The sequence below is a fragment of the Pezoporus occidentalis genome, unplaced genomic scaffold, assembly GCF_034315485.1.
Source record: "Pezoporus occidentalis ecotype Australia unplaced genomic scaffold, CSIRO_AGI_Poc_V1 ctg10, whole genome shotgun sequence".
In the NCBI taxonomy this organism is placed as follows: Eukaryota; Metazoa; Chordata; class Aves; order Psittaciformes; family Psittacidae; genus Pezoporus; species Pezoporus occidentalis.
This window is the reverse complement of record NW_026912779.1, coordinates 10,802,984-10,907,441: the sequence shown is the minus strand read 5'-3', so window position 1 is coordinate 10,907,441 and position 104,458 is coordinate 10,802,984. Positions and strand designations below refer to the sequence as shown.

At 46.7% G+C, this 104,458-nt stretch overlaps 1 protein-coding gene and 1 long non-coding RNA gene across 12 annotated transcripts; one reads left to right on the top strand and one right to left on the bottom strand.

The window, feature by feature from the left end:
- Positions 1 to 16,603: 16,603 nt before the first annotated feature.
- SERTAD2 (SERTA domain containing 2) lies at positions 16,604 to 99,899 on the bottom strand. Of its 11 annotated transcripts, none has more exons than XM_062611676.1 (4): positions 99,388 to 99,899; positions 38,874 to 39,742; positions 28,350 to 28,463; positions 16,604 to 22,088 (listed from the first exon to the last, which is right to left on the bottom strand). In XM_062611676.1, exons 2-4 carry the CDS (start codon positions 38,876 to 38,878, stop codon positions 21,140 to 21,142), a joined length of 1,068 nt encoding a protein of 355 aa, XP_062467660.1. In that variant the 5' UTR covers positions 38,879 to 39,742; positions 99,388 to 99,899; the 3' UTR covers positions 16,604 to 21,139. The 11 variants fall into 11 exon arrangements, 10 of the variants coding, with proteins under 10 accessions (XP_062467660.1, XP_062467651.1, XP_062467667.1 ...); XM_062611667.1 differs by lacking the exon at positions 99,388 to 99,899 and adding an exon at positions 97,558 to 98,054; XM_062611683.1 differs by lacking the exon at positions 99,388 to 99,899 and adding an exon at positions 95,728 to 97,543.
- Positions 99,900 to 100,800: 901 nt separating this feature from the next.
- LOC134159981 (uncharacterized) lies at positions 100,801 to 102,405 on the top strand. Its single transcript, XR_009963384.1, has 2 exons — positions 100,801 to 101,863; positions 102,238 to 102,405. It is a non-coding gene; the product is annotated as an uncharacterized LOC134159981 (long non-coding RNA).
- The last annotated feature ends 2,053 nt before the right edge of the window (positions 102,406 to 104,458 follow it).

The window sequence follows — 104,458 nt, the reverse complement described above, 5'->3', positions numbered from 1 at the left end:
TCCAAAACTCCCACTGTGAAGCGAGCTGCAGGCCCCTGAATGACTGCTAGGAAGAGCTGGACTCTGCTTGTGTTATCCAAAAGGCTGCACTCTGATGCTCGGTGGTTCAGCGCTGACTTATCGGGAGCTTTACCACCTGCTGCAGGTGTTAGCAGTGATGCACTTCCCGCAGCACTTGAAATGTTAAGACCTCAGAATATCATTAGCGTGACACATTCATTTTGAGAGGCCAGAAATAAAGCTTACAAATAACGCACGTAGATGCCCTCAAATGCAATTAGTGTGTACTGAAGTTAACCCTTCATCACACTGGGTTGTTGCACAGGATTTTATCTGGCAATGAAACCAGCATGTGGAAAGGTTTGTTGTTGGGCTGCAGGACTGCTGCACTTGGGCTGAATATCTGGTAGCCTTTACAGGACGTGAGGGAGGCTTAGCTCAGTGTGTTTGAGATGGATCAGCCTTGATCCAACCACTTGCATCTAGATGCATAATTATGTATTCCATTTCAGAGCAGTCTGAAAATACAGGCTAGCAGCAAAATACACTTTAAGATAATTTATAAAAGCATATGGCATCTAATATAATTGCATGGCATCTGCTAGGAATTCCTGATACAAAAGCAGAGAAGCTTTTCATAATCTGGCCTCTGTGCTGAAGAGCACAGCCTCTCAAGGCAGCAAGCAGCCTCGTCTGCTCCCTTAGGTGAACCTGGTACGTAAAAGGAGATGGGAAGAAACAACAGAGTCAAATTCAGAGGGCTAAAAACAAGGTAAGAGGGAGCTGGAGACAAATCAAGAACTCGGGAGAAGCTCTGAGTAGGGGAGATAAGAAGGTGAAGCAGGAGTGGGAGTGCAGGCAGCTGGGATAGCTATAGGAAGAGCAGGTGGTGGAGAAAGTGGGATTACAAGCATGAGGAGCAGGGGCATTTGGAGAGGGGCGAAAGCCTGGGATGGATTACAGGTGCACACACTGTGCCCACTGGCTGCTCTTCTCCAAAATCTGGAACTGAGCCTCAGAGCCCCAAGTCTCTGTTACTGTACTGCAGAGAAAATATGTCAGACCCATCGGGTGAGTGTAAGCTGCATGTGTCACAACAGCCCGCCATTGCTATCAGTTACGTTTGGGAGAGAGCTGGACTGCAGACGTAAGGGGTGTAAATGCAGCTGCTGGTGCCTGTTTCAGCATTGATTCAAGCCCAGATGTTAAAAGACCTGTTTTAAAAACCATCTTTAAATAAGGAGGTACATTACAAGTCCAGACTGCAGGTATAAAATCAAACCCTCAAAAGCTAAGCTCCGCTGCTGTGATTTGGAGCTGCAGCTTCAGCCCTGTCATGCACCTGCAATGTGACACTCGTTACTTCCATACCATCCTGTCTTCACTCTATCTCCTTGCCTCGTGCCCTGCATGGATCTGTTCCCTGAATCAGCATAGTGCAGCAAAACTCTGCAGGGCCCCAGCTTCATATAGCTGAAGAGAAAGGATGGCCTTATGTGGAGAAGGTGCAGCGGAGTGCGATGCTCTCCTGGTTTGGAGCAGCCGGCCACAGCAGCTCTTCTGCAGGTCACTTGTGCAGTTCTGTCATTTGGTGCCCAGCAGGAGTTGCCTGATTGGGCTGTGTGGAAATGCTAATTTCTCCAGGATGTAGCTTAAGCAGTGTGGAACTTTGCTCATTTGATCCACAATCGAGGCTCTGCGACACCAGGGATCAAGTGCATGTGCTGAGAACCCGAAACTGCTGGAGCTCTCGTTTTCATGTTGTCAGCCTGTTCTTAAACCTGTATTATACGCTGTTATCCTCGTTACAGCAGGGTTGCAAAGATCAGCTCTGAAACACCGTGCTCCTCCTGGTAGTTTGTCAGCAGTATCTGAGAAGGACTCAGCTGATAGAGGCATCGCACACATCTCAAAGGCACAGGGGAAGCTCACTGTTTCACATCTACATTCACTACATGGTCCCCAAAATGTACTTTTCCTAGTTTAGGGGCTCTGAGTCTTCCTCTGCTGATTTTGTCTTCTTGTACTTACCTAACATCAAGGCATACACCTGCAGAGGTTCCTAACACTGCACTCCATACAGGAGTTAGGATTCTGTGCCTTAAATAAGGTTTGGCACTACTTGTAGAAAGGGAAGGGACAAAAAAAGGCTTCTCATTGAACTAACAGATACAGTGGTCCTATGGAAAACAAATAGACTAACTGAGGACTAATTTGAAGGTGACGGAAATTAAGGTGTATTTTTGAGTGTTTGCATAAGCAGACTTAATGATCCTTCTGGCATGGTTTCCTCATGCTTAATGATCTCTTTGGCAGTGTTTTGTATGTTTAGAACACCCATGTGTGCAATAAACTGAACTGAAATAAAGCTGACCCTCTCGGGCTGCATGCCCTAAGATGCTCTGCTGAGCTCCTAGCCAGGTCCTTGCTGTTTGTGTGACCAAGGTGGCATTGGCTGCTGACCTGCTCCACCTGTGCTAGTGCTGGCAGCTGAGCTGTTGTGACTGATCCTTACTCATTAGGGCTGGATCATCAGGGGCTTATTAGTACCTATGCATGTGCAGTCCCATGCTGCAAGCATTTGTCTGGTTGACACCCGATCTAGTGAGCAAATCCCCCCCAGAATGCAAGTAGGTTTCCTGTTGGGATTGTTGTCATTGTGTGAGCCTCACCTCCTGTATTTAAAGCGCTGGAGTTATTAAATGGGCAGGGAGGGGCAGCAGAGGGGCAGCCCCAGCTCAGCCTTGTCTGTGCCTTTGTCTGCTTTTCCAATGAAATGTGTCCCAATTGTTTTTAAATCTTTAAGCGATAAAACACTTGGTGTTTGTTTCCCTCAGACAGGGAAGAACTGCAGTGAAGCCAAGCGGGGTTGTCAAGACAGCCCTAATCTAATGGCAGGAAGTGTTGTCTGGCCTGATCTGGCCTTCAGAAGGCATTACACAAGGGGAGAAAAGGAAGTTCTTTGCATCAGACCTTAGTCTGTTGACTGGAGGATGCCTTGTAGGAAGAGATGCCTGTCACACCTCAGGTAGCTGTAGCCTAGTGCCATAATGGAGCGAGCACTGCACGCCTTGTGGTACAAACCCTGAAGACCACTGTGGTGTTCATCTCTGTCCTAATGAGCTGCACGATGTCAGAGAGAGCCTGGCTCTGGACCTTTCGGGAGAACAAGCTCTCCCATCCCAACCTCTTTTTTGGCACCTTGTGCCTCTTTGGGGAATTTATCTGTAACAGAGTCCAACTTTAGTAGTAAAGAAGGCAAATTAACTTGTGTGCTAGTCCCTGTGGTATTTCTAACTGTTAACTGCAGCCTGTTCATGTAAATACCCAACAGAAGGTGCTAGTCAAGATCTGCCCTATTGCTTGGGATAGCAACAAGCCTTGGCCTCAGTGACACAGGGAAAGGGAGGGCAGTCCTGCTGCTCCTGCCACAGCTTCATCCCAGCCTGCATTCCCCAAGCCAGCACACAGCTCTATGGTCAGAGCACGGGTTGATGTATGGTGGGATGTGCAGAGCACGTGTGTGGTCGTGGCAGAATTGGCTCTGTCTGGTGTCTGTTCTGGTGTCCCCTCGGGCTGCCTCTCCTGTCTGCAGAGTTTGTGCTAGTGACTGAATGGTAATTGTTGATGTGGTCAGAGCTGGTTTTTCAGGTCTTTTTCAGCTGGGGAAAAGAAGGGTGTGAAGACACGGCCTGGAAAGGACAAGTGAAGGCTGGCACCCGTGTGCAGACACTTCACGCGTAGCTGGACTGCTGATTTCCCTATTCCTTTATGCTCGCCGGTCCATGGAGCTTACAGAAGACGAGTGTCGTGGTTTAAACCCAGTCAGGTAACTCGTTCAAGTGACCCCTGCTCTCGGAGGGACTGGAATGCAACTCCCACGGGTTGAGATAAGAACAGTTTAGTAACTAAGGTATAACACAGATCACTACTGCTACCACCAATGATAATAATGATAAAGGAAATAACAACATTCATCTCACCACCAGTGTAGCTGGATGACTGCTGTGGTATGGAATACCTCTTTTCAGTTTGGGTCAGGTGTCCTGTCTCTTTGGCTCCCCCTCCTCCCTGGCAGCTGAGGCTCACAAAGTCGACCAAACCAAAACATCGCTTGTTATCAGCTCTTTCCCGAGAAAGAAAACATTGCAGCACCAGCTACCAAGAAGGGGAAAAATGACAAACCCAGTGTTGCTGGATCTCCTCCTAGCGCCTTTCAGCTCCTCGTGGCAGCCTTGGAGAAGAGTCTGGGAGCAGCTTCCACAGGAGTTCAGGGCAGAGTGGGAAGTGTCCAACAGGCTCTCTCAGTGCAAAGCCTGGCTTTGTCCATGGGGCCTTTTCGGATCATATTTTGGCTCTATAACTACAGGGAGCCTGAGTACAAATACACAGCAAGGCTGGTTTGGAAACAAACCGAAAACACACGAAGTGTCCCTCCCACACCCCTCCAAACCCTCTCTTTCCCTCCCCAGCCCCAAATCTCACCAAACTCTGTCCGAGTCTCAGCAGCTTAGACCTGAAACTGTTTGCACAAGAGTTCTGCTACCAAAAAGGGGTTTTGTCTTGGCTGTGTTATTTCACTGGGCACAGGGGCCGTGTTTTCATTGGGAGCACTAAAGCCTTTTGTCACTTAGTTAATGCTGAGGCGAGTTAAGAATCAACATGCAGCTGGCAGTGGGTGTTCTGCAGCTGGTAGGACTATTGCAGGTTACTCCACTTTCTCTTGGACGGAGCTGCCTCCCTCTGACAATGGCAAAATGAGCAGTTGTATGGCTGCTTTGTGCTCTTAAGGGTACAATTTTCCCTCCTTTTCCATTTAGAAGGGGTGTCTCTCCCTTCCTCTCCATCCTTGGCCACCTCAATGAAGTCTATTCTGGCAACTTTCCTCCTCTGTTGGCCAGGGAGGAGGAAGCAGGGTGGAAAGGGGGGAACAAACAGCTGTCCTTTAGGTTTAAATCAATGCAGCTCCTTAGCGGGCTGGCAGTGTGAGCTCAGTCATTAGGAAAGCTGCTCTTTCATTCAGGGGGCAGCCTGAGCCAATTCTCCCCCAGTCCAGGACCAAGGAGGTAAGGAGCATGGGCCTTTCCAGCTTGTAGGACCATTGCAGCTGGCACATCCTCCTGTTCCTGCTGTTTCATTCATGCAGGGCACTGGGGACCATGTTGGCACTTTGGATGTTAGCCTGTCACAGGGAGCTACTGAAGCGTTGCAGCGTGTGTGCTTGAATTCCCATCTCCTTGTGAGAGGCACCTTCCCTTGAGACTGGATGTAGGAGATGTGGATTTTCCCATTGAGCTGCTCAGGTTAAACCTCTGAGTTGAGTAGGTTTTAAGAAAGTGAAATGGATGTGGTCAGCCCCTTGAATGCTGCAGCTCCCCTTCACCTGCACTGGGGTCCTACCTGTATGGATAGTGATTGATAGTGAATACCTGAAGCTCCAAAGTGGTTCTGCAGGGCTCGAAGGTCTTACCTCAATCCTGGCAAGAAAGACAGCATCACTTCTGGCTTCCAAAATACAGGGGCTTTTTGTAAACTGCATGTGGCTCATGGCTCTGCTCAGCTGATCTGTATTTGGTTGTATTGAATCATAGAACGGTTAGGGTTGGAAAGGACCTTAAGATCATCTAGTTCATCTAGTTATTGTGTCATTTACATGTACTGGAAAACACTCTGAACCCCCAGGAAAAGATAGACCAGAGTTGGACTGACGCACACGTAGATTAGACCCAAGCTAGCGCTGCCCAGGCCAACCTAACGGCGCTGCAGCGTAGAGGGGATAGTTGAGGACCTCATACCAACCCGTTTCTGAGCTGTTCTGATCTCTGAAGTGTGTTTTGATCTCGGGGATGTCAGTGGGGAGGATCACAGCTGAAATCTCATTAGCAAATGATAGCCTTGTGTGCAGAAACCTGCCTCGCTGACATCTTGATCTTATTCTGCTACTTTCTGATCAGCAAGGTTGAAATCCATTCTGGTTTTTGCAATGTCACTGGCGTGGTTTACAGGTGATGGCGGAAAGAGCTGTGGTGTGCCGTGGCAACAGGGATTTTAGCATGTTTATAGGAGGTATTTTACAGGTTTCCAGGGGAAGCTCATTTTTGAGGGATACAGAAAGTGCTGTCTACAACTATGGGATGTGAAAGATAAACATACCTGTAATGAGGCAGCAGATCTCATTTAGAAAGGTTCCTTAGTGGAAGAAGTACATCTTCCTCAGGTGCTCTGTTGTTTTCTCCATGAATTTGGGTGTCTGATGCCTTTCTGCCACCTGGCATGCTGTTAAGTGTTCCCTACATCAGTAGTGGTCCTCAAATCTGCAAGCTTGTGGGGTGATGACATCCCTCCTGGTGACAAGATGCAAAATGAAGTAATTCAATGGCACACCACGCTGCCCCAGATTGAATAGTTCCACCTTCAAAAGAATACCCCTGCTCTCCTTAAAGAAACCTTTCCAGATGCTGTCGTGCTGCAGGCAGGGATGTATCTGTGGTGTGTTCCAGCAGCACGAGGAACTCGAGACTGCACCTTAGCACGTGCATCCTGAGTGTAATGTGGGAGGAGAAGCTGCACAGCCATGGGGTTGCATCGCATTATATAGGGGCACATGATACAGGGGCCTGGGAAGCCTCCTGGTCTTGTACGTTTGGGAAAGTTATGTTGATGGAAGACAGTTATCGGTGGTGCCATTAGCACCAGGTAGGCTTTCCTTGCATTTGGAGGGTTGTAAGTGAAGAGGGGCTTTGCAGAGGCTGAGATTAGCAACGCGGTTCTGATTGCGGGGAGCTCCTGTCAGCAGTGCTCCAGTTTTATGGAAAGAAAGAGAAAAGGACAAAGAAAATAAAAAGGGGGTGGGGGGAGGCCTGTTTATTCCTCTGTAAGGACTGAGTTGGTTCTGCAGTGACAACGGGGTGACAGGCAGAATACAGCACAGAGGCACTAAAGGTTTCTCTTTGCTGCTTCCCTGCAGTGAGCCCAGCGCTGACTTCTCGGTGCAGAAGCATTAGGGTAAAGCTGAAGCGCTGGGCGGCGGGGGAAGACTTTGATTTATGCACTGGTAGGGGCTGTTTAATCTTAGGTCTGCCTCGTTCTCTTATTTTCTGTCTGCGTTGCTTATTTCCATCTCCCTGGGTACCTCTCCCAAGACTTCTTAGCTCATTTTGTGTTTAATCTTCCCGATTTGTCTACAGCCCCGGCTGCTCTAATCTCTGCAGGTCACTGTGCAGTTGGCATGTTTGTTACTCGTCGGCTGTTTGCTGCCATCAGCACATTCGATCATGGTTGAATTTACATCAAAGAAACACCTGACAAAGAAGCAGGCCTGATAATAGGCTCTGGTTTCTTCTCGGCAACCCAAACAGGTAGAGGCGGACGAGGGAGCGCTGGCAGGACCACAAGGGACTTGGTGCTCTACTTTCAATGCGGTGTGCTTTCCTCAGACCCCGCTGCTGCTGTGGGCTCCCCAGAAATAGAGCTGCTGCTGCTGGAAAAGAGGAAAACAAGGCAGAGAAAAGCTCTTCTGCTAAACAGGCCCACACGTGGGGACGTCTGACTGGAGACAGGGAGGGAAAGGCTCTCCTGCAGTTGCTGTTGTAGCTGCACAAACGCAGCTCCCAAACCAGAGGTCCCTTTCCCTGCAAGGAGAGTTGGCTCAAATGCCAGGGTCAAGAGAGATGCTACAGTCATGGTGATTGTTTCCTGCTTCTTTGGAGTTGGTCAAGGAAGAGGCTTCTTTAGCAAAGGCTGACTTCTCTAGCAAAACACTTCAATATCTAAATAGGGATTTTGCCTTTGCTTTGGCTTGTATAATTTATGCTGCCCATACCACTTTCGCAGTGTAGTTTGCTGTTAGGAGCTGATTTTATATAATCATCATATATAGTTACATACACTTATACCCCCACGCAGTGATAGATACATAGAGATAGATATATGTGACATTTGGTGCAGCTGGGACTATTCTGTCCAATACTGGGTGCTGTTTAGGTTGGTGCTAGTGTCTGGTTCAGGGGTGTCTTATGGATGCATTGCTCAGGGTTTGGCAGCACACAGGAGATGTTCATCCTCAGGTTGTGGTGGTGTTTGGGGTGCTTACAGAACCCCAGCCCTTTATCCTCTGCTGAAAGGAAAGCCGGTGGCACCACATCGCATCTCCTATAGGCTTCCCCTGATGGTGTTCAGGAGCTGGTACTCTCAAACCACTGTATGAAACCTGGGTGTTTGGGGGCTGCTGTAAACTGCAGGGGAGAAGGGGTGAGATCCTGTGGTCTGGCTGAGCTCCTTGGTGCTAGAGCTCCCTGGGCTTCCACTCTGTGGAAGTGTGCAGGGTTAAAAGCAGTGTTCATCAGGGGCCAGGTCCACAAGAGGGATGTGGACCGCTGGAGCAAGCCCAGAGGAGGCCATACAGATGCTCTGAGGGCTGGAGCAGCTCTGCTCTGGAGACAGGATGAGAGAGCTGGGGTTGTTCAGCCTGGAGAAGAGAAGGCTTCTGAAGGGGAGACCTTAGAGCAGCTCCAGTGCCTGAAGGGGCTGCAAGAAACCTGGAGAGGGGCTTTGGACAAGGGTGTGCAGTGACAGGACAAGGGGGAATAGATTTAAGCTGCCAGAGGGAGACTGAGATGAGCTCTTAGGCAGAAACTCTTTCCTGAGGCATGCTGAGGCCCTGGCACAGGGTGCTCAGAGAAGCTGTGGCTGCCCCATCCCTGGCAGTGTTCAAGGCCAGGCTGGACGGGGCTTGGAGCAAGCTGGTCTAGTGGAAGGTGTCCCTGCCCATGGCAGGGGGTTGGGACTGGATGAGCTTTAAGGTCCCTTCCAACCCAAACCAGGCTGGGATTCCCCTTCCATTGGAGCAGGGTTGGAGCTGGCTGCTGTGTCCCTGGTGCGAGTGGATGAGGATGGACAAGCAGGACAGCCCTTCACACCTCACGTGCTGGAAGCACCACTGCCCACCAGAGCAGGGGTGCCGTGCTCGCTGCTTTGGTGCCGCTAGCCGGCCATTTGGGGACTAAAGCTGCTCTTTATTTAGGAGAAGATAATAATAAATCAGACCTGCCTGCAGTGTTGTAGGGACTCCAGTATCCAAATGAACTCGTGATAAATGGAAGTATTGGCTCATCAAACATCGCTTTGGAGTTTGCCCTTGGGAAGGCTCTGGTTTCACAGCGTGGCTGTGATTGAGATGGTCCAAGTTCTGCTTTGTTTTGGGTTTGTTTTGGTGTTTTCTCTTTGTCCCGAGGCCCGCTCTGGCTTCAAAGCTACTCTCAGTTGTGAGCTGTTAAAACCATCGCCAGCAAACTGTCGCTGCCCATCCCTGCCTGTTTATGGGGTAGGAAAACAACTTGTGTTTTGTTTTCTACTGTTTTAGACCCAGGCCTGGGTATGACGTGTGGAATATCTGCTCTTTGCTCCTGACCCTTTCCACTGAGGAGCGTGGAGGGATGTCTGGAAGCTGTGAATTTACAAAGAGAAGCTGTGCTAAAGCCAGGCTTCACATGAAGCAATGGTATTCAGAACAGAAACGTGGATAGATGGGATTTATCCAGGTGTATTTCTCTGGGCCCATGTGTTCCTGTCCCATATAGCCAGCTCGTGCCCCCCGGACATCAGAGCCATCCAGCAGCCATTAAACTCCCAGCAAAAGGAGGGTGATGAAGCCATCCCACTTTCTGGAATTACATACGGATGGATGCCGTTTCTTCCTCTGTATCCCAGGGATTTAACCCTCAGCTGCCCTGGGTCTTAGCATTTTCCCACTGCATAGGTGGATGCAGCTACAGAGCACAAAGAAGCAGAGGCTTCCAATGAAACAAAACAGGGACTGAAATGGGAATCTCACTGTGGTGTTAAGTCCTCAAATTGCATCAGTCTGAATGGGAAGTCAGCATCCTGCATCCTGTGATTAAACATAACAGCACTGCCTTCACGGGAGCAGCAGGAATGCTGCTCATGGTTGGGTTAGAGGAGAAAAGCAGGAGCACGCTGCAGAGCTCGCTCACAATAGCAGCAGCGGTGCCATCATCTCCCGGTTCCTTTCTTGCCTTGCTAATAAGAAGTATTATTCAGTGTTCACAACGTCCCAGACCTGTGGCTGTTCGATTCAGAGCCTTAATAAGGTTCTGCTGCCGAGCCAAGCAAAGCTCAGTGGTTTTCAGCTCACTTTCTTCTGCTGGGTTTCAGTTTCAGGACACTTGTGCTGTGCCCGAGCCCTGTTTCTTTGTGAAGCCTGTATTCCTTCAGGATCACTGATGTCCGTGTTGAAGCTACCGGAGGTGTGAGTTGGTTGGGCTGGGGCTGGGTAAAGTCTTGAGCAAATAAAAGGGAATTTTGGCAAAACGGAAGCATTTTAGGAGCCGTTCTGATTTGCCAAAGCTTTTTGCGTGCAGAGAAGCGGGACAAAAAGAAACCCCCGTTTTGTTTCCAACGAAAGCCTTTGAGCTTTTTCTCTTTGAAGCAACTTTTCGCTTTGAGTGCTCTCCGGAGCTCACTTCTGTGAAGGGCTGCAGAGTCAACACGAAACGTTTGTTTCGCTCGACCCCAAATGGATTCCCCCCCCCTTTGTCAGGATTGCCAGCGGACCGAGAAATCAGTTATTCACCCAGCTTTGTACCCACCGTACACAGATAGAGCCTCGGAGCACCCCAGTGACTGCTCCTGGTGTGCAGCTGCCGCTAAGCCCTCCATTTATGTGTTGGTAAATTACTATGCTTCTCAGGGCTGCGTGAGATGTAAAGCATCAGCAAGCGCCTGTTTGCCTGCCTTGGGTTAAGAAGGAGGCAATGCTGCACAAAGTACACCCCTAACGTCGCTCCCATCGCACGGCAGGTATTAACTTTGGCCGACGTGCAGTTGCAGGACCTGTTTGATGCAGAAGGCGTGTGTTAACCTCCACGGAGGCTTGGCTGCGGGAGGAAAGGCGTCACGTTAGGAGCTGGTGTGAAGCAGCAGGGCTGAGCTCGGCTTTGGGGGGAGCCGCACTTCAAACAGAGGAGCGCAGTAACCCAAGATCAAGTGCCTCGTCTCGGGGTTAACCACAGTCAAACAGCGCAGTTAAAATGTGCTTTTCCTATGGTTACTTGGATAGGTTATGCATAACATGAAGCTATTTATTTAAAACAGGTTGGTTTAACTCTTTTCGGCAGGGTGCGTTTTCCCTTCATGAAACAGTTGTTTGCTTTCTGGAGCAAATTCCCTGGTTTTACTGCAGCTGATGGAAAAGAAGTGTGGATTAATCCCTGCAGAACAGAACCAGGATACGGTTCTGCTGGCCTGGCACAGACTGCGGTGTGCTGGGGAGAAAGGAGTCGGGCCAAATAGGTTTGTGTCTGCTGTTCATCTGAAATCTGAATTTAAGCTTGAAATCTTAAGGGCCTTCAGCTGCGAGGCCTCAGCATTTTGGGCAGCACAAAGCAGGCTCCGTGTGTGAAGTGCTCCTGAGGTTGGAGCTTTCCCTTTGTGCCGCTGTCCCACTGAGAACTGAGCAGGGTAAAGCGGGGTTTGCATGGGCACAGATGCTGGGGGGGCTGGAGGCATCAATGATGCTCTATGGTGCATCATTCCTGCTCTCTCTGAGCCTGGTGAGCAGGGCCCGGAAGGCACCGGCTGGGCTGGCGTTACCTGGAGAGGGGTGTTCTGTGGTTTTAAATCTATTTCCTCTATTCCCACCTCTGGAGAGCTCTGACCCTGGCTTAGGGTGAGGCATGAAATGAAGTTAGAGCCAAGCAGATTCACTATGGCCCAGGAGCCGCCTGTGGACTCGAATGGTCAGATCTTCTCCCATCCCTTCTAAGGACACTTTGGTTGAGCAAGCCCCATGTCTTTGAAGCCCTTCTCCTTCCCCAGCCTCATTCGCTTCATCCCCTGCATCTCCGCTCCCCACAGGCCCTGTTTTCTAGGCTCCTGTTTGATCTGATCCCACACCAGGAGTAAATTCTTCCCTGTGAGGGTGCTGAGGCCCTGGCACAGGGTGCCCAGAGAAGCTGTGGCTGCCCCATCCCTGGCAGTGTTCAAGCCCAGGTTGGAGCAACCTGGTCTAGCAGAAGGTGTTCCTGCCCGTGGCAGGGGGTTGGAAGTGGATGAGCTTTAAGGTCCCTTCCGACCCAACCCATTCCATGCTCTCCGGGTGCCGGAGGGAGCGGCTGCACAGAGCCGTGCCAGGAGGGAGGTCGCAGCAGGAGCATGGAGCGTGGGAGGGAGGCAGGAATCAGTCTCCGGGAGCAGGGAACAAGCCGGGACTTGCAGCCTTCCCGAGCGCATCCCTGGGGCCGCACGGCAGAGCCGTCCCTCCTGCCCAACGCGTTCCTCTCCCTGCCGCCCCACTCCCTGTCCCTGGGGTTGCACAGCCCGGGGCTGTCCGTGAGCTCCTGGGGGGGTTCAGACTGGTTGGACCAAGTCGTGGCAGGTGATTCAGGGATGTGTTTCAGCCCTCGCTTTGTTCCCCAGCGTCTGTCAGCAGCTTCCACCTTCACAGAGGTGCTGCTGCTGTCCTCCTGTGTCACTGCAGCAGGGATGTGCAAGTCATAGATCCATAGAATGGTTCAGGTTGGAAGGGACCTTAAAGCTCATCCAGTTCCAACCCCCTGCCACAGGTGGGGACTCCTACTCCAAGCCTCGTCCAACCTGGCCTTGAACACTGCCAGGGATGGAGTAGCCACAGCTTCTCTGGGCAACTCAGCACCCTCATTGTGGAGAAGCTGATATCTATTATTCTAATACCTATCCCACAGGTAACCCCCAAAGGCTTCTGAGATCCTGGAGCTGCTCCTTGTCGTCTCCCACCAAAGCTCCTGCTTGGACTAAAGCTCCACAGCCAGGAGCAAGTCTTTGGGTTCTCTCTGGCCTGCTCTGGCCAGCCCCTGTGTGGTTTTGGGGCAGCACCACTGCTTCTATTTGTACCTTTTTCCTCTGGGGGACACGGTCGGGGACCAGACCCGGCTCTTGCTTCCACCCAGCGAAAGCTGAGATCTGTCAGCTCAGCTCATCATCCCTCAGCCCCTGCGTACCCTAAAGCTGTGTCCCTGCAGCCACATTCACGGAGGTCCATGCCTATAGCCTGGAGGGAAGCAGGATGCTCTGGTGCACCTACAGCTGGTCATCTGCTGCTTTCAGAACGGAGCTGTGCAGGACAGGTGGGAATAGGTGCTCCTTGCACTGAACTCAGAGCACTCACTTGTGTGTCTCCTATAGCCGGGGGCAGCCATCAGGGACCCTCAGCCCCGTTCAGGGCGGCAGAAACAGCTTCTTCCCTGTGCTGGGGGCGAGAGCTGTGAGGGCAGAGCCCGGGCTCACAAGCGGCTCTGGAAACCGGTATCCGCCGCGGGCCGGGGCTGAGCCGGGTGCCCGGCCCCGCCTGGGAACGCTGCTCCCGACCGGAGCAGGACTCGGAGCCACCCGCAGCCGCAGCCCCGAACGCTGCGGTTCCCCTCTGGACCCTGCCCCGGGGGTCTCCTGCCCTTCTCCCCGCTCAGCCTGAGGCTGTGTTGGGCTTCCCCAGCGAGCAGCGGGGAGATGCATTGCTCGGTGTGATGGTGCTGGAGGACTCGGGAGGAAGCTGTGGCTGAAGCCAGGTGCTGCCGCGGTGTTAACCCCGGGCAAGCAGGAAGAAGGCAGTGATAAGAGATGACGCTGGCACAGGGGGAAGGGGGTTTTGTCCCTATGTACGGGATGCAGACCCCATAGCGGGCAGGGTTAGCTCTGCCGGGGGACTGTGAGCAATACAATAAACTCCATTTGGAGCAACCTGAATGATCCATCCCTTCCTGTGTGAGCTGCGCAGGGAAAGCAAGGGTGAGGTTGCCCTGACCAAGCATTGTTTCCTAGCAAACTTCCAGGGGTTCATGGCTTTTTCCTCCCACATACAAATGCAGGCACAGGATCCGTGGCATCCCTGCTCGCACCAGCAAGGCAGATGCAAAGGCAGCAAGAAACGAAGGCTGTAGGCTGAACAAAAGGGAGAGAAAGCAAGGGGAGGAACAGGGGGAGGAAGCCCAGTGAATAGGGGGAAAAGGAGAGGAAACGGGAGAGGAAGTAGCCCCGGGGAGAGCAGCATGAGGTGGGCACGGCAGGGCCAGAAGAATGGAAGGAAATCCTTGAAGAAATGGGCGATTTGAAGCCTGTTCCTTCTGTGCCCGTGATGTGCCTTCACCCGGCGGGGCTCTGGAGCTGGGGAGGAACGGGCTGGGCTGGGAAAGAGAGAGGGAAGAAGGGTGAGGAAGAGCCCTTGCCCCCGGAGCACCCGGCTTTACCTGGGTCACTCATCGCAGAGGATGGGTGCTGGGGGGTGACCCCAGCCCGGTGCCACACACACAGGGATCCCACAGCACAGCAGGGCTCACGGCTCTGCCCCCCCCCCCAGCGCATCCCAGTGTTCAGAGGAGGAGCAGGGGGTGGGAGGACGAGCGGGCTGCCAGCTGCTAAGGCAGCTTCTGCAGGAGGGAGAGGCGCTGCGGGAGGAGGGAGCTGGTGATGCACAAAGGGACCGGGGCAGAGAGGAGCCCGCAGCCCCCCGTGATGGAGGCAAGCGGGGCCGTGGGCACAGAGGGAGCGGAGGAGAAGGAGCCAGGAGGAAAGGGATGAAGTGGAAAACGGGGAGGATCAGGGAGCAAAGGCTCCTGGCACAGCTCAGCCGTGGAGGCGGCATCCCCATGGACCTGCCCCAGCTGATGGGTTAGCGCTGGTTCAGAGCAGCGCCAGGAAGCATTGCCTGTGGCTGGAGGGGGTTTATCCCCAGTGGCTTTTCTCTGCTGTGTTTGGTGGGCAGCGGATGTGTGTGACCCGGGGAAGCTGTGCCAGGAGCTGGGCTCGCTCTGGTTGCTGGTGCTGGAACACTCACACCCCCCCCCCAGGCCCGGGTCAGATGTGCAGAGGCAGGAAGCGTTATCCCTTGCAGACAGGGGTAGGACAAGGTGCCTTTTGCTGTCCCACCCTTGCATCAGTGCCGCCTGTGAGTGCGTTTCTACCCACAATGGCACCTACCTGGGGAGGGTCTGTGAACGCTGGTGGTGGCCTGGCCACAACACCTGAATCCTCCAATTGCTTGTCCCAGGTTGGAGCGTGCTGGCCATTGTCAGCTGTGGGGTTGCTGCCCTTTGCTCGTGGTGATGGGGCTGGATGCAGCCCTTCGCCAGCTCCGAGCCATCGCTGCTGGCAAGGAGCTCAGCACTGCAGCTCCTCTGCTTAAATCCTGCTCCTGGGGCACCTGGAGCTCCTTCAGCCCTGAGGACACCCAGGCTCCCATCACCTCTGCGTGCTGTACTCTGCTGTGGTGTCAGTGAGGTACCTGACCTGAGCCTTGCCTACCAGTACCAGTGCTGAACCCCAGCCCTGCTCCCCATGGAAGCAAGCTCGAGCAAGGGCTGGCTGTGCACAGAAGCCTGGCAGCTGCCCCCAGGCCAGAGCAAGCACCCTGCATGGGTACCCCATTTTAAAAGCCCAAAGCAATGCTGGAGGTTGGAGCAGGCGGGAAGCCACTCACTTAGGGAAGGGGTGAGCAGGGCTTTGCATCTCTCACTAACAAGTTCCAGGTGAGGAAAGAAGCTCTTCAGAGGTGGTGCTGCCTCCTATGCCAGCTCCCTGCAACACAGGCCGGTTCCCTGGCGTTGCACTGGGATGTGCGGCACGTCGGGATGGGGAAACTGCTGCTTTTGGGTCGCTGTAATCGCAAAACTGGAGCAGTTTTGTCTCTGTGGGTGTAGGAGGGCAGAAGTGGGTGAGGATGGGAGACTCACTGTTCAGAGGGCACTGGTGGCCTGCACACACTGACCTAGATGATCTTAAGGCCCTTTCCAACCCTAACCATTCTATGAGCTATGGCCACAAAAGGCTGGAGACAAAGATGGGGTGAGATCTCCCTCCTGACTGGCCCTGAAAGCAAACAGCAGTCACCTGGGAGGGGGATAAAGGGGAAATAATAGGGCACTGATAAATGAAGCAATGGATTAAGGTATCAGATGTTTCCTGCTGGGATTTAACGCCCTAAAGGCCTAGTGCATTATATGTATTAAAAGCGGGTAGGTTCTGCTCTCGGCTAACTAAGCAGCACCCTAGTAACACACAATCAGAGCCGCAGATTGTACTGCATCAGGGCTGAGCACCCTTGGCACACATTATCCGTGAAGGGTGGCAGGACATGGTCACTGAGGGCACCTCAATGTGAGGAACAGGCCTCACACAAGGTGACCTGTTGTATAAGGTGAGGGAGGGGGTGACAGAGAGCAGGCTGTCCCACCCCTGTGTGCTCCTGACTCTCTACAGGCAATAGGAGAAGGGGGAATGGCTCTGAACTGACGGAGGGGAGATCTAGATCAGACATGAGGCAGAAGCTCTTTACTGTGAGGTGCTGAGGCCCTGGCACAGGCTGCCCAGAGAAGCTGTGGCTGCCCCATCCCTGGCAGTGTTCAAGGCCAGGTTGGACACAGGGGCTTGGAGCAACCTGCTCTAGTGGAAGGTTCCCCTGCCCATTGCAGGGGGTTGGAACTGGGTGAGCTTTAAGGTCCCTTCCAACCCAAACCAATCTGCCAACTCCCACAGACACCCCGTGGTGGATGAGGCCCATGGGCTCTGTCTCCCCCTTTCCATCCCCTTTTGTTTGCGGAACAAATCAAAGCCAGAGTTTATTTTAATTGTTTATTGTATAATATAAAACTACAAAAGTAAGACTGCTCATTTCCATGTACATTTGTCCAATTGTTTTTTTTTGATTACAGCCCATACCTACATGTGAATACAGTAATCTGGTTTCAGATGTATATGTCTGTAATATTGCATAGAAAAGGCACAGCTCTAAGGTCTGTGGGAGGGGAAGGGGAAATACAGCCTTTTTTCTTTTTTTTTATATATTTTTCTCTTTTTTTTTGACAATAACAAGCCCTGTTCAAAAATCCATGCACTGAACATGTCACACTATTTACACTTTATCCAGAATCCTGGCCCTTCCAGGCGCTCGTACAGGTAACGCTCCGAACTAGATAGAGTTGAGGTTGGGATTTTATCTGCAATTGGTGTGTCTCCAGAGGCTCCAGAACTTGCGCAGTTTTCAGGGGGAAAAGAAATAATAAAGAAAAGAAAAAGTGCTTAAAAGGAACTAATTTCTTGAAAACTGTTCAGTCTCATTCATTAACAGAAGCACTGAAAGCAACTTGCACAGAAGCAGGATCCTGAAACCTGATGGGGGGAGAAAACCAAACCAAAACCAAACCGAAAGAAACCCTGTAACAAGAACAAGAAGCTCACAATGTGCTGGAGTGAATTAAACCGTTTGTCAGACAGGACCCATCGCGATTTACTCAATTTAATGGTGATAAAAGCACAAACTTTGGGGTTCAAACACTGGTTTAAAACAACCCAGGCTGTCGCCACACAGCACCGAGGAAAAACCAAATTACCTTTCGCAAGGTCCAGATTTACTCTCGCAGTGATTGCTTCAGACGGCGGCTTTACCGCGATGCTTTCCCCACTGCCCGCAAGGAAGCTGCCACTGGTGGGTGCAGTTCTCTATGATGCTGCTCAAAGACGGTCTCTTGAAGAGGGACGTTCCCCTTCCTTTGCATACGGGGCTGCGTGGTCCTGCGGTGTCCAAGGACGGGCTGGTCAGACTCACGGGGCAGCGCAGGTAGCTTGAACCCTCTGCCGCACGTGCACAGCGCGGTCCTGGCTTCGTGCCTGGCCTCGCCTTCTGGCAATGAGGTGGTTGCGGCTCTGTCACCCCTTCCAGGGCTGAAAGGGGCCATCCTGTGATGTTCTCCAGCCCCGGGGACTTCAGCTGGGCTTCCCGTGAGTGACAGAAAGAGATTCCCCTTTGTCAAACATCAGCCAGGCCAGCACGACGGGGATGATGCATTAGCTCCTGCCTCCTGCTTGTGGACGCCACCAGCGTGGACAGGGTAGGAGCCTGATTAGGATGAATTTTGAACCTAAAACTGTCCCTCATCCATACCTTTTTTTGCATATTTCAAACAACCAGACCCATATTAGAAAGAGTGGGGGGAGTTACAAAAATACTCGCATTGAACCATACGCAACCTGACTGGAACTCAATTCATGTTCTCTGAATCTGGCTCCCACACCCTCTTCCATAGAGATTTACATTCCTACAAGAGGATACATTCCTACCATACATTCTGTACATGTTACAATCCAGATGTTGTTAGCTTCACAATAAAATAAATATATTTACAGAAGGAAAAAAAAAAAAAGGAATAAATAATTTATGAAAAAAAAAATCACTTCAAATCCAAAGCTCTTTTATTCTGCTCCCATCTTGTCACTTCATTGCACATTAATGTCAATGTCCATCCCTGCTGTGGAGAAACTCCACATGTGGCTGCTGTTCTGCTGTTAGGACCATGGCAAAGGCCACACTAGAGACAGTAAGTGACTGCATGGGGACAAAACCACAGCTGAGCCTTTCCCGCTGTAGCATGCACTACCTTGCTAACCTCTTGCCCAGTCCCATAGCTTATATCCTATGGGATTCCCCTAAGGATTCTGCTACAGGACATGTGCTTCAGCACCAAGGATACACAGACATTATCTTCTGTGTGGAAGAGAGGATTCAGAGATTGGCTCCTGTCCTCTGGATACAAAAACCAACTAACCCCACTTGACAGCACAGCTCTCCAAAATGGGACTGATGTCAACTTTTGCCTGGCATATGATATTTGTTTAAATGCATAAGGAATCCCAAAACCACCAGGCAGCTCCAGCACACTGCAGATCAATTTTTAACCATGGTAAGGCAAGCACTTACCAAGTTACCATGGGAAACGTGGTAGCACTGACAGCACTGCCCATGTTTTCCCAGTTACTCCAGCTCCAGGAGGTGCAGAATCCAACAGGGCCATTTGTTTTCCTACAGGGGCTGCGGTGTGTGAGATGGAACCGCCCCCCACCTCCCACCCCGCATTTCTGATGGTCCCTAAAGCTACACTTGGTCAATGGTTTTCTGGCTGAAACAATAGCTTACTTTCTTTTTTAAGTCTATGTAAGGAAACTACTTCAAATCCATTGCTCCACTGAGTTCAGCTTGGGAAAAAGAAGAAAGCAAACCCACCCCCTTAGTTATTTCCCACAGCCCCACATCTCACCCTGGCAGATGAACTAGGAGCCAGAAGCACGTTTTGTACTTGTAGATGACGCATTTCCATTAGGAGTTCCTTCATTGCAAACCGTACTTGCTCTCTCACTGTGTCTGTGCGCACATCTAAGTTACATCTATCTATCTACAGACTAATAAATACATATGGCCCGGTTTAAAGTGCCAATTTATAAAAAGCTGCCTCCTCACAAGGCAGGCGAGACCCAATTTCATCCATGACAAGAAGGGAGCAGAACGGACTGAATATTGCCAAATGACGTAAAACATAATTTAAAATTTCTTAAATAAATATAAAAGTTATTCCTAAAGAAGCCATAGGCATGTCAACAATACAGGTTGTAACCGGCACTCAACAGCTAAAGTACCATTGAAAAACTAAAATGCCATAGCAACTTCAGCAATAGGCATGATACATTGCAAACGTAGGTCTTTAAATTAAATGTACACCACAATGAACTTAAAAAATGCTATTGGTGCAGTAATGAGAAGACTTCTCAGGTGTTAGGGGGAACGGGACCATGCATAGAAAGCTGTGTCTGTATATTCGTTGTAAAACAGGTCTATAAAGTGTAAAGCAGGTAACACAGTTGATACAAGAAACCAACCCTACGCGAGATGCCAAGTGATGCAACACGACTGGCTCCAGTTTCAACAGCAATGGATATTGAAGCAAGTCCATCCAGTGCAGGTTAAGAGATGAGCTTCACTGCAGTAATACTGAAGTTGCCTTTTTCAGCACTTAGCACAGTGAGGTGGGGAGAGGGAAGGAGAAATGCTCCAAGATAGGGTGAGTGGATGCTGCCAACGCCAGTCTTCTGCCCGCTCCGTTCATTCGCCCGTCGGTCACGAAGGTTGAGAGCTGGCTCTCGGTGGGCAATGGGCACGTTCCCCCTCAAAACCATTCATTCCCAGGAGTGAGGAATTCCATCCACACCTTCGGGTGAGGAAGCGCTGATCCGCCGCTGTGTTAAGGCGCTCCACGTCACGCGGGATGGACTGGATGCCCCGGCAAGGGGACACCGGAGCAGGGAGGCTGGAGCCGCGGTGGTGGCGCTCAGGACCTCTCCGGGTGAAGTTCCACAACTGTTTCCTGCCAACTGCTTCACATACGTGTTGGAAAAGGACATGGCTCTGAGTTTCAGGAATCACAGTAGTGCGCAGTGGGTACAGCAGGGAGCAAACACTTGTGAAACTCCGACAGAAGCAGCTCCCAGCCCTTTCTTAAAGCACTTTTTTGTTTGTTTGCATTCAGGGAAACCGACTGCAGGCTTATTTGATCCAATTTTCTCTTTGCACCATACACATATAAAACATTACAACTCTGTATAAAAGTACAAGTGGTTCTTGTACATCTGAATTATGCAGGAACTATGTGAGCAAATCCTATCAAAATAGCTATTTTTTTTTTTGTGTGTATAAACAGCATTTGTTTTTTAGAAAAAACAATATCATAAACTGCAGAATCTGTACAAAAATATAAAATAAATTTGGGCAGCAGTTTCTAAACAGCCATGTAAATGCAACACTTAAAGAGGAGCAGGTTAATGCCTCCAAAAGGCTGAATTGCTAAGTCAACCTAGACAGGGCTAAAATGGTATTGAGATTATCTAAATAATAAAATTTTCTTTACCTCTTGCAATAAAACTTATAGAAAAAATAGACAAATATGCACATGCAATTTACAGCTTTCCCCAACATAATCCTTGTGCTTAGCTTTGACATAGTTTTTTTCCCATTTTTTTATCTTTTTTTTTTGTAGTAACATACCATTGTCTACAATAGATATTCTTCCCTATCCCAGGATATTCGGTCTTCCTTGAGGAACCACTTTAACAAAAATACATTAGAAGTGGTCAGACATGGATGAAGGCACTCCAACTCTGCTTGAAGCAAAAACTAGTGTGATCCTTTTCTCTTCCAAAAAGGCAAGCAAGGACGCATGCACAGTGCTGTGAATTGGGGGTGGGACTATGGAAATACTACCGAGTGTATATATTGGTACTTAAAATAATTAAAACAACAACAAAAAAAAATTTGCTATATTTCTACGCTTTAAGACCCAACGAGCACCTCCATGATGTGATCCAGTTCCGTGAGGTCCATTTTGAAAGGCTGATTTGGAGTTACTGGTTGACTGCTGTACGGAGCGAGTGTTTTTAGGAGCTCATCTGCTGAGACAGGAGCCATTTTTGAGGCAGCCCCCGTGGCAGACGTGCAGGGGTCAAAATCATACATGGACGTATCAATGTCAGCGAACAGGATATCATCCAGGGTCAAGTCCGTGAGGAACCCTGTGGAAGCTGTTATCTCAAAGTTGCCAGGTAGGGAGTCCATGAGTTTGGATTCAGCCGTTCTGCTCTCCGGGAGGCCCTCAGGCTTTTGGACACTGGACTCGCTGGGGTGGTCTTTAGAGTCATCGGCTGCTGTTTGGGCTGCTACTGCCTCTGCGGAGGTAGGTGCTGGACAAAGCTCCTCGATTTCGTCCAAGGCTGAGGAGAAGCTGTCCTTTACTGGTTGGAGAGCAGGAGGTGGTGGTTTTGTGGGACCATCGTGCTGGACAGTCGGGGAAGTGCAAAACGTGTCGTCCTCGAGCAAAGAGGCTGGGGTGAGGCAGGACTCCAGGGGCATAGTGCTTACGAAGTCAGTGGGGAGAAGGGGCTGGGAGGCGAGGTGGCTGAACGCCGGCTGCGCCTCGCGGAAGTTGTCGCTGAGAGGGTCGGCAGGCTGCGAAGCGGTCACGAACACGGGCCTTAAGCTGCCTTCTTGTTTGAGTTCTTCCTGGATTCGCCTCAACATGTTGTTAATTAAAACTGTCTTTTGCAAGCTTGGCTCAGTTAATGGCCTGTGGTTATAAAGTTTCATAAGGGAAATGTTGAAGATAGTCTGACGCTGTAAGGTGTAAGACACCTTAGAGGGACCGTCAGTAGGAGACACCACTTTGCCTTCCAACCCATCTTCATGCTCGTCAAACTTCCGCTTTCCTCCTTTCCCCAACATATATCTGAAAGGAAAAGAGTAAAGACTGATGAAGCCAGCAAAGCCTGAAGCCTGTTCTTCCTGCCCAAGTCACTATCCCAGTCCAACTACTCCCTTGCACAAGCAGTATGGACAGATTGACCACTCTGTCTCCTCCTTACTTACCCCTAACAAGTGGAAATCAGTCCACATAAGCACAGCGGACACCTTAACACAGTGCTCTGGTCCACCACGTTTCAGCACCACTACACTGGTAAATTACAAGCAGGAACTCAAACAGCATCTATACAACTCAAACCCTTGCACTCTTGGCAGCAAATTTCCCTCCCGAATATGTTAAACGTATGATCCCCAAGTATCTGCACACTGGTGCACAAGCTACAGATGGTATATAGAACATTCCTTTAGATTTCCTGACTGATGCAGTACTATGCTTGGGAACACAAACCTAATAGACCAAAGTTCTTGCAATGCATTTCCCTTGTCATTCAAGAGCATGTTGACAGGGCGAAGGAGAGCAAGGCTCAAGCAATCATATACTGAGAGAAACCTCTCCGGTGAAGTCAGGAGATTGAACCCTTCAGCACACCAAGCTATATGCCTATGAGACCTTGTGGGATTATTTAACTGATTGCCTAAGGACTTAAATACTAAAGCAGAAAATGCAGTTGGTACGCTCAGAATCAGATAAATTACAGATGAAGATGATGATCCATCAGGTCTTTCAGTCTTAATCCCCAAGACCATTCTCCACACTACTCTCTCCTGCTGCAACCAGGGCCTTCAATCCTGACAGTGCCTGGGTACCAGTTTGAGGACAGGGGCATCTGCCTCAGAAAGCTTCAAATGATTTTGGCATCTCCTGAAGCTCTGAGCATCCCCCTGCGGGGACCAGACTCCAGGAGCACCCCTGGTCCCACATTGTGAATCCCTATGGGAGGGTGGACCTGCCGGCCCCTTGCACTAGGGTGATGCCGCTGCATCCTCACTTGCACATGAAGCAATGGCAGCTCTGACAGAGGGCTGTGTTCTCACCCCCTGCTTTTCTGGGTATGGGAAGCGTTTTCACATGATGGTGTTTGAAAACCTCAGCTTCTGCCTGGCTAAGGCAATGCCAGCAGCCTTTGCTTCCTCTGGCAAGACTCTCGGGAGCTTGCTAGCCACAGACAAAATAGCTTTTGCACCAGAGCAAGGACGCATCACTCTGGATGCACCATTTGTCTTTCCTTCCCCCCATCAAAGCGTTTCTCACTCAGGGCTACATCCATGTCAGGTTTCATTTGAGAACAAAAGAATGGTGGAGGGCTTTTTAAGGAACAAAAATCAGCATAAATGTGTGCGCTTTTCTCCTGCTCAGATGGCAGATTTTGAAGAGGGAAACAATGGGAATTTTACCAAACTTGCCCCCGTATCATAAATAATTGCTGAGCTAAGAGTAAGTAGGGCAGTTCAATCCCTGGTGCCGTCTCTTCCAGGATGCTTCCGGGCGCCTGGAAACGCTCCTCAACACAGCAGCCTCATTTTGTCACCGTTATTTTTGTGACATGAAGATCCCCCCAAACACCGATGAATGCAGCAATTGCTGTGCCGTGACAGAGGCACAACCTAACATTCTACACCTGAAATGGAAGGTGTTAGGGACAGAAGCCCTCTGCCCCACACCACCACCCATCTCCAGTAAGTAGCCATGGTTTGGTTTGGTGAAATAGCCGCAATCACATAGGTGAAACAGCACAGGCCTTGGAACAGGGACTTCCTTCAGTGCTGGTGTGATGGCAAGTTGCCTCCAACTCTCCCTCTCCCCCCCCCCCCATCTTCATGGGCCAGTTTCCCAATGAAGCTGTTTTATTGCATCTAAATCAAACTAGAAGGAGCAGAGGCCGTTACCACACTTCACTTGCCCATCCCATAGGCTACATCAGATCAGCCAAGGAAAAGTCCTGCACAGACAGGGGTAGGATTGCAGGGCAGCACCCTGGCTCCGCCTGCTTCCATGTCTTAGGGCAAACATTCAGCTTTCCTTATTTTCCCAGGTAGAGCAGTGAGGTGCTGGAGCGTTAACCCAGCTGCCCTTTCACTGGCATTCCAGACAGCTCCCTGTTCATCCCTGCATCTCTCCCTCCATTTAACAAAACGCTAACACAATAGCACAAAGATTTCTGTCTCGTTTTGAAGAAGGAAATAAAATGGAAGATGCTTTCCAGCCCCAGATACCCAGACAGAAGTTGCAACAGCCAAATACATTTTTAACCCCAAATCTGACTCCTCTCGTATGAGCTTTATTACCTAGCTATTGCCTAGCTATCATTCAGGAGACAAAATTTGCCTTCCTTATTTGAGTACAATTCCCAATTCCTCTAAACCGATCTGCACCAGGCAGGCATAACACCAACTCAATCATTACAGACTGGTTCTGCAGACAGGCAAAGCAGCTAAGGACTTGTAAACCTCCCCAGGAATGGGTGACAAACATTTAAAAGCAAAGAGCCCTTGAGAAGCAGGAGAAAGGGGCAAAATAAGTCAGGGTCTCAATGCAGAAAAAAAGGGCTTCAGAAAGCATTTGCTGGCTGTTCAATCCAAAATGAGACTGGGTGAAGTGAGCCTCTTCTGGTCTAAAATAAGTCCCAAATCCAGATCATTTTCTAACATATTATGCAATTAAAGAAGGAAAGGCAGGGGGGAGAGAACAAGCTGAGCGAGCTGAGGAACAGGTAGGCTGTCATCCAAGCTCCTTGGCCAGCTACCAGCAATCCCCGCGCCTGGAATCTCGGGTGAACAAAACCTCTCACTGCTGCTGAAGCCTGGTTTTTCTCTGCTCCCTAGTGTGACTTCCATGGACTACTCCAGAGCTGTGCATATGGGTCTGGGGTGCAAGGGGGGGCTTTGCTGTTCAAGATGGACATGCACCCTATCACTTCAGACAGAGCAAGGAAGGGAGCACCAGGCTACCAAGAATTGACACCCTTGCCCAAGTCCAGCAATGGGGAGGAGGAGAGCTAGGAGCTTTCTGTCCCTTCTTGCTACCTCTTCCCCCTGAAAGAAGGCAGACTGTCCTAAAGACATAGCAATGCTCTTTCCACAGTGCTCTATTTAAAGGAGACATTTTTGAATTGCTTGGGGACTATCAGAGCTTCAAAGTTTGTCAGGCTCTGCCAGGAATGTATAAAAATATTCACTGTACAAAGCAAACCTTTTTCCCCCCAATAAAGGAAACAGACCTCCTGGGTGGCCACGCTCAGCTCCCTGGGCTCAGCTATTAGCTATTATTATCAGTTGTTATTATTATTCATCAGCAAGCATTCTGGATGAACCCAACTGAATCCACTTGCATCAAAGATTGAGGTGCTGGTAGTTAAGATGCTGTTTAAGCTGATCAGTCAGAGCTATGGGATCATCATTAGTAAACACGACAGCCTCTCACTACGTCATTTTCCAGGAAGCTTACAAATGAGTCAAGGTTTCCTGTATGTATGACTATGAAGCTTCCACATCTTACTCAGTCTTCACATAGCTTGGTTCAGGGCTTATCCTTTCAAAAGATAAAATAGATCAGGCAACTCCCAATGTCACCTACTAGCTTTTCAGCACAGCTTTCAGTTTCCTTTTCCCCAGTAACACTCTCTGAAGCGGGTCTAACCATTAAAGGAGCAAAGGAGGATACCAGCCTAAGCAAGGGGGTTTTATTCCCCCACAGAGGGGACTCAAATGAGTATGACCAGACTCTCAGCTTTATAAAGTTTCGTTTTATTCCCTCCAGCATGCAAAGGGGAATTGTGAAAACATTTTCCTCCAGTTTCTATAAATCACTTTATTCATTCTAGCAAGCAGGCGGTATCTTTTAGCCCAACTGATAGACCTGGTAAAAACAGACATGCTTTCAGGCTTGCAAGCCTTTCTCTGGGTTTCCATAAAGGAGTTTTATAGCTTCTGACCACCAGAGCTTAAGACGTTGCCTGTTTGTTCTTTACAGTTCAAACATCTTTTCTCCTTCAATCAGCAGCTTCATGCATACATTTAAGAAATCAGTGTTGTACTTCTTAAGATACTGAGTAACGTTACAAAGTCAGGCTGTACCATGCCAGCATTTGATCTAGCTCAGGTCTAGCTCATCTCAAACTTTGCTCCTAGCCTTTTCAGCTGAAGTTCCTGCTGGGAAAAGGAAAACACCAAACTTAACAGATCAGGCTGGCCAAAGATCAGTACAAAAGGAGACAGACCCACACCCTCCCAAGTGGCAGAAGACAAGAGTTGGCCTACCAAGTCTTATGGCCATAATGGGACAGTTGGCCAACAACAATCCACCAAACACGAGACTGGACAGGCAGTGACAGACGGTCATGTCCATAGAGGGTCTTCCAGGCATCCATTTTGGCTGAGCAGCAGTCCCAGCCAGATGTATTTCTGCTATATTTCCATCTGTCTGCCAGCAAGCATCATTTTGGGGCCAAGCATTAAGAGTTGAGATGGGATGTCACTTTGTTGTTGTTTTAATAAAGGGTGTTGCAGGGTTTTGGTATGCAAGCTAGTTTTCAATGTTACTGAGTTATGTGGAACCAGAAAGCTGATGAAAGGCAATGGAAAAACTGCATTTATCCAGGGACTGGGGTAGGGGGAGTTGCTTGGAGATCTTCCCAATATTACCCACCAGTTGGCTCCAGGTCTGGCAGACCCAGACCCACAAGCTGAACCACTGTTGCTGCGAAAGCTTCAACTTGCTTTTTTGCCCATTTAGGGTGATTGCACGCGCCTCAGAGCCAGCAAAACCCTAGCATTGTCTGGGAGTTGGCTTTTCTTAATTGAAAAACAAAAGTTAATATATATTTGTATGTCATTTAGCTGCCTGTTATTGGCTCTGCATCCCCTTCAGACAGAGCTAGGGAAAAAAAATACAGCTGGGGCTCAACAGAAGAGATAATCAGCCTGGAGCGGGTGGTTCTCTGGAGTCACCCATCCTCGATTAAACACAGCAAAGCTTGTGCAATGCCTGACTATGTCTCTGAGCCCACTCAGTGATGAATCCTTCGCTCTCCAGAAGACAGAGGTACACAACACGCTGTGAGACAAGTAATGTATTTATCAGTTGTACTTAGGACATTATACCTTGTCTCTGCTGGACTATTTCCGAAGTCTTTAATAATCGGGAGATTGCCATAGGGAAGCACTAGGTGTGTAAAAATGAAGGGTAAAAGTGACTTGGTTATCTTACCAATAATAAAAATACCCTTTCATGTAAATTCTCAAAGGCTTTTAATAGTTCAGTTAGTCTCTCAAGACTTGAGGGCTTTTCTTGGAACTCAATTCCACAACCCACTAGTCCTTCCCTGCTCAGAGGAACTGAACACCAAGAGGCACAGCAGCAGAAAAGGGTTTTTAGTAAGTCATATCACCTGGTCTAGAGGATGAACAGCAGTACAGTGAGGTTCACTTCTAGAATGAACACCACATTGCTCAAAAAGGTAAAAGCATCAAGCCTCAGAGTCCACAGGTCACTACTGCCCCCATGACAGCCCAGTACTGACAGACGTGAACAGCATGGGCCTGTGTGAGAAATGGAGTTTAAATCACTATCAGTTACTTTCTGAAATCTTGGGTAATTAAAATTGAAGTGGGGGGACAGAGGACACAGACATGACTTGATGGAATTTAAGTAAAATACTGCTTCACACATGTGCACAGAAAAAATGAAACACAAAAGCCCCCATAAAAGCCTCCTGAACCACAAAGTAAGTACTGAACTTGCACATTTCATTCCCAAAACAAAGTTTCCCAAACCTCAGGTACAAATGAACCTCACACCAGGGTTTTGTAGAGTCTCTATCCAGTAAATCATGCACTGTGTCACTCCTGGCACATGAAGTATTATTTTCCTCTCTTCCATCCCTCACTCCTCATCCTTGAGGGTTGCACTAGCTGTACCCTGGCCCAGCCATAGTCAATGAGTGTTCTGTTACTGACTTCAGCAGGATCAGGATTTGGCATAGATAGCTGCAGGACCAAAATTAAAAGGCCTTTTATGGCAACTGGGTTCAACCTGCAAGAACGAGGGCTAGATCCTTTTAGCTAGCAGAGGTAGGCTGGCTGCAATGGGGCATTTCAGTGCTGCCAGATCCAGCCTAAGGGACCACCTGTACTTGTAACCAGCCCCATGACTTCAAAGTATCTGTCCCCTAGAGCTAGGGAGGCAAGCCTCTCTCTCCCTATGCCTGTTTCCACATCCCCAAGGCCATGGCAGAGCGGCTGGCATCTCAGGAAGACCCCCTTGGAGCAGGACCACGGGCTCACCCACCTCAGCATGATGCTCCTTGGCCTGTAGGATCCTGGCAAAGCAGAGCAAACCTGCCCTGGCAGCTGGGAGCTGGCCTGCCCTCCGAGAGCACAGGCATCCTCCTCCCATTCAACACTGGAAAGGAAGAGAAGAAGTGGAGGGGAACGCCAGGATAAATCTGGCACCCTCTCCCAGCCTCGCCTAGCACAAGGAAAGCTGAACAGCCCAGGTGCCGAGCTCTAACTGCAGGGCTGGAAGCAATCAGCAGTGTGGACTTTGGGAGGCGACAGCCACAGCGTGATGAAAATCCCCGCTCCCTGAAGATTTCCTCTGTTGACACTGGGGTCTTTAAATCCTGGCTCGGCAGCATCCCTGGGAGCCAGTACAGCGTGTACCGCGCAGCAACGCACGGCTACGTTTACTGTGCTGCAGCTGGCTCGCCGCGCGCACGCTGACGGGTGCTGTGGGGTTTGCTGCCTGCTTTTTTTCCCCTCTCGCTTCTTTTTCCAAGGCTGCTCCTCAGGATCTGATGCAGATTTGACTTATTCAAATGCAACACGTCCATATTGCCTGGCTGGAGACGACTCCTGGCAACCGCTGCCTGGTAAGGACTGGGTCTCGTGTCACACATGAGTTAGAAAACAACACCCCCAATCCTAAACAAGAGGAATGGAGCTATGATGGGGTGCTCAGACATTCCCCATTTACAAGGTTTGTTTTACCCCAACACTTACATTTTATATTCATTCTGGCTGCCTTTTTTCTTTCTTTCTTTTTTCTAACCGAGTGCGGTTTAATAAGCACTTACAAAAGTCTCCTTTACAGCTCTATCAAAAAATTGGCCTCCTGGGTAGCTCTGTGCTTCCAGAGAGTACAGGGAATTGTTTTTATGTTCGCAAGCCTTCACTGCAAGGCTGCTGGTGGCAGCAGTAACTGTAAGTGGCAGGAATTTCTCACATGTACTTTATAGGGACCTAACTCTTCCCATCTCCTGTGGTGGACGGGTGGACCTTGGCTCTTCCAGAAGAAGCAGAGAGGCAAGCAAAGCTGCTCAGCACCCCACTGCTGCATTTAGCAAGAAAGGCAGCTTCCCTCTCCCTACAGAAGCAGCCTTTAGGCACTCACAAGTGAAGACTGGGGGAGAGCAATCAGCAAGCTCAGTGACCTAGGTCTTTTCTAGCCTTGAGTTAAAAACCAAAGGAGGGAAGCCGTAAGTGGGTGACTTTCAGAGGCCAGTCTAAGCAGGAATTAGTTAGGGACTCTGCAAGGAAACCTCCTGGCAAGCAGGACACACCAGAGGAAGCTCAGACTCTTATCTGAGGAGCATCTAAAGTCAAGCAGCTCCCATAGGGGTTGACTTTGGTGCTCGCAGCCTGGAATCCCCAAGTCCCCGAAGGAGTGTCCATGTTAATGAGGCAGTAAGGTGAAGCCTCCGGTAGCAAATAAGCAATGCAATTATAAAGCCAGTCAATAGTGTAACGCCAGCCAACGTGTTCCAGCGATATTTTGAAACTGTAATCTGATCCTACTGTTTCCATCCTCGTGCCTTGCCTGCTCTCCCTTGTTGCATACTGTACTATTTGAGGCCCAGAGGGCAAAGCAAGCGCTGGCTGTTTGTTAATGATCAGAAACTGCGTTCCGAGCGAGAGCGCTGCCTGCGCCGCCCACTGCACTTTCTTGATAGTTCCTTCAACTCATGGCCTGCACAAGCCCTGTAGAAGGCTTCTCTGCACAACACAAGCCAGCAAAACAACCCCAAAACACAACTACAAACTCCACTTCTGCCTTCGGTTTCCAGCTCCCTTTTACCGCACTGAAAAAAAAAGGCAAAGCCACAGTCTAAGGCAATCTCCGACTCTGCAGTGTGTTAAGCCTTGCAGGAAACATATGCTTCTATTAAATTGGAAACAGCTTCTAATGCTGTCAGTTTGCTAAATGTAACACGTTCCCTTGGAAGAAGTGGAGCAATTTTAATGTTTTTGACTAACTGCACACACCAAACAGAGTATGTCTGATAAAGCTGGAATGGGCTCCAATAAATATAGCTTAGAATAAATTACTGCCTCATTAAGTAATTGTTTGGAAAAAGGAGAGCAGGTTTTCCAGATTATAGCTGTGTTATTAAGGGTGTTTATAATATTAGGAATTCTATCAGGGTAGCAGAACATAATGCAAGTTTAAATCAGACGAGCACTTGTTAGCTTGTTAAACCATTAAAGACTACCCTGGCAGAATGAGAAGGCGAACAAGACGGCACAGGTCCTGTGCTGCAAACCAGCCGTGAGGCTGAGGAGCAAAAGCTCTGAGCAACTCTTGACAACGTATTTTCTGTACAAAGCGAGGGGGGATGTAGCTTTGTAATGTACCTGGGCTAGACAGCATTTATTCAAAACGGAGTTTATTCACGTAAAGGAAGGCAGTTGTCTTTACTGGAAGAAAAGAACAGGCTTGGATTGCCCAGACCTTTCTCTCTCAAAGGTCTCACACAGTCAAAATGTCATTCTCGCATGTCCTGCTTCAGACAGGACTTCTCATCAGCAACTTTATGATAGCAGCCACCAGATGCAAACAAGACCCCAGCCTATCCTTTTTGGTCTTTTCCTTAACTGGAAGCTTTATGAAACAAGCCCACAGCTGCTAATGCCACCTCAGCCCTTCACAGGCCTGGTGCAGATGAAGTCCTATTGACCACCAACCGCAGCAGTGCCTGCTTTGAGTCAGACTGGGGTGCAGGATTCCCCCTTCCCACTCCCAGGAGCTGTTTTGTTAGGGTTAGTCACTGGGAGGAAGAGAGATTTTTGGGAGGATGGCAAAGCCGCCCTCTCCTTGGGTCAACTTTGTGCCCAATCCTCTTTGTAGCCTTGCCCAGGATGACAGCATGCACCAACAGTGCCTGTGTCACCACAACAGCCTGGCTGATACTCTGTGAGGTTCTTCAGAGAACCACCCAAATGAGCTGTGAAGTTTGGGTCTCCACGTGGCAGCCTGATGAGCATGGATCAAATTGTCCTGTGCTGTGTACACACGGGCTAAGCAACTCCTCTGCCAGCATCAAAAGCTCAAGGACCGGGAGCTGCATTACACACCTGGGCATTGGTAGTAGGAAATCAAAGCTGCAGCAAAGAAAACCAGACACAGCACTAGGCCAGGTCCTCTGACTTTACTACATGATTAGCCGATTATTCAGCAGACTCTGCTTGTTGTCACCCGAAAAATATGTGAGGGCTTTTATGCACAAGCCTCCCTGGATCAGCCAGGAAGCTCTCCCTGCTCCATATCATGGTTTCTTTCCCCAAGTCCAGCACTCTGAGCCTCCTTGCACAGGAGCAGGAGATGCTGGTCCCGGAAGCAGGATCACAGCACAATGAGGTCTTCCCACCAGCAGGCAAGGAGCCACGCCACAGCCGGTGCACACAGCTCCATGCTGGAAGAATCAGAGCCATAATCTCTTCAAGCAGTGGCGCAGCAGCAATTAAGACAACTGTGTACCGCTCCAGGGCCCAATTCAGCCAAGGGCTGCCCGCCTTCCATTGCCTCCCACTGCAGAGCCAGCAGGCACAAGCACAGCAAAAGCGCTCTTTTTAAAGAGGCACCTTACTTGTAAATTAAACTCAGAACAATGTGAAAGAGCCACACAGCCACCAGTAAGTGACACAGGCTAGCAAACACACGCTCCCTTTTCACTGCTAAAATTACACGCCTGTAATGACAAGATGCTACTGGTCAGACTCTAAGGGAGAATGATGAAATAGCAACACCGGCTACGCACCCCTCCTCCCCTGCACCGTCGCCCTGAACAATAGATTACAGCAACACTGTGTGTTGTACTGTACAAGACATCTCTATTGGCACATGCATGTCACTGTATAGCTGGTATTTTTAGTGGATGGAGGGACTGAGTATTGTAGGCCCATCTTCCTTGGATGTGTGTAATTCCTACAAAGGTTAATGAGACTTGTGCATGTGTCCAAGAGAGATGAGACCCCTTTGTGTTTAATAAGAGTTTCTTTCACGTACGTCTAATTACCTGGATTGAGTCCTTGTTTTCAAGTGTATCTTTTCCCCAAAGATACCTTGTTTTTCCCCTTTGTCACAGACCCTTAACAAACACATGAGGGGGGGGAAAATGCCCATGCTACTGTGGAAAGAATTGAATGGTTTCCCAAAAAGTAGGTTATTGCTCTGAAAACAGTGCTGAATAAATTATCACAGTCAAACTGAAAAGCAACGAAAGGCAGGGGGAAGAAGAGGCGAGGAAAAAACCACCTCTATAAAGAAATGTATACTGCAAAACGCAACATATATCCCAGCAATGACAAGTCATTTTAGCTTCTGGGCTGCAGATTTTATTTGCTAACCAGTTTCTCACCACTGAGAGTTAAACGTAGAGAAAAGGAAGGTGTTTCCCTGGCATATTTATAATGCAACTTATACAGCATATGAGTTGTTTTCACTGTTTTTGCTTAAATGAAGTGAAGGCAGCCCTGAAAAGAAGTATAGTCTGTGAGAAAGCACCCACTGAAAACAAAACACACACAAAAAAAAAGCAGTTAAAGTTTGACAAGGAAGTTTGCTAAGACGGTGTTAAGTGATGTTGGACAAGATGGTAACTGCTGGCCCCTTCAGTCCAGCTCATGCTGTATTCCAACAGCGCCTGTTTTCCACGTCCTGCGAAGGAGCCTTCTGAAAACTGATTAAGGGAATTTTGGCCAGCCTTGAGCCATTCTCAACCTGCAACAGCTACAAGTTAAGAGATGAAAGTGGTCCAGTTTTTCATGGCACCTGCTTGATTTCACAATAAAAACTACTATACCAAAGCGATACCCTAGAAAAAACAGCCACCATGGGATCAACCTAACTTTCATGTGTAGCAATTTAAACATGCTCAAATAAATCTTTTAAACTTATATGGGGACACCCTTTTAAATAGCATTTTTTTAACAGCATATGTATTAAATCTGTATTTCAAAGCAGGCTTTGTACAGGTCAATTAACATTGAACAAGCTTAGCCACAAACTGTCTTTGGAAATTGAAAGTGGAAAATACAGAGGGGAAGAGATCAGGAAACTGAAACTAAATGTCCTAAACTTCGTTTCATATTCAGTCAGGCACAACCCATTCAGCTCACCCAAGATAGTATTACACTGATTTTCCCCACAATTAAGAAAAGACCTGCCTCAGAGCACATATGTATCATGTATGTTCCACTGCCAGAGAGGGGAAGCACAGCAGCAACAGGAAGCTTTACACTGCACATTACACACACAGAAAATATTCTCTCTTCTACTCATTCGCAAGTTATTTGTGGAATACTTTAGTTAGAGGAGGAAAGGGGAAGGGTTGTTTAGAAGAGCCAATTCTGCCAAACAGATGGAGTAGGAGGCTAAGGGAGAGAGTGAGCTGGATCACAGAAGGGTAACCTAAGCAGGTTATTGTACCCCTGGGACAGCCAGCAGAGTACCCTGCTCAAAATCCCTTTGACCACAGCAGAGAGTAATAAAGTGTAAGTCACTCCTCCTACACAGGGATGGGTGAAGGCACAAGAACAACCAGCCACAAATCATTCTATGCCAAAAAAGCTTAAATAGAGTGGCTTCTCTCTCACATGCGCACACACAGAGCAGTAAGAAAGCAAAATGTTACCACTGTTTAAAGAGAAAAAGACCTGTGGTTTGCGCATGAACGCCAGCCTCCTATCTTGATGAAATCCGTATTTAAAACCTATGCAAATGATATGCGTGCACGTGTACATGTATCCATTAAATGCTTCTTCCAAAGGGGAAATGGTGCCTGTAAAAACACATGAGAAGTAAAGAGTTTGTGGAGGCACCGGAAGATGATGATGTATTTCTGCATTAGGTTTTAAAACTTCATTTTGCAGCTACCTGAAGTTAAGACAAAGCTGCCTTTAGGCATCTCAAACTAGTCAGACCTGCTGTAGCAGTTGCAGTCTGCTTCAAATATGCCCTCCACGCTCCTTTCAACCTCCACCCCAACATATATCCGCATAGTTTACCTCCAATCATGGGTGGTTCTTTCTATAGCGCAGTTCACTCAACCTTACTGCCTGGCATGACAGGAGATTTTTAAAGAGTAATGTTACGGGCTGCTATAAGAAACTGTATGAAAACAGCTGATAACTGTCACGTTTCCATTAGAGGTGAGCATGGCCCACACAGCACAAGGGTTTTCCAGTGGGATGGAAAAACCTAGGATCAAGAAAACAGCCTAATTTGTCACAGATCATCCAAGCAAGTTTTAGGGAGAGTTTAGATCTTTCCACCACCTCTGGGTTCCTTTGAAAAGGGAACTTCTTTCTTCTGCTACTCCCATATACTGCCCAGTTTTAAAAATAACATTAAAAGGAAACAATCCACATTTGCACTTCAGTCTTTGTATTCTGCCTTATTAAGAATACAATTTTTATTTGAGCTTCACTAGAAAAAGAAGCTGTCGGATGAAATCCAACACATCTTACTGGTGTGAAAACAAAGTAAACAGGCTTTGCCTGCTAATAATTACACAGACTTGAGACTCGTGTCATTCAATACCACTTAAAATTCAATTACAGAGCAATATTAACAAGAAATTCCTCTTTAAGCCCCCTGCTCCTCAAAACACTGATCATGTATATAGGTTGGGAACTTCAGATTTTATATAGCAACACCTATAGTTTTACGTACCAGGCAGCATACTGAACCCAGCCCCTTATTTGGAAGAATAATGGTCCGAGCTTGCCTAACGCAGGACTCTGAGCATGGTTTTAATATCACTGCAGCAGCCTGAATCCACACTCACTCTGATGTGGTGGTGGTGGTGGCTGCTGTCCCACTTGAGCTTGCAGAGTCTCCGCCCTCAAAGAAGGGACACGTGAAAACTAAAAACTTGCTGTTTGGTGAGGTGACAGCTCCTCCAGTCCTTTCAAGCCATGTTACTCCTCATCACGAAGTCAAGCTGCTTCTGAAGGCCGATGGGCTGTACCACCAGCTACCCAATGCCCCTGCAGACTGCCCCAACTCTCCCCTGGAAATGCCCCTCAGATCAGCTCTTCCCCACTCAGGAATTCCCCTCTGTGCAGGAGGAATCTCCCAACTGTGGGTTGAGTGCTTCTTCACAGCTCCTCCTGGCCACTTCGCAATGACACCAAGCATCTCACACGTTCATCAGGAGCCATCAGTGCAGCAAAGGTCGCTGTGCAGTTTCTATTCTACACAATGACACACCATTTCATTACCATGCAGCCCCAACCAAGACTGAGGGTAGGGACCCTGCTGTGATGGATGCTTTACAGCCACAGCACACACACAGGCCCGTTGCTTCCACAAAACCTCTGCCACACGTTTCTGGATTCTGTTTTGCTTGACTTCAGCTCATCCAGCAGCAAAGTGAGCACTGCATTTACAGAGCTCTCTTTCCCCACTTGTGGTGAACAGTCAGCATTGTTATCTTATTTTTTTGTTATAGTGTTTGCACTGGTAATGCTGAGCAAACCTGAAGCCTCCACTACAGCAAACACAAAAAATAAGACTTTGTTTAGAGAAGAATTAAAGAACTAACACATGCTGGGGGGGGTCCTCTCTCCATTTACAGAAAACAGGCACTTATTCCTGACAGCACAGTTGCCCTGACTGATCGAATTTAGAAATGCAACCAATGGCACAAAACATGCAATTATATCCCCCTGAAGCAAATGAGTGCTGTTCTGAGATTGGCAAATTCCATTTTCTACAAACCATTAATTAGCAGGAGATTCATCTACGCTCAAGATCTGTGCTTACTGCCAACCTGCTTGCATTTAAGCTGGACCTTGCTCTCTCCTTTGGAACACTCCTGATCTTTGGACTTGGTAACTGAGAGTTGCCTTTTCTGGCACTGATTTGGGTGCCTGTTACAAGGAACTGTTGCAACTGGAGCTCTCTCTTCGTGAAATGGTTACACATATAAAGCAGAGTAAAAAGACAGCGTCTCTCCTGCTACCCAGCCCTTGTAAAAGTAGATCAGCAGAAAACTACTTACACTTTCAAAGTACTGCATTCCCCTTGACAGATTACACTTTAAGATGTTACATAAAAGCAAAAATAGTCACAAGTATTTTGGATCACCTGTCTAGTGTTAGCACTGCTGGAGACAAACTGTGCCAAGAATGTTTTACATCAGTGCGAAAAAAGAAGTCAGAGTTCCTAAAAAAATTCTTTTTCCCTATGAATTATTTATTGGAAAAATAAAAGCAGCTTCTGTAAATGATGGCAAAATCCCCTTCAAAACAGATATTGCATAAGATCTGTTGTACTTCATGGAAGCTAGGAAAAAAATACAAGACTATGAAATTTGATGTTTTCCTTGATACTAGGACATTATTTCAAATTCCTCAATGCCTCTCAGGCAGACAATTTGAGTGCTTGGATTATTTACATTATTATTTCCACCAAAACAGAGAAACTCCTTATTTCATCTTTCCCATTAAAATGAACAGGTGTATAAAGGAATACAATTACAATCCTTTATAAATCAGCACCTACAGACACATTTAATGCTCTTTTAAGACTGCTTCTCCTACAGACAAAACCTGAAGTACCTACGGCTAGCAAGTTTCTTTCTGTTTGTTTTTAACCAGCTTCAGAGAATAAGAAATCAGCTTGACAGGAAAATCAAAGCAGCGTCTTAACATGCACAAAGTCTAGCTTCATTCGTTAGCAGTCCAATCCAGTTCCTGCAGGAAAGGAGTGGGTGGTTTTTGCTACCAACTTAAATGGAAGTAGGATCAGTCACGAAAGGAGGAAGAGCCACAGCTGCTACGTTAGATGCTGCAATACTTGCCTGGACAATGGAAGGATTCCCTAGGACACATTCTGGGATACCTGTCTGGCAGCACAAACGGCTAATCCTCCTCCCATCTCCTACTACCACCACCACTAGCTCATTATGGTAAATCAGATTCCAAAGATACCATCTTATTATGTAAAAAACGTATGCCTTTTAACTTCAAGCCGAAAGGGCTACTTTCAGTTTACCCTGCTTAATCGACTGCTTCATTTCTACAGCAATTTAAGCACAAGCAGCGGCAACTTTTAAGAAAGCACAGTTAATTCCTACAGTTCTTTTTACCACGTGAAAGCTTCCCGTGCACTTAGGTGGAAAATGAGGTGCCTCAGTCAATTTTGTACCCTGCGAGAAGCCCGTAAGACACAGGCACCTTCATTTGTGCAGTTGAATACCCCAAAAGAAATCGGAATAAAGAGGTGGGAAGTGTAATTTCAACTCGCACAAACAGAACTGTTTATTCCATTCGAGAGACACGAGCATAAAACTGTTGTTAGGGGGCAGCCAAGCCCTCTACCACCATTGTTCGAGCAATAGCGTGTTCTCCGGTGGCCAGATCCAGCACCCACTGACGGCAGCGAGAGCCACCCCGCTGACTTCACCGGGCACTAGCTCAAACTGCCTGGACTTTTCCTGATCCCGGGAGCTTTGGGCTTGTCTGGACACAGACTGACACATGCAACCGCTTTGGTGCGCTGCGCTGAAGTTGGGGTGAAGGGGCTAAGCCCCCCCCCCCCGATGGAGATGAATTGGGCAGATTCGCTTTCTTTTACACGGGCAGCTGACCCGTAGCTGTAAATCAGCCACCAAAGGGTCCCAGGGGGACAGCATGCAAACCCCTCCCGAGATTTTCAACGCAAGTGGCCCCGGGTTTCCCAGCTGTGCCTCACAAAACGCAAGGAATGACAGCAGGTAACCGCACTCGCTCTTTCCACGCTTAGACAGAACGTACATTCCCGGATCCTGACACACTGACACGAATAAAGCAGCAAACGCTCTAAATGAAAGCAGCACCGCAAAAGGACCTTTTCCAAGTATTCCCCCATCCTGAAGGAAATCCCAATAAACGGGGGCACTGCTTCTAAATGCACCCCAAACGCCTGTTTCTCCGTTTTGGCACTGCTCCCAAGGAGGAGGGCACAGCCACGCTAATTCCTGCCCTGCTGCCGCCCCAGCACCAACCCTGGAAGGGTCCGGCCAGCGGGGCCATATGTCAGCTTCGCTCCGGCGGAGTCGCAGCCTCCCCCAAGCCCTTTTAGCCCTCCCGGCCCCACAGCACACACTTTTAAGGGTAGCCCGAAGCCCCCGCTGCTCTTGCCTGGGTAAACGGAGGCACGGCTGCAGCCGCCTGGCTCCGAGGCGCACACGTTCACTTACCGGGGTAAGGCTTCGAGTCAGGTGTAGCACGGCTCTTCGGAGCACAACCTCCCAGCACTACCGGGGCCGGCACAGCAGCCCCGATTAAAAGTATATTCCAACTCCACGCACGCACCTGCTCCAGCCCCGGGATCCCCGCACATCGGCGGCGGGAGGAGGAAGGGGGATGTAGTATTTTAAGGATCAACTCTCCCTCCTCTGCTCATCTCAGCACGGAGGAGAGGGGGAGGACGCCCGCCCGGGTACGAATTTAAAGGTAGAGATAAAACCAGCCCCGATGACTCGCAAAGCCGAGGTGGGGGTCACGAACCCCCGCTCCCCCCTTGCCGCCCCCCAGCTCTACTCACCACATGCAGCTCCACCTGAGAACTAACGCATGGAGGGGAGGGGAGGTCGCAAACTCTCGCCCTAGAGCAGCTCCATATGTCGCTCCCTCGCCGCGCCGCTCCGGGGAGGGGCCGGGTGGGATGCGGAGGAGAACGAGGAGGAGGAGGAGGAGAAGAAGGAGGAAAAGGAGGAGGAGGCAGGCGCAGGCGGCGTGAGGATTTAAGCCTCCGCTCTCCCCCGGCGGCTGCGATCACGCAGCATTATACAATGGAGGAGGAGGAGGAGAGGGAGGAGGCACCAGCCCCAGCTCCCAGCACTTGCCGCCAGCACTGACGACAGGGGCGGCTCCGGCGAGCTCCTCGCCCTCCGGCCCGCGTTAAAGCCCCGCCTCGGCCCCGGCCCCGGCCCCGGCCTTCCTCCCCCCGCATCCCCCGCTGCTGCTGCTCCTCCTTCTGCTCCCGGCTCCCTGCGCTGCCCACCCGTGCCCCGACCGCGGGGGTTCCCTGGGAGCGCTGGCCCGGCACAAAGGCGGGTGCCAGCGCGCCCCGACCGCAAATATGACAAGTATCCCTGCGATCCCCGACCAGGACCCCGCCGCGCTGCCCCCCCCCCCCCGGGTCGGACCGGTCATAGCCCCCCTTCCCCAGCCATCTCCCGGTCGGGCCAAGCGGAGCGGGGAGGGATGCAGGAAAGCCGGGGCGCTGCCTGCCGCCCCCCGCCCCGGGAGCTCACCTGGGAGCCGAGGGAGGCGGCGCCCCCCTCCGCGGGATCCTCGGTGCTAATTTGGGCTGTGCAGGCACCACCGAAGCACAAAAATGAGGCCAAACGGAGATGCTGGAGAGCACGAAGACCTGGGGGGAGGGAGTGAGAGCTCGGCACCAGGCGCTGTCTGGAAAGAAGATGATTATTTTAAGTTACCTCCGATGATTGTGTTTGGAAGGGGGCTGTAATCTCAGGCGACGATGTGAACACCTTCCAGTTTTGGCTGCAGCCCCAAAGGCATCTCGGATCATTACCAGCCTTTGATGTCCCACTAAACCGGTTGTATTTCGGGACAATAAAGCTTTAAGACCTAACATAAAGGCGATTATTAGTCATTAATATCACGACTCGTTTAGGTATTATGCTCAAAATGGCCTGTAACGATTCGCGATCAATCAAGCTGATGGTCTTGTTCGAAATTAAGTTCCATTTTCAGCTAGAAAACTGTAAAGGAAAAGGAAGGGAAGATTTCCTTAACCTGGAAATTGTATCTCTCAAAAATCCACAACGGGGGAAAAAAAAACAAACTGGTGAATCTGCCAAAACAGAAAGAGATAAAGGGATGATTTTATGGATTTTTAAAATTACAATTGAAAAGACCCCATCTAGTTGAGTTTTAAACACCAAGACTGGTATTTCAGGTAATATTCTGCTGAAGTCACTGCAGTGGGAGGAAAGGGCATCACATCTAAAAACCACCCTTTGACTTTGCCACTTCTGGAGGCCTGGGCACCCCTTTCCCTTCCACTTCTGCTCAGCCATTCCTTTGAGGAGATCCAAACACCCTCAGCCTCCCTTTGCCTGCAGTAAAGAGGGAGCCCAGAACCAGATCTGCAAAACAATTCACGAACCATTTACTGCCTTTTGACGAGTGACTTACGAATTGCTCCAGAGCTGGCAAAAATTAAAACCAGAATTTCAGCCGGCTGGATTCTTTCCAGCAGCAAGGCTCTGAAACGCGGTCCTTCTACTCAAGGAAACAAACATCTTGAAATTACAAGTCATATTAAAAATGACTAAATAGAAGGAAAAGATTCCTTTTGTTTCAGGCCTGAGTGGTGCCTGTTCAGTGGGCTTCAGCCTACTCAAAAGCCACCCAGAGTATTTGTAATACCTGTACATGTTTAGTGATAGGAGGAGGAGGAATGGCTCTAAACTGCAAGAGGTTTAGGTTAGACATCAGACCCCGTGAGGGTGGTGAGGCCCTGGCACAGGGTACCCAGAGAAGCTGTGGCTACCCCATCCCTGGCAGTGCACAAGGCTAGGCTGGATGAGGCTTGGAGCAGCCTGCTCTAGTGGAAGGTGTCACTGCCCGTGGCAGGGGGTTGGAACTGGATGAGCTTTAAGGTCCGCTTCCAACTCAAACCATTCTACGGTTTTTGGCAGAGGTTTTTCTTTCTGAATGCTGGATCAATTGAATTTCAGGGCCACATTCTGCCCTGCTTCACACCAGATTTGTAACACAGCAGGATCTGGCCTTGCGTAACCGCTCTATGGATGCACCCAGATGAACCTTCTGGAGCTCAAAGTCCGCAGCAGGTTTGCAGTCCCAGTGCCTGGGTGTGTGCACACTATCACTGGCACCATAGGCACAACCACAAGCATTTGCTAAATAAGCAGCTGGGCTCCAGTCTAATATCCAAGGCCCTGATCTTGCCATGTTACACTCAGCAGTAAAAGGCCTGAGCCTGCATCGTCTGTTTTAAATGCTTCTGACTTTGTTCGGTTGCTCCAATTTTACACGAGCATAAGAGAAAACTCACCGCCCCTTCTGTTTCCTACTGTAACTCCCCTGGGCCTTTCTTGGCAGGAGTTTATAGTCACGCTGTAACTGGGATTATTCCTGCGAACACAACTAGTACAACCTGCATCCACACTCTGAAGCACTCTCAGCTGAGCACAGGTCACAATACCGATCAATACGAGTAGAGCTCCTTCCTCTGTCTCGCACACAGCAGAGGCTCCATCGTGGCGGGGTGAGGTTGAGCTATGCAAGGTGAATAATCCTACCACTGACTGCTCCTCAGATTGCCTCCTACCCGATTTAACGAGACCTTGCTGGCCTCGAAACTCCGTTCTGCAGCTCCAGAGTGATCTGACCAGAAGGTGTCTGCAAGGCCCAAACACAGTTTGCCCAAACATGTTAGTAAGCACAGAGAAACAGCCTGCAACTGAGCCACGAAACGCTGTACGAGGAAGTGTGTTGGCAGAGGCAAGAGCCTGCAGGAGAGGGGAAAAAGTCTGCATGTCTGCGAGGAGGAGCTACCCAAAAGGCATCCCATTTGGAATGGTGCTTCCTGATGAGCAGTAGCACAGATGTAATTTTGCAGTCATAGCCTTGACACAGACCCTCGCCCGTGAAGGCCACACACTGAAAGAGAAGGAGCCTGACTGCATTTTTCTACACTGGTACTGACCTGATATGGGCCACAGGCACAGTCTAAGCACGGCCTTGTCTGTGAGCTAGGATAGTCAAAGCTTGCCTGATTAAGGCCATGTCTCCTGTACATCATCCCAAACCCTTCTGTGTTAAACAAATGAAATAACAAAGACTGGAAAGACTGGGAGGGGGGAAACAAGCACCAGACTTCATAGGGCAGTTTATCAGAGCTACTCTGGACTTTTAGGTAATCTCTGCCTATCAACACGTGTACTAATTAGGAAAGAGTAGCAACATTTGGTGTGCTGGAACATTGACATCCCTCATGTTTTTTGAGTAAAGAGGCAGTGAACTGCTTCCTACGTTTCTAATTGTATCCTTGGCCTTTTTTTTCTAATTGCAGTACACATTAACACTGAGATTTCATCAGGTAATTGTATAACACATCTTCATTTTCTCCCTGGATGTTTTTGCTGCAGTGCATGCAGGAGCTGGCAGGCAAATACCCAGTACTGCCCCCAGAGCACACAACTGTTTGCAAATAAAGACCCCACCATCACCTGTAACTTGTGGCCAGGAGAGCCAACACTATCCTGGGGTGTACTGGGAGTACTGTGGCCAGCAGGTTGAAGGAGGTGATCCTCACCCTCTATTTGACCCTGGTGAGACCACATCTGGAGTCATCTTTCCTCAGTACAAGAAAAACAAGGAGCTATTGGAGAGGGTCCAGCCAAGGGCCACAAGGATGCTCAGGAGTCTGGGGCATCTTTCTTATGAGGACAAATTGCAGGAGCTGGGCCTGTTTAGTCTGGAGAAGACTGAGCAGGGATTTCATTAATGCATATAAATATCTCAAAGACAGGTGCCAGTAGGATGGTGCCAGATTCTTTTCAGTGGTGTCCAGTGACAGGATGAGGAGCAACAGCCATAAACTACAACACAAGAGGTTCTACCTCAACATAAGGAAGAGCTTCTTTATGTTGAGGGTGGCAGAGCACGGGAACAGGCTGCCCAGGGAGGTTGTGGAGAACCCGCCTGGACACGTTCCTGTGTAACCTGCTCTAGGTGGCCCTGCCTTAGCAGGGGGTTGGACCAGATGATCTCCAGAGGTCCCTTCCAACCCTAATGATTCTGTGATTCTGTGAAAAGCATAACAAAGGACCTACATACAGCCAAGGATGCTCCTTCCACCAGATCCCCACTGAGGAACCAAGGTCTTACAGATAAGACGAAAGCACGCTACAACCAAAGGCATGTAAACATTAAAACCTTGTGCCATCCCTGTTCAGGCCAGCTCTGGAGTCAGTACTGACCTTCTAGAGCAGGGCCCTTCTTATGCAAGGCTCAGCCATAGATAAAAGCAAGGCCCTCAACAAAAACAAAGTGGGGTACTGCATTACTGCACTCTGCACCTCTATGTTAGCAGGGAGGAAGCTGCACATTGAGATTTCAATTGCCTTTTTGCCTTTTTTCACTGGTGAAACTCTCCCACTGTAACAAGGCTGCCCCACACATCCCAACGCACAGGAATCAGGTAAAAGCAAAGGAAGGAAAGCTTCCCCTTTCCCACTCCAATTTTAGCTCTTCTTTTCCCTTTCATTTTCTGTGTTAGTTCATGTTTTTCTCCTTTAATGTTTTTGTGGCAGTAGGAGAAACACCGTTCCCTAGAATGCATAATATGCTTAATTATCATTCTCCGTTAGTTCTCTAGGAAAAAAAAAAAACCTACAGGAGAAATCAGTTTAATTAATGAGTATGACCAAATGCAGCCTTAGTTCTAATGCAGTATCATATATTATACGTCCAGTTGGGCAGTTGGTCTTACTTGGGTAAAATGAACAGAGATGCAGAAAACCATGGAGCTCATGAATCAATATTCTCAGCGCAACTAACCCCTTTTGTACAGTTATTCTAAGCCTTCCTACAGATTTCGATGCCAGCGTCTGTTCCCAAATACTGCTTTTGGCTTCAGTAACGCAGGATCGGGCTCGTACAGTCTAGTAATAGAAAGCTGTTGCTTGGCAGTACCAAGGGTTGTGCCACATGGTAAATTCATTAAGTAATTAAGAGAAAAAACACAACAACCTAAACTCCAAGATAGGTCTGAAATAGTCAAATACCCAGTAAGAGTCCCCAGTGTGTGTCAAGGACAAGGGTGGCAAGGTTTCATCTGAAAGTAGGACTTGGTGATTTAGATGCTTTTCAAAAGGGCTACTCCTCACATACTAAATTATTAAGGAAATATTATGGAACAGGATTATCAGGAAAGGGAAAAAAAAAAAGAAGCAGTGTGCATTAGCTGGCTTAGTCAGAGGAGGTTTTGCTGCATTCCTCATGCAGGGAGATGACTCCCTCCCTCTGTAATTCCCTGTGCACTCCCAGTCCTCTGGAGACTGCTGGTGTGCATCATCCTCACTCCAGCTGAAACATTCTGTCCTGACAGAGGTTCAGGCTGCCTACCATTGCTGTTTATCTTCTTACATCTTTTTGCCTCTTCTAAATAGCTATGTTCTTTGCCCAAATCCCATTCACACTGTACCACCTGCAAGATGTACTTCAGTTCTGAACCAGGCCAGACTGCTCACACCAATGCCATTTGTACGGTACACAGGCTTCTCTACAGTCTCCCCTTTCCACTCATGCTTCTCGAGACAGTGGATTGTACTTTGCATTGAGTTGAGTTTTAAACACTTTCAGGCTGCTTTTCTTTCCCTTTCAGATTCTGCTCTGCAGTCTCTAGCAACAGCACAAGTCACTCTTTTCTGGAACACTCGGTTACTTTTTTTGCAGAGACGCTACATCCTGATATTCATCTCTCACAGGGACCAGTGGAGTTAAGAGAAGAAAAGAACTATCTGCAGACAAAGCCAAAGGCTCTGTTTTACAGTCGAGGGGAGAATACTTTTAATAAAGAAAAAAATAGAAATGGTGGGGGCAAATGCAGAGATGGCCAGTCTTCAGCCTAATTAACCACTGCTGTAAACAGATGTCGCTGCAAGCAAGCCAGAAGCCTTTGGCCACCCACTAGCCCTGAGCACAAACCCAACATGAGCCTGAAAAGCTTAACAACATGGGGCTCTCAAACCTGCAAGCCAGACACACACACTTAATACAAAGGATGTCACCGTCTCCCTTATGCAGATGGAATACCTGCTCCTTGTTCACCAGGGGAGAGCAGCTGTACTGGTGTGGCTTACACCATGCACTGCACATACTACAGCTCTTTCCTGAAGCAAAGCTATTCCAACAGAGCTCCATATGGAGCCATATGTTTCTGGAGCGCTGATGCCCCCCCATATAAACACTCCTGAAACGTGAAAGATGCCTGATGCAGAGGCAAGTTGGAATATGTTTAGCACTGCTCAACCCCACTCTGATGCCAAAGGCTTGAAAGACCAAACAGGGACACCAGTGGGGTGACGAGGCTTCTAGACCTGGATGTTCTTGCTCAGATTTGTTGCACTGAAGCACTGTACAACGGTAGCAATGTGTCTGAGGCTGGTGGTGTGGCTACCCTTGGATGGAGGGTGTTAAACAGTTTCACAATACGTTATGTAGGACTTAAAACCATGTCACTGGAGTTTACTGTGCTCATGATCAGATGCATTACCAAAAGAACACCTAAAAACTATTTCAATCCTTATTTACATGAAAACACAAGTTACTACATCAACATCCAAATGAATGCACCCACCACTAGCTGCTTCTGCTGCCGGCTGGAATACAACCTGTAGAGCATATTAACACTCCTACACAAATTGGGGTTTGGGGTTTTGGGCATTCTGTTTAAGACTAGTTTCTCCATCATCTTAGAGCCACTAGATTCAAGGAACGCTTACCAATGAGACACATGCAATTCCAATCTGCAATAATAAATCTTTCCTCTGACTGTCCCAGGTGCAAAATTCATCAGAGACAATGTTTATGTGTACTCTTTTCAGACAGGGGTTTCTGAGGGTCTCATTTTAAGTAAACAGTGAGTTGTCCTACACCACCCCTTAAAAACCCACCCAGTAAAACAACCAACAAACCCCAATAAAACAGAAGTTGAAGCTGCACAGCTAAATTTAGAAAAGAGGAAAAAAAGAAGAGCTGGCAAAAAAAAATAGCACGAGAACATCAAATGTAGCATAAACTCCCACTGCCATTCTGTTCCACTACAAATAAATGGAGATCATATAGAACTGAACTCATTGAGCCAATGCAGTGAATGCACAAGCCGTTCTGGTTTAACCCTTCACAAAATGCATGATTCCTGGTTATGTGCAAAGAGGAGATTAAAAAGACTGAATGAGTACATCAGATGCTTTTACTGACTGTGCCTGTGGTAATGATTCATTTTACTTCCCTACATTCCCTCCTGCAAGCACGACTAAGAGTCAGCAAAAGCTCAGGCAGGTAAACAGGCTGTGGGTGAAGTCTGTGTTTCTTTAACTCTACCTAAAACCACCCCTGTAACGGTCAGAAATCCATTTCAGCTTTCTGAAGAAAAAGGGAACTGCACAAATTCATTTAGGTTCTGTTCTCCTCTTGCCTTTTTTTATGCTCTCTCACTTTAAAGGAAGCTGTTCATTTACAGTGACCATTAGCCAAAGGCTAAAAGAGGTTTACACCTAATTGGTATTCCCAAGCAAAGATGAAACACTAAATCACTGCAAACCCACCCAGTATTTAGGATCTATCACCAGCACAAAGAGAAAAGCTGAGAATCCACCATTTATCATAACAGTCCATCTTCCCTTCCTTTCACACCTCTTATGCTCCCTTTCTCCCTCCCACAGTGGCTTTGGGGTGCTAATGACCTTGAAATGTGGAAGAGGGAGAGGCAGCTCTATCAGGTTACTGCCATCTCACACAGTACGTGACAATCAACGGAGATGGGGGGGGGGGGGGGAGGCGGACAAAAACTTAAAGAAATAATGGAAAAGAATGAAAACACCGAGCTCTCTTGCGGGCAGGATGGCAAGGAGCTAGAGAAGCAGATGCTGCATGTGGCATACTGCTCCCTAAAGCCAGCAGTGGCTTTTTGAGACACAGACATAAGCTGCTCTCTCAAACAGTAATATTTCTCCCTTTTAATTTTAGCCTTGGTGGGAGGGCAAAAAGGAGACATGATGGGAGGACAGAGGAACAAGCCAAGGAAAAAGAGTAGACCCAAGAAAACAGGGAGGAGGAGCTGCATCCCCATCGATGGTGCTGCTACAGAGTTCGGAGCATTCTCCGGTTTGACCTTTGGATAGCAGGATAAGAAAATACAATGAGGAGTATCACTAAGGCTCTCCTTGCTTCTCCCAACCTCGAACTTTCCTAGCACAAAAGGATGGGCAGAAGGCTCCCAAACCCCTCTCTCTTTCACAGAAAGATCACTTTCCCATACAGATTCAGCTTCACAAGCTAGCTTCTCTCAGTTTTTCGTGCAGAACGGCTGTCTTCAGCCATAACCAAGAGTTTCACAACCAGCACGAGAGCAGCCAGGTACTTCACAGAAAGGCACCAACCTATTTGCAATAGATGGGCAGAAACAAGTACCCTTATCAGGAGGCTCACAGCCAGGGGCCAGCCAAGTCCAGGAGGGATGACTGTCCCATGCCCCAGAGCATTTACTAATTAATCACCCATATCCAGGGGACATTCCTAGTGTGATTCCTGCTAGAGTAAAAGCCTCATAATTAACTCCATTTGCTTGCTTACCTACTCCTACAGCACAATAGCATTAACCTTAAGGTTAAATATATTTTTTCCACCCCCAACCTTCTCTTCTGCTAACTTTCCTTTACTCTTAACTGGGTGTTCAGCCCCTGCCATAACAGTGAGTTAAGCAGATGCCAAAGTGCTGATAATTCGACTTCACACACATGCCCAAATACTGTTCCCATGCAATTCAGCAGACAGAAACCTCTTTTTGCTGTCAGTGCTTTTCGAATGAAACCTTCTCATCTGAGCAAGCTGGGAAAGTGCAAGTGCCCACTCCTACTCTAGTTGTGGGGTTCGTAGAAAGACTTGCTACCCAAGAACACCAGTGTGGAGGCCTGGCATTTGATAAGTTTGGGTTTAAAACCCAAGAACAACTTAAACCACCTCTATTAGAGAAACAGTGTCTTCCATGAGATGTTCAGGTGAAAGACCTCAGTCTCCAAACAATGCATTTTGCTAGCTGTCGCTGGTGATGTGGGTGAAAGGAGAAGGAAATGCGTTTGTTGTTTTGAACTTTTTTCTCCCGTTTAGCAAAGATTCCCCTTAAATAAATGGAAGCGGGGAGATCTTGAAATAAGCCCTAACAAGTTTTAATCACACTTTTTCTTCTTGTGAGCGAGCCATCATTCAGTAGCTAGGTGGTTCTAAATAAAGAACTCTAGTCAACAACAGGAAATAACTCCCACAGAAAAAAAAAGGGCAGAATACAAACTCTCAGCAGCTCTAGTACATAGCTCACAACGGCCTTTTGTTCCATGCACATTAAGTCCAAAATCTTTACTTTTCAGAACATGTTCTTGCTCTAATTTAAACTTTGTTTTTCCTTGTCGCAAGTATGGATCCTTTCCTTGCCTTTCTCCTGAAACAGTTACATTGAGGAGTCAGAAAATCACAAGCTATTCCCATTTCATTTGATCAGTAAGGACATTCTAGGAACACCACAGGATGTCCAGGATCTTTTAAAGTTATTTATGGTGGGGTTTTCTCTTTTATTTTTCCTTTTCCTTCCTTTCTTTTTTTTTTTTGGGGGGGGGGGGGGGGGGGGGAGGGAGGTGCACTGCTGTGTCCTCAGCTGTGAACAGTTTACATCCTTCTTAACGTTCAGAAACCACTTTGTGTTCAGCAAATACAGAGCACCTGGTCTGCACTTTGTTGGGAGGGGATAAAGGAGAAACACATCTCTAGCCACTTCATAAAAACTCAGGTTAGTGCTTAGAATCATCAACTTTTACATTATACAAGACATCACAGGCCAATCACTGAGCACAGGCACTGAGCACAACATCCCAAATGAACAACCAAAATCCCTGGAAGAATACACTGGTTGACTCCATCTGGCTTTGAGATGTGGTTTTGGTTGTGCTGGGGGTGGGGACATTAAAATGGCTGCTGCTTGTTAGCTGCCATGGATAGATCTCTGCAGGAGGTGGGAAAGCTTCCTCAGGAACATTGCTATCGTTTGTAGCAAGTATCTTCTGGAGTACCAGCATGTATACAGCAGATTTTAGTGGTCAGCTGACCAAGCAGCTCTCCATCAAATCTAATTCGGCTCTGCCACATTACAACCTAACTGTAAAACCCATTTCCATTTTAGAACTACGTCCTGTTTGAATTAGGCAGCTGCAAGAATCAAGGTTACAGATCCAGACTGGATTTTTGTAGTTGGAGTATGTGTGTCCTCCTGCAGCTCAGCAGGCACATGTGTATACCTGTGTGTCTGTGTGCACACGCACCATCAAAAGTCTACAGGAAGAGCAAATCAAATTTGCTTCCTAAAGCAAAATGAACACTCAGGATGAAGCATCTTCACATTCAAATCTAACCCAGAATAAGTCTTGGTTGGTTGTATTATAAAGTCCTTGAAAGTGGGTTCAAACCTGAACTTGCAATTACAGCCTTTTCTGGTTTAGAAAACAGATGGGACTGCTGAGCAGTCCAGACTCTGCCTGAACTTTCAGAAAGGCAGAAAAATCAATGTATTAAAGTATCCTGGAGCAGCTGTCCCACCATTTCCCAGCTCTCACCCATTAGGTTAAATACTACAGTGATTTCAGTGGGACCAGCACACTTTAAAAGATGCAGTCTCTGTCTTTTTCTCTCTCACTGAATGATATTTCTGCCCACATGCACTGACACATACAGTGTCTAACAAGGCTGTGATTCATTTTCAGTTCTAGTCATGCTCACAAGTGATGGAGCATGCTTGCTGTGCCTTCAGGATCTGCGTAATTTAGCTTCATTTTCTCTGCCCCCACCCTGCATTAAGTGAAGTTCCAACAAAGCCAAGTCATCTCCCACCAACTCACCCTCCCACCTGCCTGGGGGATGTGTACAGCAGGAGTCTGAATAATAATAAAATTAAATTAATTTTAAAATATTTAAAAAAAAAAGAAAGGGAGAAGGAGATGAGGGCTTGAGAGATACCGTGAATTGTTAGAAAGCTTTCTAACATCTACAGGGAGTGAAGAATAATAATAATGGGATGTATACTACCAGATCGTTGAAAAGCTGTATCAATCCTGAATCATCTCCCCTAACGTGTTAAAAGCATCGTGCATTCTCATGCTAATAAATGACTGATGGTAAATCTGAATCCCTGATTTATAAACACCTCCTCAGCCTCTCCCACTGTAACCTCGTAGTGACCATTCACTTGTCCTCTGTCCTGCTGCAATGACTTTGACCAACTGCTAATGTCAGCAAAAGCTGTTAGCACGTCCCAACTGCGAACCTCTGGTATCCAGTGGCTACCATCCATCATGAATTACACACGGTGCTTTTGTGATACAAATTACAAGCCGCTTCCGAGCTAAACTCCATGTATTTGAGGCATGAGGCCAAGCTTGAACAAAGTGAAAGACGGGCTTTTTATTTGATAAATCTCATTATCTTGCTGGCATTCAAAATTCATCTCACAGAAACGCATCACAGAGTAGTTCTCCAGTTACTTGGAAGAGCCAAGATGCTTTAACATGCATGTTAAAAGGTGGTTACACCCCCATCACACTAACTTTCTAGCTCTCCCCCACCTTCAACCTCGAACTGCGTTTTGATGGAACAGAAATCTCCATTTTCAAGAGAAAAAACAAGTCGACTGCATTTCTTCAGTACATGTCCCCAGACACAACTGAGTCACTGCAGACTCAGATCTCAGTGATCTGTATGATGTCCTTAACCCCTAAACCAGTGACACAGGGAAAGAACACCAGAAGCTAGAAGGTACTTCAATATTACAGGCATAATACTGAGAGAGTTGCTGTCACCACAGAGCTACACAAGACATATGTCATGCTTCTTCCTTTACATGAAATGCATATGCAAGGCTCTCTACCACTTAAGACCCTCCCACTGCCCCAGCTAAGCAGCTTCTCCTATTGCTGGCCAGCATTCATGACCTACAGGAGCAAGCCAGAACTTAAAATTCCCTACTTGCTTTAGCAGCTCATCTCCTTTTCCTCACCCACTGAACACTCAGTTTGGCCACACAGCTCACTTACTAGCATGTCCCCAGTTTGGGCACACTTAACCATCCTGCAAAGGCAGAGCCAAAGGAGACATCAGAGTTTTGGGCCATCCCCCAGGCCTGTCCACGCCTAATGGTTGGGGGAGGTGGAATGTTGCTCTCTACCTTCTCACCAACATCCTCAGGAGCTGAAGAAATGCATTTCCTCATGGTCATTTGTTCCTGATCCCTTCTCCTCCTCAGCAGCTCTCAACTCTGTCACAGAAATGGAGCAGTGACCACAGCCAGAGAAGGGCTGATGTGCAGCTCCGTTTATATCACACATAACTAGGAAGGAAATGGATCAATCCACAAGGCTGGTACCATGGAGGGTTCTAGGAGCTCTGAAACATTTGGAGGAGGACAGTTCCTGTGGCTGGATGCTGGTTGGGAGTAACGGGTCAGCAGAGCAGCGGACTGTCACTGCAGCAGATGGCAACTGCCTCATTTTGCAAATTGAAGAAATGAAGCACAGGGAAACTAGAGGATGGCTTATTGTGGAAATGAAAGTCGAGGCCATGCGTTATGATTTCCAGAGCACTCAACCCAAGTCCAGCCTTCCCCATCCAGAAGTCACTTCGTAAACATCCTCAGGGCAGGGCCTGCACCTCTCATTTGCTTTACGTCTGTGGCTTCCAATCTTTCCTGGTTTGCAGATCCCTTCATGCTTTCCAATAGGGCTGTGCATTCAAACCTGCTGACGACAGGCTTGCTTTCCCTGGCTTTCCTGCACATCTTGCACGTAGCCTGTGGATCCTCCTGAGCAAAAACCACGGTATGTTCTCTGCAGCCCTTTCTCCAAATTCCCCTGTATCCCTCTTCCTACTGATCCCTACCCACCACAGGCATTTCCAAAGTAGCCCTAACTCGATCTAGTTGCCCTAATTCAAGACAAAAGCACAGAGCTTCCCTGTCATTTCAGCGTTTCCCATCTCAAGGTATGGGAGCTGTTGATCTCCCACATGAAAATGCATTATGCTGTCAGCCCAGCCTAAGGGCTGTTATTTAATTTACTTGAGGAGGTAAGTGAAAGCCCCTTCATGCAAATGCTTACAATGTGATCTGGAAAACAGCAGGCGTAATTAGATAAAATGGCAGCAAAGCCCACCAGGGAAATAATGTTAATTCATGAGGATTTTCCTCTCCACCTCCCTCTCAGCAAGGTTTGAAGCCAAGGAGGGAAAAAAAGGGAAAAAGAAAAAAAAAAAAATCAGAATGCACCTCAATGATCTATCTCTTGGTGAAGTAGGAAAACAGAACAGCAACCAGTGGGGTCATCTAAAAGATGCCCCAGCGCAGCACCTCTGGATTGGCAGCCCATGTTCCTAAGTGATGAAGCACCCATTGAAAGCAAAACTTGCTCTGTAACTGTCACAAGTTATTCTGAGCCAACATCCTTAAACTTCCCATGGACTCCTGACCAAGGCCTAACCAGGCAACAGAGACCTGTCACATGATAACATAATCACTGCAGCCCCCTACCCCCAGTAGTAATAATAAAAGCAGAGCTCTCGCAAGCTTTGAGAGCAGATCATAGAATCATAGAATGGTTTGCGTTGGAAGGGACCTTAAAGCTCATCCAGTTCCAACCCCCTGCCATGGGCAGGGACGCCTTCCACTAGACCAGCTTGCTCCAAGCCCCGTCCAACCTGGCCTTGAACACTGCCAGGGATGGGGCAGCCATAGCTTCTCTGAGCACCCTGTGCCAGTGCCTCACCACCCTCATTGTGAAGAATTATCTCCTAATGTCTAACCTAAATCTCTGTTCTTCCCCTCATAAATGAATTTCCCATCAATATGAATAGCAGCAATGCTCTGTTACCTCATGAAGCTGTAGCTCTGTGTTTCAGCTCCTGCTGGCTTCTCCCTCCCACCTAGAATCCAGCCAGGGAAGTCACCTCCTGATTGCTGACCTGCCACTACCAAAATGGATTCCAATTAGCCAATTCACTCACGGCTATTAGGAAAGAGAGACATTTTTTGTTGTTGAGTAATTACTCCTCATGAAATGGCTTACATCCCTAGATGATTAGGTCACAACACACTGTGAACAAACTGATGTAACAGAGATATCTTTAACCTGATAAATTAAGGCATACTTTCTCGATATAGAAAGCTTAATTGAAGCTGTGCATGGGGTACTTACCAAAGGCATCTAGACACAGAACTGTAACATTCACAAACAATCGCTGAGATCAAAAGACAACCCATACACTTCTAACTTGCATATTAATTTGGGGGGAAAAAAAGCTGGCTTGTTTGCTTGCTGTGAGGATAGCAAATGACTCAAAGTGAACAGAGTAGTTTGACATCAGCAGTTAAATATGTAATGGCAATATTCAGGTGGTGCACATGGAAAAAGAGATCTGTTTGTTTCTGTATATACTTTCCTCCAACTAACAGAGGGAAAACCTCTTCTTCTAGTCAGGAATTCACTTGGTAAAGCAAGTTTACACAAAGCCCAAATAACCACCCAGTAAGGGTGCCACAGCAAGGGTTCCCAAAACACAGCCCATGCAGCGCCCCCAGAAGAACCTTCAGCCACAGGGTTGCATTGCAAATAAGTCTGATTACATTTTCTATCCCTTCACAACATCCCAACCTTTAGTGTCTCTCCACAAAGAAAACTTCAGCTGCCCTGGAGAACAGCAGCTCCACCACCATTTCTGTCAAGACATCCATCGTAATATGCTGGTTTACTTAAAACCAAACCCAATTCCCCATGCCCGTAAACACCGATGACTTCCTGATTTTGGAACTTGCCCGACTATTAAAAAGGAAGCCGTTCGCTTTCCAGCCCGTGGCCCTAATCTTTCAAACAGTTACGCCTGTGCTTCGCAGGAGCACGCGAGCACTTCAGTCCAATGTAAGCATTTGTCGAAGCGAGGCCAATATTTCCTGTTGCAGTTAAAAACACATTATACAGTTAGGATGGAAAAATATGACTGCGACAAAATCAACCCTTCTCTTCCCATTTCAGGGCTGGGGGGGGGGGGGGGGGGGGGGGGGGGGGGGGGGGGGGGGTGGTGTTGGGAAGCACTTGCAACATAAATATATGTGACAAGGGCTTGGGCAGAGTGAGTGCCATGAACAGCTTTATACCATGTTGGCTTTCTAAGTCAGGAAACCAACTGGGTGTCATTTAATCTCCTAGATTAAAATCACTTAGCGAATATTGTATTGTTTCCCTGCTCTCGCTGTCATTTCGGCGCGCGGGGCCTCGCCGGAGCTCTGCTGCTGGCTAACTCGCCGCTAATGAAACCTCGCGCAGGAGCAGCTGCCGGAATCTGTGTCAAACTGCATCTGGCACCCATCTATCTTCCAGCCATCTAAATTCACCTCTGAAATCATACAAAAGCAGCCGCAGAGCTCCCTGCAGCCACTCCAACACACCAGTCTTTGTCTCATCAAGCCTGTTAAGCAATTTAAAGCAATTTATGTTTTTTAATTCGCCTTGTATTTTACAGCAGCAGCTTTTTCAAAAGGAGTGAAGAAGTTAAGAAATAAATGGGGGGAGAAGGGCAAAATGTGCCTTTGTTCCCCCCCCCCCCCCAATGTTTTTTTTCTAAAGCCTGTCAAGCTCTCAGTAGACTATCATTAAACCAGTTTTGGCTGAAACTGTATGTTTAGGGGTTTTCCAATGGAGACACTCTGGTGCCTGCAACACTCAGACAGGGAGGGGAGGCTGCTATACAATTGTTGAATTGTTGTCATGGCTATTAAATATGCTGTAGCACAAATGCCCAACAGGGCTGAAGGTTTGCAGTGTATTGGCTCTGGAGAGGTATCAAAACCCCTGGTATTAACTAGCAGATAACTAGAGTTACACAAACACTGAATAAAAGATTAAGTCAGAAGTTTTAAAAGGTTTAACAACTTCGCTCCAATCCCTCCCTCCCTTTTCCTCCTCCTCGCCCCTCACTTGGGGCTTAAAGCACCCTGTAAATTCAAGATATTTGGCATTTACTGTAGTGTTAATCTGACTGAGTCTCCTCTAACGTTTGGGGTAAAACTGCCTCTTCCCTCTTTGCATTTTCTGCAGAGAACAGGAGTTTGCTCCACTGTCTCGTTTAGACTTACGAGCGGCAGCTTGGGAGAGGGGCACAGTAAAGCCACGACTTGCTGACTAAAACAGGTTAATGAAAAACAGGCTAGTGACTGAAATTGAAACTTCTCATTTCTCTCAAGAAAAGGGTGTATTGTCAAGATAAAGTAGAGCTTGGTGTGTCTATTAAGCAACTCTCAGAGAAGAGCGGCTCCAAACAGCAGCACCGCAAGCACCACAGCCAAGAGGAGGGGACATGGCCCCCAGCACAGGCACCGGGAGAGACACTGTCCTCTCCATGCCAAAACTCAGCCAGCTGACAGCAAGAAGCGCTTAAGAACATGGTGTGTGGAGGGCACGGGATGTGCTGGGCTCCCCTCCCAGGCTGAAGTTGTCCATCCAGCCAAACAGGTCATGAGCCAGGTCTCTCTGACATCCAGCTGCACAGCGTGGAGGACTCTTAGAGGACTCTAGGTGAGTGTGCCAGGTCTACCGTAAGGGCACTGGTGGGCGAATCCAGGAGGCGTTTCCTAGACTGAAGGCTGCAAACTGTGGAAGGAGCAGGAGAAACAGGATCTGTCAACCCATCTAATTAAGGTGCATCTTCCCCACGCAGACTCAACATGTCTCTCCAGGCTATAGGGCCCTCCTTTCTTGCCTCAACCCAAAACAGACTGAGTGTATTTTGCACTTCTATGACAATTTGTCCTTAGCACTTCTCAGAGAAAAGCACAAACTATGTGTCCTAAGAAAGTCTTTGCATGCTCAAAGATACCTCCGTTTTCTGCTGCTAATTGTATTGTGTCCATCCCTCCAGCAGCTAATCTGTCGCAGCCACTGGCCCTGTTACTCCATCCTAACTCTACCTGAATAAAAATAAAAAATTAAAGTAAAAGCATGTTTTTATCTTGTGAGCTTCCCAAAGTAACCGTGCAGACAAGAAACAGTGTTCTTGTGCAAAGGCTGCTGGCATAGTTGCTCTCCTACACACTAAGTAAAGGGAGATTTGGTTATGCCCTGCATAGGATCACATTATAAGGCTGCCTAAAATGAAATCACCAGTGGTGAGAGGCTGAGTGACTATCCCAGGCCCTCTAGTCCTCAGTTAAGCTCTGCACTGGGACTGACGACAGCCCCAGTACTGTGGCCACTGGGAAAAGCAACATAGATCAACAACTTGTTTTTTACAGGCCAGTGGGCCGACCTCTGGGCAGCACTGAAACGAGTCAGCATAAAGGTGACAAAGCTCTGTACACTATTATAAATCATGCCAACCAGCCAGCAGAAAATCTGTGCACTCATGGAGCTAGCTTACACCTTCCTCTTTTTTCTCCTTTGTACACAGCTCTCTCCCCTTCATCTCTGAGCACCCATCTGGCAGGTATCATGAGGGGCGTTCGCACATCCCGCTCTGTGAGCAGGCTGGTCCTGCTCACCAAGCGCTCGTGCAGCACACTGCATCTCACCGCACGGCACACCAGCAGATGATGCAAGCAATGCCTGTTGTTTAGGTGGTAGTCTGTGACCTGTTTCTGGGCTACAGAGGTTTAGTTTGGGAGGAGTGTGCAAGTGATAGGGGTAGGAGTGATAGTGAATCGCTGTCAGAAAGTCAGGAATGAATCCCAAATCCTACGTATTGGCCCTGTGATTTCAGAGGGAAGCGAGAGGCCAAAACAAAAGCACAGTGTCACAGCCTCAGGATACCACCATCAATCTAGAGTGGAAGTATCAAGGGGAAAGCATCCCTGCTGCAGGAAGTAGAAACTTTGGCTGCTTACAGAACTCATGTCCCCAAAATCTGGTTTCCTTAAAGGCACATGGCATCAAGAAGGAGAAATACTTCAAAGATACATAAACAATTCCTTCCTTCCCTGCCTTCCAGCAATCCCATTCACTCAAACACAATCTGTGTCCCTGCCTGACCATCAACAGCCATCACCTGCCAGCACCACTACCAGATACCTCAGGTTTTATGCACATAGAAGCTGGCCTGTAACTGGCAGAAATGTATTCTCTGTTCATCTACCGAGTGGAGTATTTCTTCAGTCATCCCTCTCTCACATAATAGACACAACCAAATGAGCTCCGTAGCAACAGGGTAAATTTTCACAGCTGACTCTCCCTCTTGCAGGATTCTCTGTGGTTGGTTTGTACTATGTGGCATGTGCACACTCCTTATCCAGAAAATAACATAACAAAAACCCTCTCCAAAACACCCCATTCCCTCTACTGATTATGGAAGTCTCCCCAGTTCCAGTTACTCCTGGAAAAGCAGGCAAGCCTTTGTGCCTACATCCCTCACAATGCCATTTGAAGAAAAATGTTTAAATAATAAAAGGGAAGCCTTTTTTGATGTGGAAAACCAGAAAATTGAATATAGCTGGTTTTGTACCAGGTGCAGTGTTCATTTGATGAGCTTTTCTGTAGTGCAATAATTTTCATAACAGGGCAGCCAAGAATTCCCTTCTCGTTATCTATAAATCAGGGTTGCAGAGAGAAGAAACAGTCCCAGAGTGTGGTATGCATCAGTCTGAGCAATCACTCCAGCAAGTCATACAGGTAAACAGCCACACAGCTTCAATTAGCACAAAAAAAGGGTCATCTATAGACAAGGGTACAGAAAAACAAAGCTAACAACTCTGCCAACCAGCCAGGCTTATCTGTTTAAAGAGGGGGAAAAATGCAGTTACCTCCCACCCCAGCAGACACTGCCCAAAGCAAGCAAAGAGACCAGGTTCCACTTCTAGGAGTTTCTATTGCAGTAAGACCACCCGACACAGGTACAAAACCATTTAGCAAGGCAGTCATCATGTCCTGACAGCGCTTCTCCATGAGCTGTGTAAAAGCTCTGGCTGACAGGTAGAGGGGCAGCCTTAGGCTGCTTAATGGTGTGCTTGAGCCATACCTCAGAGCATAGGGCTCACTAGATGAAGGCACTGACATCAGAGAACAGAGGAGTATGGACAAAGCAAGGGAGGAAAGCACCTGAATAGACGGAGGAATAAGAGCTAGAAACTGGGCAAGAGGCTTACAGGCAAATACGAGATAAAATAAACATATACATAAACATACACAGCTGCAAACTGGCACAGGAAGATCTTCAGAGCAAGGAGGGAAAGGCAAAGGGAAGAGGGAGATCCAGACCTGACTGTAGCAGCAGAGTTTTGGGCCTTCCTCCATCCCCTTCATTTGGAAATAAGGGCTGAGGAGGTGTGAGCCCAAGAGGCCAAGGATGGGAACTAGAAGCAAAAGATGACCAGTTTGGACAAGAGGTTTAAGCAGAGGGAAATCAAGAGGAGAGACGGAAGTTTGGAAACTTGTGTAGAGAAGATAACAGCAGGATTTAGCAACCATAAGGAATGGGAAGGGGGATGGGTAAGGAGAGGGGAGTTAAAAACAGCAGAGTTGCAAGCTATGCTTCATGGCACTAATTCAGCAAAGAAACCGCCTCAAATGGATGTAAACAATGGACTATTCATTAGGGGTTTCATTCCCTGCAACCCAGCAAACTATTGTCTACAAGTTTTAAATACTCCCTTCACACACACACACACACACACACACACTAAATTACAGAAAATGGGAAACATCAGATAATCTCAACAACTTGCCCCAAAACCGCTGCCCTCCAGCATGCACTGTGCTCGGCAGGGTCTGCTCCAGACCATCTGCCAGCACGTGTAGGAAAATAAACCATCAGGACCCCAACGCAGCAGTTTCATAGGGGTCTGACAGTACAGACCACTCCGCAAACATCTGAACAATACACATCATGTTTGCGAAGCTTAAAATGCAGTTTTACTCCTGTCATTCTCTCACATTTGAAATAGGAGGTGGCTGTTCCGTGTGTCTTATCCAATAGCCATAACACCAGCAGCAATCTTGGCAGGACCAGAGCTGGTCAGGCTCCCACATCTGTGCCCTGCCTGCCCTGGTGCCAATGTCCAGCACAGGTAATCAGTCTCTTAAGTGCTATGCTTTGCTTTCATACCACCTGAGACACTGGGGCCACCAGAGAGCAAATCCTGGCCTGCAGAGCCTAGCAGCCAGGCTCAGAGCTAGGGAAAGACACTGCTGCGCTTAGCTGATGGTTGCTTAAAGCAGCCTACACTGTGCAAGTAATTAGGATCAGGGTTTCAAGCCTATAAGCCAAGTAGTGCTGGTGCAGAAATCACCAAGAGATAGCACAGAGGAAACCTGATTGTGCTATTTCCATTTGGCTGTGACAGGGCAAGCCTTGACCAGCTGGGATCAGACTGCAAGCCACATCAGCCCAGCCTGAAACCCATGCACAGCTCTACATCAGTGAAGAATGACTGACAGCAGGGATGGGTGAGCTCTCAGGGGACTTAAGCTATCCCACCCCCAGCAGCCTTCCCACCTTGCAGCAGGAGCCCCCCAGCTGATGAAGATGATGCACGCTTGCGTCTCACACAGCCCATCATATACAGAAGCTAAACCAGCAATTCAAAGTTTGGGGCTACATTCTCAGTTCCAGAAGGTACAGATGCACAATTTCTCCTAATGCCTCAATTACAGTAACGGGCACCCTGGATAGCTAGAAAATATGTTTAACATCTGTATTTGCTCATCTGAACTTTGTTTGCTAGAGCTCTCGAGTAATATCCCTTCCTGAGCAACCAGAGCGCATGACAGGGCATGCCAGTATCATCCATATATCCTGCTCTTGCTCTCAGAGGGGACTTGGCTCTTCAGGCTGCCTAAGTGCAAGCACTCACTGGTTCTAATCCACAGACCCCTGCAGGGAAGGCTCTTGTGCTTCCCAGTGAAGGGCTAGCAACCATGGGACACATTTGCAGGGCAAGATGGAAGAAGAGGCAGGTTACCTAAGCTTCCTTTTTCCTCCCCTATATGAAGGCACCTGCATAAAGGACTTTTCATAACGTGTCCTTCCTGTATTCATGGGCAAAGGCTCAAAGGACCTATCTAGTCTGCAGACCTGCAGAGCACAGGCTGTACAGCCTCGCTCAGTGTCTCTCATGTCTGGCAGGATATGACCTGTCTTTCAGGAATACAGCCAGCCCGTCTGGAGGAATGCAGGGAAAAGCTCCTGACAAGAGGCTGTCTCACAGCATTTCTTCCTCTTGCTCAGGCCCAGAGTTGCATGAGTGCAGTGCCTCTGCTCAGTGCTACATCACATCGCTCCCACCATGAATTCCAGAGACATAAGAACAACCTGGGGCTCCCTTGAGGTTTTTACTCAACTTCTTCAAACTCTGAATCCTTGTGCTGAAGGTCTAAGGAGAGGAGGGAGAGGAGAGACCACAAATCTTCTCTTATCCTTAGTTTTGGCCATATGTGTGACAATAAAGCACCTAATTCTGATTTGTCTGTTATCCAGAAGTGTTGCGTGTTTCATTGAGCCCTGGAAGCATGCAAGCAACACAGCCCACACCGGAAAAAATAACAGCCTGGAAAAGTGGCAGGAGGAGGGGAAGAGCACTACAGTTTTCATTTGTGTCTTTTATATTGCATGGAACACTCTTTGTCCATGTTACACAGTGCACAAGTGGCACAAACAACAAAGTGTTGTCCACTATAGTGGAAAAAATAAAGACAAATAGGCTGAAAATAGGTAGATCCATTTACATTTCCCCTTGTCTCAGCATGCTTCTATGCATTTGATTCACATTTAGGGTTCACAGAGTGAACAATCACACACTGACAACTACTATGGTTTAGGGACACCTTCATAACTGCCACGTCAGCAGCAGGAAACAAAATACCTGTGTACAACACTGAAATTCCCCTTTTCACCCCTCTGAAAAGCCTCTGAGCTAAGTATAAGACAGCGTTTGGGGCTGTAGAAGATGAGCCCCAGAGCTTCTGCAGCAATGTCTGTGTTTTAATTTTAGCCTAAGCTTTCAGTGCGAAAGGGAACACAATTTCTACCTCTTTCCATGGTGAAGATAACCACCAAAATGTGAACTGGAGGCTGGGCTGGAAAACTGAGGAAGCGCAGAGCGGGTGTTGTCAGTCACATGTGGTCTCCAGCATATGGGTAACAGTCACACTTAAATAAGGAAATCAAATGTCAGTCCACTACTACCCTTTCCAAAATGAATCTCTCTACTGACTCCCAAGAATATCCAGCTTCAAAGGCTGAGTGCCTGCTCGCAGGAACAGGCAGACAGTCGAAAACACACACTGACAGAACCTGAGTTTGCTCTGCTCCTCTCTTCAAAACCTTTTCATTAAGCATTTTTTCTTCGTCACTGAGCTGTACAAGAAAGACAAGCAGGAGAGGAAGGGGCTGGTGGGAGGAGGGAAGGGGGAAATACGGCATTTCCCATCAGCTCTACCGGAGGAAAGGCATGGTGGGGAAACAGTAGCGTAGCTGGCTGCAGACCTCATCCAGCCAGACAAGTGCAACCGAGGAATGAAAAGGAGAACAGAATGGAAATCAGGGAAAGGAAAACCAGCACACAGGGGAAAGACCAAGAGAATACGTAGGAAAGGAAAAGAGAGCAAGGAGGTGCTTTTGGTGGGACTGAGGAAACAGCCAAACACATACAAGTAGGTTAAGAGTCAAGGAGAAACAGATGAACATTTGAAGCATCCAGACGCAGAAGAGCACAGGCTCTGTTGGAGTGTCCTGGGTTCAGCAGCAGCAGTCATTTTTCTCCGTCTTAATAGCTGGTGCAGTGCTGTAGTTTTGACTTTCAGCCTGGGAACAGCGCTGATAACACCAGTGTTTTCAGTTGTTGCTAAGAAATGTTTACTCTGACCAAGGACTTTCTCCGTCTCATGTTTTGAGTTACCGGCTGGGCTTAAGCCGCAACAGTTCTTCGTGGCGCCCAATGTGGGGCTGGAAGGGCTGAGATAATGACAGATCTGACCAGAGTGTGTCTAATCGTATTTGTGATAAGCATTCATTGGTTTGGATTGTCACTCATCACAATGCTGATTTATTGGCTCTCAAAGTTGTTGCTCTTGATCTCAGAGTTTCAGCATGTCATACCTTACTTATAGCCAGTATTTGCTGGTTTAGTCTTATTGGCTGGGGTGCTTGGGATAAGGTTCTTGTTTTGCTGTACTTTATGGTAATGACTTGTAATACAATAGACTGATTGATCATGAAACTGATCTGGCTTGCATTCCGACTGTGGTCACCACCTCTATACTTTGGGAGGTATATAATAGCACTGTATGGCAATTACACATCTTTTTTTCCCTCCTCGGGTGGTCAGCCAATGAAGGAGACATTCCCTTACATTCCCAGCTCCCCCACCAGACTATTCACAGCACCATTTGAGAGTTTTGAAGGTTCTGAATGGCTTTTGGGTACCCTTGAGACCTGCCTGCTGATTGTGATGGGGATTACCATGGTGGCACACATGCAGAGTGGGTTTTACACGTGGAATCAAAATGACTGGAGACAAACATGTCTGGAAAACACCAACAAGAAAAGAAATGCTAGCAAGCAGGTGGGGAATAAAGGTAACAAGGTTAAAAAGCAGCATACAAAGGTTTGCTTTCTTTTACACATTGAAATCTTCGCTCAAGTTTATATCTAAGTTCAAGTCTCAAATCTCAATTTCAGCAGAAAAGCTTCAAGTTTGAATTAGCCCATAAAGGCTATTTTGCCACCACATCTAATTAGGCCCTATCACCAAAGGACATGCCGAATATCTGAAGTAGATTCTGTTTAAGAGCTAACCCAGTACCAGTAATAGTAACAATTCCTGGCTGAGTCACATTTTCATTTTAAGCTCCAAACATTACCCATTCAAAGGGTTTTATTTGAAAATTGTTATTGTTGAAACTTGTTGGATTTTTTTATAGTATCTCAGATGAGTAGGAACAACATTTCCTGTACTACGGATGAGATGCTGCTTTGAACATTACAGGGTTTTTCCTTCCTCCTTTTCCCAGCCCTCAGACACCTCTATTGGTGGGAACTTTCCTTGCAGACACCGTCCTTCCCAAGGACAGACTTTGAGAAAAGGTAATTCCCTCACACAGGTTTAACACCCACCTGGGGCTGATGAAAATGGTCGTTTGGGTGTAGTCTGTGAGCCCATGGAGCTGCAACCAAATGTCTTCACTCTTCCTCTTGTAATCTGATACCTGGCTTTAGCCATCCCTGCAGCTCTTGAATTAGGAATGGAAAATATGAGAGCTCTGTTTCACAGCAAAGGTTCAGACACAGGGGGAGGAAAAGAAAGGACACATCTCGGGGCTACTTGCAAACACTGTTTGCTTTACGCTGGACTTTAACACCTGACAGCAACAACACATGTAGGCTCTGTGTACCCACATATACCTGCAGCCGTGCTACAAAGCACTGTCAGTTGGTAGTCAGAAGCCTGAACCCAGATCAGGCAGGCCTGAAGCCTGATTTCTAGCCATTCCTTTCACTTTGTACCTCTCTGCTCCAGCTGCTTTGGGTGCAAATAATGACATTTAAAAGCAAACAGCTACCACTAGCTGCTGAGGGAATGAGACATTAAAGATGCCAATAGCTGCTTTCTGCATTACTGCAGTTTGTCGCAAGAGTAGAACAGAATGCTGGGCTGAAGGCTTTGTAACAGTGTCGTCCCTAATCATCATCCTCATCTTCCAAGTCCTTTGACAAACATTTTTAAAGCATCTCTCTAGTTATACGTGCTCTCAGCCATACAACCAGCACATTTCAAATCCCAAAGCACAGTACAAGAACCCCTTCTAAACACAGCACTCAGGCACATCGCAGCACAACCAGCAATCCCAGACTGCCCTCGTGCACCAGGGAAGGGGATGATGCATCTGCAGGCTCACAAGGCAAAACCTTTTCCCTGAGCACTGTGGCTCAGCCATTTCAGTGACACAATCACAGCGTTTGCCAAGTAGCTTGCATCATGTAACATGCTGTGAGGCTTTTCACGGCAGCATGGCTCACGAGCTTCCCTTCAGGGGCCCATTCCCAAAAGCCCTGCTGCAAAGTGCTGCAACTCCCGTGAGCTTCCCCCCTACCTCTGCCTCAACAGGAGCAGGAATCCTGCACCTCTTCTGCTCCCTTCTGCAGGAGGGTGAGCCCTGCCGAGCTCAATTTGACACCGGCTCCCAGGGTTTACAGGGAATGATAGCTGTCATCTTTCAGAACATCACCAGAGTAATCTTCACAAGAAGGTTTTCATGTAAAGCAGGTGGGAAAGTGACAGGGAACCAGCAAAACCACTTCTGTTGCCTCCTCAGGAATATGAATTTGTGGTACCACAGAGGTCAGATTTCAGTTAATGCAGGATTAAATCCTGTCCTTAGAGCCATATGATGATACTGGCAGGTAATCCAGGTGAAGATCCAGGTGGAAACATAGCCTAACTTTGCCTTCTTCCACTATAGCATGAAAGCATTCATTTTTACAGACTGGCTACAAGATTTCTGAACCAACACACTACAGCTATGAGATGACATATATCAATAAAGCTATAGCTTTGTCAGGATGCTGAGAAACAAGCAGGGTGCAGTGCAAACTAAACAGTACAAAAACACAGCGAACTAAGCAATTGGTTCCTGAGCTGAGGTTTGTAGAGATCTGGTGAGCTGCAGGATATTGGCTCCCCATCTTGCTTCCAGCTGCTTCTACAGATGTCCGGGCTCCTCGTTGCCAAGAAGAGCTAGGAGGCTAGTGAAAGCAGCTGGAAGAGAAGGAGGTGGAGGAGGAGTCAGGCTCACTGCCTCTGGGGATGGCACAAAGAGGAGGGGAGGGAAGCAGGCATTGCCCACACATGCTCCCCAACTTCAGCTGAGGGTGCTGACCACAAGGAAAAGGCACAATGTCCAGGGAGAGGGCAGTGAGGTACTGGACACTTCGCAGTGGGTTTTCTTCCCCTTTTTTCCTTCTTTTTTTTTCCATTTTTAAAGGGAGCTGGGGGAGAGAATCAAGTCCTCGGGTAGCATCTCTGCAAGAAGGTGGGAGCAAGGAGGGCAGAGACTCAGAAACCAGTAAGGAGGGGGAGAGACAGAAATAAAGTGATCAGATATTAGTGGTATATGCAAGAGCAAGAGAATCACGGAGCAGATGGGAGGAGGGAAGAAGAAATGATTAATAGAGAGTGTGAGGCCCTTCCCCCTCCCTCAAGCAGGACTAATCACGTGGAAGACAGCAAAAATGTTACTTCCTAATATTGCTCTGCTGCGGTAGCTGCCACATGACAGCGAGAGTGAGCCTGTCCCCAAGGCAGAGATCTCCCTAAGAGACGGGAACAGACACCTCGCAACAGCATGACCCCCATCTTTAGGCTGCTGGTGCTCCGGGGTCATCTGTCAGGATGTGTCTGTCACACCCCACATCCCAGGAGCTTATCTGTAGTGCTCCTGCAGGACCACCTAGTCCTGCAGCAAGTCTGAAGCAGCATTCCCTCACCCTGCTCACCTTCAGGCTCCCAGTGTGAGCCAAACACCAGTGTTCAACTTCCCTGCATCAGGAGCCAAAAGTCTGATGGGCTGATGTCAGAGCATACCTCTGACCACGCATCTCTGGGGCCACACCTGGATACTAATCCGCTGCCTCCTCAGCACAAAAGCATGGCGTGAGCTCTGCCATTACACGTATTGATCAGAGGGGCAGGTCAGCTCTGGAGCAGGCTGCTCTCCTCAGCTTTTGGGATGAGACAAGAAGCACAGGCTCCCTTTGCACCACACGTTTCTCAGGCTGTCCACCAGGGAACAGGAGAGAAGGGACACTGCCAAAGAAACACAGACCCTAATAAGTATATTTGCTACAAAAGAGAAAGAGGCTCCTTTGTGTTTCTGGTGACAGTGTGTCACCAGGACTGCTCTACACACAGCTCCCATGAGAGACACAAGTACACAGCTCTGTCCCCCAGGTGCATGCGAAACAGTTTATTCCTTCCTGCATTTTACAGGTGCTGTCACGTCCATCCATCACCTCTGCTGTTTTTATTTCTATGGACTGAACAACCCCGGTACCTTCATTTTCCCCTCACAGGTCATGTCTGCTCCATCACCAATTCATGCTCTTTTCCTCCCTGTCCCACTTTTGAGTTGTTTTGCTGTTTCTGAAGGCTGTGAACAGAAAACTGGTTCATGACTCCAGCTGAGACCCCACCGAGCTGAGCTGCATTGAAAGATCACTATGCCCTCTTGCTTGTAAACCCTTTCACAACCTTATGAGCCTGGTGACTCATGATCAGCATGGAATCCATCACCAAATCCAGCCCCTTTCTGCAGTGCTGCTGGGACATCTCCCATTTCGTATCTGGGCAGCCCTTTATCCTCACCTAAGTTTACAACTTTGTGCTCATCCTTTTCTGGATCACCTCTTACTTTTTCCAGGTGATTCAGCCAATGCTTTGAATCCGAACCCTGTTTTCCAAAAAGCTCAGAGCTCTTCCCACACCAGTATTGCTTGCAAGTGTAATTAGCATCTACAGCAGAAAAATCCCCACTGTGTCACTTCTGTGGAGGACTCACAGGAATTGACCACTGTGGACACAGCCTGGTCCTAGTGCACTCATGGCACTGCACCCCACAATGGCAAGTCCCTGGAATTTCCCCTGTAAGTAACCTGAGAGCCATGATTAAGTGTGGAAGATAAAGGTGTCATGGTTGTCATGCAAATATCCTCTGCTCACAATGGAGCACCACGCTATGCCACAGGACATAATAAAACCAATTCAGATCAAATGCCATGCTGCAGCTCAATCCAATGTGTGAGGGCCAGAGCTGATTTAAAAACCAAGGTGCAAAAGCCTCAGTAAGACAAAATTAAAAGGAGCCTTTGCCTGATGATGATGGTGGAGCACCCAGATGAACCAACCAATGTTCCCCGCCAAGAAACACACATGGTGCCCTAAAAACTTTCATCCGTAAGCATCACTTCTTCTGCAGTATTCATCAAAGCCACTTAGATCCACACAAGACATCTTTTCCACAAGGCTCTGTTTCTCTCCAGAGCTTTGACACTACACTATGACAGCAGGTATCTTTAGACTACAGAATGTGAGCAAAAATTCCACTGTGGCTAAAGGCAAGAAGGCAGAAGGGGTGGCTATGTCTGCATCAGACAACTAATCTGAAGAAAGGGCCTGAGGGCATTTTACACACCAGTTACCCCCCTCAGCCTCCCTGTGAAAGAGCAGCAAACACGCTCTGGGCTGCAGGAGGTCCTGATCACCATCCACAGCTCATGGGCAAAATGGCAGAAAGGCACTTTGATCCCAAAGCAGTGTTTCAGGGCAGCAAACTGCAGGTGTCCTACAGGACACTGCTTATTAATCCCATAGAACACAGTACTGAGCTATAAATTCCATCAATTGCCCACTGTTTAAATAAATTAGTTTTCTTAAGGACAGGACATGCTGGGACCAGTTATAAACACATCTGACTTAAACCCATCCTATTCCTCCCCCAGTTATGCAGCTGGAAAGACTTCTGGCTTTATACTGGGAAAAGCAGTGCTCAAAACGTGACATGTCCTTTTATTCCCAGTGCTCATGCTTAACTGAAAAGCAAAGAACAAAACCCAGCCTGTGTCTACTTTCATGATTTGAATAACGAGGCACGTGGGACAAGCCTGAATGCCAGGGAAGTAAGGAAATCCTGGACCTGAGGGGCTTCCAGCACAAAAAGTATCTGGTCAAAATGCCAGTGGAGTCTCCAATGCTTCCTTAGGAATAAAAAGCCTCCTTTAGTGTGGTATATGGCATTAAGATTGCCAAGAGATTACCATAATCACAAGCACTGCAAACCTTGCCATTGGACTGTTTCAGCCCCAGAATGACCAAATCCTAGCTCTGAGGCCAGACACTGTAACCACTAGTGAACTAAACAGTGCCCGTGGTGTTTTACAAGATGATGATGGCAGTCTAAAAAGGCACTGTGGGTGGACCACTTAAAGCAAATAGAATGCATTTTATTTATTCCTTTATGCCAGATCCTTTAAAAATTGCAGCAGGAGATTGCAGTAGAGACAAACTGAGATTTTTATCTGTTTGTTTCTACTTTGGGGAGAGCTGCCTCACCAAATGAGGTTCACACAGTACGGGAACCAGAAAGAAAGAAGGAAAAGAAGAAATTCCATCCTGTTCACCATTTCATTAGGATCCCTTTCCTAAGCTCAACAAAGCTCTGTACACCGCACGAGTGCCCCGATCAGCAAGATTTACTGCTTTCGGAAGTCCTGGGTGGAGTGCTCCAGCAGAACTGGACCACTGCTACAGCAGGGTTTAAAGTGATGTCAGGAAATGGGTGGGGGCAGGGAAAGGGAGCACAGCAAATGACATAGCCCACAGTCAGGAAACTCACTTGGCAGGATTTGTGGAAAACCGGAGGTATAAAGGAGTAAAGCCCCATAAAGCAGTGCTCGGGCTTCTCCCACCGCTAATCTGTTCCCGTTATCAGAGCTCAAAGAAAAGAGGACACTTGCCAGCTCTGGAGAATTGGGAATGGTGCCAGCTGATGACACGCTGTGACAGGCAGCCGCTCGGGTCTGGGTGAGGCCTGCTATCATGTGATGTGCGCTTGATAGCTAGGGAACAGGGGAGGAAAGCACCAGCGACAGGAAGCACTGACTCTCTAGTTACTGAATAAAGGTAAGAAGGATGCAGCAGGGAGGAGGAAAAGAAAGCATCCTGCAGCTCTAAGTCAGATGCAGCAGATTACTGTTACACAGGTAGTTTTACCAGGGATGGCAAGAGCAGGAGGCTTTACAGCAACACACATACTAGGCAATGCCACTCTTAGCCAGATGCAGCTGCAGTGCTACAGGGGGAAACCAGCTGAGACAGAAGCAAAGCAGGAAAGCCTTTTAACACCTGCAGACAGGCCAGCAAAGCCCCTAAACCTCACCAGGAAAGGAGCGACAGCAAAGTCACCCCAGTGGGTCTGGTTAGCAGAGGCCAGGCTCCTGGATAACCAGCACTGCACCTTCTCAGATGGCATCTGTGATATGGGCTGAAGCAATCACAGAGCCTCGGGGAAGGAGAGGCCAGGATGTGGTGGGATACTCCTAGGAGGTTATATGTGCTGCAGCAACTTGCAAAGGAGTGTGGCTTTCTTGTTCCTCCACAGAGGAGTTACCCAGAGACAAGCAGCCTCAAATACAGGAGCTGTACTCAATGGAAATATAATCACAGCTGTCCTCCCCCGCACTGGGAGATTCACTGGGGTCCTGCTCTGCACATACATCCATGCCTGGACACAAAATTCTGTGCCACACATCTTGGAAGCTAAACAGATATGTCAGAGGGATGGGAAACAGTAATATAATCATCAGGAGTTAAGCACAGCAAGGGGAACAGAAAATGCAATGCAGCAAAGGGAATGTTTCCTGAGTTGCCCTCACAGTTCTGCACACCCCCTGTTCTCCTCTCCTGTATTCCAGTCTTCTGGAAGACATCTGTTTTAGGAGAACTTAAAAAGAAAATCAATATTATGCAAAGCACCTAGACTACTGCTAGGTTAAGTATTAACCAGATTTCCCCCTCTAAAGAAACCAGTAAACCCAAATGAAAAAGCAACACAAGCCAGCTTTGGAAGCAAAAAAAAGCATTAGTGTAGCATAATCAGGACAAATTTGGAGCAACAGGGGTAAGATGGAAGTACATGTAACAGGTAAGAGTTAAAGCAAACACATCCAAAAAGAGGATAAATCAAAGGGATGAAGGTCTCTGAGGTCATCAATATTCTTCCAACAGTTTGTAGTCATAAAACATTAGGTACCAAACAATAAAAACTAGGTGTTTCACTTGAGAGCACCTCAGACTGCAGAGATACTTGGGTGGGCACCAACTGGATTTTGATGAACAGGAGTGCAAGACACAAACAGCTCTGCGTCACAGGCAGAGACTCACAGCTATGAGTGAGCAGATCTAAGAGCTAGACCAGGTTAGAAGCAAGGGAATCACAGATGGAAATTTTACCTACAGTAGGTCTGGCTTTTCACCAGGGACCATATTAAAGAAAAAAGGGCACCAAGACTATGCATCCCTTGGAGCATCCTATTGTTGTGTTTCACATGCACAGTACCCCCAAAAATTTACTGTTTTCATTACTTCATTTCACTACCAAGTAGTTATCGACTGAAAACACAGAGTTGAGCCTCCTCACCTTATTCTGCTAAACAAAAACACATTCTGCTGCTTCCTTCCTCCATTATACTCACACAGAGAATGAGAAGTTTTACTTTCCATAGCTGTTTTTTTCTCATACGCTCACACAGACATGCACATCTAAGAAGTGAGGGCCCAATTAACACTTACGTGCGGGTACTTTTTGATAAGCCCTAGAAATTTCCCCTTCCAAACCAGCCATCCTAGGCAGCCTTCCAGCGCTCTCACAGGCCTGCACATTCATGACAGATACCACTTAGGGTTTGGCAGCCTGATGTCATGGAGGCAGATGATTTAACACCACATATCTGACTTTCCAAGAGACAGAAACTACTTGGATATTCTTAAGTAAAGACACATCTAACACCGAGATTGTATTCTTTTTGAGACTGTTTAATTAGGCCATGAGTCACACATGATACAACTCGCAATGCAGTTTGGAGAGGACCAGTTTACTTGCAACTGCAAGATACTGGGGTTTAGCCCCTTGGCCTAGAGGAATCTGGTTTTCCCACTGATCAAAAGAATTCAAAATTAGAGGCACAAAATCAATCCATTGTGGCTGTCTGAGTGGTACCTGGAAAGCTGTTACTGGCACTATAACCTAACACTCCCTTGTGCGCGCTGTCTCTGCCATGTGAAACCAGTACAGTCACTACCTAAACTAGAATCACCAGTTTGGTTTAATTTCGTATGTCTAGTTATTGGTAATTCTCTCTCTCTTCAGGTGTCTGTGCTCCTGCTTAATTACCCTAAGTCTCTGCCTCTGGGCAGCTCTTAAAGTCACACACCCATATCTCCAGTTACGTGAAGGAAAGTATTTTCTGCCCCCTTTATGCAGCAAGTCTAAAACCAGTCACTTACACTGACTCCATCACGGTCAGTAGCAGCTATTTTCCAGGGCCGAAGTTTTATACCGACTGTTTTGCTGATTTCCACAACCATTATCATGTCCTTGGAGTAATTCGCATGTTTTAACGGCTGGTGGCTTCAAAAGCTGCACTAACTTCTAGCAGCATTAGAAGTACCACACTTTCTTTTTGCCTTGTTTTGCAATTTCGGCTGCCTTTAGATCTGAAAACAAGGCTTCTCAGTTTTGCTTGGTTCAGTTTTGAAATCATGCAGAGATGGTGAATTTTGTGACATTTATGACTAACTTCTATCCCAGCCTCATTTAGATCACTGCTGAAATTTGCCCAGTTCACCCCAGGAAGTGTTAAGGTGATGGAAAACTCATGAAAAAGAAAACGTGAAGTCAAACGGATCTTTGACCAGTCAGTTTCTGGACACAGAAAGAGGAGGAAAACAGAAGAGAAAGTGGTTTTGGTATATGCAACCAAACAAAACCAATGCTTTAAGAAAAGCACTTTGAACAGGAACACATCACTAAAAATATTCCAGTGGTCACATATACCTAAAGGACCACATCATACCTTGAGTTATACCCCAAAACCAGCCCTACTAAACCCATCAGGACTGCCTGATCATGGCTAAGGATGTAATTTGACCAGTTGTGCAAAATGAAATCAGCTGAAAGCAAGCTGAAGTGTGAACTCCCTGTCCAAGAGTGGCAGCTCCAGGGACCAGACTGACACTACACACTGAAGCCCAAGCTGAAATAACAATAACCTAAAGAAATAATCTTCCCCTTGGAACATACAGAGCTTCCCTTTCATTAATTCATAGACAGTTTTTGTCCCTGCAAACTTTCTGGTACATCACCTACCAGAACTCTTGCAAGCAGCATAAAAATCAGTGACCATCGCAAGAAAACATTCTGAGCTTCAGCTCCCTGCATCCCTCCAGAATGAGGTCGCTTCAATTTAAGGCTGAATGGTCCCGTAAGAAAACCATGAGGGTATTCTGCCCATGCTTATGCCCATCCAGAATAAGAAACATGCTTTGGAAATGGTTTAATTAAGGGATTTTGCCCTTTTTTTATCCTGTAGTTCTCAAGCATCTGTTAAATATGCTCTACTGATAATAGATGAAAAGAGAAATGCATGAATGCTTTGGCTTCATCATTCGTTAAGAACACACAGAGCCGTATAAGGCTTCCTGCTCATTGATACAATCAGTGTCAGGCCTCACACTTTCATGCCTAGAGCCATACCACCTTTAGCTGTGATCTAGGCAGTTCCTGCAAGGCAAGCAGGGTCAGGTTGGGTTAATACGCAGAGGAGAGGCCCCCAGGGAGGGATCCAAGTGCTGCAGATACTAGAAGCGGTAGTGATGTAGCAGCACTGCTCTTCTCTCACTGACTGCCTACCCCCAGGGAAGCTGCCATACAGTCACCTGGCTGCCTATCTGCAGCACAGTATCTTACAGCCTAACAACTCTCTGTGTAGATATCCTTGCAAAAGGTCAGATGCCCTTTTGCAACACAGATAACTCCACTCTCAAAGCAGATACCACACTACCCATAAAGGAGGGGAATAAGGCAGAGCACCTTGTACATCGCCTTGAATACCCTATGCTCACTAACAGCCCTATAACCAAACCTGGAGTAAAGTTGAACCAAAGCATAGGTTTTCATACCTCAGGGAAAAAATAAAACAAAAATCCCCATCAAACCAAGAGTCCACACTTTGCAGAGAAATAAAACTTTCTCAGTCAGCCAACTGTTAAACCCTCATGTCCCTGTTAGCTTCCATTCTGGGATACCTTAAAATTCTTCCCAGTTTCTATAGGACACAGTTCTACTTCTTGTCCCAGTACCGTATGTGCTGTTATGCTGTCAAACAGTTGCTGTGTTCCACCCCATGCTAAGGGGAGAGAACAGTTCCCATCTTCAAGTGTGTATCCACTTGCAAAGTGCATTAGGCTTTCTTCTGTGATTAAGCCCATTAGAAATGCACACTGTGGAGTTACTTTTGTTAGAGTTATTGATGGAACATGGGGAAAAAGGTGTCTGAAAAGCACAGAAACTCTTCTTCAGCATTTATGTGTGAACAAGGGCTAAAACCCTTTGAAAAAGTTCATGGCAATCTTCAGTATCAGTCAGTAACATGATTGGGTTTATACGGCTCAAGTACACGAGGTAGTTCCTGCCACCCCTGTCAATTTGACCTGACTGGAGAAGATATAAACTGAGGGATGTGTTTTGCAAAGAACTTTGTGTTAATTGCAATGAAAGGAAGCTGCAAGAGTCAGATGAGGAAAACCCCCAGAAGTATCTACCCTTCAGAGTCAAGGTGATTTCATAGTCACGCAGCTTTAATAATGGGACTTCCTCAGGGACACAGTATTAAACCATTTGGAGGAAGCAGTTGAAGAGAAACTACATTATCAACTTGATTTCTAATCTTTTCACTTTAAGATACTTAAGAGATATTGCAGAGTTGTTCCTAAACAATGCAAAGTGACTATCCCTGGCATTCTTTGTGGGGCAGGGTTGGGTACTCAACTTTTCTCTCATTAACACTTTCTACAGATAAAGTTCAGATTTTCATTTTTACCAATTGACATCTTTAATTCCTCAGTCCACTAGCTTTAATATTCAGACCAGTGCCTTTGATAAAACACTATATGAAAACCAAAAGAACTAACAAAAGAAGCCCCAAAACACAGTTTCACTTTCCACTGATCTTGCAGTAAGTAGCCCATCAGAAACTCGGCCTTCTAAAACATATATATGAAAATGGAGGGGACAGGAAGAGAAAGCAAAAGCAAACTACTAGAATCCTCTTCTGCTGCTGCTGCCCGCAGACTCCACTATCATCACCGAAGGAAAAAACAACTGGATTATTGTACACAACTCATTTGAGTGAAGTACAGGATAATACAACTTCAGGCTGCCTCTTGACGTTGTTTGAGGAAAACCTCCACATAAATCATTATAAGAATCATTAATAAAACTTCTCACATCAGGAAACTGCACGTAAGATAACCTTAGGAACTCCTCCCCCGCCAAGAAAAACTGATTTAAGGACACTGCCTATTTTTCCTCTGTGTATCAAGGGGCACTGTGCAGCCAAAGAACAAGCAGCGAGATCACTACTTGTTAAGAGTTGACAAGTCTGAGATAAATTTTACTCTTGGATGCACATCACTTTTTTCTTCCCCCCACTGATTTCACATATGACATTAAATAGACCAAATCTCCACGTACTCCTTTACGTATTAAATTTGTTTTAATCTGATGAAAGAGTTAAACAGCCAGCTAGTCTTAAGAGGCAGCAGAGAAACCTATGCCTTGCTTTAAAAAAGCAGCAAGGCAAAACAAAACACTTTTTGGAACTTCCATCCAAAGGGAGACCTAGCCAACTCTGGAACAAACAACTACAAAATAAATGAAGCAGGGTCTGAATCTTTCTTTAGTCTGCTCATCTTCTTGTAACTTTACAGACGCCATGTCCCTGTTAAAATACGTACAGATACACCTTTCCTCTGAGTTGCTCTGGAAAACACTGCCACTATCAAGGAAACCTGTCAGAGCAAAAGAATAAAAACCAAACTAATGACTCACAAAGCATTGTTCAAAGGCAGAAACAAGTTAAAGAATGGGTTGCGAAAGAAAAGTCTTCTCTGATATCTGCCACTTACAGTAACTTTCTAAGTCAAAGCTAATAGAAAAATGTTTTCAGATTCACACGTCGCTCTGTTTATCCCCTTTTGGCTATTTTGCTTAAAATAACATTCCTTATTCATAAAGAAAAAAACAAAACCCACGTTGTTTGTGAGAGCCGGGGCCTAAGAAACTACCCCGAGATAAGCGGAGTCCTGCCGGTCGTGCGGAGCCTGTGCTGCTGCTGTCACAAGAGCCAGCTCTGCTGAAGGCTGTGGTTGGCGAAGGCACACTGTGTGCTTGGCACGGGGCACCCACGGCTCCTGGCTCCTCCACGGCACCCTGCCAGCGAGCAGTGGCGCAGGAGGAAGCGGGCTTGGGCCAGCAGATGTTACCAACACTTACGCCTGTCACAAACAGAAAGGACAAGGGAAATCTTCAAGAGGCAGCAACTTGTTTTCTTCAGCAAGAACTGGGAGACGGGGTTGGGGAGGAGGGAGCAGGATGGCACCTCTCAGGACTGCTACTCACAGTCTTTGTTGGTGTGCCATTGCTTGGCCATTATTGCTACCAAAGAGAAAATAAAATCAGTGTTATAATTAAAGGTTTTCAGCCATTTTAATTCTGCACATTATTGTAGTAATGAGAAAATATAAAGTTTTTAGTGGTAGAAACAGGCATTTCAGCTGCAGATCTTTTTCTGGTTTTGGCTGGGTTTTGTTTTTGTTGGTTTGGTTTGTTTGGGATTTTTAACCATACTGGTTTACTCAGGGTGAAAAAAATACAGAGGCAAAACTGGGGGGCCTTGACAGGGAGCACCAGTTCCATGCTGCTGAGCTCTGTACTTTACCAGTGTCCAAACAGCAAACAGATACCTGTTTTGCTCTGTGCTGATCCACAAAAGTCCAATTCCTCCTGCTCCTCACCACCCTTTGGCTCTGCTTTTCTTCATCGCTCCCTCCCTGTTGGGGTTTCTTGGCATTGCCAACGAGAAGAAATCAGGTAAGGTGTTTTGTGCTTGTGTTTGGCTTAAAGGGCCAAACGAGAACTTTTCTAGTCTGAGAAAAAGGTGGTGAGGAGCTTTGGGATCCCTCTGGGTGGGACCGGTCTCCTGTTCAGTGAGACATGAGCAGTAATTGAAGAGAAAAATAAAAGGAAGGAGCAGGCCATAGTGGCTATCTATCTCTACGCTACACAACAGGATCACTATGGCTCCCTGCCTTTGAGCTCTTGCTGATCTCCTTCAGCTGGAAACCCAGACTTTATGCTAGTAAGTTGTGAGGACCTGGCTATGGTATGAAGCCAAGCCTGCAACTTGTTCTTGGGTTCTTGAGTTTAGGTAGAGCAGATGTGAGTTGCAGAGCTCTCCTGCTCTTTCACTTGCCAGGAGTGTCAAAAAAAACACAAGAAATGCCCAAATCCCCACCATCTACTGGGGACTGTCCTCCACCTTATTAACCTTGCCGATGCACATGCTTTAGCAGAACAGATCAGAGAGCAGCTCTTGCCTTATGAAGCAGCAAAGCACCAGTGGTAAATGCTGGTACGAATCCTTCCTCCCTCAGTCTTGCCTGTTTGTGCAGTCTGCTCCCATCTCACGTTGTGATCATGTATGGGGAAAGGCCATTCTTTACCCCTCAGAAAAGTTGTAACCATTATGGAAGTAGAAGGGGCAAAGGCAGGAGCATGCAGTGTTGCAATAACTGAGAACTGATTAAATAACTTCAGCTTCACTTTGTTTCTTTTGGTTTTTAGCCCTTACATTACACAGAAATCTTGAAAATACCAACCTGCAAGGATCAAAAAAATCATCTAAGAGCAAAACTAAGTACTCAGCATCACTCCTTCAGAGGCCTTGCAACATGACTTTGAAGGGTCTGACCACAAGATTTTTCTGAATCTTTGAGGAAGGGTAATTCCTTTTAGGACGCGTGACAAAATCATACCAAAATTACACCTTGATAGCAGAGCAGCCTATTTAGAAGCCTTTTTAGGACTATCTCCATAAAACCAAAAGCAGAGTCAAGTTTTTTTTTACAACTGGTTAAGATTCCATATTGTTGGATCCCTGGCCACATTAAAGCTAAACTTAATGCTTCACTCAATGCAAAGTGAACCATAACCTCAACAACCATCCAGTAAACTTTGTTGCACGAAGAAGAGAGCCAAGCAGGGCTGGCTATCCAAGAGGCTATTCTGTAGGATCCCAGCAAGAGGAAACACGCCACAACATGTCTCTGACTTGTGGTTTAGGTCAAGGCTAGTGTGAGCAGCTCTGGGTTACTCCTACCACTGGCAGTAAATGCAAATGTTATCCAGTTGGAGATAGAGGCACAGTGCACAGGCCTTTCCCACCAGCTCATCTCCTACTTTAAAGCAGTAGCAAGCTGGTAGGACAAGATGAGAGACAGTAAAGGAAGGGGAAAAAAAGGAACATGAACGAACTTTCCCTTACTGTATGTCTCCTCCCATTCATGCCATAACAGATCTTCAGCAGGGCTGCAGCTGAGAGATTAACTGTGTTTGCTAGTTGCTGGTATGGTTTTTGGAAGGGGAAGTTCTGCTGGGGGTTGTGACAAGCCCTGTGACACACAGTGCTGCTGAAGTGACCTAGCATGAGATCCTTGCTTAGCTAAGTCTGCTGTAAGGAGTTTTACAGTCTTACAAGTCACAATTCCACCCTCCCCAGGCACAGCCAGACCCCAGAAAAGGGAGGCAGGCTGGAAGGGAAGGCATGGACAATGAAAGAGATGATAAACAGACCTAAGGCACCCTGCTCCGAACTTTGTCCACAGGTTAACACTGTCACACCCGCAGCTGAAGAGGTTTGCCTTTCTCTTATACACTGGCAAGTTCACATTCACATGGGGCCAAAGTCATGATGCTGGCATCGCCCACGGGCCTTGAAGTGTAAGAAGTCTGCAGTTGGGAAAGGTCACCTTGCCACACTGATGCGGCTCCAGGGCCTCACCACCCACTTCACAAGTCTCTTGTGCTGCAGCAGAGCTCTGGCTCTGCCTACAGCCAGTCATCAGCTCACCCATGGCCTGCCTGGCTGTTCAGCCTGCGATTTTACAAGGTATTACTCCAGCCAACTCCTCTTGAACAAGCTCCTTACCTGAGCTGTCAACTCTTGTGCTACTGCAGGCTCTCAAGCACAAGCTTGCCAATGGCTTGGCTTCTAAAACCATCCTGGGCTTTTCTCATAAATCAAGAGCCATCAGACCCTGCTACATGCAGCCCCCGTGGGACGCAGGAAGTCTCCAAGGACATTCAGACTCACAGAGAGCCTGGACTTTCCTGGTTTTGAAAGAGCTGCTGTTCACCCTTCCCTTCTCCTCACACAGCAATCCCAGTTGGATGGTTCTCTTGACGAGATGCACAGATCACACCTGCTTTTGTTCTCCAGGAATTCACTGGGCTCAGACAGATCCTCACAGTCTTGCCCACTTTCTGTGGGATGTGAATCTTTGAGACTTGTGCATCTGCATCAGATATGGCCAAAGGTTTAAAAGCTACTAACAGGACAGACACCATCTTAGACAAACTCCAGTTTTTCTTTCCTTCTCTCACTCTTGTCCCTCCCTACTAAGGCAGTTTTTATGATTAACCCAGTCTGAATATACCCCAAAAGCAGACGTAAAAATTAGAAAACGTTTAATATTGGCAGTTATTCACATTCCCTTCCAGGATTTCACAAAACTGTGTCAATCCCTCGTGACGGGACCTAAATGGAATATGAGCTTTTTGCTATCTTTGCAGCAGTACAAGAAACAAAGCAGAAGTCCATGCACTGTTCTTTATATCCTTGAAATATTTGCTTGGAAGTGTCATTGGTTCAAGAATAGCCCATCAAATAGTTATTCTGGTAGCTTTATCAACCTTTAATTTTAACATTCCGATTTTCTGTCACACAACACAATGATTTTCATGTTTGTTTTGTCCTGTTACCAGAGCAAACCATTCATTTTTAACTGTTGGTTTTGGCATAAGAGCACTGTAAGTTCATAATGGAAATGTGTTTTCAGCAGTAGTACTGAACAATAGAGAAGTCTCTTTCAACTGTGGGGTTATGAGGAGAACCATCTGTTATTAAATTTAAGTCACAGTGGCTCTGTTTCAGAAATGCAGCAGAGGCTTCGCTAACTTTGCAGTCAAGGCATTTGTAGCATTGCAGGGAAACAGCTACTTTGCTAGAGGCCTTATCTGGAACCAGCACCACAAAATGGTACTTTCATTCTAGCCTAATTTGATAATGATGAAGAACCAAATATCATTCAAGTAAACCTTTTCTGGGTGTTGTGGTCACAATTTAGGGCCTCTGTGATTTATATACTCGTATCCTAGTAATAGACTGAATATACAGAAAATAGTAAAAATCTCAGCATCACCAGACTCGGTTCTTTGAGCTGTATCTACAACTGAATAAAGCAAACATCAGGAATTAAAATCATAATGAAAGTGCTTAATTCAACACAATAGCAAAGTCAAATTTCATCATCTGCTTGATTGACTGTTATATGGCACTTTAATTGTTCTCCGACTTCCAACATGGAACAAATGTGAATTCTACAGAGCAGCCAAGATTTCAGAACCTGGAATAACACTGGAGAGAACAACTGCAGCCAACGAGGTGGGAATCAAAAGATGCTTTGGTGCAAGACTTAAAACTCACCTCTCCACCCCATATGAAGTTATCAGGAATTGCTCTATTATTTCTGTCATTAGCCACCATTCCTCTCCCCCACCTCTGCACCAATTCCTCTCAAGTGCAGCCAGAGATTATCAAACCCAGCGATAGCCTTTCAACAGCTTGGCCAGTTCAAAAATCTCTCAAGTTATACTGCTATCACTGCTGCGTAAGCTGACGTCAGGCTGTTGTTTACTGCAGATGGGATGGTGCCAATTTCCACTGAGCTGAAGACAGCCCTATCCAGCCTCTTTTGGCTGCGCACAAGCAAGAACAAACTCCTTGTGTGCGTTTGCATGCGTGCGCACATGTGGGAGAGAGTGTGTGTCTAGTTGTGGGCACACAAAAATGTGGGGGAAAAGCAACTTGCTTTTATTTTCTACTGCAAAAAGAAGTAAAACCAACAAAAAAATGCAACATGCCATCTCCTCTGAGAAACTGAAAAGGAGAGAAAGGGAATCACTGACAGCTTTCTTGCAAGAACTATCACAGCATAGATGAAATCATCATTAAAATACCATGGAGTAAAAGAAAGCTTGGGATACCCCTGAAATCCCTACAAAGAAGCTTACACAGTTAAACAGTTTAAAAAGCAATGCCCAGCCATCAATAAAAAGACTTTAGGTGAATGTTTGCATGCTTGACAGTTTAGAAGAAATAGCTATGTTTTACTAGGACTATTAAAGTTTTCAGAGTAACTGCATTCCCCTTCTCTTCTAAGAAGAGGAAAGCCCCAGGTTGATGTTAAGTAAAATCACTTAATTAAAATTTGTTATATGAGAATATGCTAAAACATATTAACAGTCCAGAGGAAAAAAATAATGCAGCAAAGTCTGACTTTTTCATAACATTTATCCACTTATTCCTTGTAAAGGGGAAGCCTATTTGTGAGTGAATGTGCGCAAATGGGAAGGGACGGAAGATACAAGTCCTGTTTTCAAGCACAACTTTTACACATTACAAATATAATTACCTCAGTGGCTGTAAGGATGCATTTGAAGTTTTAAGTGTTACATTATCATTTCTGCCTGCAAAAACAGGCCAGCATATTTGAATATGAGGAATAAAAATGCAACTGTTTGCCCCTCAAGTGAAGTTTCCAGTATTTGCCTCCAAGCACGGACCGCCACTGTCATCTGAGTGAAAGAAGTAACTGCACTGAAGATTTCTGGTTCCACTTGACAGCTTCTTCCCCTCAGCATCTAAATACACACTCCTCTGCCTTCTTACTTCCCACAAACACATCACAAGAGGATCTTCATATGCACACCAACTCGCTCTCCTCATGATTTTAACTCCCTCTTATCCCATCTTCTCATGGAGCTTCCAAGTTTAAACAGTTTCTCAGAAGTTTCTATTGAGTCAATTACCTGAAGAGGCTTCACAGACCATTAATATTACTCTGGAGGTTAACCACAAACAACATAAATAATTGTTTTCCTCCTCATTTAGGGAACTACTGAGTTTTGAGATCCCCCCTCTCAACATCAGTGACACAGTACACACACAAAATATGCAAAACTTACGGGGGAACTTAATTTGAACTACTGAAAATAGTGAATTTAATTCCTTAGGTCCAATGTTCTGTGTATACATTTATCAAGTCAGCTTGGCATCAGGACATCCATCCCAACCCCCAAAACAGCTAAGACATGAAAGAAGCCAAAATATTTAACCTTAACATAAAAGGTATGAAGAAGGCACATCAGCTACAGCATACAAGTTAGTCAAGACCTTGCAGTCTGCCTTGACAAGAACACTTTGCATCACTGCTGGCCTGTGGTATTCATTGATACACTATCAGACAATAAAAGATACGCTCCTTTCAAGTCTGTGACAAAGTTTGAGGGCTGGTGACAATTTTTAACATGAAAGTTTGGAACTTTTACTCTGAAATGACAAGTGGCATCTCCTTATGTTACTGTTTCCCCTCAGTCAATTATTTCTCCTCCATGCAGGCTCAAAGACACCAGACAGGATATCACCACCTAAAACAAAACTGAGAACTGGCATTTTGAAGTCTAGACATGATTTCCTCTTTTGGAAGTCTTCTCATCTCTGTACCTTCCTCATGTAACCACACTGGGGTAAAGAGTTCTCAAGGTAGGCTCAATTAGACGTTTTGTATACATACAGCAACTCAAATAGCATTTACTTCTTTAAACCAGAACCATATGCTAATAACTTGGTCGATAACTACACTGAATCAAGAACTTTTAACACTTTCACCTTCTGTTTCATGTCTCAGGGCCAAGGGGACATGGCACGGGTCATACACACTACTGGTATGCAAGGACCTGTACACCAGTATCTCAACACAACTCTTTAATACACTCTCCCTTGAAATGCTTCTTGTATTGTTTAAGAACACTGCTCAGCACATACATTTGTACAACTGCGTTTGCAGAGCGTTTCCGATCAGGCTTATGAGACTTTCTATTCCATAGCAAAGTACTACTGCATGGTATTGAACTACAGATATGCCAACACAGGCTTTGCCACATGGGTTGATCTTATGCCCAGCAGGTGAAACTGAGGGGGCTTATTTTTTCACTTTTATAAGGCTGGCACCAATCCTTTCTGCACTCGTTTGCCTGAAATTTCCCTGCACCCAGCTCCAGCACCTATCTGGAAATTCATTTTCTGTGAAATTGCTTGCCAGTGCATTGTAGAGCTTTAAAGGGTTGCTTCAAACAAGGTGACCCCCAGGATCACTGTTTCTGTGGTGATCTTGATATTATGTTCTCCGGCTATGTCCTTTTGAACTCCTGCATGCATTCTGTGCTTTGCAATTTGTTCTGATGACAGGCTTTCAGAATGTATCATTGCATATATTATCTACATATATGTGTGTTATCTACGCACACTAATATCCCCTGGGTTGGCCACCTTTTTATACTGCAGTTTTATACTGCACTCTCCATATGTATGGCAAATAGGTTCAGTCTCTGTCTGCATCTGGTCTACAGAGTTTGACCTTTGTTTAGCTCTTTTACTGCTTTTTCATTAGGGAATCATTTTCTCTTGCCTTCCACATGCACATTGCTCTTTGGAAAAAAACTCAGCTCTATTTCTGACTGTGACTGACTTCCAGTTTCATCTGTTACAGATGGTGGGAAGTTTTTTGGTCTGGAGAACTATTTCAAGGGCACAGTGATGTTCTTAATAAGGGAGGTGAACAGTTGCGATTACACTCGCATCATACAGGAGAGACTACGAGTGTTAATGAGCAGTTGGGGTGACTACAGCTCCCTTTCCCTCTGCAGGTGAATCTGTCCCATGTTATTTATGTTCAGCAAAATGTGGATTCAGGAGGACTGAAATAAATTTTAATTCAATGAACATCCCTTAAGATTGCTATTTCTCTAAAACTAGAAAACTGTTTTCAATCAGTCTTTAACCTAAAGGAGTTCAGACAATCCAAAATACTTGGGTTTAAGATTACCCAAAATCTTAATTTTTCATGTTAGCAAAAGATTTTCATCTTTTGAGTTCAAACCAACCCACATTTTTGGTTCAGCCACAAAATCAAAAGCACCACAGTTAATCATGGCTCTAATCACTTCTATCTCTACTCCCTAATCTGCTAACTATTCAAAAATAAAAATCTCATTACTGAGTTTTACGCTACTATGTAATAATGCTCGAGCAAATTGTCTCAGCTGATCTTTAGCTCCTTCTAAAGAAGGAGGAATACTCCTTTCCGAGGTGGTATTCCTCATCCAAGTACACACAGCATTCAAACAACCTTCTGGGAGTTTGTAATCCTCTCGATTTCTCCCATTGGAGCCTACAGATTATCACATATGCTGGATTCAGAACCAACACAGAGGATTTCAGCCTCTCCAATTCCCCAAACACAACTCCACTGAGGCCAGGAGGATGTGCAGTGCAGCCAGCATCTCCTCTGCCAGGCACCGTTCTGCACACCAAACAACTCTAGCATCATTTACTCAGTGTTTTTCCTGGTCTAGGACACAGTTTATTCCCAGCTCCAGTCCCTGAATGTCAGTCCCTTAGGTGCACACAGGGGATTGTTTCCTGCCTCTTGACACCTGACATGCTATTCCCTCCTCTCTGTGCCAACGAGAAAGGAGGCAAGCCAGCAGCAAACGAAAACCCACCCTTGTACAATGTGTGAACATTATAGATCACAGCCAATTACCACAAGAGCTTTGATCATAAACTCAAGCCAATTCAGTTACAGGTTTTCAGCATATCCCTTTTATTTCTTCCAGTGAAACAAACTCTTTCCAAGCCCCCTCCCTTTCTTTTGGTAAGAAGCTGGCAAACTTCAGTATGAGAAATGCAGCTCCTGATCTCCAAAGTCTCAAGAGACACGGATCACTGCTGTGATCTTGTTTGTCAGGGGGCCTTGATGCTGCCAAAGATGCAGTTTCCCCACTTGGTCGTCTTCAAGATTCCAAGTTTGAGATTCACAGGTTTTATTTTGTCTGGCAGAACATACTTGAGAACGGCTTCTAGCAATATCAAGGGAACAAAACAAACACTTTTGGTAGGTGAGCATACCAGCTGTATCCACTGATACACAAGCAGCACACAAAAGCATGGAGCCCTCAGCGCTGGGTGAGAATACAGTACATCAAAGTCTATACTAGTGCTCCACGCAGAGCTATATAAAAATTGACAGCCAAGTGAGCCTGAGGAGAAGGCAGACCTCAGATCTCAGCTACCGACCTCTGAACTCAACCAGGAGATCCCATGGAAGGTTAGGGTCTACTTTGATATTACAGAAATCTCTTTCAAAAGACCCAAGGCACGAGGGAAAGACCACTGGCTGCATTCTCCAGCCTGCACACTGCTTCGGCATCATTCCAGGTCAAGAAAGCAGACTTTTTTTAACACAGTCAGCAACACAAGCAACAAAATGACTCCCACTGCCAACTTGTTTTTGCACAGGCAAAGCACCAAGGGGCTCTGTGGACTTATTGACTGTTAAGCCAGAAGCTTGTCAGGACTTCCTGGAAGGGGGAGGACATGGAGGAGCTCTGCACCTTCAGTGGTTCTTGTCTAAGTCAGAAACACACGTCACGAGCATGCTGTGGCGAGTTACACAATCAAATTAAATGCTGTACCTAGTACCCAGTCTCCTTCTCCCTACCATGCCCCCCCCCCGCCCCCACACAGTGGGGAAAACCCACTCCAAGCAGTCCCAAAGATCCCTCAGTAACCCAAGAGTTTGGTTCTCTGATAAAAAGAAAGGCTTTTACTTGTGCTACTCCCTATCTTCAGGGACAAGAGGCTCAAGAAAGGCTTTTATTTGGGCTACTCCCTATCTTCAGGGACAAAAAGCTCCAGGTTGTTGCAGGCTCAAGGCCTCAAGTCAGAAGAACAGCACAACTTGTCTTTCCAAGGACCAGCCGTCTCTGTGCACTGTGGTCACGTCAGAAGGACACACAGGCAGAGCACGGCTGTCAGAAGCATCATGATCTGCGCACAGACATGACACTGGCCACACACAGCTTCTGCTGCTTGTGCCTGTGAAGGTGCCAGGGCAGAAAGCAGTCAAATACCCCAGGGTGAGGGGAAACCCTCAAGCCACAGCTGCTATGCCATTCGTACGGTGGAGAAAAGCCCTAGTAGGTAGAGAGGCACAGAAGGAGCTGGCAAAGCACTGCAAGTTTTCCTTTGCTGTCCCTTTTCTAGGCAGTGGCAGATGATTTTGCTGTGGAGTCTCAGGTGTTCTGAACAATAGCTGCAGAGCCATTCCCTATTTTGATGGTAGAAAAGAAACTGGCTTTCTGGGGAGAGACACAGACAAGTCAAGCCAGTTCCAGACTGTCATTTCTCCTACTGTCTCATTCTGCTCAAATCACAAGCTGGAAAAACTGGAAAGGTAAGCAGTCCAAATTAATGGGAACATCAAGTGAACTGGTTTGTTTATGTATTGGTTTAACTGGAACAGGGAGCACAATTCCAGCTTTGGGCACTAGTTCTGCAGACATTCCCTTAGCTTACCTTCTACCTGAGAAAGCCATATGCAGGCCTGAATTATTCCTGGTCTGTCCTCAAAACACATCACCGTCTCTTGAAGCTTCATGCTTGCATGGCACCCATGACCACAACTCTTATTATGGGATGGCAACACTCATATCCTACCAGCTCATTCTCCCAACTCCACATAATTAGGAAGTTAAAAAAAAAACAACAACCCAAGATGAGAAACAACACAGGGCAGGAAGTTGTGTTTTTCCTCACACTGCTCCTTACGCATTATTATTGCCACCATATCATTTGCCCATCAAACTTATATTTTTCTTATGGAAGGAGAAAATGCAGGTTTTAGGAGTCTTATAACTGGTCGAAAATAATCAATTTAAGCCTAATGATTTAAAAATCCCCAGGTACATATTTATAGTTAATTTCTACCATAGAGCAGGCTTCACCAGATGCTCAATTGCATTTCATCCTTAAGAGCCAACAAGGGCTCCTGCAGATCAGACCTTTCCAGCAGAGCTGCTGCAGATGGGCAGCTCATGGTGTCCTGCTAACTATCACCGAGACCACAGCAGCAGTACAATGATTCTACTTACTGGAAGCAATAAGTTAAAGTAAGTACTACAAAGGGAAGAAAAGTGGCATGGATCTTGCACATCACTTCTCTTTAGATTCTTTATAAACTGTAGGATGGACCTATATTCTGCAGATGGGGAAATTCAAGAGTAGTAGCTTTGTTACAGAACTCAGTGCCTGACCCCCCTGTACACCAGGGCTGGTCATCCTTACCTCCAACTCGTAGGATAAGCAATCCAGAAACCAGTTTCTTGTGTGTGCACATTAAAAGCCTGATTGAGAACATAAACGAGTCAGACGGCCTTGCACAGTTTAAAACTACAGCATGACATAACTGCAAGTCACTGCCATTAAGTTAAAAAAAGAAAGTCCACACCTGCCAAATACAGCTCCATTGTCCACTGCTGAGTTTTAATGACAACTGCTGCATCTTGGAAAGCTGTTCGCTAATAGGGTATTACATTTCCCCTGCAGGACCAGAAATCAGGTACTGTCGCTTATCTACATAAAAGGCACACATAGGAAAATATATCACAGCCGTGTTGCTCATGCAGCAGTCAAAACCTTGGACACCCTCTGCACACAGAAATCTGCTCTTATCACAATATATTCCAGTTGGTCAGCAAGCTAAAAGCTCCACTCAAGATTTCTGGCTTTTCCAATTAAGCTTTATAGACAAAAAGTCTTTTTTTTCCTTTAATAACATTGCCATCTATTGCAAAGCTATGATGAGTTCTTATCTCCTTGTGATGCCCCATGGTAACTCATTATTCACTGAACTTCACTTTTTGATGTATGAGGAGAAGCAACATATACTTAAATAACTCTATTTAAACTGGGCCTATAGTTGAAACAAATCATTCCAAGAACAGCACTGTATTACAGACAGAACTGCTCAAAAGCTTAGGATGCGATATTCTTCAGTATTCACAGAGCTTAAAATCTTCAAACAGAAATTACTCAAGCTGATGCATCTCTCATTAAGTTAAAGTTCTTCCAAAAGAGAAGAGGATGATTGATAGTCAGAGATCACCAGGGCCAAGGCAGTGAGAGATCACACTCTTTATGGCCACAAGCAAGCCTGGGAGGGCTCAGCTGCCCCACAGCCAAACACACTGGGAATGCTGCAAAGCACCCCCAGCACCCCATGTCTGAGAGGCCAAGCATCTTCGTCATTCAACACATCTCTCTGGTGCTGACAGGTAACAGAACATAGCTTAGTCCTTTCAGGCCACAGATGCATGCAAGCATTCAGACTTAAAAAGGGAAAAAAACAAAAGAACCCACAAAACCAGCAAGGAAAACAACCCAAAGCCAGAAAACAGCAGGGGAACTATCATAGCTCCAGGCCTTTCCCCTACCCCTCTGGTTACCCTCCTGAAGGTAAACGCTGCGAGATGTCAGGAACTTTCCAGGAATAAGCAGCTTGGATCAGGTTCTTTGCTTATCTAACACTGATGGGATCAACTTGAGAATTCAAACTGGACCTGGGTTAGAGGTGGCAAGTGCAGTTCAGAATGCCTAGAAACACTCTGGGAAGTGAAAATACTGCCACTGGCCTCAACCATTCACTACTAGCTTCCTACATTTGATGCTTACGGCACAGTGGTATCACAAGAGAGGAGGAGCCAGATTCACATGCTCTAAATTGCACCTAAGTCCCTGTATCTTTTATTTCCTTCCAGCTGACTCCTGGCCTTCAAGCACAGAGCATTAGGTGGAATTTAGGTCACGAGAACATAGCCTTCAGCCTCTCAGCAAGTGGAAATACCCACCACTTACTCAGACTGGAAGATACTGAACACATTACAGCAGAAAATATACCTGCTGAGCATACACATACGAACAGGAAAGCAATTCTTCTGCCTCGGGTCCCCAGACTTTGAACTCTGACATGTCACACAAAATAAATAAGAGATAAATTTATATACATGGAGCATACGTTGCAACTGGACACTGCAGGTGAAGCATGCAGTGGAACAACCTCTGCATGCTGACCATGCTCTGCAGCATCCAGATGCCAGTTTTCAAAGCAAGAAACTACATATCACCCCTCACCCCCACTGCACCTGTATTACTTATCAAAGTCAAGCTACTGAAATGCTTCCAGGAGCATCAAGATCGTTGTTTCCACAGCTGTTATGTATCAGGAAAGATCATAGGCAGACAGCATCCCAGGCACAGGTAAGAAAGATGGCAGAATTAACATATCCAGGTCTTTTTCACACACAAGCACACACCCTGAAATAAGCCAGAATGCCAATTGTGTTTATTATACTATAGTATAAACAGCAATCACGAAGCTAATGGAAGTAACAAAGCACCCCTGCCTGAAGGGTCTTCTCCAGACTATAACATATCAGAGGAAAGATAAAAGCAGAAGCTTAAGACACAGTGGAAGAAAAGCCCTCCCCAAATACAAAGTCCAGCACTGAGCCCTAATATGCAGAAGCATTTCACTCCCCAGAGCACTGTCTTTCTATAACATGGTTTCACATCCCAGCTCCAAAGTGTCCTCCCAAAAGCACTCCGGGAGGAAGCAGAGAGATACAGTCTCTGACTGTATCTGTTCAGCTTCAGCAATGCAGGAGGGGGTTTCACAGTCCCTGCCTGCAGTCACAACAGGCAGGGACTCCAAAGGAAAAGGGCACATGTATTTCACCTCAGAACAGGAACTCTGCTGCTGAAAGCCTACAAACGCCATTGGCCATCTCCTTCTCCCCCAAACCTAAAACATACTAAGCAACAGGCCAGTACTTCACACCCCTGAGCTCAGAATGTTGCTGGCTGCAGTCATCCAACAAAAGATGTTAAGAACAGGGCTGCATCTTAAACTCAACCATCACAAAGAAGCAGAAAGGATGTTCCTCCATCCATGCACAAAGACAGGAACCTGTCCTTCAAAAAGCCAAAGTTCCTCACTTCATACACAAGGCACTAGCGTAAGTGGCCCTAAGCCTGTATCCTCCATGCAGCAGAGCAGGACTTAGCTACCCCAAGTTGAGGTAGACTGATGTTCCCCCCCGCTTCCATACCCATCCCAATAAAGGCTGAGGTCTTGCAGGAGCAGTGCCCTAAACTTCCAGACTACCTTGTGCAAGATGGAGAGATGACTTTTGTTCCTGCAGAAGAAGTAAGCCTGCCTTGCAGAACAGACCCTGGTTAAAATGCAGAGCAAGAACGGGGAGCAGAGAGGCTTCCTGTTCACTCAGCACTCCCCAGAGAGTGCCGCTGGTCCCAGCTCTGAGAACAACTGGTCCAAACACCAGCTCATTAAATGCACCAAAGACCCTGAGGGCTGGCAGCGCATCCTCAACTCTCCTCTACCTCATCTCCAACTGTCCTTCAGAAGAAGGAAGCAGCAAAGGCACATCCAATCCCAGGAACACATGTTTGGTGAGTTTCAAGAGTGCCTCAAGGAGCTTCAGAAGAACATCCAGCTTCTACAATTAGGTTTGAACTGCACATTGAGCTGGGCACTGCTGCATGATGAGGACATTTTCAGTCATGCTCAGCAACAAAGATTAGCAGGTTTGCTGGAACAGAGTACTGAGAGTAAGGGGCCCTTTTTTCCTACTGCCCATTCTGACACCACATTAAACACTCCTCCACAAAAAGATGGGAAATTAATACAAAATTCTTTCTTGACATCACATGAGCACCTGGGACTAAGTTAGTTGAGGCAAGGCCTCAGTCTTCTTGCAAATCAAGCGAAGGGCAGAATATACACAACGTACTGATTTTCCATGAACAATGTATGACATTTTAAAAAACAGACCTTTTTTCCTGTGCACTCAGTACTACTAAATGCTGCCTTGTCCTTTGCAAAGCATACAAGGTTAGAAGCAAAACAAGGTCTTCACCCACACTTGGTCTTACACTGGTAGCGCAAGATGCCTTGCTACTCCTCTTCCCACACCTGGGGATATTCCACGAATACCCCACTGCTTCCATCCATTCCATGTCACACTCTAATAAAGAAAACCAGTTTAGTGCTGTTACTCCCACTTCCCAGTGCTTGGGCCACCAAGGAGGCACCACAAACGAGAGCGAACAACATGCAACTGCTCTGTTTGCATGTCCTGACACTGGCTCTGCATACCTGTGCCTGAAGAAGCAGCACATTGCAAAAGCATTATTTTTCCAGTGGCAAGCTGGATGGGAAAAGTGCCAGCCACTAGCTGTAACCCTTTTGTCATGCCAATTGCTGGCTGCTATGAGGATGTATGTTAGATACCTCCATAGAAAAGATCTCTGCATCTCATCCTTCCAGATGGAGGAGGAATGATTCATACACACATAAGCAATGCTAGGATGATGGCTGAAAACATTTTCTTTCTGTTTTGTGTTACAGACATGCTCAGGGGCCTTCATTGCAGCAGAAACTGAACTGAAGACGATGACACTTTCTGCCCCAAGGAATACACATGCAAAACCCCAATGCTACTTCTCCCTGGCCTTGTCAAGCATCATGTTGCATGCAGACACCTCACGTGCCTCATTCCCCTGCTTTCCCATTTCCACAGCATTTCTCTGCACAGAACATGACAGAATAACTCCACTTACACAGCTGTCACATCACACAATGACAAATACAGGGGAAGGTGTCCAAGAGATGGATCAAGTGTCGAGAGCTCTAAACTGACCAAGGACTGACTTGTCATGCAGAAGCAAAGCAAAGGATCTCTTTTCTTTCCAGACACACGAGGGACCAAAACTCACACATTTATTAGGCCTAGATGGCTGATAAATGCAGAATGGATGGAAGGCCCAGCAGTCAGAGCACTTGCCTGCATGATGCCTGTTTTCTTCTTGGAGGCCAATTCAGGTATCCTCCTCCCCACCTCACCTGCACAGCACCTTTGCCACACACTCACACGCCTCTCAAGGGCCCTGCACCCTGTGAATGTCATTCTGTATCTCAGTACTAACCTGTAAATTCCCACCTATTTACTTTCCTCCGGCTTCTCTCATATTTGTGAAGTCTTTGGAGCAGAGATTAACCGTAAGAACCTGGAATATTCTGAGTTCTAGTGCAAGTAAACCAACAAACAGCAATGCATAAGCATGCAATATGTATATTAAGCCAAGCATACAGCAGTCATCTCTGACAACAAAAGTGAGGCCAGTAGCTTCTTCCCCTACAGTGACAGAAAATTTGCACTTTGGGGTACATCCACTGACCAGGAAAACATTCAGATTTGCCTTCTCTGGCACCCACTTCCTCCTTCCCCCAGCACATTATCCATTTCTGAAATCCATGCCCCACTTTTTATTATAAATTATTCTAATGGGTTTTGTGGCATGGCAGAAATCCAGCACAGCCTTCAGAAATACGCATGCACACACTGGCTATGCAACAACTTCATTTTATAGGGCTTTCACAACAGCCTGGTGCAAAGTCTATAGGGATTTGGCAACCTTTCCTAGCAGCAGCCCCGTGGTGGTGACCCTTTCCTAAAGGGTGCTAGATGGATGCATTCACCTGCAGTATTCCTCTCTTTGTAGAAGAGGGATTTTTCCTTAATGCCTCATTAAAGACAGGGAAAAGTGTTCAAGTGGGAATTTTCCCTCCACTGTTTTTCAGGTTGAAGAAGTGAGACTTGGGGATGACAAAAGGGTGAGAGAAAACATCTGCAGTCCAATGCAGACCTTTCTCACTTCAACCTTCTTCCGAATGGAAAGATATAAGATAGCCTGGGTTATAGCTCCAGCTCCTTCAGAAACAGGGTTCAAGCAGGGAAGAAAGGGAAAGATAAAAGGAAAAATGAAATCACAGAAAAGCCCCCGAGATAATAAGGATTTTCAGCTTTTTGGGGTAGCACAGGCTACTTCTTTAGCTGTTGAAAGAAGCCCTGTGCAGTTTGTTCACTCATCCTCTAACAGCTCCAGAAGGAGCTATGGCTTTCCCATAAAACTAGTAAGAAGATCTGATTCCCACAGTGAGGAAGGAGAATAAGAAGAGCCCACAACAACAAGCAATTTAAACACAGAGCACTACCATCTTGTTAAATAATACGTTAAGAGCTCATCTGCAAGCCTGTCTTGGCCAATGAGGGACATAAATCAGGAAAATACAGTAATACTCACTAGCATGCAATTAGTCACTGCTGTTAGCATTTTAACTCTGGATTTCTTGGATTAAAACATTTCAAACACTGTTGTTTTATAGGAGTGATAGGATAGCTGTCCAAGCACCACAACCAAATTATGCCACCAGGACATTCGGGCAATGGATTATCACAGCAAAGGAAATGGATTATCACAGCTTTTATTCTGAACAAGGGAAGAGTATCTCATTTTGAACATGGCAGAGGGGAGAGTAGAAGACTATACCTGAGGGGTTTTAATTTTATTCCCTGCCCCTTTTGGACTTTCTGAGGTGGAAATGCCACAAAAATCTGTCAATGTGAAAAGACAGACACTGCCTTTCCCTAGAATTTGCACTGAAATATCTGAAAAGAGGGAATAAATCAGCCTCTTTGGATTGTCTGAATGCTGGAAGGATGCCCTGTTCCTGGGCATTCTCCCACTGCGTATCTGGCTGCTACCTCTTCCACTTTCTATCAGGCAATAATCATCACCACCACAAGGCCTAGAGACTTCGGCTCTGTTCAGGAACTTTACTATCACATATGCTCATTCTCACAGGAAGGAGGGCTGCTCTCCTTCAAATTAGCAGGTTCAGCAAAGAATTCGTGTTATTCCTTTAAAAATGTTTAATAGTTTGAAGGTTCTCCTAAAAAGGCTGCACCTTTTATCTTCACATCACCACAGAAAATCCATCTCATTTTATAACTTCGTTCTCACACTGCATCACAAACCAAATGTTAGCTTTTTTAACGCCACAAACCTTGTTTGTTTTTTTTGTAAAGAGTATTTTGGTACCTTCAGCACATACAGACATACTTTTTGGTGCATGGTATTCAAGAAGCCCTGATTCTGACCTCAATTTCTTTGGCAACAGCCAAACATCCAGCATAGGATGAGGGAAAACCCAGTAAGTCTTTATAACATCCCTGCGATGCAGTCTGAGAAGTCAAGAGTAGCCATGATATACTGAAGACAAGACTAAAACAGAGAAGACACACAAAAAATAGAACAAGAAGAACATATATATACACATATATATGTGTATATATATATATAAAACCGAGCTCCACAAAGCATAGAATCAGCAAACCTCCTGCTTTGCTACAGCACAGGGCACGTGCCTGAAGCTGATGACACCTGGGTATTATTTCTGGCTGTGGTCCTGACTCCTTCAGGATGACTGCTCCAACTCATGTCACACCTCCAACAGGCTCTCCCTTCACATTTTCCTTCTGGACTATGGGTCAGCAATGGTGAACCTTTTCTTTGCCAAGGGCAAAGAACACTAAATATTACTGGCATCTCATACCTCAACATGTGCCTTAGCACTGCATGACAGCAGCACAACCACTCACCATACCAAAACCAAGAAGTGTGGGCCACAAAAATCAGGAGCTGGATCCCCCAGATTTCACATTCCCACTGTAGCTTTTTAAGGAATGCTCGGTTGCTATTTATTTGTACCCTGCATAGAGAAGTGTTATTTGGAGCTGTTAATGTGATTCAATAAGCAAGCAGCAACACTGGTACTTGATTAAAACTAGAAAGAACAATAAATGGGGAGAAAATTGGCTGGAAAGAAGTGGAGAATCAAAACTAACAGAAAAGGAATTCAGCAGGACAGAAAGAAGGAAAGCAGATGATTAAAAGACTATTAGAAAAAAGAAAACCAAAAAGGATAACCAAGAGTGACAAAGGCATCCACAGGAGTATCTGTTGAACGACTTCATTTCAACATAAACTAGGGTGCATTTTGTTTTGGTTGTTTTGTTGGTTGTTCTCTTTTTTAAAATGAGAATGTTGAATTTGGATAATCAAACAGCAGTATTTTATTTTGCCCCACAGCAAAGATATGAATATAGGCTTTTAAATCTTGAAGAGGAAGAAATCAAGCTCTCAACACACTTGTTCTCAGAACTAATGCTTTAACCACATCAGTAACAGCTTAGGAAAGGACAGCAAAGTGACTACAATGCCTTCTCTATCTAGGAGCTGGTTTTTTCAGAGTCACCATTACTGCTGTAATTTTGCAGTTATGAAAGACTTTATCCTCATCATTTCTTGGGTTCCTCCCTGTTTCACACAACAGGAGCTAAAAAGGGTTTGTGTTCAGCTGAGAGCTCTTCATCCCCCGTTTTTCTTCCCTCCACCCCACTCCCACTCCCCCTGTGTTTTTAAACTTAACTGGACACTCATGGCAATGCTGAGATAGGAAGCACTGTGGATCACTACAACTAGAGGCAAGAATTTTAGAGAATGGTGAGTTCACTTGCACGCTGTCACTCCAACTCCCCCACCCTTCCTGTGACTTCACCTGCTCATAATCATTAGAAAGCGGAATGTCATTTCTAAGCTGTAGCTGAGCACTAAAAGCTTAGACATTGGCTTTCACTGGCTCTAGAGATTAACAGAAACAATAAGGCATAGGGAAAACACACACATAATTTTGCCAGTCTCTCAGTAAAAAAGGTTTGGGTTACCAAAGAGATAAGAGGGAGGCTGTCCATTTTATCTGTGCAGCCGGAGCAGCGAGTTTACATTCACTGGAACCACGCCCCCATCAGAATTCCCTCTGAAATGTCAACACAAGCCATATTATTAATTTTCCAAGTTGCTGACCTTTACTGTTGCTTGCATCATAAATCCAGCATTCTGAACTGTTTCTATTAATACAAGAACATGCTCCACACGCCTCACTGTATCTGCACTCTGTACATACGCTGCTCACATGTCACAAAACAGATGCTCCCTACAGTGTCCCTGGAGAAGCTTCTGAGTTGGACCTTCCTAGTTCCATGAAGTCCACTGGACTGCCATTAGTTATGCTGCCCACCACTAAGGCAGACAGGTTTCCCCAAAGCTCTTAGTGTATCTTTACTTTAATAAAATGTTTCAGAGTATTTTATCAAGGGTCGTAGCATACAGATGTATTAACACAAAAGAATTTTATTATGAACTGAAGTTTAATTTCAGTGAGGAAGAAGAAAAAACAAAAGTCCTTGGGTTAGATAACAGCCATTCCCGTTTACTGTTCCTCCCAATTAAAATGTTTTATATAGATGATCAGAACTTAATGCATCATACATGTTACACAGTACTCAACATAAGGCTGTCGATCTGTCATTTCTCTGTAGGCACTTAATGTGATGAATGATCTGGTTACTTGTCTTTCTGGTATAAAAGCAGGAGAAGCTTTGAGACAAAGAAATAAAGGCCAATGGATATTACAGATCTTACAGTGATTAATATCAGCCCTCCTGACTCACATCTCTGAAAACAGTTAAAGTCACTATTTCTCTTTCATTTTTTTTACCGTGGATTTCAGCGCATCTCATCAGAACTCTCCAAACACTTGAGATAATCTAATTTAAAGCAGAAGCAGGGATGTCAGGAACATACAGCATTAGCGCTACAACAATGCCACACCAGCATGTCATAAGAAAAAATAAGTGACCTTCACTCTTGCCTCTACTGACAAACAGACACCACTGAAGCCACTTGCAGGCCAGGATGTTAGTGTGATTTCTGAAAGACAATCTAATAAATAAGGATTTAAAAGAGTTAAAAAAGAAAAAACCCTGACTACTTACTGTCTGAACTGAAAAACCTGCCTTTCCAAATCAACTAATGGTTTGGCAAGCCTACATGAAAAGCAGACAAACAAACAGCATCTTTTCCTTTTAACATGGAATCTGCAATAAGAAATCAGCATTTTATTGATTTCCATAATGCCATCTCTACAGCTTAACAAACTCACTCAGCTGCTAATGCTAATTCACTGATGCTATGGAGCCTTCCGTATAATTATACACCCTCCACTCCGCTGAGCCCCAGGGCACTGTTTCTAACTTTCCAGAGGACCACTGCACTGAAAGCAGAAACAAAAAAAAACCCTTTCATTACCCAAAGCAAACTGCAAACCAAATTTTGCTTATTTAAATGGGAAATTAGAGACACTTCATTTTTAAGACAGGGAATAATCTGCTAGTCTGCATCTATTTTTGGATTCAGTATCGTGACAGCAAATTCTCATTTAAACTCTCCCCACCCCTATTTTTTTCTTCCCGAGACTATACAACAATATAGCATATAAATATTGCAACAATTACAATTTCTATGAAGAGATTCTAATGTCCTTCTCAGCTCACAATTGTTTCAAGGGGGCGATTCCAAATCAGACATGGAGACTTTTGTGAATGTCACTATAACTGACATTATAAAATGTTACCATTGCTATAGGGAATATGTATATTTCAAAAATATTTCAATAGGTTTGTCATTTTAAAAATAACCAACACCTGGAACACCTTTTAAATCAAATTAAAGGAAGATATCTTCTCTAAGTCTAGAATCTGAAATGTCGTGAATAATTAATGACAAACACTGTTATTTTTCTCCATTTCTCAACCATATTCAGCAGTCCGCAACCAAGCAGACAGCTCCAGCATACTTCAGTGAGAGTTTTGCTCAATCAGGGACTGCAGAATCTGGCCCAATTAATCTAGTACTGCCTATCTGGAAAGAATGTGGTGGAACTCTGCAGTGTAAACACCCTCCCAGAACGCCTGTACCTAATTCTCTTTCTTGCTCCCCATTTACCCTGCCTTGATGTTTCAGATCCAACCGTACTGTATTCACCATCTCCATCAAGAGTCAATGCACCATTTGAGCTAAAAACAGCTTAATTTTGCTATGCTTTCCCATGCGTGTATTAATTTGGAACCAGATAATGTATTTTGTCTGAGAATGGTGAAATGTCTGGATTTTTGTTCACCAAACAAGCTGACAGTATCAATATGGATTTAGAGAGCCTCTAAAAACAATTTAGTTTTCATAATTAATGTTAATTACAATAACATCTCAATCAGTGACACAAAAGCTTAGCTATGAATACAGTCATAGGAGGAAGTGAAAACATGAAACAAACATGAAAGAAATGTGTCTTGTTCTGGAAGAGTATCAAGCAAACTTTCAAGAGATTTATAAATAAGAACATGAAGGCAGAAGTCAGCTGTGCTTTGTTAGACATATTTTCTTTACAAGCTGCTTAGTCCAGAGCTTTCTTCTGAGATTGTAATAAGACAGTGGATTTGAGCTGTGGACACACCAGGTAATATTATCATTTTACAACTTCACATCCAGCCATTATCAACTGCTTTAAAGAAAAACAACTGAGGGCCTGATCCTGCCGCCAGTGATTTCAATAGAAAACATTTAAACAATTCAATGTGAATTGTTTGGGGGGGGTCTGGAGAAGGAGGGGAAGAAAAAAAACCCCCAAACAACTCCAAGGCAAACACAACACGTAGGTATGGATTCCCTCAGGCACAGAGGAATTTCAGGACAAGAATGAGTTTTTCAACTATTTTTTTCCTACTTTCCATAGCAACAAGGGAAAGCTAAACACACAGAAAACTTACCTGTTTCACTGGTAGCACATAAGCCTTAAACGGGGAGGGGGTTGGTACGGTCACTTAATAGAGCACCTTTACATTTAGTCCTCAGAAGTTTCCTTCGCCACCCAAGAAAAATAGTTATCCAATATATTCTTATTTCAAGGGAAGGGGGAAAATAAAAAAGAGTTATGAAAAAATAAGCACCACTCTACCTCACCCGGACCGGTACTGTTGTACACAAGTAGTCATACGAGCATCGAAGGGAGTACTTGCGCAGTAAAGTACCACTCAGCATGAGTAAGGGTGGCGTAATTGGGTCTGATGAGAGAAGGAATCAGAGCTTGTCACGTCACTACTATAGGGGCCTTCTAAAATCATGGGTTTCTTGATTACTTTTCACATTAATGCAAATTCACTCCATTAAAGTTAATGAAGTTACACCGTTGCTAAACTAGTACCAGAGGAGAAAGCAGGCCCACTTCATATTGATTTAAGAGACCACAGCTCAAGGACCCGCCCCCCCCCCCCCCAAAAAAAAGGCAAAATAACGATTTAATAAGTTTTCAGGTTACATTGGCCAAGTTACTCTTTGGGATAACGACTGATTTTCTGTTTGGTATCAGTCTCAGGGATGATTTTTTTTGTTTCCTCCCTCTCTTTGTAGATAGAAAGAAGACAAGATGTGTTGAAGGCTTCATTTCCTCTAGAAATTTGCTGATCTTAAGCATACTTAAGACTAGACTTAAGTAGTCACTGACTAAAGCCGTATTTACTACTTCTTATTTACAAGAGTGCTTGCCTTGAAAAAAGAAACTTTACGTGGAGGATTCTCAGAACGATGTTGGCCTTTCCTCTTAATAAAAGTTCAGCAGATTTATTTTTCAGATAACCGAGAAAGATGATTTTTGGAGCACTGTGAGGTTTGGTAAGCCTTCAATTCAGCAATTAGTTTCCATATGATATGAATTACAAAAGATCGAGCAATTAATATTAATAACTAAACCAGGCAAAGTACTGAGGCTTCAGATGCACTGTGTATGGAAACGCTGCTGGGGTTTTCCATGTATCTACTGTATTTTAGCTACTCCAAACGCATGGCACACGACGAACGCACACCACATTCACGTTGCTAAAAATACATTAAGGAGGGGAAAAAGAAATAAAAATCGATAGCAATGAAACAGAGACATAACCATTTTACATTGAGCTCTCCCCGCACCAATCCAAGCCACCAAAACTGCGGATTTCACCCTACAACACCCGCATTTTCCTGCCACGCCAAGTCAAGCCTAGGTAACAGCGAAGCATCCAGGCACGGCAGGGTGGGGAGGAGGATGGTGCACCTGAAATAAGAAAGGTGGGTTTCCCTGGTTTTCCATTAGGGCAGTATCCAGAGCCTGGGCTGGAGGGATCTGCTCGACCCGGGCAGCTTTCGGGAGCCCCTTACCCTTCCTATCCACCTTTGCCACAGCCTCAACCGCGGTTTCAAGCAGGAGTGGGGGAAATAAAATAGAAATTACAGACAAACGTGTCACCGGCAGCATGACATGCATTTGTAGCTGGCAACGACGCCGGGTTTTTTATATATATATATATTTAATGTCCCCTTTTTCCCCCAGTCCGAGGAGGAAAGTGCCTCCGCGGCCACTGCCAGGCTGCGCTGAGGCGAATGCCCCCAACTTTCAAACAGTTGGCAGCCAGGGGAGAGAGCCGGCCCGCAACCGCGCTCCCCCCGCCCGCCTCCCCGCACAACCGGCGGCTGCCCCGGCCCCTCGCCCACCCCTTACCCCCGCTTCCCTCCCATCCCAGCAGGCAGAAAGGAGCGAGCCCGGGAAGGCCGTGCCCGGCACTCACCCGCTCCGGGGGGCTCCTCGGCGAGCGCCGTTGAGGACTGTTGAGGGAGGCGGTGAGGGGAGCGGGGGGCGACCGGGGGTCAGAGGTGGGGGGGGGGGGGGAGAACGCACGGGTGAGGAATGTGAACCGGAGAGGAGGGAATCAGTTTAAAAGAGCGTGCGGCGAGGCGCCGGGCTGCGCGACGGAGGCGGCGGCCAGGCGCTGAGGCGGCTGTGCTCTATCCCATGCCGCTGCGGTGGCCCCGGGCGGCGGCGGCAGCCGAGCTAGGGGGGAAGTTGGGGCCGCGGCCGGTGGGGAGGATGTGACACCGTGACAAGTACGGCCCGACTGCCATGTACCGGGGGAGGAGGCGGGGGAGGCGGCCGCCCGCGCGCAGGGGGCCGGGGCAGCCCAAGCAGCGCCGCCCGCCCGCACACGGCATTTAACGGCGCTGACGGGCCCCGCCGTGACTCACACACGGGAGTTAGTCACAGGGCGGGACCGCGGAGGATGGCGAGGGACGGGGGGGGGGCCGTCCAAGCCCCGCCCTCCGGGCGCCCCGCCAGCCTATGGGGCGCTGCGGTTAGGCAGATTGACACAGTGGCTGGCCAACGGGCGAGCGGATCTGCCGCCAGCGCTGGAGCTGCCCCCTCGGCCCAATGAGTCTTCTGAGGACACTGCCGCGAAGTGCTGGGGAGGGCTGGAGGGATTCCCACGGGGCGGGAGCTGTGTCCTGGCCTGCCGCCGCGGCCAATCAGCATTGAGGATCGCGTTGATGGGCGGCTCGGTCAGGCCAATCAAAAGCGTGTGGGATACGGGGAGGGAGGGGGGAGAAGCGCCTGCTCCCACCCCCTCCCCGGAGATGGTCACGCAGGGAGCGGAGGGCGGGGGAGGGAGCGTGACTGGAGCCGGCGGGAGGGCGGCCTGGTACTGCCCGGGCCCGGGCCTGGGGGCGGGGCGCGGGCATGGAGCCGGCCCGGAGACACCGGTGTGAGGGTGTGGGCGGGGGTTACCTCACCGAGCGGCGGGGGGGATCATCGAGCTGGCCGAGGCGGGGGTTACCTCAGCGAGGGGGGACACCGGGCTGGCCGAGGCGGGGGTTACCTCAGCGAGGGGGGACACCGAGGCGAGGGTTACCTCAGCGAGCGAGGCGGGGTGGACGGAGTGGGCCCGGCGCCTCCGAGACCCCGGGGAGGGGAAGGGCTCGCCCATGGGCTGCCTGTGGAGCGGGGCGGTCGGGCGGGAGATGTCCGGGGCGGAGAGCGGCTCGCCCCCGGGCAGCGCGGAGCAGCCAAGGTCGTTTCCCGCGGGAGGAAGGAGATGGGAGCTGGGGCCTGCTCCGGGGGAAGCCGGGGCGGCCCCGCTGGCACCGGGCGGGGAAGGGCTGGCCGCGTGCCGGGTGGGAGGTGAAGAGCCAGGAGGGGACAGGGAAGGGGGGTCTGGATGCAGCCAGCTCGCTGTGAGAGCCTCGGCTTCCGCAGAGCAGCCCGGGCTTTGGAAGCGGGACGTTGGGTTTTGCTGGTGTTTGACAGGTGTCGTGGCTCAGAGTCTGAATATTGCCACTTCCTCCCCCCATCTTTTCTTATTTCTTTATTCTGACACGTTTTTAGAGAACAAAGTGCATTTCGGGTTCAGGCGTGTTGTCAGAATTTGACCAGATGAATGAAAGAATAAAAGTAATAGCTCTGACAGCCACGTTACAAAGCGGAATGGCTCTTGTGCTGCTGGGGGCAATTGACAGGAACGGTATCAGTGGTGTGAAAAAGCTACGCTGTTTTCACAAATGATTAATATTGGATGAATTTATTTTGGGTAGAGTGAGGAAGTAGTGCCCACTAGGAGTTTCCAGCAAATACTGGAGCCTTACCAAAAACTTAATCCCGGTGAAGGAAATGAGATGGTCAAATTGTGTTTCACCCCTTCATCTCTACACACAAACTAAGACCTGTGGGGTTTTGGGGTGGTTTTTTTTTCAGTAAAAGCATAAAATACCTGATAAACTGGTGTAAGTTAATGAGGCAGTGCTATCAGAATAAGGGACTACATTGGCATTCTCCCAGGCTCCAAAAATAAACAGTTTTGTTTGCTTTAAAAACTTGTTCCCTGGACAGAGCGATATAAATACAGATTTTTTCTTAGTTTGGCATCCGCAGTAATTGAAGAACTGAAAAACTACAACCTGCAATAATTTGTTCTTGGGTTTCTCTTTAGAAATAATGGTGCTAATTGCAATTTTTTTCCGGCTTGCTTTTATTGAGATCCAGGTTGCTGAAGAGAAAATTTCAGTTACTCATTTGAAGCAGGAATGGTAAATCACACACAAAAAAAAAAACCTTCAGAGTTGCCTTTTGGCATCTAAGGCATCATCCTGCCAGCTGCCCTATAGTCTGTAGCGTCTTGCAAGAAAGCCAGGGCGGGCACTACTCACATTGCTCCAATATGAAAGGAAGAAAAGTAAGACCAGCAAGGTTATCATGTCAGGAGAAAAAGGAAGAAGGTAAAAAAGCCCCAAACATAAAGTGGTGGTAGACAGATTTAGTAGCGTAGGAGTGGGTTATTTCTTTCATCAAAGAGCAGAAGGGGGGTCTTATTTGTTCTTGAACATCTCACACTGGCATACAGTGAATGTTAAGAAATTAGCTGCAATACGCTACAGTTTTACCCCTGACCACTGTGAAAGATACCTGGCTTAATGCCTTGGGGTTTCTCCTGCCTTCATGGTGTGGAGGGTCCAGGAAGTTTCTTACATGCAGAATTCCTTGGGCAGGGGACTATTATCCAACAGCTTCATAAAGCCATTAATCCTTCATATCTAAGATAATATTGAGAAAATAAAGTCATTTAGTTACCCCATCTTCCCTGTTTCTTCAGTCTGATTTGGAAGCATCTGAAGCCTTCTCCACCCTGACTGGCAAGTTCAGAAAACTCTAAGGATTTGTTGACTAATATTTCCTTTCCTGTTGGAATCTGCTGAGCTCTGCTATTGCAAATGCTGCTGCTTTAACTGCGCTTGGATGAGAATAAACCAAATCCACTCTATTGTTCTTCTGTTGCTCTTTATTTTACACATACTGCGTTTTGCTGCTCTTCTGAGTGATTGGCAGCGTGCATTAAAATGTATGAATACGAACATGCATTTTGTTTGCCACAGACTATTTCTATTGAAACCCAAGACTGTTACCTTGGCATAAGGGATTCATTTCAGCTAATCATTGGGAATAATGAACGACTTTTGTAAGTGATCTCTGTATTTGAATTGATAGCAAGTGCAGAGAATTTAAGATCTGTCATTAAGTAAGAGGTTAGAATTCTTGCAAGGTTCTGCAACCCTCAGCAGTGCTCACATGCTGATTTGTGCTTCTGAATGCTGCACAAATGAGGGATCTGCATCAGATTCTGGGCAATTTGGCAAATAAAATGAAGAGCAGAGCATTTACCATTGAATGGTAGAGACATAAATATATATATATATATATATATCTTTAAAGAACTGAGAGGGGTGGGAATTTCCAGGGTAGATGATTGTCTTTTTGTAGTTGTATCTTCTTTAACAGCAATATTCTAACGGAATTGAGACAGGAATCGAGCTCATGAATTTGGGCACAATTGCTTCTGGAGGGTGAAAGTCTATAAGCAATCATCCTGCTCTGCTGTTACAACCTACTACAGGGGCTTCACGCGCACGCTCCCAGAGACAGCGGCCAAGGTAATATTTCATATCATCACAGTACTGCAGCTTTCCCAATATACAGCAGTTTTTCTTCAGGGCCAGTGCTGGCAAGGAAGCAATTATATGAAGATCTTGGCTTTTACATTTAAAATCTCAATTTTGCAGTTACAGAGAGAAGTTTGAAAATGCAGCCACTGCCGAAGGTGATTTCTGTCCGAGGTGGTTTATTTTGGGGTTTTGCAAGTTGGGTTCTTTAAGGTCATTTGTTTAGGAGTGTGTTTCCTTCAGTTGAGCTGAGCCGAGCTAGTCCTCAGACCAGGTTTAGAAACTGCAGCATTTCTACTGAACTGCTTACAATTAAACTAGTGCTGCTTAGATAGGGATCAGCTCAGCAGGGATATGTTTTGTCCCTGGCTTGGAAATTCGGTAGCTCACCCTCTGTAATTTGTGTGTGTTACAAAACTCTGAAGAAAGGTTGCACATCGTGGCTTTGGCTCTGGCTTTACCTGAAGGTTTCCACAGATGCTGCTACAGAAGTTGTTAGAAAGAGCCAAACCACAAAACCCGAAGTAAAAGGAGCTCTGGCAACCAGGTCTGCTCAAGGTGCATGCTGTACATGTAGGCAAGGTGGGTCCCAGAAGCCTGATGCCCCTCTTTCACCCTTGTAAATGCAGAGTAATTTTCCCCCAAAGCCCAAGAATTTGAGGTTTCAAAGCCCACATGAAATGAGGGAGTGGCAAGAGGAGCCTGATTCCTCCCTATTGCATGCACATCTCAAGCAGTCAGCAGTCTCTGACCCTGCAGGTACCCTGGTGACACAAACTTTACTTTCAGCTACATCTTCCAGGGAGCATCGGTGGGGTGTATCATGTTGAAGGGAACACCTGCTAAAAAGACTTGTTCTTTTGAGCATTATTGCGATGATTTGGTAGATAGTTTCACACAAAGACCTCCGAGCCTGACTTCCTTACTGCACCATAGCTGTTTACAAAATAAGGTTGTTTAGTTAGTTACTGACCTCGGGGAATACCTCTAAAAACCTGCAAATACTCACTTACATGTGAATAAAAGCAGTGAATTTCCTTCAGCTGTGTTTGCTTTCTGAAAACATTCCAGTCAATTAGATTAGTGGCTAGAAATGTTTATGGAAAGAATTTTAAGCCCATTTTAGAGGGTATTCATGGAAAGCAAAATTTTATCTCAAAAACACAGTCGTCTTACCTATCGGTGTTAATTTATGTTCATCAACTCAGGGAATGGAAACCAGTGGTAGATGTCTGATTTGTTCAGGTCCTATGCCTCTCCTGTTTATCCAGTCTTTTTCTGCCTTGCTGCGCCAGGGATGGAAAATGTACCATTTTATTTGTTCACTTCACACCTTCTGCATTTCCCTCTGAACAGAGGGCTCCTTTCTTGAGCAAC

Excerpts from the sequence above, each read along its gene's own strand:
- SERTAD2 (XM_062611676.1), bottom strand. Across the intron at positions 22,089-28,349 it reads CCAAGGAGCATCATGCTGAG|ATATATGTTGGGGAAAGGAG; the intron begins GTGGGTGAGCCC and ends TTTTCCTTTCAG.